Genomic DNA, 141,236 nt, shown 5'->3' on the forward strand with positions numbered 1-141,236 from the left:
TAGTTTGGGCCTTGAGCCCAAATTGGCTCAAGCCCAAGTTAGCTTAATCATATCCGATTTTCTGATTACTAAGAATGACCAAGAGGTGGAAAATTGGAGATGCAATGATGGAGATGTTGAGGATAAAGGGGACAATATTGAAGGCAATGTAAGTGGTTAGTGGTGGGTAAAGGAGGAAAAAGGTTTGGGGCCTTTGGTGGAGGAGATGTGATAGAGAAAGCATGCAAGTTTTGATGGGCCAAGGCAAGAGTTTTCGGTTATTCAGTCAAGCAAAGAAACATCTCAAGGTTCAACTTTGTTGCAAGGCAAACCTGATTAAGTAAAACCCTGTCAAAAATTATATTATGGTCAAACCATTACACACACACACACACACACACACACACACACACACACACACACACACACACACACATATATATATATATACACATACATACACAGAAAATCCATCACTTCGGTCCTCTATAGACACATGATTTACTAGCAAATAAATGGAACACAGAAATAAAACTTTGTTAAAGGCACCACTCACTCTCTTTAATGAAGTATTGATAATAAAAAAATTTAATGGGATAGCTTACACTACCATAAAAATTAGGTCTCTCAACAAAATTAAGAAGTCAACAAGAAAGAACGAATAATGTCGCATTATATATCTATTTTGTTGAATATTGCAAAATTTAAATATACTCAAGGATCCAAAATATGCATAGCTAAAAAGATTTAGTTACAAAAGGGGTGGGATAGAATGGAATGCATCAATTGTTTTCTTTCACGTAAGGTATATATTTAATAGTTGACAGGGCTGAAAATGGATCAGACACTGGTATATCCATATTTATATTGATATTTTTTCAGTGGCTCCGAGTATAGATACGAATATTAATAAATACCAAAATGAGTATCCATATTTGTTCTAAACAGATAAGTATATGAATAGAATATTAATGATATCTATTTTTGTTTGAAATGGATATAAATACAAGTTGGATATTAGTTATATCCATATTTTCTCGATTTGTTATACTCATTGCTTAGAGTCAGCAAGGACAACAATCAGGCCCTCAATGAGAATAGTAGAGCTAAACATACTTGTAATGAAAAAGCTACTACAAACGCTTTGTTTCCGTCTGGGTTTTGCTATGGTGCTTCTATATTATTTTTTTAATTGAAATGAAGATGGAACTAGTTGGTCATTACTAAAAGGTATTCTAGGAAACAAGGTGGCAACCTATTGCAGTAATGCCTACTTTTCCCCCCTCTCATAAGCTCAGCTAGGGCAGGTTTGGCCCCAATAGTACATCGATGGTGGGGTGGCAGTGAGTTAGAAAGATGTCGAAGGTGGGAGGGTGATTGAAGGAGGAGTAGGGGCATTGACAGCCAGGGACCATTGAAGGACTCCATGGTGCTGCTTACGATGAGGAAGTTAGTTTTGGCCTTGGGGCTATAGAGGTGTAAGCAACGGCACCAAAGATGCAGGTAGTATCCTCGGCGGAGTGGAAGGTGCCAAGCTAGACATGAGTCTTCTTCCAAAGGTGTAACAACCCATAGTCCACATAGGTTATGGGCTGGGTCTACTCTGATACCATTTATCACAACTCAGGATCTCACCCAAAATAGCTAGCCGGAAGGTATTATTTAGGTTTCTTAATCCCATGTATTTGATTCACCAAATACATCATTATTGTATACTCTTTATTGTATACTTAAGATCTACCTAGCGAATAACCGATGTGGGACTAAACACACACCCTCATGGTCCTCACAAGGGGGTCCAGATCTCCATTGCATATTTTTCCTGTGGTCACTTCCTCATGCCCAAGAGGTCTTAGCGGCCGGGGCTCGAAACAGAGTTCGTAATCACTCGGTGACCTAGCATGTGACACTTGAGGTGGAAGCAAGGCTTCCTGCCGCGATTCCCTCAAAATATTGAGCTAATGCACAAAAGCTTGAGAGGCTTTAGCAACTATGGCATTTGAGCCTTATCATCAAGCATTTTGGAAGCAATTTTTGCTATAGTCCATGAACTAAAACTCTAATGGAAGCTTAAGGAATAATTTTTATATGCTTGAAGTAGAGCTGATCATGGGCTGGGCCTCGAGCCTAAACTCTATTCATTTTTAATGGAGTTTTGGGCCGAGCTTATGTAAAATCTAACATTTTTTTTATGCCCAAGACTAACCTATGATCAGCTTTAGCTTGATGGCCTTGAGGTTTGATGATGTGTACACCCTTATATTTTCCACCGAAGTTGTGGGCAAAGGGCTTATGGACAATGGCAAGTAAAGTCCTAGCATTGGAAGCTTGGAGACCCACCTGGCCCATTTTGGTTCCAAAGGCAAATGGAATCAAAATGGTGGTTGTGTGGACACGGATGGCATTAATCCTATGGGAGTGTTGGGAGAGGGCATCAACCCTGAACATAGCTACGGTGATGGAAGATTGTGAGGCAAGGCTAGAATATGATGTTGGTGGTGGAAGGAGAATCCAACGATGCAAATAAAGACATAAGTTGCTATAGTCATTACTGCCCTCCCACCCCTTTCTAATTGTCGATTGAGATTCTAAGAACATAAGCCAATCAACATTAATGGGGCAAGGAGGACGATGGGGAGGGAGGGGGGGAGCAGAGAAGATAGATTTTGATTTAATTTTTCAATTATGGCAACTTGTACTACCAATTATTCGATCATTCATTTTAGACCCTTCATTCTTGAATCCATGGATAAAATTATGTACCTTTGTTATCTCTCTATAAAGTTAGCAGGAGACCAGAAGAGTGCATTTGTGTGCCTAGGAAAAGAGAATGTATCGATGAGATTAACATATTATGGTTAGATATTTTATTTCCTTTTTTGAGAAATAATTGAATGCATCATGCAATGTGTTTAATTTAATCCTTCATGCATTAAAACCAAGGTAACATGTATACAGAAGCCCTCAGGTGATTCATTATTCTTCGGAGCCATTACTTTGTTATTTCCTCAACATCAACTTTGACAACAATATTCAGAACAAAGATACTTATAGCGTTTTGCATTTTGTTATCATGAGCCCCACAAGCTTATTTATTGTTGTATGCGGAGTTCTGGTCTTTGATACTATGATCCGGATGGTAAAACTGTGAGAAGCATGAAAAGATTTGATATATACTATAAAACTTTTGAGAGCTTTGTATTACTTTAGAGGGGGATTCTTAGATGGTTGTTGGCTTCATCACCTTTAGAAGCTGGCTCTAAGGAGATTGCTAGTAAATGGTAGTTATCCTTCATTCTTTTGAGGAGATGTATGTTTATAGGGAAGAAAATAGCGGCGGAGCACGTCTCATTGCACGTGCTAAATCAGGGTTGAAATTTAACGGGTCTAAACCCAAAAGCGATTCTAGCTTGCGTTCTTTCTTGCGCGGTCCAGACTCGAGAATTCCGTAAACCCTAGCTCCTCTACTTGCCTTCCGTTTCAAATTTCCGGGGGAAGGCAACAACAAAGGCGAAAGGAGGAAAGGACGAACGAGAGATGGGGAAGCGGATGAGGCGGGGCAACCGCTCCCCCTCCTCCTCCGCCGTTCTCAGCAACTCTGTCCTCCTCCGCCGCATCGCCTCCTCCAAGCTCCCCTCCGACCCCTCCTCCCTCGACGTCGACTCCGTCGTTCACCACCTCCGCTCCCACTACCCCGACTACGCTCGCGTCAAGCTCCAACCCTTCACCCTCCGCGTCCAGCGCACCCTCGACTCCTTCCGCCCCCGCCCCGCCGCCGCCGCCGCGGGATCCTCCTCCTCCTCCTCATCCGACGACGACGATGACGACGGCGGCGGCGATGCACCCTCTTCCCGCAAGAGGCCCAGCCGCTCCGACCTCTCCGAGCAGCGGCTGCTCCGTGCGGAGACGGACCACCTCCGCCGCCGCCAGTTCCAGCGGCGGGACCCTTCCGAATCCTCCAACGACTCGACCTCCACCTCCGACGACTCCGTCTTCGAGGCCAAGATGGATCCGGAGTTCGACATAACGAAGTCGCTGCTCCGCGACAGCTATGGCAAGCGGGCGAAGCTGAAGGAGGACAATATGGAGATCGAGGCGGCCGTGGAGAAGCCGATTAATGTGGAATTGGTTGATGTGTGTGGTGGAGGTAGTGGGATTGAGACCCCGGTGGTTGAGAAGGGGAGGAGTGGAGGAGGTGAGGTAGAGATTGGGGAGGAAGGGAGGCCAGGGCCAAGGTTCCGGGATCTTGGTGGGATGAAGGCGGTGCTGGAGGAACTGATGATGGAGGTGATCGTGCCGCTGTGCCATCCGCAGCTGCCGAAGTGGCTTGGGGTAAGGCCGATGGCCGGGATTCTGTTGCATGGCCCACCTGGTTGTGGGAAGACGAAGCTCGCTCATGCCATTGCCAATGAGACTGGTATTCCCTTCTATAAGATATCTGCCACCGAAGTGGTCTCTGGTGTCTCTGGTAAGATCCAGTTGCAATTTGTGCATCCGTCCTATTCTTTCTGTCATTTTAGTAGCATAAGTTGACAATATTCTTTTCCTATCATTTTAGTTATAAGTTAACAAATAGTCTACTTGTTCTATGTCCAAGATGAAGGATCTACTCAAGATATAAACACGTGGAGAATGATACTTACTAGAATTTCATGCAAGTAATATGAACTTTGGTAGGATCTTATGTAATAAGGGCTTAATGAGAGGCATTGCTATCGCGAATATTGTTACCACTTTCAATATTGTAAGCTCATTAACTCTCATGAGTCACACAAGTGCTTGGTTTGCTGCTTGAGGACAAGCCGAGCATCCATGACAGATGGGTATGGAGTGTGCATGAATGACATTAGGAGGCTGTATCCTTGCCTTTTGCCATGTTCTGCGTGCATAGGTAATGTGCATGGAAATTATCATCTGTTTGAAGGGTGTTCTGTTGCCTATTTAAATGGCATCCAAAATTCATCTGCAGAATGAATGTGAAATAATAGTATGTAAAAATATTTTAAAAATTTAAAATATTCCTTTAGCAAGTATAATTAAATTTTTTTCTTGGAAGCCTTAATAAAACATGCGAGATTTTTGTAGAAGAGGGAATTCTAAAATTGCTAGACTTTGAGAATAAGAAAAAGAGGAGTAGAGTCATTCCTAACCAATAGGTGAAAATTCGATTTAGCGAGAAAGTAAGACTTAAAAAATTTCTAGAATATTTAGAGTCTAAAATTTTTTTAAGGGAGGAGAAGAAACATACTTTTAACCAAGAAACAAAGGCGAAATTTAATGCATTAGAAAAGATGTTAATCATGAGTTAATTTTTTTTTCAGATGTTGTAGTTAAATACCTCAAATCTAAAAAGTCTTTGAAATTACGTGCACCTGCGCATGCATTGTAGCTAGTTATAAGAACAGACCATGATATTGTCGAGGCACCAATTTCACTACTTAAAGATCAGAAATTGGTGCCAAGTCTTCAACTCATAAGTTGACGACGGATGATTCATAATAATCCTTTTTTTGCTGCTAAAAATAAATAGTTTTGCAAAAAATAAAATTTAAAAAGATCATAGTCATATCCAAATATATGATTTAGCCTTAAAGAAGTAATGAGGCATAAAACTTAGCCACTATCTGAATTCTGAAGATTGTAGGTCATTTCTACCTTTCTATCCGAATACTATTGAATCTAGAATGGAATGCTGTGCTGTTTGATATAATCCATGGTGCATAAAGTGAACTTGTTTTGTTACTTAACTTTCATGTTCCCCCCCATGGATGAATGATTCTCTATTTAGAAAAATCAGTTAGTCAAGAGCTATTCAATCATTCATGGATTTTATGATGTACTCACCAATTCCTAAATCTCAATGACCTCCTTGAGAAAAGAACTTCCAGATTACAAATTGATAATGGTATATATATAACCAAACCAACTTTCTGTTGTTAAGTGTTTGTTTTGGCATTTTTTTTGCTATATGTTTCAATTTATCTTTCTTATTAGTGCATTATTGTCTTCGTCATTCCATTCAAAGTACTTTTGTCAGCAAGCTTAAGTTCCGAATGTTTGTTTACACATGATTATTTCAGGTGCTTCGGAAGAAAATATACGGGACCTTTTCAAGAAGGCATACAGAACTGCCCCTTCGATTGTTTTCATTGATGAGATAGATGCCATTGCTTCCAAGAGGGAGAACCTGCAGAAGGAGATGGAGCGCCGGATAGTTACACAGTTAATGACTTGCATGGATGAGTCCCACCAAACACTTAGATCAAGTAATTCTAATTTGGAGTCAGAAGCGTCCGAGAAAAAACCTGGCTATGTTCTGGTAATTGGAGCCACAAATAGACCTGATGCTGTGGACCAAGCATTAAGAAGGCCTGGGCGGTTTGACCGAGAGATCATTTTGGGTGTCCCTGATGAAAATGCACGGGTTGAGATTTTGTCGGTGCTTACTCGTAACATTAGGCTTGAGGGCCAATTTAACCTTTTCAAACTAGCAAGGTCCACACCAGGTTTTGTTGGAGCTGATCTGGCGGCATTAGTGAATAAAGCAGGAAACCTGGCAATGAAGAGAATAATAGATAGAAGAAAGTCTCAACTTTCTTCTGAGCTTGAAAACAAGAACACTGAGGACTGGTGGAGACAACCTTGGGCCCCTGAAGAAATGGAGAGTCTTAGTATTACCATGGCTGATTTCGAGGTAATCTACTGAAAGTAGCCTATCTTTCTCTATTCAAGTGTGCGTTCATGTGTGCATGTGTGTTACGCGTTCACTTGCATGTGGATGTCTATATGACTATACCTGTGCATATGTGTGTTTGTGGGATATGGGTTTTTTTTACTTGTATTTGATAAATTAGAATTCCTTTTATAGTATCATCAATAGCCTCCTATATAGTCATGTTCTATACTTATGGAAGCAACAATATCTTGTTCTCAAGGTTCGTAATATCGGTTTTGTCACCCATAACGGTACCATATTGGTATAGTATGGGTCAGTTTAGTATACTGACACTCGGTATGCCCCTATACTTAGTATTGATTTAGTAGAGGTAAGGTATGGTATGCCCGATAAGGGGTGATATGCACTTGTATGGTGAATGTTGCTTGTTCCTTTTTTCTTACTTCTTTTTGTTCTTTTTGTCTTTATATTAATTACATATATTGAAATTTTTCCTTGTAATATTCAGCTTTTTGGGGAAGTGTACCTTATTGCCTTTCTTGATACGTTGTAACCCATTTCAGTATGGCTTTTTCCCTGCTATCGGCAGATTCATGGCATAGTTGTCTCTTTCTAGTATTTTTTTTCCGCTATAGTTCTTTCCTCCACATCACATCAAAAAAAAAACCTAGTCTATGAATAGGATGGCATTCCTATTTTCTATAGGCTGTCATTATATTACCTTAGTGGCCTGGGAAGAGTTACACATGCAACTAGGCATTTCTTGGAAGACCCATTTAGGAAAACAGATTGATTTGGTTTCTGACAAATATGGAAGCTGCTCAGAAATAACTAGGGAAATGTTGGTAAAAATCAAGAAGAAATGGCTGTCTTAAAATGTCAGATATATGAGAAACAACAGATCAATTGCTAGTAACTATATGATTGCTTTTGTATCCACATTCTTTTCCCTCATGTTTCAAAACTCTTTCCCATTTTCTACATTGGGAAATGGGGATGTTGCACTGCATGTACCTGTTCTACCCATTAATGACACCCTCTACTTTCCAACGCATCAACTATTTATGACTGCAGCTATAACATTTATAGTGATTGTGTCGTTAAAGAAATAGAGAACATATCCTTTTCTATATCTCACCCGATTGACATAATCCAGAGAGAACACATGATTGGGAGAGTTACATTTGTAATCTGCAGTATGAAATCAAAAGAGTTGAATAGGAAACAAAAGAAAACTTTGCCATGCAATTGGGAATCCCATTGAAACTTAACTTCAAGTTTTCAGTCAGTGTCTTCTGGGGAATGTGCCATAGGAATGGAAGACCTGCAAGATGTTGCATGGGCTGGTTGCTTTGCTTTTTCAGACCAATTGCTTTCAAGAAGTTATGGCTAAAGCTGGTAGAGGATGAGATGACTCAATCAGGTCATTGTGGAAGGTGCTTCGGTGAATGCTACTCCTTTTATGATATACACGATAACTACAATAATTATCAGTCGATTAATAGATTTCTTATTTTGTAATATAAACAATCTGCAGATCTGCCTCCGAAGTGGGGATACAGTGAAGATCTTTGTATATTCATACAAGTCTGTTTTTGTGACTTGAATATCCATTGCTAGATTAATACCTCCATAACGAAGCAAATGCTTTGAGATGATTATAGACTGGTTATGTGATGGGTCTTTTTTCCCCTTTTCTTTATATGAACCATTACACTATCTTCCAACTGTACTTCTGTTTTTCATTTTGCTTAGATGCCTTTACCTATTCCTCTTGAATGTTTTGCATGCAAGGTTTACATGCTGAGTTTGTTTGCCTTACAATATGGTGTATTACATGAAATCCTTCATCGTTATAACTGTCTGCTTGCCACTACAGCTTCTATCTGATGCGCATAATTAAACTGTAAAGGAAGTACTCAGTTTCCCGTCAACCAGTGTCATATTTTCTGCTTATTTCTTCTTAATTTACGTTTAAAATTTAAGATGCATAATTTCTACTTTTCCTTTTCTTGTGCAGGAAGCTGCTGAACTGGTTCAACCATCTTCCAGAAGAGAAGGATTTTCCTCGATACCTAATGTTAAGTGGGAGGATGTTGGTGGTCTTAATTTGTTGAGGAAAGAGTTTGATCGTTATATTGTTCAACGAATAAAACATCCTGAGGAATATGAGGTAAATTTTTATCTTTGGAATTTTATTGCTTGTAAAAAGCATTTGGAAAGTTAAAGAGATGTAAGGGTTTCCTGTTTTACATTGCAGTTTCTTTCATTAGCATTTTACATATTGCCCTTCTTTAACAATTGTGGTTGTTTTAATTGAATGAAGTGTGTGTTTTTTACCTGTATGCATATGAAGACATTGATGGTGACCCAAAAGTAATATCATATTTTTTTCTCGCATGCTGTCACTAGTTACTAGGTGAAGGTATTGATAGCCAACTATTCGGTCTATTCTATGAGGTTTTCTACATATGCAACTATCTCATCAAGTCTAATACTCAATTTCAGTTGCTTTCCATTGGAATTGAAATGCTAACCACTAAAATATGATAGTAGTTTTCTCAAAGCATATCTTTTGTTATTGTTGTCATCAATGATTAATATCATCATCATCATCATCATCATCTGCAAAACAAGTAAAATGTTCTCTTAATGGTCTAATTCTAGATCTGATGACAGTGATGCATGATAGACATGGAAATAATCATATTGATCCGGGTCTGACTTCCTGTTTGCTTACTTAGTGAATGACAATAATGTAGATTTTCGCATCTAAATAGTCATTCACTAGCACTCCAGTTATTATTAATGACAAATACCGAAATGGACTTCGATTGGTGGTACCTCTTTGATCTTTATATATTTGTATTCTTCAGGAATTTGGAGTGAACTTGGAGGCTGGGTTTTTGCTTTATGGGCCTCCTGGTTGTGGTAAAACGTTGATTGCCAAGGCTGTAGCAAATGAGGCAGGGGCCAGTTTTATACATATCAAGGTTTTTTTTGCCCTTTTTATCATTTACTTATGTTCAACTGCACTAATAATTCTTCATATTGGATGCTTGCTTTTGATAGTTTAAGATATTATATGAAAGTGTTTTTTTCTTTAAATAGTTTTCCATTGTAAGATGACTTATTTTTATTGCTGAAATTTTAGGGTCCTGAACTTTTGAACAAGTATGTTGGGGAGAGCGAGCTGGCAGTTAGAACAATATTCAGCCGTGCCCGAACATGCTCTCCATGTATACTGTTCTTTGATGAGGTATTTTTAATTATTATTATCACATTTAATATTTTATGTCCTTTGGTAAATGATGTAATCAGTAACAGCTCATATCACATTTTTTGTTATCCTAGAGTACTACATGATTATATTTATAATGAATATAAATCATAACCTATTCAACTTCTGAATAAATGTGAAGTTTAGCTATTCACCTCCGTAACAACATTTATGTTGACTGCAATACATGATCGAAGCTGCCAGGTTTTTTTCTTATTACAGCTACCAACCTGCACAAAGTGTTGGTCCTTTAAACCAAAAAGCTTCACAGGGTATAATTAACTATCTGCTTTTTAAGATGGAAAAGTGCACCCACCATGCATCGGTTGCTAGCTTGTTCCCTCATCCGTGATGCCACAAGTCCTGTTAACAACCACCTACCAACTCTTCAGAGGTTGTTGCACCCCACAGCCCACTGCTAGTCTAATTTCAAAAACTTCAACCTGCAGATGGTCCCATAATTTGAAATTATGCTAGAATTACATTGGTTCAATTACTAGGAGGCCTTGCCCTAAATTCCACATAAATTGGGTTGCCTATCAAACGTGGTGTGTTCACCTCCTTTGGGTGCTGATTCACTTAAATGGGTTACATTCACCTAGGTCAACGTGATGGTATTCTGACCTACTCCTTTATACCTCAGTAGGTGTTTAATTGTAGATTTTGACAGTCAAAAGAAAGCATCTTTGTAACTTATAAATGTTTATGTTTTGCTTTGGGTGCTAGATTGATAAGATATTAGGTATATATGGATTGATGAGTCTTAGAGTTGATAAAAATTAGTTCTAAAATGTTCTAGTTACCTTCTTTTTGTGGAGTAATATGGTAATCAAAATTTATTATTCATGAGGTTTGGGCATCGATAATGCAGTGATTTTATATCTTTTGTAAAGTTCTGCTAGGACTAAAATAGGTTAGTAAAGGGACAACTGGGTCACCTATAGAATGCGATTATTGCTGACTTATCTACGAGACTCTTTGAATTGTTTAAAAGTTCGCTTTGAGTGCAGAAAAAATCCAGAAGCTAATGTGGTTCTTTGGTGCAGGATCAAGGGGATCGCCTGTAGGTGGACCTAGGGAAGATATTTAAGTAGGTTTGATTCAAGAAACCAGTCTGGCTTCGTGCTACAGAAAATAGGGCAGGTCTTTTTATGTCCTGGATATTGTGAAAATTTCAAGGGTCAAAAATTTCAGTTTCAGATTTTTTTTTGAGAGGTTTTAATCCTGTGGAGATGAATCTAGGGTTAAGTAGGAGATTGGTTAGCAATCGCTGATGGCCAGTAAAGTATTTCTGTTTTCTAAGATAAAAATATGCAGTAACTTGATGTGTGTTATGCAGAAAAAAAAGGAGATTAAGAGAATGGTACAACATAACATAGTTTTAGGATAGGAAAAATAAGATAGCAACAAAGGAGTAATATAAATCAGAAACTGAAAAGAATTAGAGATAGAGATATATATATGTTAGTAGGCACTAGCCTATCGTACCTATATTCATGCAACATGACACAACTATGGCACATGATCCTAGTGCTTTGCATCATGGTACCCATGAACATGGCACTTTGAAGAATTTGGCTATGGAGAGAGACTGGGAAATTGAATGCAGGAGGTTGAATTTTTCCCCCTCTTTTTTTTGGTGGGTGGGTGAGTGGGTTTGGAGGGGGGGGGTATGCCAAGTAGATGGCCCAGCCATGTGCAAAAGAGGTTGGTGGATGGAGGAGGCTTGAGATCTGTGGAGATTGGAGGTGTAGAGGGTTGGTTTTGATAATGAGAGGCAGTAGGTGGGGCATCATGAGAGGACAAAAGTAGAAAGGAAATTCAAGGTTGGGCTTTAAGTGTTTGACACATGCAATCAATGTGGTTGGTTCTAAAAGAAATAGTGTGGCTTTAAAGCCACTACCTTGCCACTTGGTTACTTGGCTAACACTGCAATGTGATGAAATGGGGAAGTGAGGGATGCTTCATACTGTTGGAGCATTTGATGGATGGCTATGTTCCTTCATTAGAGTGAAAATGGAGTCTATTTGCCAACCCAAGCCTGGTCTAACTAGAGCAAAATATTCCTAAGCCCATTTGAAAAACTTGGATTAAGGCTTTTCTTCTGCAGCCCTAGATGGGAATATATGTCCATATACCTCCACTCAACTTTGGAATCATTTACGGCGAAGTCCTTGTGTCCTAAGTTTTGGGTGTAAGATGGATCAACATACCTGCATCATAGCCAAACCCATGTAACATTGCTTTTCTCTATGCATGAAACTGAAATAGAAGTGATAGAACTTGACAGATCCAACAAGCCCTCTAACTGGAGATTCATCCTTATCTCTCATTACTTGTCATAATCATGTAAATTTTTGTGTCAGTTACAGGGTGGAAAAGCTGTATGGTAGGATTAAAAATTTCACAATTCTCTGTCAACATTGTCTCAATATTTATTGATGCCAAATTCCTAGATGAGACAAAATTGGGCAATTGGACAAGAGAAGGGGCCTTTAATGATACCAAGGCTAGTTGGCAGGTATAGAGGTCAACCTTATTGGTCACAGTTTAAGCTCATGAAACCAAAGAGAAGCTTTCCAGAATTTGCTTAGGCTTGGAGGGAGTTAAGATGAGGGGGTTTGTGTCAACATTGGACCCTCTGCAGATGCCATAATTCTTGTGGATTTATCTTCCTCGAACTAATTTTGTCAAGGTGGTTTAGATGCCTTGGCAGCATCACCACTTAAAACACCTGTCGGATTATTTATTGTAACTATGTGATAAATGCACATGTTATTTAGTTTCAGAAATCAGAAGGATTGTGATTATGACTTCCAAGCTACGCAGCCTGTCTAAGATATTCTCTAGATATTTGAAAATAGAAGTCATGGACAATTTACTTAAGCAGAAGTTACATAAACAAATACACAAAACACTTGGAAAAATGGGGAACTGTACCTTTATTTTGTTATGGATGTATAACATAATATGTTAATATGTCCAGAACTTGAAGCTAGAACATTAAAGCATGTTTTCTGGTTTTGAGGGCTCTTGCCGAGATTGCCAATAATTGCATAGCCTTTTCGAATACTTACCAGCATATTTTAAAGAGCAATGCAATTTGCATAACTATGTTCAAGCATACATTACAATAGTTGATGTAATACCTCCAATGGTGAATTTTCTATCAGTTATGGATTGTGATATTTGCCTCTGTTCCCTTTTGATTGTGGCAGGTTGATGCTTTGACAACTAAACGAGGAAAAGATGGAGGATGGGTTGTTGAACGTCTCCTAAACCAGGTTGGACTGTCAAATAGTTTCCTTTCTTGTAGTTGCAGTCTTCTTTCTTTCTGTATTTTCGTTAAGGAAATTGATCTGTATAATACTAAACATCTTATCCCCATGTCTAAACCTAAATCAATTTTTTATGTATGCAGCTACTCATTGAGCTAGATGGTGCTGATCAGCGACAGGGTGTTTATGTCCTTGGAGCTACGAACAGGTCTGGTAGATCTATTCCTCTTTTATTTCTGTATGTAATTGCTCGGTTTCATTTGAGCTTAGGGCTAAAATATTGGTATTTTATGCAGACTTGAGGTCATTGACCCTGCTGTACTTAGGCCAGGCAGATTTGGGAAGGTTCTTTATGTTCCACTACCTAGTGCTGATGAACGTGGTTTAATTCTGAAGGCACTTGCACGGAAGAAACCTATTTCTGCTGATGTAGACCTAGATGCTCTAGCCCATAGAGAGGCATGCAAGAGTCTCACTGGGGCCGATCTTGCTGCTTTGGTATGACCTATGGCCTAGTTCTCTTTTCTACATTTATTTTGTTAGTTCTTAGTAGGTTTCATTATATCTGGACTAACCAGGGCTTAGCTTTAAGCAGATTTTCCAGGCATGTTGTTTGTATCTTATTAAGTAGGAATTTCTTATTATTTTCTTGGGTCTGTGCTTGTGATTTTGTTCAATTGATCATTGCGGCAATTACTTAGTTGCCTTTGTTTTTCAATTTTCATCAGATGAATGAAGCTGCCATGGCTGCTTTGGAAGAGAAACAGAATTCTGTAGATCAAGGAACTGCAAGTAGTGATCCATGGAATATCAAGATATCACATTTTGAGCAAGCTTTGCAGAAAATAACACCATCTGTGTCAGAGAAGGTATGGAAAATTTATTGAGATATAACTAGAAATTTTTGGTTCTGGCTCGGTATGAAGTACAATATCAGTATGACATGCTTTTTATGTTGATATGTTTTGACGCAATCTATGAAGCATGGACCCATGATACAGATGGAACATGACACAGGTTTAGCTGATGCAGCAGATCTTTATAATGTAGGTTAGAACCTGGCGGGGACATGGCATGGGTTATCATTTCCTTGCAATAACATCAACACCAGAAAATTCTGAAATTAATTATCCATCATGTCCATCATGAAACGGTAAACATGGACCCCCTCGTAGAGAAAGAAAAGAAAAAGAAATCTTCATTCCGATCGTGTCCAGGAAAAATCCTGCACATATAGTTTAATGTGAAAGCCTTTTATTAAATTTTGAAAAACAATACATGTAGAAATAAGAGGTCAAGTCAGAGAACAACAGTATCTAAGAATGGTCATGCATAGCGAGGCATGAAACCTGTTGTTTGTTTGCCCATTCAATCACTGTTTTGCTCTGAATACTCACATGGGGCCCAACAATGGCATGACTGAAGGGATGGTAGATGGCAGGTCATTACATGTGCTCCATTGCAACTGTAAATAGAGAATAATTTTCTGATGTATATCCCAGCCATATTCGATGCATCTCGGAATCAAATATTTTGAAGACTTGCGATTCAAAGTTTTAGTCTGTCCTAAGGACCTCTTAATATGTGTGATCAATTGACGGCTAAGCTAGTGCTTTTGCTCGGACCTTTGGATCACATCCATGCCCACATTTGTTCTGGGCAGCATATTTCAGAATTGATCCCAAGTTGCGAACATAGCTCTTAGTTTCTTTCAATAACGAAATTACTTTAAGCTTCTATCACATTTGAACTGAGTATATATTTTTGCAAATCTATATTTATTGAAGACGTAATGACCATATTGTCTGTTTTTCTTCTTGACGAAATGGTTCCCAATAGTTACTGGTTTTTCTCAAATTAGTAAATGAAAGTTCTGCTGTTATTTTAAAAGAGAACGGAAACAAGAGTAAACTGGGCTATTCTAACACCACCACTAGTGGAGACATCAGTTGTCTTCTTTACCCTTGATCTCACTTTATTCCATCTGAGTACATTTTTTTCCATCATTTTCTTTGTACTAGAAGTTGACTTGTTAGAATGACAAAGCATTTGCATGTTACTCTCTTTGTCAATATAAGTACATTCTATTGCTAGCAAAAAGACTTGAGACTCTTCTAGATTTCAAAGAATATTCCTAGTTGCCTTATTGGATGCCATGGAAACTAATCAAATGCTTTTCTTTGTTTGGGGAAGCAGGATAGGATCTACCATGAGGCCTTATCGCAAACCTTCAGAGCAGCTTGAAAATATTCGTAATTCTCTCATATGTGGGTGCAATATAGATACCGACCTGCAGTCTCAGAACCACACAAAGCTATCTTGCAGCATAGAACGATGATCTGAGGATCTATGGCAGTGTATTTGCTTGTGTCATGGTTTCGCCAACCATTACACTCGGCTATTTAATTCTGTAGAAAGCTGGCAGAGAAGCTGTTTAGCATGTTAGTAGAAGTTTGTTTATTTACAGCCATTCTCGAGTATGGTCCCAGGGCCCAAATGAAGGTTATGGTCTACCTATCTACAGAAGGTGGATAGCTTCCACTCAGGAATGAGACAGCCTATTGCGGGGCACACAATTTTGCCTGTTTTCAGAGTTTTCATTCACATGTAAAATTCTACGGTGGTTTCCTTTTGGATACATTTTAAAAAGAGGGTTTATATTACTAATGCAATTCATCTCTGGCAATATTAATAGAATAAATGCTTTTTGTGCGAAGCTTGAGTATCAATGTTTGATTAACATCCTTTGATTTAAGAAGGAATGTGATTTTAACCTAGGTCCCATGGTTAAACAGCAGTCCTTTTTATTTTTTTATTTTTTACCTTTTTTATAGAAGATGCCTGAATCTAGATCTTTCATGCAACTTAGAGGAGGCCAAGATTCCCAATATTGGTGCAATATTGCCTCATATCAGGCATACTGACATCAAATTGATATTTGGTATGAGGGTGTATCAAGTATTGGTATGTTGAACCTACTCGAATATTGGGTTTACTGATAATGTACAGGATTTGGTACTAAGATTGCATGCTTTGTAGGGAAACCTTTAAACTCGGACATTGATTATTAACAAAGACACTAGTCATGTGAATTAAGAACCAATCACCAATTTCTCGCTAACATTTATATACCCAATTAATGGATCTCTTCCAAAGTGGGGAAAAAGAAACTGTTATAGCCTATTTTAGCTTAGATTGGTTTAATTGGGAATAAAATAATATTTAATTATTATATATATAATAATATACAATAATTATATATATAATAACATACAGTAATGGAAAATAAAAATATTATTTGATCAAGTCATATTGTCAGAATGTACTGTTTCCCAGCTAAAATTTGTACTTAAAAATAGAGATATTTGTATACACACCTATACAAATTAGTTTATTATATATTTAATCTTCCAAATTAGCCATTTGCATAAGTATGTTTCAAATCATTCTATTTTTGCAAAAGTACCCTTATGATTTTTAACTAACAATATCTCTAATTAGCTGTCTTAAGTCTAAGAAAATACTATTATCCTTTTTCACCAATACCATTAAAAAATTTAATATGCAGCTTATATATTTTGCATAATTTTTTCATGGTACTAATGTAAGAATAATAAATTTATTTTGTCGTACAATCAATTATTCATTGCCCCACACACGGTGCACGGGTGCGTGCTCGCATGTTCGTACAATCAATTATTCATTACCCCACACGCAGGTGCATGGATGCACGCTCCCATGTTCGTCAGTGTGAATTTTGATTTTTGAAAGAAATATGCAATAAACTATATTTGCTAAGGTATATATGGAAAAAGTTTTAAAAACAAACATGTGTGGGGGAAAGGTATGTATGGGAAAAAATTAAAAATGTTATTTCATTCAAATAAATGCTAAAAATAGTTATGTTATTGTATAATTATTGTTACGAAGATATAATGGCTAAAAAATGCCCATTATCTCCAGCAGTTAACTTTCTTTAGCATGCACTACCTAGCATACAAAAATCTATTAAAATTAATTAATTATTATTTAAATCTTGTTGGGGTGCTCATATAATATATAGAAGTCGAATAAAATTGATTGATCATTATTTATAGCTTATTGGACCGTGACATATTGAGGCTGAGAAAAAGCTAGGTAAGCAATTTAGAAGATATTGGCTTAAAAATCTTCCAAAACTTAATTTTTTTCATATATATATATATATTTATAAAATTTACTCCGAACAAGATGTTGATTTTGCTTTAAAAAAAGAACTAAAGTAAGTGGCACTAAACAATGAAGATGCCCGCTAGTTTTACACTTTTACTCCAATCCGAAACATACTCAGTTGATAGTGAATAAAAGTCAAATAAGGCAGGCATAAGAGAAGAAAATATAGGATGAATTTTCTATTTTGCCATTTCCTTCTAGTACCTATCTTAAAGAAGAAACCTAACAGTCAAAAACTTCTCCTATTAATGGAGTCTTTATTTTGATGGAAAAACAAAAAAAATGAAATCACGTGTGGCGTCCTTTTTCTTTCTCGTTAAGCCTTTCCATCCATTATTTTTCTCATTAAGTTGTGTCTCCCATCCGCGAGGTCTTTCTTTTCTTTTGTCGAATCCCTTTCTCCTTCTCTAAATATCTTTCTTTTTCCAGATCTTTGCACCTAAGAGTTTATGAAATCTAAAGAATAATATGTATATAATTTTTTATATTAGATAAATCTAGAAAACTATGCACTGTGTACTAGTACTAATGAATATCATATCCTGAAAATCGTATATCAATTTATCTAGAGGTTTGTATTGGCATGCGAGATAATTAATTTGTTTGGTATATATCATCTAGTAATATAGTATGTATTGGTAAAAATTATGTTTTAGAAACTGTGTCAGTTTATTTAGAGGTGTGAATTGAATCGCTGCTGAATATGTATCAAACAAGTTTGTAGTATGTATTAGAAAATCGATGAGCATTTATCATCTGGTTATGTAGTATATACTGGTGGATATAATGTTCTATAAACTATGTATTAATTTACTTGAAGGTGTGTATTGGATTGCTAGATGACTAATTTGTTAAGTGTGTATTGTTTGACCATGTATTGTGTACTGATGAACACCATATTTTGAAAACTATATGTCGATTTATCGATAAAAAATATATTTTGAAAATAAAAAAGAAAGAGGATGCTATGCAACATTTTTTTTTATTTTTTTAAATTATGGAATTGACGGCTCGTTAGTAGGAGGAGTTTATGATTTTTGAGCTTCTTCCTCAAAATGAGCATTAAAAAAATATAATAAGATAGGAAGCTTGTCAGTTTTTTTTTTTTTTTTCCTTGCCCCATGTGATTCTTGCTCGCGGCATCACAAGCATATACGAATATGCCCTCTTCGCTTAAATAAATCGTGCATTAGCGTGCTCTTGCTCCCAACCTTGTCTCAAACACGAATCCAAACTGCCCACGTATTGCACTCGTCACATGACACGCAAAGCTTCGTCCCAAGACGCACAAAAGCTCTAAAAAGTGGGATTGGATCATTGGATCCGGTGGGCGAAAGTCCCAAATAAGTGAATAACACAAGGCAAAAATGTCTAAAAATAAAGCAATGAATTAAAGCGAGAGGAAGAGGCAAAAGGACGTATAGTCGGCGCATTAGTCCTGCCGACCAATCATGACGGCTTGTCACCGCAATTAAAAGCCCAAACCCAACCCTTTCCCTAATTGTATCCTTATTCCTACCCCTATTCCTATTCTCCCTCTCCAAAACCTTTATCCCTTTCTTCTCCGCTCTTCCTTCTTCTTCGCCCCTTCCGATAATTATTTTTTCTCGTTATCGGAAGGAGGAATACCCAGATCTAGGGTTTTCACTTTCGTTCTCTTTATTCTCTGTTTCCTTCCCTTTATTCCCTTTTTTTGTTCTCTTCTCTTGGGGGAGAGGAATCCATCTTAGCCATGAGGGGAACAGCGGAGCAGGCGGCGGTGGCGACTGCATCGGCGGAGGAGGCCGATAAGGACAAGAAGAGGCGCCGCCGCCAGAATCGGCGATCCAAGCAAACCCTCGCCGGGATGCCAGGTTCCGTTTGGACCGCAGGGATTGGTTAAATTTACGATCTTTTGATTAAAGATTAAATTTTGCCGAGTTTTTCGTTTTCGTTTTTTTTTTTTTTCCGGATAGGGGGAGTCTGTGTCTCGATGGACTCGGTGTGCGGGCAGCCGCCTGAGTGGCCGGAGAATTGGAAAGGAGGCGGTGGCGGCGGTGGTGGGAAGGTTAGGCTCCAGAAAGCGTCTGGTGTTGGCTTCAGCTCCCTCCCTGCGATGCATATTAATGGTGAGGGTGATGCTGGCGGGATGACGGCTGGGTTTCTTGCAGGAGGGGAGATCTGCCGATCGTGCCCCTTGCCGACCTCTACTTCCACGGAGGCTCCAGTGGATGGAACGGCTCCCAGGAATACAGCAAAGATGTATTTTTCTCCTCACTGGTCGGATCGGGCAGTGGAACAGGCCATAGAGGTAACTTGAGTTTTAATTGGTCTTTCAGAGTATGATAGAATTCGAGAAGAAGAAGAAGAAGAAGCCGAGATGCCGATGATGAATTTATGTATGTTTTTGTGGTTGTTTGCAGAAAGGGAATGCCTTTAAAGCTACATTTCGTGTGAACGCACATAATCGTCTTGAGGTGGGGACTTGAAGTTTTGTTCGGTTTTTGATCAATTAAGTGCTTTTCTTTTATATTCTTGTTGTTTCTTCTTGTTTCAAGGAAGTGGGCCTGAATGAGTACCGGTTTTCGTATCTTGCAGGCTTACTGTACTATAGATGGTGTACCTGTGGATGTTCTTATTAATGGAGTTGCTGCTCAGAATAGAGCGGTGAGTGATTTCTTTAGGAGTTGAGAACTGCCTTATGCGCCTTTCACTTTGGGTATATGTCAATATCGGTTCTTGGGAAATAGGGAAATAAAGATTTCGGGTTTGTTGATAGGATGTATGGATCACAATACACAAACACATATCTGCTTTTGGGTGACCTAAACTAGCAGAAATATGGCCATATAATGAAACAAATTTTCACAATTCACTTAAAGATGGATATGAATATATCCCTGACACCAGTAGAATGAAGTTTGTTCCAGCCTTTGATATTAAATTAGTAATTCTATTTAGCCTACTCTCAGCTTAATTGCTCATATACTTCCACGGTTTGATGGGAAGATAAATGTGAGCGGTGGAGCATCAACAATCCCTTGTTGTTAGAATCAATTATATGTGAGTGTTTGTTATTGGGATAGTTAAGCTGTATGTATGTGGATATTCAGTTACATATTGAGACTTTATTTGCACTTGGACATGGATTACAGTAAAAAAAAACTTTGTTTATTCATAGTTGTATCGAAACAACTCCAGCATCTATTTTGGATATATATTTTGCATATTTATTTAACTGTATGTTGTGGACATAGAAGCAGGTCAATGATATCGAACCTTGCATGTTTGTATATAGCACATAAATTATGAATTTCTTGCGTAGAAAGAACTTTATGCCTTTCATCATGGTTGATATTGTGACTTCATTGCTGAGAAGTTTTGAAAACTGTGAAATAGCATTACTTTTTGTTTCAATAGTATGTGTAGGTTGTCATTATTATCCCTTTTTTTATCTGTTCTTTCTCTGGTGGATGACATGCTACTTAGAACTACCGTCAATTGCTAGTTTTACTAGAACATCAGACAGGCAAATTATTGATTGTTCATTTGTTCAATTAGGAAGAGCAATTACCAAATTTTATTGGAATTATGTCCAGTCCTTAAAACTGTCGGTGGAAGGACTTCTAATTATTTAATTAAATGGTCCTTGTGGTTATCCCACTTATGTTTTATACTCACTCTGGATCTTTATTTTCACCAGGGCCTTGTAATACTGAAATTTTCCGTATTGGGTTGCTAGCATTTATCATTTAAGATATTATCATTATTATTGGCAGGGAGTTAGTCTTTTGGAGTCATTTTGATTAGAAATTTCATTATTATAATTTATTATCTGAAGTGGCATTTGCTCCTTTTATTTGTTTGGGATAATGCTGGTATCACATATGATTGCATATTGAATTGGCACTGCAGTATGCATAAGTATGCGGGTTCAATACAACAACAGATTAAGGATTACATTCTCCTGATGTTTTATGGATATAGTTTTATTCGACCAAACCCGCTTGGTTTTGTAGATTGAAGGTGATATTGTTGCTATCATGTTGGATCCTGTAACATCCTGGACCCGGTTGAAAGGAGCAAATATGCCCAGCAATCCTGTTCTGGCAGATGATTCTAATATTCTGTCTGAAGCCCGAGAAGTGGTTGGCAATAAATGTGCGGGGAAAGAACAGGTGGATGCCAACTGTGGTTGCCACACTTACTATAATGGCTTGTCCAGGTGCCAGTTCAATGAGAATGTAGGTATTAGCGAAGTAGCTCAGAGTACTGCTGGAAATGGACATTGGTCCTCCGATAGAAAGTGTATTAATGCCCCAGAAAGTTCAAATGCACAGACTGTTGAGCAGGGAGAAGCTGCAAGAGCTTTAGAGAGGATATGTGCTATGATAAACTCTTACCCATCAAAACGGCCTACTGGGAGAGTCTTATCTATCATCAGAATGTCTCCTCGCCGTGGAACAGTAATTGGCTTTCTTGCGTCTAAGAAGTGGCTTCCTGAAGGGGAAGGATATGGAAACCTGGTTAATGGTCAAGTTTCAAAGAAAAACAAGCACCCTGCATCCTTATTCGATGAGGATTACATACAACTGACACCTACTGATCCCAAATTCCCAAAGATGATAGTTGCTGTCATCAGTCTACCGGACTCTGTAAAGGAAAGGCTGAAAAATAGTGACAGAACAGTTGACAAAGAATTAGTTGCTGCACAAATAGATGAGTGGAATGAGGAAAGTCTTTGCCCTCAAGCTCATGTTGTACATATTCTGGGACGAGGCGGTGAAATTGAACCACAAATTGGTGCCATTTTGTTTGAAAATGCAATTTGTGTGGCAAATTTTTCGCCTGAATCACTTGCTTGCCTTCCAGATATACCATGGAAAGTTCCTGTAAAAGAGTTCGAAACTAGACACGATCTGAGAAATATTTGCACTTTCACAATCGATCCATCTTCTGCAATTGATCTGGATGATGCTTTATCTGTAGAACAAGTATCTGATGAAATATTTCGTGTTGGTGTTCACGTTGCAGATGTCTCGTACTTTGTTCTTCCAGACACAGCATTAGATACTGAAGCTCAAATTCGATCTACCAGTGTTTATATTTTACAGCACAAACTGCCAATGCTGCCTCCAAAACTTTCTGAAGAAGTGGGTTCGCTTATTCCAGGGGCAGATAGACTTGCCTTCTCAATTATTTGGGATATCGACTGCTTTGGAAACATCAGGGATCGTTGGATTGGACGATCCATTATCCAATCATGCTGCAAGCTGTCGTATGATCTTGTTCAAGATATTATTGATGGATCATTTGATGAGGATCGAGTGAGTCTATTAGGAAGTTTGGGTCCTCAATTGCATGATAAATTTAAATGGAAGGACGTATTTGAATCCCTTAGAAGCCTGCATGAGATCTCTAAGAAGCTGAGAGACATTAGATTTAAAGGTGGAGCCCTTTGGCTTGAAACTGCTAAGCTTGTTTTCTTGTTTGATGAGTGTGGAACTCCTTATGATAGCTTTCTTAATGAGAGAAAGGAGTCATGTTCTCTTGTTGAGGAATTTATGCTTTTGGCAAATAGGTCTGTTGCCGAAGTCATATCCAGGGCTTTTCCTGATTGTGCCTTGCTGCGCAGGCATCCTGAACCAAATTTACGAAAGCTTAAAGAGTTTGAAGCATTTTGTAGCAAACATGGTTTCGAGTTGGACACTTCATCCTCTGGTCAACTTCACCTTTCACTGTCCAAAATACGGGAGAAGCTAAAGAATGATCCTTTGTTGTTCGATATTCTTATTTCGTATGCTTCAAGGCCGATGCAGTCAGCAACATACTTCTGCACTGGGAATCTGAAAGGCAGGGAAAATGATTGGGCTCATTATGCACTGTCATTTCCCTTGTACACACATTTCACTTCACCACTGCGAAGGTATCCTGATATAATTGTGCACCGGACATTGTCTGCTATACTCGATGCTGAAGATAGTTATTTAAAGAAAAAACAGAATTTGCTTGGAGCATATAATGGTGAAGGATCAGGCAGTGAAATTGCAACTAGGCTTTTTACTGGCCTTTATTTTGATAAAGGTGCTGCTGAATCTGAAGAAGGTAGCCAAATATTATCAGCTGCTGCTTTGAAATTTAAAGTTCCTGGAACCGAAGTACTTGCAGAAGTTGCTGCATATTGTAATGAAAGAAAACTAGCTAGCAGGCATGCTGAGGACGCTGGAGAGAAAGTCTATCTCTGGGCCCTGTTAAAGAAGAAAGAGGTATTTAGTCTGTTACGACTCTTATGTCATATCCATCATCTGTTTCTTGTTCCATTGTATCTTAATACTTGATGAAAAGAATGTGTCAGCAGTAGTTATTGCTGTTATGCTACATCCAAGCTGCTATTATCTCATAAACTTCTGCTCTTTTTTCTGGTAGTGCATCCAACTACTTATCATAGCACTTTAAGTGGCAAGAAGTCTAGGAATCCTGTTCTGCTGTTTTCTGTCTTATGTCTTTCACCCTACAATTCTTTAGTTTCTTTTGTATGCTGCAATTGCTATTATTGTAGATAATCAAGTCAATTGAAAACATGCCAGCAAAGTGTGATGGTCCATAATATTAAGTTCTGGAGTTCTGGAGATTTAATTTTCTATGAGTATGACTTCCTGTTGTGAGATGAGTTTAGTTCGTAGAAAAGAGCTTTGTTTGAATTATTTATTTTGCTACATGGGGTGATTCTTCTTTATTTCTTCCTTTTTGGTCTCATTCAAATTTCCCCTTCTAATCATTGCTCACTTGGCAGTAATTGCATGTTCATCTCTTGGGAAAAAAGGGATTTTGCCTTGCCTTCTCTTTTTCCTCTCTCTCTCTCTCTCTCTCTCTCTCTCTCTCTCTCTCTGCCCTTACTGCGTAAAAGCTGGGATCTTTTGGTTGATAATTGGTTCAAATTCAGTGTTAATCTGATTACTGATCAGACTTGGATTTGAGTTTGAATATTATAGTTGTTGCAAGGGTTGGATATAGATTTTTCATTTATTCATACTGAAGCTGACTAGTAACAGCCTTCAGGGTGATTTAGGTATTTTCTTTTTTTTTTTTGATTTTTCAGCTTGTGATCATAATTTTTGAAACACTATCCTATCTGGGAAACTTAACAAATTCGTTGAGTGCATAGGTTTGAAAGCATTGGTTTTTAACTCAAGGGGTTGAGTTCTGTAGGAGCACTTGAGCTGGCATGCCTTTTCTTGTTTCATCTGTTGAGTATGTTGGATGCTAACCTTGTATCAGATCTTACCTGCTTTAGAGCTCCTGTCCAGTGTGTTGGATGTTAAAATATGGTTAAAGAGCTTCTGTCCAGTGTGATGGATACCTTAGAGCTATCATTCATGTGATGTCTTTATCAATGGATGATATTTTTTTAACCCCTCATGTTTCTGAATCAAGCTACGGACATCTATTTTGGTCGTCACATCTGCTTCTATCTGTCATGTCTTCTAGTTCAAGGATCAAGTGATTTTGTTGCACAATTTTCTGACTCTTAGCTCAGTGGGAGCGATTTTGGACTGGTGGGTTTCTTTTGACTGAAGTGATTGTACATGATTGCTGCTTATCTTGAGATCTCATAATAGCAGAACACCCTTGGTCTTCTATGTTGTTGGAAGATTTTGGTCCATGTCAGTGGGAATCATTGTAGGTAGAGTAGAATTGGATACCATGGTTAGTCTTTTTCTGGCTTTCGTTTTCTGCAAAGGGATTGGGTAAATAGCACCCAATTTGGATATTACAATGGGATGGCAAGATTCTTCTTGATTAGTTTATTGGATTTTAACACAAGACGTCACCATTAAGCCTTTAAAATCATGATATTTCTTTATAACCTGCTCAAGTATGGATAATGCTGGATTTGTTCTTGTGACGATCTAATTGGAAAGTTCACCTTTCCGCTATTGATTTTGATGGTCGGGACACCCAATTGTAGCCGCTATCCTAATGCTAGGGAAATTTGTTTTTAGTTCATGTGATTGAGGTGTTAATATTTGGACAAATTTCTTAGAAATTGGTAATTCATCAAGGGAAGATTTAAAAATAAGCTAGAAAATATTGGTTGCTATTTTATATATTTAAGAGTTCTAAAAGTCGAAATTTTCAAATATAGAATGAATTTCTTAGAAATTGGTAATTCATAGAGGCTGGAAGATTTAAAATGAGCTAGAAAACACTAATTTCGATTTTATATATTTAAGAGTTCTGAATGTCAAAATTTCAAATCCTGAAGAAAACCCTGTTAGGAAGAATGAGACCTTTTTCTGGGTCAGATAATGTACTTTTGTGTTTTCATAATGAAATATTGATGATTGATTACAACTTGATGCTTATTAGTAAAAATTGGTCTTATTGATGGAATCAAATAAGGGTAATAAGTTGGTTTGACTTGAGCTGAGATGCATGGAATTTTCCTAAGTTGGCTAGTTGAAGTTGGGTAAGGATGATTGAGTTTTTGTAGAAAAAGTATCTGGAGGGTAGATAGATGGGTTGCATTTGTCATGGAAGTGGGCGCTTTTGGTCGAAAATGATTTTTTCAGTCACATTTTTTGTTTTTTTTTTTAATTTTTTATTAAGGTTGATTCAATGCAAACTTCTTAAGTAGTATATTTAAGCTTTTCTTCATTGTTTCAAGTGCAGTCCTTATTATCTTGACTTTTGAGGATCCTATTGATGGAGTGAGGGATTCTCTGTTTGTTAGTATTTTTAACAAGTTTTCCTTATTGGGCCGCCCTATTATTTTGTTGATGATTGGTATGAGGGATTTTGTCTAGTAGTATATTAAATAAGATTTCTGTGAGTACCCTTCCATTTTGTTGATAGTAAGAGAAGTGGTTACCTCCCCTCAAGCCTCAAGGTGGTTTATATATATTCACTTTTTTTTTTTTTGGGGGGGGGGGGGTGTTTATTTATTTCAAACAACAAGTTTCAGTGTGTGGAAACCTATGATTTCTTGTGGATTTGAGCTTCCTTGACTCTATCTTTTAGAATACTGAGGTATGCAGTTTATCGTTTCATAGTTATGAATTTCCCCAAGGGTCAAAGATTATATGAAACTAATCATAATATTTTTTTAAAGAAATGCTTGTGTGTGTGTGTGTTTAATGCAGATTACTCCAATAGCTAGACATGTTTTGAAGGTAGAGATATGCAATACTATAACAATTATGTCCTGTTGTCTGATGTATATTCCAAGTTGCACTTTTGAATAGTCATTTACTAGTAGAATTTTTCTTGTGAAAATTATTTAAGTTCCTTTAGGGAGCTGGTTATTGTGCATGGATGTTAGAGAGGTATACAGAGCTCTGGAACTGAAAGAATAGTGGCTGCGGAGGAGGATGAGGAAGAAAGGGAACAAAATGGAATTTTGAAGTGTGTTTAAAACCAAGCTCATTCATATGTGCTTCTTGGTGATTATCTCATACAATATTCTTCTTATTTTTCTTTTAGTCATTCTTGGTAGATCTCATTTGTAGTTTCTTTTTTCTTTTTCTTTTACAATATCATTGTGACTAAGGAAAATAGTAATGTTTCATATGGTGCAATAGGGCATTTTAAAGGCTGCTAGTCATATCTATATGTGTGGATGAGATTCTTGATACCTACTTTCCTAGGTTGAAACATCTGATATGACTCATCTTGCTCAACTGAACCAAACCTGCTGTGACCCACTCTCTAATAATGTTTTGTTAGACTTTCCTTGGAATTGACACCAAGCTCTTTGACACCTTGATTGTAATAGCATTTTAACATCTATTTTAGAATCTTGAGCACTCTTTTACAAAGAAAATAAGCTAGAGCTTTGCTTGCCAGCTTCAGCTGATAGTCATGATTTTACGAATTCCTTCATTGCAATTCCTTCAAAATCTTGGATTTTGGTAGAAGAGGATGAGTACATAATGGGTAGGTATGTCTAATAAAGTCAAATATCATTGTCCACGATGCTTTGATTACATATTGCGAGTCCAATATGACATGGTTGACATGCTTTGGTCAATCTGAGAGACTGACCTTTCCCTTCTCTTATCAACTTGTACCTTTTTCACCGAGTAGCATGCAACTAATATCTTTGCACTTTTGTGGATTGTGGACATTTTTTAATCAGCCCAAATCATCTACTGGATAATTTCTTCTTTTGCATCTAGATAGTCTTATGGCTTTTTAACCTGCAAACCTACATAGGTTATCATGTTTTTCAACTCCAGCTTAATTGCTTCAGCTTCATCTATTTTCTCCTAAAAATTGAGAATAAGATAGCATGAAAAAGAGCAGTTACTCTGTCATTTCGGTGTACATTGCTAAACATTTTTCCCCCCTGTTTGTAATTCTTGCTTGATCATAATGTTTCATCATTAAAAGGTATTCCTTCAACAGTATACCTAAGAGATATAGTTGATGCTGTGGTTTAGCTGTAGTTATCATGTTTCGCTGAAAAAAGGTATAGTTAGTTGCAGCCTTATATCTGTTTTCTGAGAAGCGAACTAAGTAATAATTTGAACTTTTATGGTCTGTTGGCATGACTTAATCATTGTCATATTATATTGGAGATGACTGCTCTATGGAGTTAATCTGCAGCTGAATTTATTTCACTTCTTATGACGGTTAATTCTTGATCTTCTGCAACTCTTTTTGCTTTTGTTGGTTATTTGCAGGTCCTACTTTCTGAAGCCAGAGTTTTGGGATTGGGACCAAGGTTCTTGTCAGTTTACATCCACAAACTAGCTGTAAGGACATCAACATCTTCCAAATTTTTATTTCTGGTGTTCCTTTTATCAATCTGATTGCCATCTTCTGTTCCTCGTATAGATTGAGCGGCGCATATATTATGATGAAGTTGAAGGCTTGACTGTTGAGTGGTTCGAGACTACTTGCACATTGGTGCTAGATATACTTAGGAATAAACCCTTTCAGAGAAGGGGTAGCCCTGGGAAATTCCGTGCGATTCAAGATGTAGCATTGGTCCTGAATCCATCAGAGCTAGTCGTGCCTGAGGCAGAGAAGAAAGCAACGGGAGCACGATGTGATACCGCAAGTTTAACATCCTCAGGCCTTGCAGATAATGGCGAAATCTATCCAACCGTTTTTCCTCTGGTACTGCAGCACTTATCTGCTGTCCCTGTAGCTCTCCATGCAATTGGAGGTGATGATGGTCGGTTAGACATTGGGGTGAGGTTGTACACATGCTCATACTTCTGGTGAGTTGGTCAGGATTCGATAGGGTTGCTGCAGGCAGGAGGGATATGAGCAACTGAGATGGTATCACTTCCTTGATCAAATGATTTGAGTAAAAGCAAGGAAAATGGGACTTCCAAGTGCTGCTGGATTCCACGAATAAAATGGGTTTGCTCCATATAGATGTCATAATCGTGTATAAGTTACAGGGCTGTTGAAAGTGAAGGAAGACTTCTCCTGTAACTAGCTATCTGTGAATATGACTTCAGAAGAAAGCCTCTCTTTTTGGAAGGAGGTTTGAGGTGTGGTTTTGGTTGGTTATGGGTTTGGGTGGGCCTTGGGGCTTAAGTAGCTTTGCCTTTTATTACCGAGCTGCTTACTGGGGGATTGGATTTGCCTGGGTATTTTTTTTGGCTCAGCAGGCATATTTCAACCTGGATGCCCCTGGCCTCCAGCCACTTCTGTATCAAGAGTACGAAGGATGTCAGAGCCTGTCTGTGTTTTTTAATGGTGGGCTTTATCTCTTTTAGAATTTCCGATTATTGCATGTTCTTTTGAATACTTGTTGATTGAGCTTTGCTTTCTGTTTTCCTTTTTTTTGTTTGTTTTTTTAATGCAATTATATAGCTTGGCAAAGGGGACCCTTTGACCCCTAAAATTATGCAAGTTTTTCCGGCTTGCTGCTATGTTACTTTTGCTGCGTGTTAGTCCGGTTGGTGCTTGCACAATTTAGTTTGAATTGCTAGGGTTTAGATGGACACTGTGGTTAAAAAGGTTTTAGTAGACCTAATTGGATACAAAATCCCACTCAATTTGTAAGGGGGCGTCTGGTAACCCCAACAGGATCACCACGGTGATTTAAGATCTCTGATGATTCGAAAGATGGGGTGATTTGATCTCCAGTGATCTAAGATCAATGTGTTTAGATCACTGTGTTTGTTAGGTTATAGTCTAGTGATTAAAAATTTTCGGATATTCATGAGTAACTTGTTTGGTATGGTACGGAGATTCAAGATTACCGACTACATAATATCACAAATATCTCTTGATATCTCGTTGATGGATTTTTTATGTATTTTTAATTCTCATGAATCAAAAATATAAATCAATATGTTAATATCTATAATAGTTACATAATTTTGTCATATATTCTACTTTTAGTAGCTCTTATCATATATTTATTAATCATATAAAATATATTATAATAAAATATTAATATATTTATCAATATATTAATTATTAATATATTCTATAAACATTTATTTATTACTTCTATAAATTATTAATCTTATAAAAATATATTATGTTTCATTATAGAATTAATATTTTTATTTATATTTATAATAGATTTTTTAATACTAATAATTATTTTGATTAGAAAAGTAAGGTAAATAGGAGTAATATATTAAATATTTTCATTATATAATATAAAATATAATAATATATTTCTATTATAATTTAAAATTATTCTTCAATAATAATATGATTAGTAATATATTATAATATAATATATATCATTAATATAATATATAATATTAACATACATACATATATATATATATATATATATATATATATATATATATATATATATATATATATATATATAACATTGACATAATATATTGATGATATATTGATATATCAATTTTTTTGCTAAATTGAGGGGTATTTTTGTCTTTAATTTTCAATATAGGATTACTGCTCTGGGATGATCTTGAATTTTCGACCTCAAGAACGGATATCCTATAACCGAGTTGGACGGTGATTTGAAGAGTAGAGGTGATTTAGGATCATCGCTATGTAGGATTATCGTGGTGTAATAAAATACGGTAATCTCATCATTTTTATTCATATCATTCTTGATTCCGGGACGGTCATCCCATACCAAATGCCTCTAAAAATGGTATTCGCGCTCGTAAGAGAGGCTAGGCTACTGTAATTAATGGTGCATCCAAAAAGGGTGCGTGAGAAGCTTACAAAGTTTTCAACGTCTATCTGCGACGGATATAAATTAGGAACAAAAAGAAAAAGAACTTGGAGAACGTTTAAACCCGTTGACGACTCGAGTTATACAGTACGACCGATCTGGCTGACACGTAGTAACATCTCCACCATCGCATGTAAGGGGACCACGTCCTTCTTCTCCGCCCCTTATTTCAGGAACCGGCTCCAGTACCAGTGGCGCTCCCACACGGAGCGCATCAACTCGAGAGGGACCCCTCGGGTCTCGGGGAGGAAGGCGGCGATAAATGCCGTCATGACCACGTCCCAGGCAGCGAAGTAGGCGAAGGTGCCGTGCTTGAAGCGGCAGAGCATGGCGAGGAAGGTCTGCGTCTGGACGAAGGTCAGGCCGAGGTTGATGGCCACGCTGATGCTCTGCCCCGCCGACCGGATCTCCACCGGAAAGATCTCGCTCGGAATGATCCAGCTCAGAGGCCCCCACGACCACCCAAACCCCGCCGAGAAGGCGCACATCAGCACCAGCACCGCCACCGCATAGCCCCTGGCCATGGTGGCGTCGCCTTCCGGCCCGGTCTTGGCTCCAAGAATCCAGGACACCGCCACCTAATTAAACGAGGTCCCCGCAGGTTAAGATTTTTTCCTCGAGGTCGATCGGAGTGTAAGACGGACGGCACTGCGTAACGTACCTGACAGAGAATCATCTGGGCCCCGCCAATCATGAAGAGGAACTTGCGTCCAAACCGGTCCACCGTAAACGTCGACACCACGATGGACCCCAGGTTGACCGCCCCGAGGATGACCGCCCCCATGAGCGCCGCGTTGCTGCCAAACCCTACCGTCCGGAACAGCACCGGCGAGAAGAAGGCTATCACGATGATCCCCGTCAGCTGCTGAAACGTCGGTATCGCCACCGCCATCACCAGATATGGTCGGTACTCCCTCCTCAGGATCCTCCGGAAGGCCCCCTCCTCGCTCTTCATGGAGTCCTCGACCGCCTGGACAATGTCCTTGAGCTCGGCCTCGATGTCGGCCGCCGGGCCGCGGACGCGGCGGAGAGCGGCGCGGGCGCGGTCGAGCTTGCCGCGCTGGACGAGGCTGCTGGGGGTGTCCGGGATGAGGAGGGCGCCGAGGAGAATGGCGGAGGCCGGGGCGGCGGCGAGGCCGAGGGAGATGCGCCACCCCCAGCCGGGGATGCGGACAGTGCCGTAGTTGGTGAAGTTGGCGACCACCACGCCGATGGCGATGAAGAACTGGAAGCCGGTGGTGAAGGCCCCCCGCCACCTTGGGGGGGCCACCTCCGCTAGGTACACCGGAGTGGCCTGACATGGATGGCAAAATAATTAAGGGACTGGGAATCAGTGACATTTCACCAAGAATTATTGATACACTGCCACATTTTGCAAAAAGAATCCATTTTTCTTTTCAGCAAAAAGCATTCGCAACAACGACAAAAAAAAAAAGAAGCAAAGGGCATGGGTGGAGAATGTTGTGGAGGGACCATGCTAGAGTGCTACCACACTTCTTTTTTTTTTTTTTTTTTTTGATTTGATGGAAGGGGATTTATTGTTTGTATATATGTCAAACTGTGAAAAAGGTCATGTCCCCGTTTTGACCAAAAAAAAAAAAAAAAAAAAAAAAGGTCATGTCCAAAGTGTGTACAAAAGTATTTAAGTAGATCGAAAGTTTTATGGAATGATATGGTGTAGTATTCTACCTTCCAGGAGTTTGAGGGCGAGGTTGGTCTCCAGGACAATCTTTGGTGATTTAGAGCTTAGCCTGATCCAGTTGTGTAATCGTTATTCTAGTCATGTTTAACTCTATGCCACATGGATATGAGTCCTTAATGGTTGTAATGTCTTACGCTGCAGAGTCACTATTAGAACAGAGAAGAAAATGGATCGAACTAGATACTTTGACAGTACATTTAGTACAAACAACAATACTTTAAAAGTTTTATTCTCGAAAAAAGAGAGCATTAATTAAGAAGTTTTCTTTTAGAATGGACCATCGTTTAAACCCAACAAGACATCCGAGTCCCAGACAATTACCTCTAGGATTAACGAGATCATGTAATTTGTAAACTCTTGAACTGATAGATTTTCTCTTAACAATTTGTTAGATGGAGACCAAAGAAAAAGCAAAATGCTGATATTTTTGGTTAGAAGATAGCAAAACAACAGAAGCCAAATAGTAAAAGCTTGTTTGGGTATTTCTATAGGATTGGGATGAACATCTTGTAGGAATTAGATTTGTTAACCTATCCATCTTGCATTTTTTTATGAGCCCGTCCAGACCCAGCTCAAAACCTAACTTTTGAGATGTAGGAAGAAAAAAAGACGTGCTGTTCATATGCAAGTTGAAGTTGTATGAGATCAAGGTTGTTTTTAGGACATGATAATAGCTTATATGCTAGATGCATGAAACAAATCAATGCATGGAATCGTCTTTCTGCTATATTTAGCCATTTAGGTGAACTGTATGCCATCCATATTGAATACCGATATCGAATTGGTATAGTATGATATGCTCTGTACAGCCAGTTTAGATTGGTACGCGATATCATGTTTCCACTCTCTCCAAAAAGTTTTATTTTATTTTATTTTTCTTTACTAACGGCGACAGTAGAGAGTCACATTAGTCAATCCGCATGATTGAAAGAGTCCAAAGTGTTCCCCAACGTGGGTGACCTACCCCCAGTGATATTTTGTTAAATAAAGGCAAATGACTTCAAGCGCAACCCATCTCCGAAAAAAAAAAAAGAGTTAGTTGAACCGGTCACTGACCTGGTTGGTGAAGCCGATGCCAAACCCGAGCATGAGGCGGCCAAGGATGAGCATCGCGATGTTGACGGCCGCCGCGTTGATGGCCGCACCAAGCAAGAAGGTGAGCCCGCCGAGCAGCATGACGACCTGCCGTCCCACCGCCTTGGTGAGGCGGCCGGCCACCAGCGACGCAACCAACCCGGCGATGTATAAAGACGAAGTGAACGCGGTGAGAACTTGACTGTCATAGAGGCAGAACTCATTCTGCTTGGCCTCCGCCATCCTCCTCCAAACCTTTGGAAAGAACGGTTTAAGGAACGACTCCATCGTCGTCACGCCACCTTCAAGAGAACAGTGAATGAAAAATTATCAGCAAGTATGTCCATGCCAAAAATTTCTCCATCAAATATCTCGGTCCAGAGGAGCTTAATAAGAGAACATTAATTTCGTCAGAAGAACAAGCACACACTTCATGGTTGATAAGGTTCTCTTCACGAGTGTTTTGTTCTTTCAGTAGTAAGAGCTAGCAAGCAACCAAAGATTTCAATTATTTTGGCCAATTGACAAGATATAAGCTCCCAAAAAAGCACGAGTGTAGAATTGAAAGAGAAGAAGAAATACTGATCATCAAGGAAGCAAAGCCACCCACCTGAAATTCCGATGTCGTATCCGAAAATTAGACCGCCGGATGCTGCCATCATGCAAGTGATGATCACAGATGCCGTCAGCCTTCCGCCGTAATCCGTGGCAGGGCCATTCACAACAAATCCTCCTCCAGCCATGCTTCTCTCAGCGACTGCGAAGAATAAGCTCGGAAGCTCATCAAAACCGGAGACTACAAGCCTTAACCTGACCCCTTCATTTTCTTATCTTTAAGATTGACTACAAGGTTTCTAGCCTTGTTTTTTGTTGGACAGGAAAACCACTAAAGCCTAGAGGTAATAAAATATTCGATTATGGCTGAGGGGTGCATAAAAAAAATTTGAAGACTGGTGGCTTTCATGGCAGCTGGCAAGTAGCTAGGTGTTGCTACCATTCTCTAACCCTCAGTCTACGGCTCTCTATATTGGGCCAATAATATGGGCAGCACTAGATACAAGCAACCTAAGTTACAAAAACCCTTTTTGAAGTTTAATTTTATTAAAGTTTAAGTTTATTATATTTATATTTAATAATTTATAAAATTTATACTTACATTCAGTTGAATTGATAAGTCAAAATTAGTTTTAGGTGGCAAAAATGATGCACATATATTTCTTATATTCTTGAATGACGTTGATCTTATTTTTTATTATTTTGATTATTTATAAATTTTTCTGCTGTGATATTTGACTAAAATTTTGTTAAATTATGAGTTAAAATATTAAATAAAAAAATAAAAATAATTTTTTTAACTAGTATATTTTTTTATAATTTATTAGAAGAAAGAGATAGGACTATATGGGTAGTTAGTGGTGGGGTTCCAAGGGGTATTGGTGAGCGAAATGTCCTTGTTATTTTACACTAGCAGCCCAACGAACACTAAAAGATGATGAGACACTCCCAGACTAAGAAACGGACAAAAAAAAAAAAGCGTTCTGGGATGGTGTGGATCGCACGGGAAGCCACTATGGAACCTTAAAAGAAATAAATTTTTCCTGCATGACTTTACCGTAACCAAATAATTGGTAGTTCTCCTGTTATTATCAAAAAAAAAGAAGAAAAATAAAAGTTGGAGAGTGATTGCTCTGCGGCTTCATTGCAATGGCTCATCATGTCCTTGTCCTAGCTTTCAACTGCTTCTTTTCCAAATCATTTTACTAGGTTTTGTGGCACAAAAATGTGTAGCTAAGTAAGCCTTTAAAAAGAAAACCATCAAGTAGGGAGATGAAAAAGAAAACATATTGTTTCCGTCTGTTCTTCCAATCTGCAGCATGTTAGTTGAGAGAGTTTGAAAAGAAGATAGGAATGGTTACTCAATAATTCAGCTAGCTTACTTTTGTTTCACTTGTAAAACTGTGGGAACGCTTGTCTATTCTCAGGGCACCGAGGGCAAGTATGCTGAGTACATCCGAAGACATACATTATAAGAAAAAAATGCTGACTTAGCAGCATATAAAGTGTACTAAATCTTGAGAGTAAAGCTAGTATCTTTGCACCATGTGACATAGACCTGATTGTATAAACAAACCAACAAGAACCCCGTAGGATTACTCCATCATAGGACTCGTTTAAGTTGCATGGTTCGGCATCAAGAGCATAATTAGTTAGAAAATCCATAGTTTGGAATCTTTGTGTCATTTTAAATAATAGTATTATAAACATTATAACAATGTTAATAATAATCGCAGACCTGATTGTATGCACAGACCGTTATAATATAAATAACTATCATTATTTTCACTTGTGTTTTCTTTTTGGATTAAATAATTTTCAAAATTTCGAACTTCTTCCGCTCAAAAAAATCCTCTCTAAAAGTGGTTGTATTGTGTGAAAATTTATTATTTTATCTAACACAAAACAAAGGAAAGAATAACATCATTATTTTCCTGCACTTTATTTTCCAATATACCAGTCATTAAAGGGCAGGAACAGTCTTGGTGGGGGTTTATTATAATTGGATAATGTGTTGTACATAACCTTAGATCCTTGTATCTCACTCATATATGATTTTTCAAGAAACATTGATCCAACACTAACATTTTTATTAGTAAGATATTTGTCACTTTTCTAGGATGATGAATGATGCTACTCTTTTGATCAGTATATGTAACTTTGTTCAAGATACTAGTTCAAGATTAGGTATTCAAAGAGATTTTATTTGTAAGAACATAAGTGGGGATTGATAAATAAATTCAATCTTTATAAAAAAGATGAGAATTAATATTAAAGCATGTAAATCAAGTAGAAAAAAAATCAAAAGGAATTATAAGGCATGTTCAAAAGAACTCCAAGATACAACATCCTCTAGCTCGATGTAGCCCCTTTGAGTGGTATGATTTTTGGTAGAAGGAAAAATGGCACAAATTCGTTTCCTAATAGAATAAAAACCATAAAATGGTTTATGTAAGTGTTGAAGAAAAGAGAGATAATGAGGAATAATGGAGTGAAAAACAAAAAGGAAAAGGAAACAAGAAGATATTGGTTGCTGGTTAGGAGAGTTCAGGAGTTAAGAATACCTCATAACTTCACCCAGATGTATTTGCAAATGGGGAAGTCGAACGGTAATTGTTTTACCCAAGAAAAAGGTTGGTATAATAGTTCAATCTAGTGAGACAATTACAATAAAGATATTTTTCTCTCTAATATTTGGGCAGAAATAAATGCCTGATATAGACTAGTTTTAACATAGAGCAGTATGCTACAAATTCTTGTGCAAAAAAGCTTATTGAAAATCTTGCGCAAAAGGTCTATTACATCCACACTGAATTATGAAACACTACAGATTTTAGAAAAGGTTATAAATTCTATAGAAGCTTGTGACTACTTTAATTTATCATCATTTTTTTTATGCAATATGGTGAAAGAGACCATCATACATTTTATCAGAGATGAAATGAGTACAAAAACAGAGAACAAGAAAAAGAACCAGAGAATAAAGAGATTTAAAAAGGAAGGAGGAAGAAACAGAAGAGCCCAATAAGGGCAATTAGCACATTAATTTGACCATTAATGAATAACAGTTTTTTTACTTTCCAATACATTTCTCCTTTGGTTTCCAAATGGTTTGAGCAAAAATAATTCATCTAAGTCTTTGGAGTACATACTTCCTAAGTTTTGAACATGAAACCTTTTCTAAAAAGAAAAATTGATGCATAGCTGCAATATGAGCTCCATTTGTAAATCTGGATTAAACTTCATGGGGACAAAAGTTAAGAAGGATATCCACTAGCTCCCAAAATCTAAACATAATAATTGATAGCAGCACTGGAAATAAAAAAAAGAAGAAGAGGAAAATAGACAAACAAGACATTTTAAACGTGAATTATGACGGTTAGCTTTGAAATGGAAATATAAATGAAAAATCCAATCAAGTTCATGAAAGAAAACAATCATTATAGAGTTTTTTTAAAAAAAATATGGAAGGAATTATAGAGTTGCAAACACCTGTTGTTTTTTTTTTTTTTTTTTGCTAAAGTGGGCGGTTCATACATAGCAGGTACGAATACACCCTATATAGTCAGAATACAAAACACCTGTACAGTTGCACAGACAACCAAATAGATTTATTTGATAATCTTAGAAATTGGATCACAGCGAAGAGGATCCACGATGACAAAATAAAGAGGAGGAGAGGAAGGAGCCAAACTCACAGATTCCAACTTTTCAGGAATACGTCGACACCTCCATTGGCTGGCTACCAGGTCGGTCGGCGAGGAGGAGAGCCCTCTGTTCTCTTCTCAGGTTCTTTCACCTGCTTGGTCCACAGATAACACTTCTTAACCTGGGCTATATAGAATGTTCTTAATCTCTTACATCTCCAAGGAAGGAAATAATGTTGCCAGCTCGTCGCAATAAAGCACGCGTCCTCCCTCTCATTGTATATTGTTATAAAAAAATGGATGCTTTCTCATGATACTAACTAGCTGAATCATTTTGGGTTGATACAGTTGGCCGAAATTCATCAATTCGATTCCTTAAAAACAAAAGAGAAAATAAATGAAATGAATTCTAATGTAATCTACTGAAATTCATCAATTTGATTCTTTCAAAACAAAAGAGAAAATAAATGAAATGAATTCTAATGTAATCTAATACACACACACACACACACACACACACACACACACACACACACTAAAATAAGGACTCTATTTATGCTGAGCTTTCCATTCACAGATACTAATATTGATGTTAGGATTTAAACTTTTTATTCTACATTCTTATTAATATGTTATTAGCTTAATTAATAGGATAAGAGAGCTGATACTAAAGACATAAAAATTCAATTGCAGCCAATAGAATAATAAAATTTAAGTTGAAATATAAATATTATAATAATTGTAAAAAATTCATATAACAATTTAAATAAATATATCTGACATTCATAATTTATTTAATAAAACATAAATATTATAAATAACATATATATATATATATATATAATATTTTTAATTTATTATTGAAATATATTTAATATTGTATATGTTGGTGGAAAAATGGACCACCCCACAAATGCAATTATAGCACCCAAATCCGTCCGCTCTCGAGCTCAAAGTGATCGGGCTCTTCCGCCCTCGAGCTCATCAAGTGATCGGGCTCTTCCGCCCTCGAGCTCATCCAAGTGCTCGGGCTCTTCCGCTCTCGAGCTCATCTAAGTGATCGGGCTCTTCCGCCCTCGAGCTCATCAAGTGATCGGGCTCTTCCGCCCTCGAGCTCATCTAAGTGATCGAGCTCATAGGCCGAGCCGAGCACAGAAGGCCGAGCACAGAGAGCCGAGACCAGAAGGCCGAGACCAGAAGGCCGAGACCAGAGAGCGCCGACCAGAAAGGCAACCCCGCCGAGCCCATGCCTTAGCCAAATATCCAATCTCCGCCTAACCCTCCAAAGGATCTGACAACTAAATACATGACTCCACTTCAATCTGCCACCATCCCCAAGTCATTAAGGCACAAGATCTCCGCAGGCATTCGGCACACCCTATCATTAATGCATGAGACCCCCTCAGGCCTCCGATGCACTCAGTCATTAAATGAACACGGCTCAAGATGATCTCCGGATCACTGAACCATCAAAGCGTATGGCTCTTTCTGACCACCGGTTCACTCAGCAATCAATGCACTTGTCATCTACGGACCCCAGGCCCACCACGGCCGGCGGTTCAACCACCCCAACGGGTCCGATCAATCGTGACAGCTCCCTGACAGTGACGGTAACTCATTAATTCGCCCAGTCACATCACAGGTAACCCTGCCACTCTCCCTATAAAAGGGGAGCTTCTTCCTCTAAAAGGGAGGGGGCCTCTTCCTCCCAAGGGGATTTTTTCGGACTTCTACATACAATCCCTCTCTCTTCTCCAAAGTTAAGCCCCCCTCTGACTTAAGCATCGGAGGGCCGGCGCCGGAAAAGCCCGACCACCGGCTTTTTGCAGGACTCTCCAGGAGGACGCCAGCCGTCGGCGCACCGCCACCCACCGTCCCGGCATTGGAGGCTCCTCCCCCTTCTCGGTTTGCGGCGGCCCCCGGGTTCGGAATTTCCAGCAACAGTTGGCGCTAGAGGAAGGGCCCGAGTTCGCTGCCATGAAGCTAAGAAGCAAAGGGGCTTCCAACGCCTCTCGACGTCCTCCACTTAGTCCTGGACACTCTGTCCAGAACTCGCCACCTCCGGCCGAGTCAACCCCTCAAGTTCGGCCGGAGCAGTTTCATGCCCTGGTGCAACAGGTGCAGGCCTTGGCTACCGCTGTCCAAGGCTTGCAACCTAGGGGCGCCCCGACGGTACCGCCCCCTCCGGCCCCAGTTCAACCGGAGCCTCCTACAAGCGGACTTCCCTTTCGAGGTCAGGACTCTCAAGTCCAGGCCTCCCTCTGGAGAGAACACCCAGCTAGAGGCCCTGGTGGCTGGCCCCAACCCTCAGAGGCCGAGTCAGTTCCAGGGCAACTTGCACCAGAACGGACCGCTGCAGCGATCCCCCAGAATGATGAACTCGACAAGAAGGTCGAGGAGCTGGAGCGCCAGATCCAGGCACTCCATGGAAGGAAACCGGGACGTGATGGTGACTTTGAGTTCACCACAAAGTCCCCCTTCTCCCAGCAAATTGATGACGAACCAGTCCCGCCGCGGTTCAAGATGCCCCAGGTGGAGCCTTACAACGGCAGGGCCGACCCCCTCGACCACCTGGAAAGTTATCGGGTCTTAATGGCCCTACAAGGAGCCTCGGAGGCCATGATGTGCAAAGCCTTTCCAGCAACGCTCCGAGGACCGGCCCGGCTTTGGTTCACCGGGCTGAAGCCGAGTACTGTCTCCTCCTTTGAGCAGCTCGGCAGGCAGTTTGCCAGTAATTTTGCCGCTAGCCAGCCCCAGCAGCGGACGTCGGACTCCCTCCTTGACATCAAACAAGAGGAGGGAGAGTCCTTCAAGGAGTACTTGGATCGGTTTACTGCTGCAACATGGGAAGTCCGGGAGCTAGACCAGTCAATCGCCATGTCGGCACTAAAGACTGGAGCCCGGTCTTACAGGTTCCTCTTCTCTATCGAGAAGAACTTCCCTGCGGACCTCACTGAAATGTTGGCCCGAGCTCGCAAGTACGCCAAGGCTGAGGAAGCCATGGCCTCTCGGCGGGAGGAAGCCGAACAACCTGCCAAGATGCAGAAGAAGCACCAGGAGCACTCCCAACCAAGTAGCAGATTCCCCTGGCATGAGAAAGAGCCTCCTTGGCCCAAGAGCCTAGCTCGCCCGGGGTCTCCCCTCCAAAAATTTCAGACGTACACTCCTCTCACATCCACCCGAGCAGAAATTCTCATGGAGATTGAGGGTCGGGGCTACCTCCGACCTCCATTGAGAATGCGTCCGACAGAGTCGCGGAAGCACTCGAAAAAGTACTGCCGCTTCCACCGAGATCGCGGCCATGATACGAAGGATTGCTACGAGCTTCGTGATGAGATCGAGGCACTTGTCCGCCGAGGTCGGTTGAGTTATTTTGTCCGTGATCATGCCTACAGGAGAGAGCCCGAGGAACAAAATCCAGTGCCGCATAAGGAGCAGAATGACAACTGACCTCTCACGGGCATCATCAATACCATCAGAGGGCGGGCAACTAGAGGCACCAGAAGCTCCGAGCTCGGAAAAAAGAGCTTCCTCAAAGCATCCGTGCACTGTGAAAGTCACATCTCCTTTTCTGATGAAGACCAAAAGGGTGTTGAGCCCTCTTTATGACGACGCTGTAGCTATTTCCCTCATCATTGCAGGCTTTAAAAAAGGATTTTAGTACATAATGAAAGCTCGGCTGATGCCTTATTTTGTATGCCTTCCAAAGGATGAACGCTCCTCTGGCTAGATTCATAGGAGATTCTACCCCAAGAAAGTACTATGAAGCTAAATCCTTTCATGGTCCAGAAGGCTGCCGAGCTCAGAAGAATGCCGAGCTCAGAAGGCCGAGCTCCGAAGGCCGCCGAGCTCAGAAGGCCGAGCACCGAAGGCCGCCGAGCTCAGAAGGCTGCCAAGCTCCGAAGCCCGAGCTCAGAAGCCCGAATGCAGAACACCTCCCAGAAAATTGAGCCAAAGAAGGCCGGTGCTGAGCCAAGTCCTGAGGGACTTCGAAGCTCGGAAGCCATCAAAATATCTCCAAAAGGTACAGGACGCCACTTTGGCTTCAAATAATTTCAATATTTTATCTATTTCCAGGTTGGAGAATCCAAAAAACGACCAACGTCGCCCCGAATAGGGCGCACGATCGCCGACGGACGAAGTCCGTCTCCTGTATGCGTCTCCAATGATGCTCTGGCTAAGCTCGGGATGCCAACTTCGATGCCACTCGACAACACTCGACGACATTCGACGCCATTCGACGACATTCGACGATACTTCGACGCCATTCGACGCCACTTCGACGCCATTTCGACGCCATTCGACGACATTTCGACGCCATTCGACGACATTCAACGCCATTCGACGCCTTTCAACGCCATTCGACGCCTCCTACGACAACACGCCCCGATCTGAGTGGGGGCACCCTGCTGAGTTGACCACAAGCCAAAGAAGGCCGCTGAGTCGACCTAAAGCACTTTAACTCTAACTGCATGAAAGGTACATCCTGCTTGGCACGCACATCTCCATATATATTTAGCTATATTACAGGATGATTGACGACTGGACTACTTCCTTCGTCCGAGCCAAAAGGCAGCTCGAACTCGGAAGTCGGGGGGTAGTGTTGGTGGAAAAATGGACCACCCCACAAATGCAATTATAGCACCCAAATCCGTCCGCTCTCGAGCTCATCCAAGTGATCGGGCTCTTCCGCTCTCGAGCTCAAAGTGATCGGGCTCTTCCGCCCTCGAGCTCATCAAGTGATCGGGCTCTTCCGCCCTCGAGCTCATCCAAGTGCTCGGGCTCTTCCGCTCTCGAGCTCATCTAAGTGATCGGGCTCTTCCGCCCTCGAGCTCATCAAGTGATCGGGCTCTTCCGCCCTCGAGCTCATCTAAGTGATCGAGCTCATAGGCCGAGCCGAGCACAGAAGGCCGAGCACAGGGAGCCGAGACCAGAAGGCCGAGACCAGAGAGCGCCGACCAGAAAGGCAACCCCGCCGAGCCCATGCCTTAGCCAAATATCCAATCTCCGCCTAACCCTCCAAAGGATCTGACAACTAAATACATGACTCCACTTCAATCTGCCACCATCCCCAAGTCATTAAGGCACAAGATCTCCGCAGGCATTCGGCACACCCTATCATTAATGCATGAGACCCCCTCAGGCCTCTGATGCACTCAGTCATTAAATGAACACGGCTCAAGATGATCTCCGGATCACTGAACCATCAAAGCGTATGGCTCTTTCTGACCACCGGTTCACTCAGCAATCAATGCACTTGTCATCTACGGACCCCAGGCCCACCACGGCCGGCGGTTCAACCACCCCAACGGGTCCGATCAATCGTGACAGCTCCCTGACAGTGATGGTAACCCATTAATTCGCCCAGTCACATCACAGGTAATCCTGCCACTCTTCCTATAAAAGGGGAGCTTCTCCCTCTAAAAGGGAGGGGGCCTCTTCCTCCCAAGGAGATTTTTTCGGACTTCTACATACAATCCTTCTCTCTTCTCCAAAGTTAAGCCCCCCTCTGACTTAAGCATCGGAGGGCCGGCGCCGGAAAAGCCCGGCCACCGGCTTTTTGTAGGACTCTCCAGGAGGACGCCAGCCGTCGGCGCACCGCCACCCACCGTCCCGGCATTGGAGGCTCCTCCCCCTTCTCGGTTCGCGGCGGCCCCCGGGTCCGGAATTTCCAGCAACAGTATATAATAGCTATATGTTTATAATTTAATTTTAACTCAAACTCAAGTCAATTGATATATCTATGGTCTTGAAATATAATATAATCTATATTCTATCGGGCATATATATAATTTAGTTCATGGCTTCAAGTAATAACTATTACAATAGCATAATCGCACCATGAAAGCTTTTGACAAACCTACATAATATTTTAAATATAGTTTATTAAAATGCTACATTATATTTCAAAAATAATTTGAAAATAGATAAATAATCATATCCATGCATTTGTGGGTTATATGCTAGCTATATATACTAAAATAATGGTTCTACTTACTAAAATAGTATATATGTGTGTGTGCGCGTCATTAATAATGTTATTAATGGAACTATTTTTAGTACTATTAAATTTAGTACAAAAATTAATGATTTCATTAATAATCATTTTTGTTTAATATATATTTTATTAATAAAATATACTTTTTATTCGTACTGTAACTCATCCACATCCCACACAGATATTGGATTATACTAGGGCTGCATTTGACATCATTTTCACTTTTCTTTTTTAAAAAGTTTGAGAATAGGAAACCTATTTTTATTTTTTTAAAATTTTTTGATAATAAAAATCGATTTGGTAGGCGCTGTTGTTTTTATCTTTTATTTGGACAATAGATAGAGGGAAGAGAGCTCTCCTACTAGGGTAATCTCGGGATCATCTTGCAGACTCTTTTCACAATCTTTGCCAAGCTCGGACATGGATGAGAGCATCGAGAAAGGAGGAGGTGGTAGAGGCATCGGGAGGAAGGGTGGATCGAGGTGGGGGAAGAGCCAGAGGAGGTAGCAGATGAATAGAAGGGAATAGGAGGAGGTAAGGGATAAAAGTACGAGGCAAATGCAGGCAGGGTGAAAGAGGTGGAAGGGAGGGAAGATAAAGAACCTTCTTGGTGAAGAATGTGAGGGTAGAGGCAACCACCATTTTCATTAAAAAAAAAAGATTTGATTTCACAGCTTAAAATATTATTTTTGAAAATAGTGGAAGTAAAAAAAAATTTCACAACGACTATTTTCATAAATTATGAAAGTTACTTTAATAATAAAAAAATAAAAGAAAGAAAATTAAAGTCCTGTTTGCCACTTTTTTTTTATTTTTTTTAAAAAATAAAATTTGATGGAAAAAATATATATTTTATTTCTCTGTTCTGTTTTTTTAAACATTTTTATTATTTTGTAAAAAAAGTAGAAGTGAAAAATTTTTTACTTTTATTTTTTTTTAGAAGTTGGTTTTTACTGCTCTCCTCCCAACCCTTTTTCTTCCACTCGACCTCTCCCTTGGCCGTGCCGCCAACCAGCGCTGAGCTCCCTTTAAATAAGAAGATTGCAGAAAGATCTGCATTTTGATCGGAATCAACAGCCCAAGACCTTCCTATGCACAAGACCAAGCAGTGCCTTTTCCCCAGAAACCAATGAATGAGGCCCAGACTTGCTTAAAAAGTTGCAGTCCTATTCATATGAGTCTTTTGAAAGAAGAAACCCGTTGGTGCGTTTGATTCCACAGGAAATGATCTCAGAAACCCAGGTAGATGACCAATAGCCATATAAAAATAAACAAAAGAAAAATCCTAAACAAAGGATTGGAGCTCCCTTTAAATTCTGAAGCACCACCCACCATCGCATCTTAGACCATCACTGCCAACGCGAACAGAGAGTTTTTGTCTTCTTGAAGCATTTGGGAAGCTATCAAATAATATCCATGGATTCCAAGAAGCCCAACAAGATCACAGAGATGGTTAGGCTTCGGCAGTTGGACCAAAGAGTAGCAGCAGGAGCATCAAGTTCCTGAAGAGGACCCTCTCCTCCGACACTTCATTGGCACCCTCCGGAGATGTCCTCAAGGGATATCTCGCTGTATGCGTTGGAGAGGAAATGCAGAGGTTTGTGATCCCTACCACCGAGCCTTCGCAGTTCTGCTCAGAGAAGCAGAAGAGGAGTTCAGGTTCCAGCAATTGTGTTATTGTTCCTCTGAGGCCCATTTCTCAGGCCCATCACTCACCGAAACCAATGCGGCAGATGAATAAGAAGACAGTTTGGCTTAGAATGAGTTTTCGCCAAACCAATATGCGGTCCGGGTTAGGTCGAGACAGGTCGTAGGATTGAAAATCCTAAACATACCACCAGCAATTGTGCAGCACACATGCATGACACATATGTGCACTTACCCACCCCTACACACTGAGGCAGCATGCACATAAGAATGCATGTTCATGAATAAGAACAGACCTGCACCGACCAATACTCATACACATGCCATTTGCATTCATGCAAACAATTGTCTGTATTAATTTCACCTGCAACTTCAGCTGCATAAGGATCAATTGAGGTAGTATCTTCTAAAGCCGCCAAACAGAGTTTGCACGTACAGTCTGATTTGAGCACATTCAACAACAATATGCAACTTTGTTTGACTGCAATTGTTCATATTATCTTTTTCAAGGATTAACTCAAAAATAAGCAATACTGACGCACCATCTTCAGAAAAAAATGATGCCATTATATCACATCAGGTTTGTCAGCTTGCTACATTGAGCATCTTTTTTATACATATCCACTTAAGAAATGATTTAAGACTCAAGAGAGAGACGAAATTATCCTAGAAGAGTCCTATTCTTCTACTGACTATTTCAACCAATTTTGAGCTTATCATATAGAGCAGACCCAATTCAGACACACATACAGAGAGAGAGAGAGAGAGAGAGAGAGAGAGAGAGAGAATTAAAATAATAATGCCAGACAAATTCAATCCAGCCAACTAATTTGGTTTATGCAATACTTCATGCCAACATGCCGACATCCTAAAGGGAAAAATTACATTGATTACCATTAATAAACAAAAAGACATCAACACAGAAAATAATACTAACCACAACTGAAGGTATTAAAAACTGCCAGCTCAATAGGTTAAAGAAAAGTATGATACCACAAACCAGAGTTGCCGACCACTGCCGCAATGGTTTATGCATATTGATAATGATGCAACTTGTACAACAGAACCTTTCCACCAGCATTTCCCATGGCCATGAAACCTCCATGAGGACTGAAATCCAAAGCACGTGGGTAATGCAAACTAAATCTGGGAGGGGGGCAGTTTGAGAAGGCGGTAAAAGATGGAACATGTATCAATTTTAGACCATTCTTCTTCATTCTTGAGCTAATAGCCAAAATCTGTCCATCATGATTAAACTTCATGAAATCAACCATTGTGGTTAGATTTTCAATGGTCTTCAATGGCTTCCTCTTTCCCCCAAGAAACTCTCCCCTTTTGTAGACATTCACAATTCCACTGCTTGAACCTGCTGCAAACAAAGAGTTGTCTGGTGAAACACAGAGGGCTGAACCCACTATACACCCTTCATCGACAGCCTTGTGGATGCACCTCCTTGTCCTAAGATCCCAGTGATAAACTTGCCCATCACCACCACTGCTCAATAGCTGCTGCCCACCATCAGCAAAAGCCAAAGAACGTGCGCTTCCATTCATCTTGACAGTTCCAATCAGTTCCTTTGTTCTTGACGACATCAAAAGAATATAACCTTCATTACCGATGAATGCAATGGTGCTCGAATCAGGGGAAACCTCAAAAACTTCCAGACTTTTCTCCTCCCTCCCCGTCAAAGGACCTATCTTACTTACGGCCGCTTTCACCAAATCAAAGCTGTAAAAAAACTTCCTTCTGCCAGAAATTATGACCTCAGACCCATCAGGCAAAAATGAAGCCTTATATATCGGGCAGTCCTCAATGAATATGCTCTGTATCTTAGTGTTGTGCTTTCCATCAACCTGGAAAAACCTCAACCCTCTGTCCAGTCCAGCAGTCAGCAGCAATTGGCCATTCCTATGAAACTGAACTGAATTGATAGGACCATTGGAAGGCTCCTCTGAATTGGCATTCATTAGCCTTGAGTACTCCAACAGCCCTGGCAACAGCTTATCCCTACCTTTAACAACAAGCTTATCATTGCTCCGGAGAATATCACCACCTTCCATATCCTCATATCCATGGGCAACCGTGACAGCGCTTTCATCATCGGATTCATCATCGGAAGCACCAACATGGGCAGATTTCTGGTCAATACGTGCCCATTCTGTTCCAGGATTCAGCTTAGCATGCTGGGCGCGTAGTCTAGCCACATAATCTGCACCTGATATCACACGCTCATCAGCCTCCTTCCTAAGCTTCCTCAACCTATTGACCTTCACTATGTCCACCTCCGTCCTTTCCTCCTCGTCATCAACCCATGCTGGCTTCTTCTCTTCCTTACGCCGTTCTTCAATTCGAGAATGCAAGTCCTCTTCATAGACTACCATTTCATCGCCGGTGGACTTATCCACGAAGAACAAAGGCACATCCTGAGCCACCTCCTCCTCTTCTCCACCAGCTTCCTTGCCAAATTCCACAGGGGAGTGAAGGGTACCAAACAAGAAGCTCTCCAGCTTCTTCATCTCCTTCTCCTGCTCTCTATTTCCCTCCAACAAGTCATAATCTCTGCCTCTATTCTTCCTCTTCGAGTTCTTCAGTTTATGTTCATCAACCAACCCATCAGCTGCTTCTCCATCAACCTTCTCTCTTCGTTTCTTGGGGAGCATATTTTGAGAAATCAAACTCATTTTCTTCGCAAAAGAACTGCAATTCAAAGACGAAAATCACACAAAATAATAAGTTCTAAGCAATACTATAATCCAAAAATGAAAGAAGAAAAGAGTGTTAAAACTCAATTTTTCTACTCAAAAATAATTTTTTTCCAAAACAAGTGGGTGATTTCATACTAATATTATCGAAAAACACCAACTTTCAAAGGCGGGAGACATCTCCAGAGGAAAACACAAGGGTACTTAATCAAAATACTGAGGAAAAAAAAGGGATGTAGGGGATTTGAAGGTTTTCGCGAATTTATAGATGTAAGTGATTCGCCGACGAGGGTGTGTGCAGTTCGGGTGGGACCAGTTTAGAGTCATTCTTGAAACTGAACCAATTTAAATCTATTTTCTAAAACCAAAACTGAACCAACCATCTGCAAAAATTGGTTCAAACTAACCCAAGAAATTCAGTTCAATTCAATTCGGTTTATCAGGTTGAATAGGGCTAAGCTAAATGGGCTTCGCTCAAATGGGCTGGGCTAAGTGGGCTGGGCTAAATGGGCTTCTGTCCATTTTAGTTTGAAGCTATCATTTGGAATGTGCTTACAATTTATTAGGTGTCAAATGAAAGTATAATTGCTAGATTTTGGGATTTGATTGCAAATGGTAAAATAAACATACATGAAAAGGATAGCTTCAAATTCAAATCTGCGAGGGAAAATAACAGAGGCATGGATATAAAAACAGCACATAAAGTATAATTGATGACATTTTAAGGACAATCTGAAAAGCCAAAAAATGGCACATTGCCAATAACATAATTATTGTTGTGCATAAAAAGACAACACAAAAGGGAATAGTATGTTCTGTAAATCAACAAAACAATTTTTTGATCATCTGTATGTTGACATTTGGATGATGGAATTCCTCCAACAACCATATCAGCTGGTGCCCCCTTTCATGGAGCTGGGATAATATCATTAGTTTTGGTGTTTACAAGTCCTAGTTGAGATATTACTGGTGAATTCACAGCCAGACTGAGCATATGGTCCTTTTCCACCAACATGCTCTTTATCATTTGTAGCTTTCTTCTAATAGAAATTGACAGATCAGTTAGTCCTTGTGCATATGATCACATTAAATATATAGATTAGACATACTATGCAAGAGAATGTAGAATAACCTTTAGCAGACTTGAAGGTATGTAAGAAATATTGAAAGATTTGGAGTTGAGTCAGGTTTGGAGTTTGACTTTGCTCATGCTAATTAGAGTACAGGATTTATTTGTTATGAAAGCAGACAGGAGAAACCAGACCAGACCAGACCAATATGCTGCCATTAAACAAACCTAAGGGATGGCCAATATCATTCCAAAGTAACCCATCCAAACTGATTATTTCGATACGGTTTGAGTCGGATATTTGTTCAATCCAGTATCAGTTCAAAAAGAAAAGGTCAGCTTGTTTTCGGTTTAAAGTTTTAAATAAAATCAACTGAACCGACTGGTGTATAAGTATATATACTGTGCCCAGTTCAGCCCTAGCACCCCAATTGTGCTCTTCTAAATTTCTCCGCCACTGGGAATCACTAGAGCTGCCCACTCTCCCTCGCATCCCTCCTCCTCAACCCAAGTAATTCGGGTCTGGGTCAGGTCCAGGTTGAGTTTTTAAGTGGCATTCCAGGAATTTTAACTAAACCAATCACCAATTTCTAGTAAACTAAGCGATCAGCTTTGGACTGGTAAAGTGAGTAAACTGTGTGATGATCTGATAGGTGATGAATACCATAAAATGTATAAAGTGGATCACAAAATCCATGTACTTTTTGGGATTGTTGACCCCGCCCTATCATCATACTCTTATATCTGCTGCTTTTTAAGTTCCTGCTGTAGCCTGTGGGTAAGATTTTATTCACAACAACCTAGATGTTCTGCCACTATGAGATGAGCCTTAGAGAGCGGTGTTGTTGCTGAGGAGAATCCTTTTAATCCCAAGTGGTCTCAGGTGTGGTTTGTTTTTGGAGTACTTTGTCTGATCTCTGCATTAAGTAGCCCTGTTTTTTATGCGTTTTCGTTGCTTATTTTGTACACAATTATCTTCTAAATAATTTTGAATCATTAATAAAAGCCAGGTGTTTTTTAAACCTCCCTTATCATCAAAGAAAAAAAAAAGAATGGTTATATTAATTCTGTTTCTTCTTACTGTAAAATAAATGCTGCCTCAGAGAGCAACTTGAAAAGTTCTGGGCTAAAGATTACAACAAGAGAAGTCCCAGGAACCCTACTCTGGAGCCTGAACTTATCGATCCAGTCATTTCAGAAAGTCGTAGCCGAAAAACAGAAGGAATAGTTCTGGGAAAACTATTCTAATAGTCATAAAGTGATCATGGTAATGGTATTGCATTATCTAGAGGAGGAAGAAGGGAGGATGGAGAAGACGTAGGGCAAGATGCAGTTCTAGTGTTTTGGAGGAGGGGCATACCTCGAGAGTGGGAACGAAAACACCGAAGTCGCCAGACGGCGCCGAAGAGACCGATTCGCTGCACGAACTAAGGTGGAGATCGATCGCGATGGGCGATGCTCACGAACGGCCGACGGCCGATGGTCTAGACGGGTTGAGGAATAGTCACGGTCGCGATGGGAGAGAGAACCCTAACGGGAGAAAGAGAGAGATGGCCGATGGGAATGAATGAGAGATTTCGGTCGTAGGCATTAGTGATTTGGGAATTGGGGGATAGTGAGGTCTGAGAGCGAGCGGGTTACGGTTCACGGACGGGTCGCGGGCCTCGCGGCACGCGGACGGGTCATGGTCAATGATTTTTCCGATTCGGGTTAGATCTGTCCGGTCGTAGGATTAGAAATTCAATTTTTTTTAAAAAAAATTAAGTAAATTGAGTCGGATTGGATTTCGTTTTGAATTTAGTAAATTTAAATCTGATCCAAAAATAATAATAATCTAATCTTAGAACTCGATCCTGCCCTATGGATCTTTTAACATGGGATAGTTCGGGTTTAAGGAGGTAGGGTCGGATCAGGTCAACTCGGCTTATTTGCAGTTTTAGCGAATAAAGTGCAAGTTTTACTTATTTCAAAGGTTCATTTGAGCAAGGTGCAAGATTACTTCTTTCAAAGGTTTAATGCTGCGGACCCTAGTTGCATAGCCATTTATGGTAAAACATGTTGGTCTATTAATAATGGAATTATGACAAGCAGGTAGCAGTGGCTGTGCTAGTGGTCGGAGAACAACCTAGGAAGGAGATAATGGGGGAAGAAGGATGGTGGAGCGGTGGATTCTATGGATCCATGAATATATTAAGAAGAATAAAAGAAAAGGAGAGGAGAAGGGATACTACCTGAGTCGCTGAGCGGTGGACTTGAGAAGTAGGGATGCAAGGTATAGTAGGCAGCTCTAGTGATTCCCAGTGGCGGAGAAATTTAGAAGAGCACAATTAGGGTGCTAGGGCTGAACTAGGCACATCTCTGTTTGCAGCAGGTTCAAGCAGTGGAATTGTGAACGCCTCCAAAAAGGAAGAGTTTCTTGGGGGGGAAGAGGAAGCCATTGAAGACCTTTGAAAATCTAACCACAATGGTTGATTTCATGAAGTTTGTTGTTCTCACCCTGTCAGCCACTGACGAAGGAAAAATGTGTTGCCCTAGTAATGCAGCACTGAGGGCAATAGAGCTAGTACATACATATCACGATATGTACGCCAATTTTTGAGTATTAATGAGGTTAGAGAATAAAGCATCAAAAATTTGGTGGAATTGCCCGGCAATTACAAATATTCTAGCTATTAATTTCTAATGTCTATTACAGTTTTTTGAACGAATAAAAAATTTTAAAGTGTTTTGAGATCAGGACATAATATCATGAAAGAAGACAGATCATTCTTTCATGCGAAAGATCCCTTCATTCGTAGGAGAGTCAGTGAGAGATGGATTTGACTTAGAGGTGATCAAAATCCGGGCCGGGCCGGGCTCTACAGCAGAAATTAGGCCCGATGGCTATGCCCAGACCCGGCCTGGCCCGACTGTCGGGCTTAAATTTTTGTCCAGGCCCGACCCAACCTTATAAATCTGGTCCCAGGCCCGACCCGACCGGCCCGACCCGACAGGCCCGACACGATAGGCCCGACCCGACAGGCCTCGTTTTTTTTTTTTTTTTTTTTGGAATCTAGAAATGGGCAAAAATAACAATCCTCATGCTCATTATCCGCCACAAGAATAGGTGAACTTTCGCTTGCCATTGACACAAGCCTATCAAAAAATTATACAACTAATTATACAAAAAATTCAGTTCATAAGAATTATCATAATACAAATAAAGCACCATCCAACCGGGGAAAAAAAATCAGGGGAGAAGAAACTGAGAGGAGAAAATTCAGAGAATCTCCACCCTCCAAGAAGTCCATCTCCAATCCTCCGATCTTTCTTCCTGATGGCCCAGCTGGAACTGGGTTACTGGAGCAATGTGAGGGAAGGAAAACCAAGACCAAAACCAAAAAAGAGAAGGGATGAAAGATCCCTCCTCTCTTTCTCTGTCTCCCGTCTCCACCCAAAACAAAACCACTGTCCCCACTCCCCACTCTCCCACTGTTCCGAGATCTCTCGCTGCCCCACCACCTCTCTCTCTCCCTCTTTCTCTCTCCGGGCTTGGGCAAAATCTACCGGGATCGAGCTCGAAAAGGAGGAGGAGGAGGAGAAAACTCTTACCGGTGACTGTGAGTCGGTGACCGGAGCCGCGGAGGTTGCCGTCCGGGGGAGAAGGACGCGAAGAGCCGCCGGCCGGTCGTTGAAGAGGCGACGACACCGAGAGGAGGCGGCTATCAGGCTCTCAGCGAGGGAAAAGGGGGGTCGGGGGGGGCGGCGGCGGCGGCTCTCAGCGAGGGAGGGGGGCCGGCGGCGGCGGCTCTCAGCGAGGGAGGGGGGGCGGCGGCGGCTCTCAGCGAGGGAGGGGGCGTGCGGCGGCGGCTCTCAGCGAGGGAGGGGGGGGTGCGGCGGCGGCTCTCAGCGAGGGAGGGGGAGGGAGGGGGAGCGAGGGAGTGGGGGGGGGCCGGCGGCGGCTCTCAGCGAGGGAGGGGAAGGGAAGGGAAGGGAAGGGAAAGGCCCAAAGGTTAGGGTTTTTGTTAAAATTTTTTAATATATTATAATTTATCACAGGATTTTATAGCCGGGCCGGGCCATTTTTAATGTTTTCAGGCCCGGCCCGATTTTTTTGGTCGGGCCGTTTTTTCTGCCCAGACCCGACCAATGGGCTCTTTTTTAATATCCAAACCCGAAAAATTTCGAATCGGGCCGGACGAGCCAGAAGGCCCGTGATCACCTCTAATTTGGCTCGATAGTTCTCTAATTTGGCTTGATAGTTCTCCAGGCCAAAATGAAGTTCAATGATTTCAGGAGCTGGAGTTTCCAAGTTATAGGTACGGTAGTGGACAAACGCATGGCAGGACGTACTCGCTTCTTACTGGTACTTGAGGTGGGTCCTCAAATTACAAAGGAAAATAGCATGCTAATGGATGTTAGCAAGGGAGGCGATTGATTACAACATAAGCAAACTGATCATCAAGGCTATCAATCTGATTTCCATTTTTCGTGAGAAGAGTACTGTTTTAAAGGCAAAATTTTGACAGTTGCCCTTCAAAAGAAGCTTCTAGCGAAAAGTGCCACTCCGCCTTAATGTGCGGGCATACGCCCTTTTACGTTGCTATACATTACATCACCATGTGCGGGCATACATCCTTTTACGTGGCCGTATATTACAGCACCACCATGCCATGCTTCGATAACTGGCTCTCTATAGTTAAAGAACGGCACCACGACTACTCCGACCATATCTGTGACTGTCAACACCTTATCGTTCTCAAGAACGGATAGCACCAGCTCGGTCAGGTAACTTCTAAGTAGAGCTGATCAAACCCCGGGTCGGGCCGGGCTCTACAGCAGAAATTAAGCCCGATGGCTATGCCCAGACCCGGCCCGACTGTCGGGCTTAAATTTTTGTCCAGGCCCGACCCAACCTTATAAATCTGGTCCCAGGCCCGACCAGACAAGCCCGACCCGACAGGCCCGACCCGATAGGCCCGACCCGACAGGCCCAATTTTTTTTTTATTTGGAATCTAGAATGGGCAAAAATGGCCCAACAGCTTATTGGGCTCTCTAAATTGGTTAATTGGTTAATGTTAAGGATTCCAAATTAAATAGATAGTATTGGTGGTGGTTTCAAACTTTGGAATTTGGATATATCTACAAACATTAAAAAAGAAAAAATTTGCAGCTTCAAGCCAATAGAAAGAAAATAAAATGTATGAAACACTGTTGTCCAGCTGAAAATTACAACCCAATAATAAAAACTGCAAACTTAGACAATTACATATTTAGACAAAATACAAATTACATTGTCCCATTAACATTATAACAAATATGCATCTTTGTGCATTCAAAAGTTCATAATTTTTTGAAGCCACTTCCATAATAGAAAACTGTAGAAGAACATCCTTGCATCTTCTAACTCTCAAAACCTACAAACACAAAATTAAAACATTAGCAATTGTTAGAGTTATTAGTAGAATATCTAAATGACCGAACCATATTATCAGGGAAGAAGAAACTGAGAGGAGAAAATTCAAAGAATCTCCACCCTCCAAGAAGTCCATCTCCAATCCCCCGATCTTTCTTCCTGCTGGCCCAGCTGGAACTGGAGCAATGTGAGGGAAGGAAAACCAAGACCAAAACCAAAAAAGAGAAGGGATGAAAGATCACATTGCTCAAGCCAACCAAATCCCTCCTCCCTCTTTCTCTGTCTCCCGTCTCCACCCAAAACAAAACCACTGTCCCCAACTTCCCAAATTTCTCTCCAGGCTCCCTTCCATCAAGGGGGAAGACTCGTAGCCACCTCCCTCTCCCCCCCCCCCCCCCACCTCTCTCTCTCTCTCTCTCTCTCTCCCTCCCTCCCCCCATCCTGGCTCGAAGCTCCGGAATCCGGAATTTGCTTCCGAGTTCCTCTCTCTCTCGCTCCCCCCCCCCACCTCTCTCTCTCTCTCTTTCTCTCTCTCCGGGCTTGGGCAAAATCTACCGGGATCGAGCTCGAAGAGGAGGAGGAGGAGGAGAAAACTCGGTGACCGGAGCCGCGGAGGTTGCCGTCCGGGGGAGAAGGACGCGAAGAGCCGCCGGTCGGTCGTTGAAGAGGCGACGACACGAGAGGAGGCGACGGCTACAGGGAAACCGGCGGCTACAGGGAGCGGCTATCAGGCTCTCAGCGAGGGAAAAGGGGGGGCGGGGGCGGCGGTGGCTCTCAGCGAGGGACGCGCGGGGGGGGGGGGGGGGGGGGGGGGGGGGGGGAGTGTGGGGGGTGTGTTGGGTGGGGGTGCAGCGGCGGCTCTCAGTGAGGGAAGGGAAGGGAAAGGAAAGGGGTAGGGTTTCTTAAAAAAAAATTTAATATATTATAACAGGATTTTATAGCCGGGCCGGGCCGGGCCGGGCCAAACCGGACCAATTTTTAAAAGTGTCCAGGCCCGGTCCGATTTTTTTGGTCGGGCCGCTTTTCCTGCCCAGGCCCGACCAATGGGCCCTTTGTCAATGCCCAAGCCCGAAAAATTTCGGGCCGGGCTGGGCGGGCCAGAAGGCCCGTGATCACCTCTACTTCTAAGGGACTTTTGGTTGGACCAAATTTACCCTACTCCAACTTGATCGTCGGAGGACCTTCACCGAAAATACTGATGAGGTTTTGTGCAGGTCCGCCGCCGTCACGCAGGAGATGGCCCCCGTCTTCTTCTTCCAACAACTAGCGGCTCTCTCGACTCCTCCGGCGTGGTCACCCCCGGGCTAAATTTGAACCACAACAATTGGTAACCAGGCAGCACTCCTCAACAGTTTCACTCGAGAGAGAAATCCATTCTGCAACAGCCGCAGCACAGAAAGAAAAACATCCAGAAGATAACCGAGGGTCAACCCCACCAACTTGCAACACCCAAAACCCAGAAAGATTTAATACACCTTTCAATGTTGTCACTGGTTATTTGCCACCAAAAGGAACCACAATGATATAGTGACCAAGAGTTTTATTCAGAAATGTAGGAAAACTTCATCCAAGGTTAATACTTCGAACCATGAATATATGGTTACTGAGCAGCAACAATCCAGAAAGAACCTCCATAAACTGCTGCATCAGTAAGCCACGAATGAAAAGATAACATCATACTTCCTGCTTGAATGTAGTAAAATCTGAAAGGAAGAGATAGTTATAGGCATAACTATGACCAAAAATCCACCTTGGTAGACAGCTGTAATGGACCTAATCCACCTTGGTACACAAGCGAAGACAGATATGCTTCAGATTAAAAAGTTTGGTTACGGAATCAGTTTAACATTCCTAATACATGCACCTGCCTGCCAAAGCTTGGAATGTTGATTACACTGAAGATGACCGCATAATCTAAAAAAGCAAAACATTAACATTGTAAATTGAGCTAACAGGTTGTCCATAGGATGCGGGAACAGCAGCATAATTGGTATAAACTGCACTGACAGGAATGGCTTACCCTGCGTGCAATCTCTGCTTCATAAGGCTTCACTATGAAGTCAAACAGTCTTCAGTTAAGAACTGCAAAGTCAATATTTAGTACAGTTACCAACGCAGTAGACTCAGTAGAATGATCGATGAATCGCATGAAGCAATTGTTATTAGCTCTAGACTGATGAATGACGTTCCTGTTAAGAAAACACAAATAAGTGCTGTTGGTATAAATAAAAGTTGAAGCACTTTTTCTTTTTTCTTTTTTAGGTGAAAAAGTTGAAGCACATTAAGATGCCTCCATAAGTTTCATCACTGTTTCTCTTTGTGATAGCAGTGTAATGTGCCATTTTTCAGAATATCTTCCTTGATGAAATTGCATAACATTTCGAACCATTATGCAAGGCTCAAATGGATGCCTGACTGTATATCCAAGTGATATATCCCACATGAGCAGGGAAGGAGTGAAAGCATGTGGTGAAGGAATGGAGTAGTGAGAGGCATCTGGAAGGCCACCAACCTTGCAATCCATTATTTCTTAATAATTGTCTTAAAAGTGATCTCCAATATCCCAAAATTCTGGGATTACGAGATAAACAACCATCCTGATTATTTTACCCGCCACCTTGACCCAAATCCTTCTCGTTCTTTTTAGAGATATATATGGATATGGTAATTGAGCATCCACATAACCTCATAACTAAATTGTCTAATATATAGCTAGCCCCAATGTGTACTACAAATTTCAAACTGATAAATTCGTAATAAAAGAAGAAAAAGGAAAGTAAGAAAAACAATTTGCATATTAGATCTTAATGGTTAACAAAAAATCAGATTAAGTAGTTCCTACCAAGCATGGTACTCATAAATAGTACTGAGGATTAAGGATGAGAACAAGAAATGTTGTACTGCCCGATTTGGGGGTGTATTGAGCCGTAGTAGGGGCGGATCGGCATGGTTCCACCCCTCGGTTTGAGATATCGGCAAGGGAGGGGGAGGGGGAGAGGGAGAAAGAGAGGAAAAGAGAGAGAGAGAGAGGAAGGGAGGGAGAGGAAGGGAGAGGGGAAGAGGCCAAGAGAAGGAGAGAAAGAGAAGGCTTTCAAGCCTCCATCTCCTCCAGTGGAGCCCTTCTTTTCATGCATTGGAGCAGATGGGGGCTCGAAAGCCCCCTCTCTCTCTCCTTCTCTTGGTCTCTCTCTCTTCCCCTCCCTCACCCTCTCTCTTTTCCTCTCTTTCCTTCTCCATCTCCCCCTCCCTCCGCCTCTCTCTCCCCTTCCCCCTCCCTCTCTCTCCCCCCTTCCTCTCCCTCTTCCTCCTTCCCTCTCTCTTTTCCTCTCTTTCCATCTCCCTCTCCCCCTTCTAGCTGGTTCTGCTGTATCGGTACGAGCCTGGAATGGAATGGCATAGTTGCATATTATACCATACCACCAGGCAATCGGTACGAATTCCGGTACCAGCATAGCAAACCTTGGATGAGAACTTATTTCCCTTTCAAGTAAGAGATAGCTTCTCAATTCATCATATGGCTAGAGGTGCAATCAAGCATCACCCAGGTTTATATCAATCCAAATATCTACTAGAAACCTAATGCTAGGCACACTATAGTTTACATGCAAATTATCTTCTGTTGACAATATCCATGAGAATTTAGGCAGTGTATGTTTAATAGGGCATGAAAGTAATTGCGAAAAATACAACCCTCCTTCAGTTTGACGGAGTTACACTTAAATCCCCTCTGCATCAAATGTTTCAAACCAGCCCACCAAGTTATATTTTTTTTCTAAATTGGCCTTCCATCCATCTCTATAAACTAGGTGTCAATCGGCTTCAGTAAAAAGCTTACATAACCATCATGTGTCTAAGATCTCCAAAATCTCTAAAATGCCCCTTTGAAATCCCTAACATCTCTAGAATTCCCAAATCTTCACCTAGTTTGGCCCTCAGTCTCTTATTTTGTCCAATGTGAAGAAATACACAGCCTTTATTATCACCATCTCCATCATTACCATCATCGTCCTGATCATCAATGTTATCGGCACCACCTACCTTTTCTACAAGATCAAGAATGTTGAAGTGATCGAACCCTAGGAGCTAATAGTTGGTTCGCACATCTCTTACACCTAAAGCTTGCCACCAAAAGTTTTTGAGATTGAGAGCTCCTCAAATTTGGTGACATTGACAAGGTTTACAAGGGGAATCTCCCAAAATCTTGAGCCAAGGTCATGATGAAGCGAGTCTCCCATGACTTGAGGCAAGAAATTTGGAAATTTGTGGCAAAGTTTGCAGCATCAAGCGACTCCATCACCGAAATTTTCTAACTCCATAAAGGAGTGCAAAGAGCAGTTCCTCTCGCCCAAATCCTCAACCGCCACCCCCACATAGCATGCCTCGAAACCCTAGGAACCTTCCATTATCACTAGGACGTCATTGCCATCTATGCCTCATCCCCTCACCATCCTTAACTGCATCGCCCACAAGACCCTTATTCGAATCCTAATCCTTTCGAAAGTGGTCTGGAGGATGGAATACCTACAGTCATGGATCCAATGGTGATTTAGGGTGAGCACCCCAACAACTACAGTAACACCCGCAAGATGCACAACCACCAAATCATCTTCAGCGCATACCATCCTGGATACTTCAGAAATGTTAGCGTATGCTACTTCCACCACCTCTGCAACAAGTTCCATCGCCCCACTGTCAATGTCGACCGCCTTCAGTCCCTTGTCCTTGATGATGTTAAGGAAGCCACCACCACTGCCACTGCCATAATGATGGATGTCACTAAGCTCAAGTATTCCAAGGTGCTCGACAAGGAGATGGCGCCCCCATCTGCCCATTACTGTGAAGTCTAAGATTGTGTCCAAGATCACCGAAAAGAAGATCAAGGTCATAGTAGGCATCGCCCTTCTTATCCTTGCTCCCATGGCGAGGATGATATACTGGGCTAAAAGATCACAATCCCCATCTCCATAACTGCTTCCTACCAAGATTAATGGTCCCTTAAAACCCTTTTTTGGAAATCTTCTCTACTTCTCTACTCCAAAGTCTATTTTCCCCTTTTCTTGTATCTTATGTTTTTGCTGCTGCACTCTCTCTTTCCCCACCTTTTTGTTTGGTTTGTTGATTTTTAGATATATTGTGATGGTCGTGTTGATGTTGTTATTGTTGTTGGTGGTGATGATGATGATGGACGATGCTTGTGGTGATGATAAATGTGGTGGTAGTGGTGGTGGTGGTGGTGGTGACGGTGGGAGTGAGTGGTGGTCATGATAGTGCTGCTGGTGGTGGCAATTGTCATGCATGAGTTTTGAAGAGGTTCTACTCTAAAGAGTGTGAATTGAAGGTTGGATGAGGAGGTAGGCATCTATACTTGTAAGAAGGTGAAGACGTGGGGGTTGTGGCGAATTGAGGTGATAGTTGCAGAGGGGCAACGGAAGGAGAAGGGTGAAATTGGGCCTCAAAACTCACAAAGGAAATGAAAGAGAGAAGGAGCATAGAGTTGAAGCTTTGTTAAAAAATAATAAGGGCATTTTGGTCATTAGAATGTTTTCCAATGCCATCATAGAAGGTCCAGTTCGGGATAGAAATGTTACTTCATGGCCAGTTAGAGACATTGTTAAAGTTGAGGGAGGCAAATTGTATTTTCCCAAGGAAATTTTGGTTTCAGCATTATGACTGAATAATCATGTTCACAAAACAGATGCTAAGTGCAAGTTTAGGGAACCTTAATATGTCTACCAAAGCAATAAATGGTTTTGGTTAAGGATTTCTAAAGATGGATTGAAAAAATATTGGAACATTGAAAGATAAAGAGGGGAAAAAAAGAAGATAAATATGCGTAAATTATGTAAGTACCTAGATGCTTGATCTGAAGCTCAGAAGTAGAGCTATGTATAAATTATTTCTTGAATCAATGTTAATTACCTTTTAATCAAATGCATAAGGATCATCATTGTAAGGATTCAAAGAACCCTCTGAGAACAAATCACCTATATTTGCCGGATTTGGATGGGGTCCTCCAACCACCTGTATATATAAACAGATCATATAAACAAAATGCCAGAGATGAATCATGTCGCATGCATGCACATGTATACACCCACAGAAGCACAAGCACAAGCACATGCATGTGAGCCTTAGTCACAGGAATCTTCCATTTAGGATGGCGGACCTGCTTCTGAAACTTCTTGGAAACTCATCCCCACACCTGCTTCTTAAGTGCTTTTTTTACTGCCACACCCTCACCCACACCCACACCCTACCTGCTTCTAGTAACTGAGATGTGAATGCATACCCTCCCGGAAGAAAAAATCCAACCCACACAAAATAGAGAGAGGCACGTGAGTATGTGCTACCCATGGACAAACCTCCAGCAATTGTGCAGCATACATGCATAACACATATGTGCAGCCACCCAACCCTACACACAGACACAGCATGCACATATGAATGCATGTTCACATATGAGAACAAGCCTGCACCGACCAATTCTCACACACATGCCATTTGCATTCATGAAAACAATTAACTGTATAAATTCTACCACCAGCAATTGTGCAGCACACATGCATAACACATATGTGCACTTGCCCACCCCTACACACTGACACAGCATGCACATATGAATGCATGTTCATGAATGAGAACAGACCTGCACCGACCAATACTCATACACTTGCTATTTGCATTCATGCAATAATTGACTGTATTAATTTCACCTGCAACTTCAGTTGCATAAGGATAAATCAGGGTAGTATCTTCTAAAGCAACCCAACAGAGTTTGTACATACAGTCTGATTTGTGCACATTCAACAACAATATGCAACTTTGTTTGAATGCAATTGTTAAGATCATCTTTTTCAAGGCTTAACTCAAAAAGAAGCAATACTGACCCACCAACTTCAGAAAAAATGATGCCATTATGTCACATCAGGGTTGTCAGCTTGCTAAATTCAGCATCCTTTTTATACATATCCACTTGAGAAATGACTTAAAGACTGAAAAGAAAGACGAAATTGTCCTAGAAGAGTCCTATTTTTCTACTGACTATTTCAATCAATTTTGAGCTTATCATATAGAACAGAGCCAATTCAGACAGACATACACACACACACACACACACACACACAGAGAGAGAGAGAGAGAGAGAGAGAGAGAGAGAGAGAGAGAGATAAGTAAAATAATAATGCCAGTCAAATTCAATCCAGCCAACTAATTTGGTTTAAGTAATACTTCATGACAACATATTGACACCCTAAAGTGAAAAATTATATTGATTACCATTTTTTTTTTGCTAAAAATTGATTACCATTTATAAACAAAAAGACATCAACACAGAAAATTATATTGACCACAACTGAAGGAGAAAATTTATTTTCCTAAAAGCCAAATTAAACCAAACCTGAAATATTCACCCCTCAATCCCCCATGCCAGAAAGAGAAAAGAAGAAAAGGCAAAAAAACAAAAACTTGTTAATGCCTCATGACCCTGCTACTCTATTACAAAAAGTTGGGGAGTACTGAGGGAAGAATAACAAAATATCAAACAAAAGTAGTAGAGAATGAACCACTATAGATTTTAAACTAAGAGACCAATGAGCATATCTATCCTTAAAGATTTAGACCACTTGACAAAGTTCTTTTGATTGACTCATAATTCTGCCAATAACTTGAATCACTAGGAAACTAAGTTTTATAATGCTAGAACTTCCAGCATCATCAATACCTACTTAGCAGCATTTTAAAATCAGCTTCACACACACTAAAATGTTATGTTCTGCATTCTGGGACAATTCACTCGAAATACAACAAACAAGAATTCAATTTGAGATACTCACAAGATCTTGGCTAAATTTAAGCTTCTCCCATTTTTATGTTCTTTGTACCCAATTAAGTAATTACTATTATGATCTTTGCACTTTATACAGACGATGAAAAGATGATTAATAGGAGCATAAACATCCCAAGGATCAGAAATCATCTATTAGTTCTTGGATTTTGCAAAGGCCTCCCTAAGATTTCTGCACCAGTGTCCCCATGATTCAAAGACCAAAGTGGATATACTCTTGGCACCCAAAAATGCTAGAAAAGTCTGCCATTGCTCCTTGTGGATGTTGGCACCAGCCTTATAATTGCAAGTCTGTATGCCAACAAAAATAAATTTGGACCCCACCTAAATTTAAATATCTTTTCTTGGAGCTAGGATCCCTTAATCCGCTTTTCAACTTAAAATTAAAGTCGATAAAGCGGTTCTCAGTTGCACATGTGTTTAAGATATGCTGTTAAAAATAGATAATTGGTGTACCTAAGAATACAATCTGATTATACCCCAAAAATATGCTATTATGTATGTATCCATTCCCCAAAGTCCAAACGGTTGCTTCTGACTCTGCATTATGGTTTGATGCTCTACAACCTAGCAGGGAAGAGAAGAAGCATTGTAGTGCTTAACTAGAGCTTTTATTTATATTTTCTATTATTAGCACCTCGTCCATATACAAACCTTCCATTCATTCTCATCTGCAAAATGCCTAACTTGTCTTTCTCATCTGTGCTTTTCTTCCACTCCTCTCTGACATAAAAATGATAATTCTTTTTCTTGCTCCTCATTCTTTTCACCCTCACATGCTAGTTTATACACAATGTGTCTGTAACTGCAGACAAATTAACACAACTTAATAGATATATTTCTGGATGGTGATTGTCTCCCAAAGGTTAGTGTTGCAGAATTGGAATTCTATCTAATGTTAATAAAAGCTTTTCAAAAGTTCCTTTTCTTACAAAAAAAAAATGCTATGGGTCTGTTGTCATATGAATGTTTCTTTTCCATTTAGTGATTTAAATGGATTTTGCACTTTTGCTAATTTCGTTACAAGATGCTTCCTTCTTAATCTTGCAATTTTATAATATCCATAGTTGGTACCTTTTGTTTGGCCTAGAACTTTTTCCTTGCTATCATAGAAGATATTGTTGAAAGTAGAATTTGTGTGGAATCATGCTTCAATGAAGTAATAGCACATGCCCTTCCCCCTCCTCCCACCCCCCTAAACCCCCCACCCAAAACAAAAAATAAAAAAAAGGAAAAGATAAAGGAAAAAAGAGAAAAAAAATAATGCACATGAAAAATATACAATCCTGCATGTGTAAGTTGGGACATTGTTTTCTTTGGCCCCTTTCAAAGAATGACTTCTAGAACCACTACTGATGATAAATGCTATATAGAATTATCAAGATGAATTTCAGTACACATACCGACAATAAGATAATTCTGTTGCCTACTATTACTAATTTAAAGTTAAAATATAAGTGCCCTATGTGATCCAGGACAACTCTGTAAGAGATGTTAAACAGCACCTATGCAACTTAATATACACTAAGCCAGTTGTACAATGTCATCATCTATGTTACCCGGACCCTTCAATTTAGCCTAAAGTACCTGCAAACACAGATTTTGGCATGAGTTGGACACGGCTTCTTAAGACAAAATTCTTAGATATTGAAAGGATCTGACGCTTAGACATGCACCTAGACCTGACACACGAACCAGAGTCCATGTAACATAGGTCATCATCATATTCATCAGACAAAAGCTTGAGAAGAAACTTCCAAGAACTAATATGAATACTTTTAAATTAAATAAAAAGCATAAATTAGGTACTTCAAGTTGTCTCCATATACCTTCCTGATTTTCATGATATCCTTGCTAGCATTTGGGGTCTTTGAATGCACCGCCTTCTGAGAGTTTGGTTCCTGAAAGTACAATATAGAAGGCAGTCTTTGTTATATACATGCAAGTGACTGTAGTATATGCATTTCCAAACCAAAAATGATGCTATCATGTTGGCATGTATGTACCCCAAACATCACGGTGCTCTTTGTCTTTCGGCGCTTCGTTATAGTTCTCCCATTCGAAGTCTCAACTTCATATTCATGGCGCGTTACCTTTAAGAATTGGAAATAAGGACTATTGAAAGATATACTTCACTCAAAAATTAAAATACTGCCAAGACATTTAAATTCATGATTCAAATAACACAATGCAGTTAGTATTAAAATAATATGAACAGAATTATGCAGAAGTTAAATAAGATTATTTAGAGATGGAACAGGTGCATGCAGGGATATTGATATTAGAAAAGGCTAATTTGGGGAGCCATAAAGTCACCTTTTTGCTGTGCTTGGGAATATTTCCCGGGCTCCCCTTCTCTACTTTCTTTAGTATGTTTGCTATAGGTGTCCGCATAATTCCTAACAAGTTTACATCCTAGAAGACATCCAAAAGAAATGTTGCAATCAATTCAGCATCACGAAAATATTCATTGACAGATCCAGTTGGCAAGGTCTAATGGTTCAGTATCACCTTTCTTCTGCTCTCAGGACTAGTCAAAGCGAGATGGTGTTCTTTTCTGCCATATGAATCCCTCATTTTTATTGATGAAACAGAGTATTCCTGCAACAGTATAAATCCTCAAATATTATTTTATTGACATTACATTGAAATGGTGAACTTATAAAGAGTTTAAACCAAGTAGTACAAGACATGCTTGAAATACAATGCTTATGTGGGCAGACCAAAAACATGCGATTGATCTAGAATATGACCAGAAGGTGCCAAAAGAAATGAAGCAAAAGTCAATGAAAACTGATTTTGTAAGCCATCTTATTTGCCTGTGTAACAGAATTAATATTATTATTCTTTTCATCATTAGTGTAGATTATCTGCTTGAGGTATAGTATTTAAAGTTACGGACAGAAACCACTCACCGATGGCACCCAGTGCAAAACAACATGTTGAAGAGACAGAAAATCCTGGGTTCCACATTCTTTGTATTTAAAAATCTAGACAAGCACACTAGCAATATTCTCTATAGTCAATACTGTTGGAAAATACTTAAGACTATTAACTTTTTTATTGTCCCAATCATTCTTAAAATTATTATTCAGTTATCAAGAGCTAAGCAAATTCCAGATGCTTGTGATCTAATAACTAATTCATGAATTATTCATGGATACTTTAATGAGAATTCATGGATTAAACTTTTATGATACTATCAATTGTTTTGGTGGTGGTGTTGTTTTTATCTATTATTCTTGCCTCTCTGGTGCTTACTTTATAAAGATATATAAACAGTTCATTTTTTTAACTTTTCTAATTTCTTTTTAATAGTCTGGATGCCTGATGAAATCTTGACAGGTTCTCCATGCTTTTACTTAACTTTGAAGCTCTGCCTCCTAGCTGAGTCAAATGCAAAATTATGAACATAGCTACAAGCAGGATTTGAGCACGAAATGCCTTTTCCCATTGGCAGCTTAGTTAACTCAATCAACTGTTTTAACTTCTATATCTGTAAGTGCAGTTTCTAGGACAGTCATGAGATAAAGCTAATGAAATGTTCTGTAAAAGTCACTGGTTTTCTTTATAAGATCCAATGGTTTAATAAACATGGGAATCATAACATTACGAGTCATACCAAAACATGCCAGGGGAAAAAAAGCAAGCAACCAATTTAGACAAATTTTCTTGTATTTTTATTATAACTCCTGATTGGATGTCAGTAAAACAGTAATTGTTAAAAAAAAGCACTCATTTTAAAAAAAGAAGATAGAAATGGAGCAAAAACTAAGAAACAGAAATTCCGCAGTCGCCCCACTTTTCCACAAAAAGACTAAAAAAAATAAGCACTTGAGAAAATTTTTAAACTTCAGTTTGTCTAACCACTTTAACTAGCCCAAAGATTAAACAACAAAAGAATTATTAATATTTCAATGGTCATTAATAAGGGCAGGGATTGAAGTATCTCATGCCGCTAGCATGCAAACTGGCACCAACTCAGCATGCACTGTCAGATAGCTAGTGCCACATGCCACGAAGACCCCGGTACATCACATATTGTACCTTGCATGCGAACTAGTTCTCAAATCCATAGACGAGGATGTATTAGAATTCACTAAATTACAGTGCTATCCACTAACCCACACCCTGAACCCCAGACTCCCTCTTCATCTCCTTTCACTATGATTTCTTCAGCCAAAAATTTTAAAATGTTTCAGCCAAAAGATATGCAAACCTTAGTTTACCTAGGACAAATTGAACAAACAAAATAGCCAACTAATCGAAATTCTTAGTGCATCACTGATCATTGCTAAGTAAATTATGAGCAAACATTTTTGTATCTAAGCACATTTTGCATGTAATTTGGTACACCAATTAACATCAAATGGACAAGTTGGAGCTTCAATATGGGCCTCAACCATTCAATCTCAGTTGAACATGAAGATTTCATACACAACCCTGCAAATGTTTTCCCTTAATATATTATGACTTGTATAAGAGGTGACATACTTCTGACTTTGATTGAATGGTTAAGATTGGAAAGAAGCATAAGCAATAAACTGCATGCATGTAATCACTTTAATAGAGTTCAGGTACGGACACTATTGGAATCATTGACGAACTTTATTACTGAAAGCTTAGTAGCCTTGCTGCTTATATTGTGAGTCACTAGAATAATGGATGCTCTATCCATTTGACTTATTTACATAAAAAATCTTAAAAGTAATGAGTGTAAAAGTCATTTTAAAATCCAACTGTCCAAAATTTTGACTTGTAATCAAGAAATGTGTAAGGGAAACGATAAGAAGACTCGCCATTGATAATCTGTTTGGCAAGTGTCTTTTTTCTATACCGTATTCAAAAGTCAGATAACAATTGCCACCAATTAAATGGTTGGGATTCAACAAATATATATAGTAGGAAGTCATTTAGAGATTGATTGGACATCACACCCATCATTCATAGTGGGTTAAATCCATAAATTAATGTGCCACATTTGAATGATCAATTGATCAACCACCATAATAACGTGGCAAGAATAAGGACCCATAATAATGGATGTTGAAGATGGAGAGAATCCCAAAACAAAGATCTGCCTGAAGAAAAGCACAAGGCACATCCAAGAGAAACAAAAGAGTATGGGTGACAATCGGGTCGGGTTGGACTAGATATGGGTTGGGTCGGATATAAGATAGATCAAAAATCTATCAACCCAAACCTGACCTATTTATTAAACATGTCAAAAATCTATACCCAAACCTGACCATTTTATTAAATAGGTAACCTAAACCCGACCTACAAGGGGATGAATCAAGTTAAACGATTAAGCATTGTCACCCCTATAACAGAGTAAGGATGAACCTCTCCACCTAATTATTCATATATTAAAAATCTTAACAAGAATGAAATTATTTCTAGATTTTTCCTTTAAGCTATGCTATTATGTAAATTTCTAGTTCTGCACCAGATGGCATGTTAGAAAAGCCTAATCAAAATGATTTCTTACTAACCTAGTTATGTTCCATATTGTGGGCAGAAAGGAGGCCTCTAGAAGAAGCCAAGGAATCCAAGTAACCAACTTAATTTTAAACTTCTATAAGAAATGATAAAAAAGTAAATGGGCTAGATCTATCCTCTATTGTTCATCTTGTAGCATTTATCTACTTGATTTCTTAAAAAGCTCTTTTGAGTTAAAAATATATTTCACGTTGCCAATTATTCAAACATCTACTGTACCAAACAATTCGAGGCTGATACTAGATTTTGAAGGTCAAGGCATATCCATTCATTCACAATTTCAGAATCAAAGGACGATAACCCACAAGGTTCGCCGAACCGGTACCGAGAGTCATATCGACCAACGACTAGTATGGTACGGTACTTGTATGTTCCATACTAAATCACAGCATACTGGAACCAGGGGAGAGGAAGAAGGAGAGGGAGGGAGAGAGAGGAAAAAAGCGAGAGGTCAAGGCCTCCGAACTCACTTGTGAGAGATAGAGACCAGACATGGAGAGAGAGAGAGGTGTCTAATGATGGCTTCGTGAGGAGGAGGCGGAGGGAGGGGGGTGGGAAGCGAGAGCTTCGCAAGGACTCAAAAAAAACTTCGAGCCATCCAAATACAGTGATGGGGATGGAGAGAGAGAGAGGGGGGAGGGGATGCTTACCTTGAGCGGTTGTTCAATGGAGAGAGGAAGCGGAGGCTCCGAAGTCTGATGAAGAAAGCCCACGAATGCTCTTGAAGCTCGATGGTTCAAGCTAAGGGGGAAGGGTGAGGGATTTTATAACCCGAACCGACCTGTACGGCTGAACCGTCATGGATCAGTGTCGATTCGACATTCCTTGGTAAGCCACCTTAATAACATACCTATCATTAATATCTTGACTTCCTTTACAATAGGATAGGAATGTCAAGAAATTGTAAGCTCTTAAATACGTTCACTTCTTTGATACGTTAACAATTACTCAGCCACTTATCTGTAAGCAATTTCTCTATAACATCCTTCTAGGAAAATTAGAAAAAGTCTTATAGAAACAACCTTCAACCTAGAAAAGTTTATTTTTCAAAAAATAAAACTCCCAATAATCTCCATTGATACCTTTTTCCATTGTGAAATGCCACAAGGTTGATCACATCCCAACTTTCTACAAAATTTCTTCAACAGCCGTGCTATATTAATCTTGGTCGCCTATTATAGAATATAATTCTTTACCACTCCTCTCTAGATCTATCTCCTGCCTCTTCACTAGGTTTTCAACATCTAAAGTTATTTGTTAATGATGCAATCAAGTATAGGGCCAGAAGAAGGTCTTCAATCTGGTTGCTGCCTGCAGATATCAGCAAATAAGGATACTTTCACCAATTTCTTGGAGAGTCTTGGAGATTTTATTGAGACATTGACAGCTGAATATATTAACTTTATTTTCTTTCCTGATTAACTTCCCATTAGAAAAGGTGCTAGACATAGAGATGAGACATAATACATTTCTATCTAAATTTGTATATTCACGAGAGGAATGAACTATAAAGCTTGGGGATCAATATATCTATGCAAAGGCCAGCCAGATATGGAGCTTGGATCGTGACAGGTATTTTCGTTGAAAGAAACGTGCGGGCCTCCTCTTTTTCCACCTTATTTCTCTTTGCTATCCATTTAACTGCATTTTTCTCTTTCGGTCCCTTTTCACTTAATTATTCTTCTCCTCCATCCAACCCCTCTTTTACTAATTTAGTTGCCACTATTGGCAGCTGTAATCAGTGTAGTAGTTATTGAAATCTCAAGTATGCACTTGATCTGCAAAGTTATCTGTTAATCAGAATCCTATACATATCTATTTTGCTTGGCTACATCAATATGAAGGCTCTTTATTGCTGCTATTCATCAGAATACTAGTTCAAAACCAAAAATAATCGCAGTTAAGCATGTGATTTTCTCTTGTTCTTCAAAAAGTAGCAACCATAAACCCCAGGTTGCATTAGTTAAGCAATATTTATTTCAATAGGGCACCTAACGAATTGCAGAACTTCCCTCCTAACTCTACAAACTCTCTCCTACATCTCAAAGTGTTAGCTATAATTGCCCTCAAGCCTGCCATCTTTCCACCATCTAGGTGTTTAGTATAATTACAAATAGAGATGATTCCAAATGTTTCTTTGTTCTTTTCTTCCTTTGTAAGAAAGTGAAGCAGACCAACTGATGATTCTGAATGTTTCATCAGTGGAACCTCTCTTTGGTCCCAATCATTCTTTGATAGAAGAATTTTCATGAGATCATGTATATAGAATCCCCAAATTCCTATCTTTAGTAAAATGGCTAGTGATTTGATAGGTCTATTAAGTACACTAACTGGTAACTATGACGACTAATCATGTTAACACCTATCATGGTATAGACACACATAAATACAAAGAAAGTTCTTGCATAGAAATATACATACAAAGTAACAAAGTCTCCCTGCTAACAATTCCTTAATTGATACCAGCATCAAATATCAAAAGTAGGTGCACTTGTTCAAATAATATATATGTGAATGATAGAGAAAATTCTCTTTCTAAGGGTCTATTGGATATTCCTATAGGATAGGGCTGAAAATCTTTTAGGATTCGTGGATTAGGTCATTCATTTACATACGGCCCTGTATCAACCAAATACCACTCAGCCCAAATCCTGTGGGAAGAAAAAAATGACCTCCATAGATCCTTTTTTCTTCCTGCAGCCCAAAGGTTAGAATCTGGATGAAGTTTGGACAGGCTCTTAGAAATGCAAGATGGATAGGCCAACAAGCCCAATTCTTATAGGATTTACAGCCCAGTTCTATAGGAATATCCAAACAGATCCTAAGAATTGTGTCATGTACAAGAGAAGGAAGCATCTGGATCAAGGTTCGCAATCTTGTTACCAAACCCCATATTGGTCTATGCCAGTACAACATCTGTACACCTAATAGGGGGTCAGTGCAGCATGCCAAACTCAATAAGCCCCCAATATCGAGTCTCGATTCTATACCAGTATGATGGACGAGCCATACGCACTAGTACGATGAACATTGGCCTGGATAATTTTTAAGAGATGATAATAATTCTGATCATTTAGCCAAGATCAAGCTACAAATTGTTATATTAGAGCACCAAAGTTATTTGGCTGACTTCCCTATTAGTGATCTAGCAAGTTGTATTCCTTTACTTAACTAGATCTTGTTCAAGCATGATTAGCTTCAAGAATTTGATTAGAATTCATATCAAATGCAGCAAATTGATAAATCTGTTCTTGGAATCAAAGTATGCGGTACCGACCAAACCGACGTACCAGTGGCGACCGGTATCGGTTCGGTACTGGTTGGGTACCGAACTGGTTCCCAAAAAAAAAAGCGTTATGCCATAGAGTGGCATTAAATGCCACTCTGTCGCATTAAAAGCTCACACGGGCTGCCCTGCGCCTCGCCGCGCGTGGAACGCATGCGTGCGCAAGTCGAGGATGGGTTTTCCCATGACCGTGCCCCCAAAGCCTCTCTCTCTCTCTCTTTTTCCTTTTTTTTCCTTCTCCTCTTCTTCCCGAGCCGTTCTTCCCCTCTCTCCTCCTCTCTTCTTCTCTCTTCCCCCTTCTCCCACGAGCAAGGGAGGTCTTCTTCCCCGCGAGGTGCTTGGGAGGAAGAAAGAGGCTCGCAAGATAGTCTTCTTCTCTCCTCTTTCTCTTTTTCTTCCTCTTCTTCCTCTTCTTTCTTCCTCCTTTTTTCTTCTTCCTCTTCTTCTTCCCCGCGAGTACCGGTGTAAACCGGTGCGGTTCGCACCGAAAACGGACTTGTACCGGTGCGAACCACACCGGTTCGCACCGGTACCAGGTTGTACTGGTGCGAACTGCATTGGTTCGCACAGGTACGGGCAAGAAATCCTTCGGTTCTAACCTCTTTGGAGTCGGAACCGAATTCTATGGCTGTACCGTACCGATGCTGGCCGGCACCGGTATGGTACAGGCTGAACCGGTCGGTTCCAACCGGTTCGGCAAACCTTGCTTAGAATATAATTCATTTGTAAATTGCTCTAAGTCCAGTTATATTTGTCAGTTTCTTTCTTTGATATTGAGATGGGGAGAGATCATTTTTTGAAGAAACACAAAATGATCGAGAGGATATGCCAGTAGTTTTATGGTTGACAAGCTGAATTCTGTTTAAAACCAAATTATATTATAAAAAACATACAAAAATTTGATTTCTTTTGAATCATCAAATCTATAATGTTTTATAAATTATATTACAAAATGCAAAGAGTGCATTCAAATAATATTCTTTACCAAATCACAGTACAAGACATTCTGCCTATACCTCTTTTATAAAATTGTAAAGGTGGAGTCTTTTCTTAGGAAAAGTACAGAAAAATTATTGGCCTACTTATTAAGACCATGCGTCCATACTATTTAATATTAACAATTACCTTTTGTACCCAAGGGTATGGTTTTAAATCCTGGAGGGATGGGAGGGCATCTAGCCATCCCATCACATTCATGTGAGAATAAGGGAACTAGGATGGGGGTGGGACCCTAAAACCCATCCACATGGGGCGAAATCATGCTTAGGCCGGAAGAAAGAAAGAGAGAATAGAAAGAAAGAAAGAAAGAAAGAAAGAAAGCAACAAAGAAATAAAGGAAAGAAAGAACAAGAAGAAAAGAAAGAAAGGAAGGAAAAAGAAGAAAAAGGAAAGAAAGGAAGGAAGGAAAGAAGAATAAAAGAAAAGGAAGAATGGAAGAAAGATGAGGAACAAAGAAAAATTAAAGAAAAAAAGAAAGAAGGAAGAAGAAAAAGAAAGAGAGAAAGAAAGGAAGTAAAAAAAGAAAGAAAGAAGAAAGAGAAAGAGAAAAAAAAGAAAGAAAGAAAGAAAGGAAAGAAGGGGATACCAATGAAGGTCCCTATCGGACGCTCAACCAGGTCAGCGGCTGAGATGAGGCGACATCATGTTTTGTGGAGAACCAGGATGCCTCATCCCATGGGATTAAAAGCTTGTCCAAGGGTAAGAGAATATGAAGTATCTTAGGCATAGCCATATAATAACCTGGGCCATGTTTGACATGATACATTTTAAGGTAACACATGGTGTTCAGATTGTGGAAGAAAAAAAAAAGCCATGAAGAGTGACTGAAAATTATTCTTGGTGCAACGTCTTGACAGGAAAGTAAAAACAAAAGCCTCCATCATATCTGTCTCACTGAATATGTTATACTATCACAACAATTAAATCTAGTAATAGCATAGCCTAAGCTAAGCAATTTTAGAAATATAAAGCAGTATAAATTCAATATTCTGATCGGATGGCTGGCAGTTCAGATAAAAACCTTCTTAGAGTTCGCTTCTTGATCAACTTGCTGATTTTCACCCATCACCTTCCACTGTAATTGTAACAGTGCTCTCTGCTTTTCCTCCTGCATTGTACGATCTCAACAACTAAATTACAGCGCCAATTTGTGGATACCCAACCAGTTAATAATTATAAATACCTTTGACTTCTGGAGCTCCAACTCTTCCTGTAGCTTTCGATAGTCATCTTTGTGCTGCAACTTCAAAGCTTTTATTTGAATTTCATGTTCTTTCCTCAGTAATGATATTTTCTAAATCAATTCAGATATCAAACAGTTAGATTCCAGACAAGGCTCTTCGATATTAATAAGGCAAAGGCGCAACGCCTCATATGGTAGTACCTCCCTCATTTCATTTTCAGCCTGAAGTTGGATTTCTTGTAGCTCTTCCTTCTGATGAGCCCGAAGATTCGATTCCTTCTCATCATAATCCTGTTTGATTCTACTAATCTACAAAATGCAAAAGAAGCCTGAAAACATTGTTCAATAACATAGGATGTATTTCGTCTTCCTCTTTTTCCCCCTTAAGAATAAGGACAGGAGGAAGCCTGGCCAAAACCAGGTATTGGTTGAAGGCAGGTTATGAAACTAGGTTACTGGTAATCCAGCATCCAGTGGCCTTACTAACTGAAGCAATTGGCGCCCTCTAGGATTTATCTAAACTTGATCGGCAGGCAGAAAATTTCCAGTTAAGTTACAAATAATGGCCATAGTGATAAAATACTTCAAAAAATAATGTACTTGGACATGCATCACAAGGAACAAGGATAAGGCATCTGAATGCAGTACATGATACCAACTATGAATAGCTGATATGAAGTGACAGTAATACCTCTCATTTTCCAGCATAGAATTGTATTAGCATATGCCACATCAGTCATCTCCTCAATTCAGATACAAAAATTTTCAATAAAAGTGGCAAAGAAACATATATCCCATGAATTTCTTTCAAAAATGAAGGGAGAGAGTAACCATAAGAATGCAATCTCCAAATGCAAATTAAATTTTTAAAACACTGTGACAGCAAAAAAGAAATTGACAAGCCAATGGTTTCCCTACCAATGAAAGAGAACTGCCCACCCCAACTTGTGAACATGGGGTATGCTTTTTTAAGAAAAAAATGTTAGAACCTTGAAGATAAGAAAGTCATACGTTTTAAATATTCTGCCAAAATTAAGCCATACACACACAAAAAAAAAAAGATTTCTGTTTGGTAACACTCAATTTTAGACATAATAATGGCTAGCAGAGCAATTTCTCTGGCATAAAAACCTGACTTGATCGTATAAATTGCAAGCATAGCAACTGCATGACATTTTGAGAGCAAGTTTTTAACATGGTTGGGGTGCAATGCTTTTCATGTAAGATTAAACTCCATTAGGGTAGCTTGGTGTCAAAGAAAAAGAAATACTGCAGGTAAGCATTATAGAACAATGGGTTCAGCTTACTATCTTGTACTAGTTACAAAATGAAGATAGTCTCTTAAACCATCATGAATTGTTCAAAACTTCAAATCACTATCTACAGTCATGCAAAGATCAATAATTTCCCTTGTATATCAAACATACTAATCCTTATACATACCATTGCACCATGTTCCTCCTTAACACGCATCAAGCATTGCTGGGCTTCTTCTTTGTTCTCTGAGATTTTTTCATCACATTTTCTTTCCATTTCTTTTATGAGTTTCTCTGCCTGGAGCTTTTAACAGTCAGAAATGTGAATGGCTTGCAAAACGCATGCAGAGTAGAGGTGACATTCAAAAAGAGAAAAAGAAAATGAAGTAAAAGGAGCACGCCTTCTCTTTTTCAGCATTAGCAATTTCTATCTTCTCCACCTCATACTTCCTGCGGATGTCATTGATAGCCTAAAAAAAATTTCATTGGCTTATTAACTAGCCCAAAGAACAAAAGGCTTATGTAACACCATAATGAAAAACCAATACCTGATCATTTCTCTGCGACAGTTCCTTCAAATGTTTTGATAGCTCCAACTGTTTACCTTCAAGCATCAAATCATACTGTTTTCTTGCTTCTGCAAGTTTACATTCAGTTGCAGCTAGCAATGCTTGAATCTGAAAACAGATATAACTGTCTTTAAATCTTCCTCAAAGCATTCTAATTTCACAATAGCAAAAATTTTAGCTGTATAACCTCGGATTTTTGCTCTTCCAATTGTTTTTCTCTTTCCAGAGAACTTATATGAAACTGTTCCTTCTCATCTAAAACACAACGAAGATGGTTGATCTGATTCTCCAGTGAATCAACATGCTGATCACGCTTAACAATCTCATTCTGCAGAGCTTCTGTGTCCTTTGATCTTTCCTGTATCACCGACTGCACCTTGTCCTGAAGGTCCTGCTTCTCCAATTCTAACTCTGAAATTTTCTTCAACAAATCTTGCTGCAAAGTTCAATGACAAAGGTAAGGAGAAGGGATATAACAGCCTACCTCCTTAATAATGGGAATGGCAAGATTGACAAACCATTTGAGTTTCAGTTAGGCTACAAGCTTTTGATACATCTTTAACTTTCTCCGCTAGTTTAGAAGCCAACTCGTCTGATTCCTTCTTATTTGTAACAAGAACCTCAGCTTCAGTCTCCAATATTCGAATTTTATCTTCTGCTAAACGACATTCCTCTGCCTGTTGCACCATAGCAAATTCTTGAGCTTTCTGCAGCTCCATAATTTTATTCTTTAGCTCTTCAATTTCCATTTTGAAGGCATCATTTTCTGATCTGGTATGCATAAATTGTCCATGGAGTTGCTCATATTTTCCCTGAGCAGACTTTATAGCTAAACATTTCTCCTGCTGAAGCAACTCGTCGTAAGCTCCAAATGACAAGAATAGCCTAGAAACCTGATCTGATATGGTTGCACTCTCTTTGTTCAATTCAACTAGTTGGATCACTAAGCGATTAAGCAGCATTTCAAGTTCCTTAAACTCTTGGCATGATTTGTCTATTTTCTGCGCAAAATTCTGATTGCTAAGTTGCAGAGCATTTCTTTCATCTTCCAGGTTGCTTAGGGTGGCTCTCAAGCATTTGGAGGAATCTTCTTTTAAACTGAATTCATGTTGCATTTCTTGCATATGGGATTCCAGAGTCTCCAAATGTGCCTTTTTCTCTTCAACAATCTCTTCTAACTGTTTCATAGCCGCATCTACATGCAATGATGTGAAAAGAATTCTTCATTTCTCCTACTTTTATATATAGATAAAAAAAAAAGCATAAACATAGCAGGTGAACTAACAAGCTCCCTGCACCGACATCCCTAAATTAAAGCTTCTAGGCCAGATGATTCACCTAAAAATATAGGTACTCTTTTTCTAAAAATAATATGAAATATAGGTACTCTTTTCTAAAAATAATATTTTCTAAATGCCAGTTTTGATCTTTAATATACCAATCCTAGAAAAGAAAAAAAAAATCCACTGAGATATTACTGACACTAACATGGAGACATTGTTCCTCTGACAGAAAAAGTTAACAGCTACCTTTTTCCTTTATGACATTATCAGTTGCAGAGCGCTCATCCCTGAAATATTTCTCCATTTCTTCTTTCTCCCTCCTGAGTTCCAATATCTCTTGTTTCCCTGTTCAAAAGCAAAAAATAATATATCATATATCACAAAAACAAATCATAAGCTTGAACTTGTCAAGAAATAGGTTCACCAAACATATACTTAATTTCTTCCAGTGCATCCAGGATTATGTTAAGTCTACATCAGTGAGTGCTGCAGAAATATGAAATGGGGTTTCCACAAATTTCGTTTATATATTTTCAATTTGATCGCATAGGGTTTACCAGCATTTATTGTGTTGCCTGCACACTCTAACTTCACAGACAAATCATTTTGAAGACAGTTCAAATCATCAAAAGCTTTTGAACTGTGTGCAAGCTTTTCTTCAAAGAAGTTCTTATTTTCCGCAGCTGCAAAATTATTAAAAAAAAAAAAAAAAAAAACTTGAGCATGATGGATGAAAGTTCTGAGGCTTCAGTAAAGAGAACATGAGCAACTTAATCATACCTGCATGAGTCTGACAAGTTAAGTGCTGCAATGTTTCAGTTAACTGATCACACAGCATCTTGGTTGAAGAAAATTTTGAATCTAATCCCTTCCAGAGCTTTGTATCTTCTGTTTGCTTTACTTTAAGCTTTGCATTTTCATTGACTGCTTGCTGTAGTTTGGCCTCTAGCACATGTATCTGCTCTGTTGCTCTTTTTAGCCTTGTGTGCTTTAATATTCATTACATAACATCATCATTATAAGCTTAAAAATCAAGTCACAAAGAACCTAAATAATTATTTTATAAGCCATAACCCATTTTTGAATGACAAGCATAAGTATAATAGCAGGCATTATTTCATCCAAATCAAAAGCTAGCAGCTTCCAGTATTATTTTAATAAAATGCTACACTTTAAACATAAACGACTTAGGCTAGCATTGCAATGTGATGACAGTTCCATTTGACTGGATTTTTCATGTAAGACTGTTAAACTTGTATGTTTAAAGGAAGCATTTATTTGCAGTCGGAGCAATTTTTATATGCCTGACAGCAAATTTGGAAGCATATCCCAGAGGAAGGAACTTTCACGCGTAACAGAGATAACCCTGAGCAATTTGCCAAACAGCCAATTTGGAAGCATATCAGAGGGAAAGCTCTTTCATGTGTAACAGAGCTAACCCTCATTAAGCATGAGAACCAAAGTTGGACCATCATGTCCTTGTACCAAAAGAAGAAACAGGAATGGGAACAGGAGATTATCAAAAAGAAAGGATGTTATTGCACAGAATTATTAGGACCTAAAAGAGCAAGGTATAGAGGTAAAGTTTTCCAAAACTAAATAGAAAGTAAAATGAAACTGCTGAACCATAACCAATTAACCAACTAACAAAAAATAAAATAGTTGGGATTAAAAGAAGGTGCGCATCATTAGAAGATTATTGAGTAAGGGAAGTCTGAGCAACTATCCAAGAAAAACTTAGTTTATATATACAAGGAAGCAAATCATAACATATAACAGGGAAAAACAAAACATTAACATTAATAGTAGCTATAATCAGAAGTCTGATATATGTCACTAGTCCAATAAAAAAGACAAGAACCATCTTAAAAATGCAGAAATTAAATATATTAGGAAGCGGGTCTCAGATATAGATTTTATTAGATCTGAAGAAAGCTTAAGAAGCTTAAAGATAATACTCATGAAAAAAAGAAGCAGCTCGAATATTAGATGACGAGTACAGGAAGGCAAAAAAGTAACCACACAGAAAGAAAACATCAGATCCAACAAGATAAGGAATTTCAAGGTAAGCATACCAAAAATAACAAAAACGGAAGAAAAGAAAAACGTGCGAATCACAGATAGGAAGACTGCACCTGTCAATATAAGCACACATGATGAATGCAGTGTGTGTGTGTGTGTGTGTGTGTGAGAGAGAGAGAGAGAGATCCATTTAGGGATGAAAATAGACAGTAAAAACGTAGAAAACGAGAGATCAGGCTTCAAAAAAGCAAAAAATCTCCGAATTTGGAAGAAATAAATCCAAAAACTGAAGATTACAACACCGAATCTACAAACATATATGGGGTTTAACTAAGCCAATGCAAGGAAATATCTTGAAGGCTCAAAAATCCAATAAAGGCTCAGAAATCCAATAATAGATAAGAAAATCTTAGCGGAATGATTTTTACCGCCATTTCAAGATCGGTTTTCACCGAAGCTTGTTCTTTAACCAACCTCTCTGAAATCAAACACATCAAGAACCGAAATCGTCTTAGAGAACCGATCTTTCATATCAAAGTACAAGCGGAATTAGTTTTCTTCATGAAAGAAGCACAACCTGCGGTGAGCTTTAGATTGGCAAAGCTCCCATACGAGATGGAATCCGAGGACAGCCGGGAATTTGAGATCTGAGAGGTTTTCGCAGCTCCAGCAAGAGATCCATGGACGGATCTGAGATGATCCAAGCTCTTCATGCCAGAAAATCCCAGCTTCTGCATCTCGAGTCCTCAAGAGAGGATCGCCCTCTTTGTAACCCTAAGAACGAGATATTGGTCGCCTATACAAGCCCGCCTGGTCGAATCGACAGCAGAAATCCGAACTCAAGGCTCAAGAGGAGATCGAATCGATTGCGTCCGGCTGAGGTGATCCGATCTCTTTCTCCTCTGAAACCCTACGTTCGCGGGACGAATTCGAAAGGAAGAGGACGAGAAGTCTGTCAAGTTTGTTCCTCGGCGGAGCAGTGTCAATCTCCAGTTGAGGACGGAGTGACGGTGGACGGTTTGAATGGGATAGAGCGCCATCAAACGCCTATTTGTAGTGCCGCCTCGCCTTCCCGCCAGGAACGGTTCACTGCCGTTCCCGGGGATGACCTCGGATTTCTGAAAAATTACGAAAGTTCACCCAAAACGAAACAAAAACTGTCTTGCAAAGGCTTTGATGCATTGGACGCCCGCTCCGGCCGAGGTGGTCAGGCTGATTCTTGGGGACTATTGCAATGCATCCGGACGCCCGAGGTTCCATGAGGAATGCGGTGATTATTGCGTGCATCTGGCTAAATTTATCTGGTGTGCTTCAGCCCGTAGATCAAGGGTGAGGCATTTCATCAAGGTATACCTTGGTATTCGAGAGCAGAAAGACTTTGGAGTTATCTAGGTGTCTAATAGAAACTCTCAAAAATCGCACAGCCATGGCACTCAGCCGGGCGAGGTCCAAGCAATACTCAAGAATTAGATCGGGCAACTGATGAGCCTACAGACTGACCAAGCCTTAGGCGGCCAAAAAGGGCAAAGATAAACGGGCACATGCACAGGCCAAGACCAGCCGGACCAGATGAGCGCGCTAGTCAAACGAAGCAACAGCCCGCAGGACCAGCCCGCGCGCCAGAATTTGCCCCATCAGCATAATGGGCGCCAACCGAGTAAGGCAAGGACCGAGCGCGCTACGCATCAGTGTCTGCGCACTCGACCAGACGAGGGCGCTAGTCAAACGAAGCAACAGCCGTGCGCGCTACGCACAAGTGCTTGCATGCCGGGCTAGCCGCGCGTGCCAACTAAATGAGGCAACGGCCGAGCACGCAACTCACAAGTTTCTGCGCACTCGACCAGCTGTGTGCGCCCTTGTGCGTGCTCTTGCCCAAGCGCACAATCCATAAGCTTGGGCGCGCCCATCCAGCCGCACGCACCCTTGCGTGCGCTCTTATCTGACCCTAGCGGGCAATTCCTTCCCTACTACCCTAACAGGGCATCCGGCCAAAGCTCACCCCAAAGGTTCCAAAGTACTGAGGGGCATTGCAAATGGGTTTGGCCCGACCCAGATCGTTCCGTAGCCTTGGTCGTGCGTGGGCGCCCATGGCCGTGGCCTTGCGCGGGTGCACCGTAGCAGCAGCCTCCTACTAATCCAGCAGGGCATCCGTCCAAAGCCCACCCCGAGTGTCACACCCTTGTGAGGTCGGAATAGGCAACCGAAATTTTCTTCGAATTTCCTCGCTCACGATGTGCGGCAACTAGGAAACTTGGCCTTCTTTTCCTAGCTCAGCCTTGTGCACTTCCTTTCGGTCAGGATCAGCCCGTATGCACCTTGGTTTCAGACCCTTTGACACTTGGCCGAAACCCCACAAACACACAATACCATGTAAGACATGAGGATGAAGGGAAAGGGACTTGTATTCACTCACAACACAAGTAAATTGCTCTCACAAGCCGAGAGCCTAGCTTAGCCCACTCACAAGGACCTTAGCTAACCCCAAAACCCTTCTTGGCCTACACTTTGGCCCGGCCAAACCTCCCTTGGCCGTGGACTGCCCTTGCTTTCACCCGGCGCTAAGGCAATCCCTCTTGGAAACCCAAGCCCTCACTCGGCCAGCACTTAGGCTCCTCCTAAGTGGCCCACTCAACTCAGCCCTCGGCTGATTACAAGGACTCTATGGATCTCCCTTAATGGCTCACTAAGTCACTCACTTAGCTCTCTATTACATGATCTCAATTCGGCCCAAGTACTAACCCTTTTATAGTCCAAGGTTTGGAGCCTAACTCCTCACCCGATTTGGTTGTAACCCCCTAACTTCCCAACTAATGTAGTTAGTTGGTTCCAACCTCTTCAACTAACTTAACCATCTCCCAACTTCTTCTTGAGCCATGCATGTGCTGGTTGCCAAGTCAGCCCAGCCAGATTTGCCATGTCAGCCAGCCAGATTTGGCTTGGCCCTTGCAGCCGCCCATGTGTCCAGACCAACCAGCTCTGCCGCCCGACAGGCTGAAGGCCTGTCCGCCCAGCTGTCCAGACCGGCCAACCATGCCGCCCAGCAGGCTGGAGCCATGTCCGCCCGCGTGTCCAGACCAGCCAGCAGCGCCAACGCCCTGGTCTGGCTGCTGGATCCCTGGCTCGGCGCCTGCTGTCCGCCCGCCTGGCCGCACGCCCAAGTGCCGCGCGCCTCCTTGGCGCTGGTCCCGCACGCACTCCAGTCCGGCCCGCGCGCCCGTGCGCACCTTTGGTTACCACGGCGGCCACCCGACCGCGCGCGCGCCTGCGCCCGGTCCGCTGGCCTTGGCGAGGTTCGCCGCGCCCAACCTCGCCAAGTCTGGCTGTCTTCGCGCCGCCTGCGCGCAGCCCTCTGTGGCCTCGGCCAGCTGCGCGCGCGCCTGCGCACGGCCCATTGGAAATCCGGACGAGGTTCGGTGAAGCCAACCTCGCCGCTCGCGCTTGGCCTGGCCCGCGCGCGCCTTGCGCCCGCCCGGCCAGCGCCTGGCCCTGCCGTCGTGCGCGCCCGCCTGCGCCATGCTCGGCCAGCGCGCGCACGCTTCGTCCGCCCAGTGCGCGCCAGCCCCGTGCCCGGCCCGGCGCGCCCTGGCCAGCTCGAATGGCCGTGCGCCCACCTGCGCCCGGCCCTGCCGTGCCTGGCTCTGCTGTGCGCCCGCCTGCGCACAGCCTGCAGAGCTTGGCCCTGCTGTGCGCCGCCTGCGCACAGCCTGGACATGGACCAAGCCCCCTTGCGTGCACACCCCGCGCGCGCCTAGTGCTGAAGGCCTGACATTCCTCCCCCGGCTGAAGAAGTCGACGCCCTCGTCGACTCCTCCCGCAAGAAGGAAAAGATATGGTCCTCAAATTGCCATAAATTGGCTGCTTGCTCCCAAGTAGCCTCCGTCACGCCTTCGCCTTCCCATTGGACCAAAAATTCTGTGTTTTTGCCTATCTTGCGCCGTTCAAGTATCCTTTGAATTCCCTTGGCATACTCCTTGCCAATAGTCGGTGGAGCCCTCTTTGGAACCACCCTTTCTTCATCAAGGGACTTGTGATATGGCCGCAAGAAACTTACATGAAATGTGGGGTGAATCTTTAACCTCTCCGGTAGCTCTAACCGGTATGCCGCCGTGCCAACTCTAGCCAAGACCTTGAAAGGGCCATCACATCTTGGCATGAGTCCACGGTGCAATTTGATCTTCCCCATCTTCTTCCAAACTTGTGGTGTGATTTTCAACAACACTAGCTCCCCAACTTGGAACTCCAATGGTCTTCTTTTCTTGTCAGCAAATTTTTTCATCCTCCTTATGGCTTTGGACAAGCTTTCCTTAGCTTCATCAATCAAGTCTTCCTTCTCTTTTGCCATTCGGTGAGCTGCTGGGCACTCACCCGACTCATCTTGAAGAGCAATTTCCAAAGGAGATAGGGGCTGAAATCCAAAACTCAGCTCGGATGGACTCTTACCCGTTGATGAAGACCGGTGCAAGTTGTAGCTGAATTGCGCCGGCTCAAGTAAGTCCAACCAATTCCTTTGACTCGCAGTCACATAATGCCTCAAATACTCCTCCAACAACCCATTGATCCTCTCCGTTTGGCCATCGGATTGGGGGTGATATGCTGTGGAGAAATGAAGCTCGGTCCCCATCGCCTTGAAGAGTTGTGTCCAAAACCTTCCCGTGAACCTTGGGTCCCGATCACAAATGATGTTGGCCGGCACCCCAAAGTACTTGACCACTCCATTGAAGAAAAGAGTGGCAGCCACATCGGCGGGACAAGGAAAGGGTGCTGCCATAAAGACTGCATACTTGGAAAACCGGTCTACCACCACAAAAATAGACCGCATACCTTTCACCTCCGGCAATCCCGTGATGAAGTCCATGGACAAAGAGACCCATGGCCTTTCCGGGATGGGAAGTGGCTGCAGCAACCCAGCATTCTTCTTTCTTTCTACCTTGTCCAATTGGCAAAGATGGCATGTCTTCACATAGAGCTCAATGTCGGCATACATCTTTGGCCAATAGTAGGACCTCTCCAACAATGCCATCATGCGCCTAGCCCCTGGATGACCAGCCCACTATGGGTCATGGGACTCCTTCAACAGCAATTGACGAAGGCCACCTCTCCTTGGAACAAAGAGCCTGCTGCCACGAGCATAGAGTAGCCCGTCATCCACCCAGAATTTGTGCAGTCCACCCGCCTGCACCTCCTGCAGCAGCTTGCTGTAGGCTTCATCCTTGGCTGCAAATTTCTTTAGTTTGGCCTTGAATTCGCTGTGGAAAGCGGTGAGAGCAGTCACATAACCCTCCACACTCTTCCGACTCAAGGCATCAGCCACCAAATTCTGCTTCCCCGGCTTGTGCACCCAATTGAAGTCAAATTCTGCAAGGTATTCTTGCCACCGCGCTTGCTTGGGGGAGAGTTTCTTTTGAGTGGCAAAGTAGGTGTTTGCCACATTATCGGTGAAGATCTTGAACCGTGTCCCCAGCAAGTAGTGTCTCCACTTCTCTAGACAATGAACCACGGCGGTCATCTCCTTCTCATGCACAGAATACCGTTGCTCGGTGGCATTCAACTTCCTACTTTCAAACGCCACCGGGTGCCCATCTTGTGATAAAACACCACCAATTGAAAGGTTAGAAGCATCCGTTGTTACCTCAAATGGCTTGTCAAAGTCCGGAAGCGCCAACACGGGTTCATGGGAAATTGAGGTCTTCAACTCCTCAAATGCCTCTTCACATTGTGCCGACCACTCCCATGTCACATCTTTCTTCAACAAGTCGGTGAGAGAACTTACAATTCTTGAGTAGCCTTTGATGAACTTCCGGTAGTAATTTGCAAGTCCCAAAAAGGCTCTCAACTCATCAATCTTGGATGGAGCCGGCCACTCTTGAATGGCCCTCACCTTGTCTTCTTCCATGTATATCCGGCCCTTGCTAATTTGGTGTCCCAAGAAAGAAATCTCTTCTTGGCCGAATTGGCATTTCTCCCTCTTGATGTACAATTTGTTGTCTCTCAAGGCATTGAATACAAGATACAAATGCTCTATATGCTCTTCTAGTGAATTGCTAAACACAACAATATCATCTAGATAGACTACAACAAATTTATCTAGGAAAGGATAAAGTACATCATTCATCAAGTTGCAAAATGTAGCCGGTGCATTAGTTAGCCCAAAGGGCATCACTAAAAATTCAAATGCTCCATACCTTGTGACACATGTAGTCTTGGCTTCATCTCCCTTGGCAATCCTCACTTGCCAATATCCGGATCTTAGGTCAAGCTTGGTGAAGTATGATGCTTTTGACAACCTATCAAAAAGATCCATTGCATTAGGGATAGGGTAATGATTTTTCACCGTTACCTTGTTGAGTGCTCGGTAATCGATACACATCCTCAAGGACCCATCCTTCTTCCTTTGAAAGAGTACCGGTGCCCCAAATGGTGCCTTCGATGGTTGGATCAAACCGGCCTCCAACAATTCATCGAGTTGCTTCCTCAACTCCGCCAACTCCAAAGGAGCCATCCGGTAGGGGGCTTTTGCTGGTGGAACCGCCCCCGGTACCAACTCAATTTGGTGATCCACCGGCCTTCTTGGTGGTAGTTCCTTGGGTAATTTCATTGGCATGATGTCTTCAAAGTCTTCCAAAACTTTCTGCACTGCAGTGGGAACTTTCTGCAGCACCTCCGGTTGAATCTCCCTTAGGGCAGCAAGGAATGTATTCTCCCCTTGCTTCAAGCCCTTCTTGGCTTGCTTAGCGGTGATCACCACACTCTTGCCCTTCTCAGCCGGCACCCATGCTTCTGTTTGAACAAAGCATGGTGCCTTCTCATCCCCAATCAAGACACCCCGCAGGTGAGGCATCAAACTAGCTCTTGCCGCCAAGAAGAATTCCATTCCAAGGATTAGATCAAAGTCATCTAAGAGGACAACCATTAGAGAGCACATACCTCTCCAAGACCCCAGCTCCAAGGTAGTTTCAGCCACTCCCTTCACTGGTGTAGCCCCCGAATTGACAGCCTTGATCCTACTTGAACAATCAGCAACTTTCAGCTTCATGCGCTCAGCCTGCCGCAGTGACATGAAGTTGTTCGTCGCTCCCGTGTCCAGCATCGCCCTGACCTTCACTCCATTGATTTTCACCAAAGTATACATCAATCCGGAGTAGATAGAAGGTACCTTTTCTGCTGTTAGGGCACTGATTACTTGCAGAGGGTTGACCCGTGGTGTGTCACCTTCTTCCCCCTGCGCTGCAGAATTCTGCACCGGCAGTGTAGCGACGGTCTTCTTCTTTGGGCAATTTCTTGCAAGATGAGGCTCTCCACAGATGAAACAGCCCCAAGTAGACTTCCCTTTCTCTTGCTGCTGCTTCTTGTTGGCACCAGCAGCAACTGGTTTCGGCTTCTTGGCAGCGTAAGCCTTCTTCTTCTTTGGCCACTCCTTGGCCGTCTTTGCATCCGGCGCCTTAGACTTGGACTTTGGTCCGTTGCCTTGCTGAGATGCTCTATAATCCACCAAGGCCTCCGCTGCTGCCATTGCCGAGGGGATGTCACGAACTCCTTGACGTCGAAGCTCGGCTTGAGCCCATGGTTGCAAACCACTCAAGAAATTGAACAACTTGTCCTCTTCGGACATGTTAGTAATATCAAGCATAAGAGAGCTGAATTCTTTAACATACTCTCTTGTAGACCCGGTCATCTTCAACTTCTTGAGGCTCTCCCTTGCAAGCCATGATGTGTTGCAAGGTAGGAATTGATCCCTTAATTCCTTCTTCAAAACATTCCAAGATTCAATGCGTGGGCGTCCCACACTCAAGTCGTCGGCCACCCGGGTTCTCCACCATAGCTTGGCATCTGCATTCAAGAACATGGTAGCCATACTTACTTGATCTCTTTCGGGCACTTTGGCTGCATTGAAGTAGTTCTCAAGATCCCACAAAAAGTTCTCTAACTCCTTTGCATTTCTTGCTCCGCCAAAGGGTTTGGGCTCCGGGATCTTGATCCTCCCTCCATGGTCCGGGTTGGATGAAGTAGAAGGGGCATTCACCATAGCCCGTTTCAGCAGCACTACTTCCTCTTCCAAGGTCCGCATCCGGTCCATCATGGAGGCTACCAAATCGGCTTGATCAGCCCTTTGGTGCTCCGCCCTTGCCCCTACATCTTGAACCAAATCAGCAAGTGATGTTTCTAAGGAAACCAACCTTTCTTGGTGCTCGGTGTAGATGGAAATCAAATCTGGAATTTCCTCTTCTCCCGGGTTCCCAACTAGCTCCTCTAGTCGGACTACCCTCTCGGTTAGCGTCATGACTCCGGGATGCACCAAGAACTTCAAGAATCAGCAAGAAGGAGCTCTGATACCACCTGTCACACCCTTGTGAGGTCGGAATAGGCAACCGAAATTTTCTTCGAATTCCCTCGCTCACGATGTGCGGCAACTAGGAAACTTGGCCTTCTTTTCCTAGCTCAGCCTTGTGCACTTCCTTTCGGTCAGGATCAGCCCGTATGCACCTTGGTTTCAGACCCTTTGACACTTGGCCGAAACCCCACAAACACACAATACCATGTAAGACATGAGGATGAAGGGAAAGGGACTTGTATTCACTCACAACACAAGTAAATTGCTCTCACAAGCCGAGAGCCTAGCTTAGCCCACTCACAAGGACCTTAGCTAACCCCAAAACCCTTCTTGGCCTACACTTTGGCCCGGCCAAACCTCCCTTGGCCGTGGACTGCCCTTGCTTTCACCCGGCGCTAAGGCAATCCCTCTTGGAAACCCAAGCCCTCACTCGGCCAGCACTTAGGCTCCTCCTAAGTGGCCCACTCAACTCAGCCCTCGGCTGATTACAAGGACTCTATGGATCTCCCTTAATGGCTCACTAAGTCACTCACTTAGCTCTCTATTACATGATCTCAATTCGGCCCAAGTACTAACCCTTTTATAGTCCAAGGTTTGGAGCCTAACTCCTCACCTGATTTGGTTGTAACCCCCTAACTTCCCAACTAATGTAGTTAGTTGGTTCCAACCTCTTCAACTAACTTAACCATCTCCCAACTTCTTCTTGAGCCATGCATGTGCTGGTTGCCAAGTCAGCCCAGCCAGATTTGCCATGTCAGCCAGCCAGATTTGGCTTGGCCCTTGCAGCCGCCCATGTGTCCAGACCAACCAGCTCTGCCGCCCGACAGGCTGAAGGCCTGTCCGCCCAGCTGTCCAGACCGGCCAACCATGCCGCCCAGCAGGCTGGAGCCATGTCCGCCCGCGTGTCCAGACCAGCCAGCAGCGCCAACGCCCTGGTCTGGCTGCTGGATCCCTGGCTCGGCGCCTGCTGTCCGCCCGCCTGGCCGCACGCCCAAGTGCCGCGCGCCTCCTTGGCGCTGGTCCCGCGCGCACTCCAGTCCGGCCCGCGTGCCCGTGCGCACCTTTGGTTACCACGGCGGCCACCCGACCGCGCGCGCGCCTGCGCCCGGTCCGCTGGCCTTGGCGAGGTTCGCCGCGCCCAACCTCGCCAAGTCTGGCTGTCTGCGCGCCGCCTGCGCGCAGCCCTCTGTGGCCTCGGCCAGCCGTGCGCGCGCCTGCGCACGGCCCATTGGAAATCCGGACGAGGTTCGGTGAAGCCATCCTCGCCGCCCGCGCTTGGCCTGGCCCGCGCGCGCCTTGCGCCCGCCCGGCCAGCGCCTGGCCCTGCCGTCATGCGCGCCCGCCTGCGCCATGCTCGGCCAGCGCGCGCACGCTTCGTCCGCCCAGTGCGCGCCAGCCCCGTGCCCGGCCCGGCGCGCCCTGGCCAGCTCGAATGGCCGTGCGCCCACCTGCGCCCGGCCCTGCCGTGCCTGGCTCTGCTGTGCGCCCGCCTGCGCACAGCCTGCAGAGCTTGGCCCTGCTGTGCGCCGCCTGCGCACAGCCTGGACATGGACCAAGCCCCCTTGCGCGCACACCCCGCGCGCGCCTAGTGCTGAAGGCCTGACACCGAGGGTTCCAAAGTCTGAGGAGCATTGTAAATGGATTTGGCCGAGCCGTGACCTTGGCCGTGCACGGGCATCCGTTGCCGTAGCCATGCGCGGGTGCGCCGCAACAGCGGCCCCAAACTATACTAGCAAGGCATCCACCCAAATTCCACCCCAAGGGTCCAAAAGACTGAAGAGCACTGCAAAGAACCTCGCTTGGGTGCGCGCCAAGCTTTTTAAGATGCGTGGCCCAGTTAGCCGGATCCCACGAGCCAGCGGTAGCCAACCGCAGCCCATCCACCAACTGCAGTCAAAGGCAACTGCATCCCAACAACTGTATCCAACCTTGCAGTCTATAAATATTCTTGAAAGAAAGAAATGCGGGGCATCCATCCAGATTGTGAAAAAATCTGTGGAGAGTCCACTTGTATAATTCGGTCTTAGGGCTTGGGCTAGGGAGAACCACATCAAGTTCTTGCTAAACTAGGCTAGCCAGAGGAATGTCTTCCTCTGCTAGATTGGGCTATTAGGGATTTCTTCCGAGTCTTTAGTAGATTGGGCTAGTGTGGAAACCTTGTATACCTCACTAGATTTATTTGTTGCACTTGTACTTTGTATTCTTCATTCTAATTCAAATGAATAGCCACTATGCAATCAATTTCCATCCATTCAAGTTGTGTTCCAACTAACTTAGGCATAGAGATTTGCTGCCAATTCCAATTCCTACGGGCAAAATCTTGGCGCTTACCTTCCAATCGGTCCACGACAACATGCAACCCGGCTAGAAGCCAAGAGGCAAGGAAAGGTAATGATGTGGGGCTTGGGGACCGAGAGTGCCCCCCATTAGTGTCCCCATCACTAGGCGGCGATTGCGGAGGATCGAATGCATCCCCTTGTGTAGGTATCCAAGAGTGGTTGGCGGTCCTCGTCCGTATTCATGATGGGCAGGTTGACCCTTATGAGAATGGTGCTGAGCTCTATGCCAGTCTACCTTATGTCCAACATCATCCTGGTGAGGATCTTGATATTGTGGATTGAGTAGATGTTTCGACCCTTCTTGTGGGGATTCTATTGGGGAGGACATGAAGTTCATTTTTTCGTCTGGAGCACGATTTGCCGACTTGTCTGGGATGGAGGTCTGGATATCCAATCACTGGTGGTAAGAAGAGATGCACTGATTGTGAGGCATGCAACTAGATTTTTGCTTGAGCTAGACTACTTGTGGAGCATGCTAATGCTAGCCAAGTATGGTGTTTGGGCCTTGGGCAGGGACACTCCTATATGTGGAGGGAGATCTATGCGCATGCCTTCATGGTGTTAGCGAATACAAGATGGCTACTAAGGGATGGGCAGAGTATGGATGTCCTGAGGGATCTGTGGTTGGACGACCTTTTTCTGGGAATATGGCCAACCATGGTCGCACTAAGGGGGGGACTGTTTGAGGGTCTTCGATCTTCTCCGACCTAGGGTGAGGAGTTGGGACATCAGTCGGGTTGGCAGCCCACTTGGGGAGCACTTGGCTGTGAGGGTATAGGCTATCGTGGTACCAGAGTGTAGTGCTCTAGATCTACTAGTTTGGAGATCCATCTGTAGCCCGAGAGTTCGAGCAAGGGATCTCTATGGATTCTTCAGAGGTGATCAAACTCAGCGTCACAATTGTGCCTGAATTTGGAGGCAGGAGACCCATCTGAGGGTGGCTGTATTCCTTTGGAAGGTAGTTTGGGAGCTCCTAGCCGTCTTGAGCAAACGACGACTGCGAATCCCACCGATGTGCCCCATCGTGAGATAGATGAGTCTATTGATCACGCCCTCTTCTAGTGCATGAGAGCGTGGCGCATGTGGAGGATGACTGTTTTCCCTCGGGAGATACTCCACTCAGCGATCCCATCGGACTCTTTTCTCCAGTTCTTGAGAAGTTCATTGTGCAGGCTTCATCTTAGGTCGGAGGGTGTCCTAGCGGCTTATGTCACTTACCATATTTAGCTGTCCAAGAACACCTTGATTTTTGGAGAGAGCAACCCACCATCGAGGAATGTTCTAGAGAGGGCTCGGTTGTAGGCTGCCAAGATCATCCACCTTGGCCCTCTAGGAGAACCCTTGATAGTTTGGGCTACTTGAGATTCTATTCTCTGCTCGTGTAGCATCTCGTATGATGTTTATCACTTTGGAGCCCCTACCTCCGAGCTTCCTCAAGATGAACTTCAGTTGTGTGTTGGATGATGGTAGGAGGGGAGGAGAGGGTTTTGTTATCCAAGGCCCGGACTCCAGATTTGTTGCTATGGGCGGGTGCCCGATCTTCGCTAGTTCTGTGCCTGAAGCAGAGCTGAGGGTCGCTTGGGTCGGACTTAGCCATGCATGGCATACACTCAGGGCCGGCTCGAGCCTTAGGCGACTGAGGCGGTCGCCTAAGGCCCCCGACCCAAAGAAGGCCCCCGCCGCGTCGCTACTTAGTGCCCATCCCACCGTTGCCCTGCAGTTTTCACATCTAAAGCTAGTAGGCAGTAGCTACCGCTTGGCGCCCATGGGCTATGACAACGGACAGACGACAAGATGAGGCATGGCTACGCCGTTATAGTGCCTTCCCTTCCCGACAGGCTACGGGCTACGAGTGAGGTAGCAGGCTACGACAATTGACAAACAACGGACAAGTCCTCCCCCCTTCTCTACCAGTGCTTTTTTTTTTCCTGAACCCTTCTTGGCTTCTTCTCTCCCCCAGTCCCCAGACCCCCTTCAGCCCTTCCCTTCTTGGCTCGACGTCTTCTCAGCCTTCTCTCCGAGTGGCGGCGATTGAATCCACGACATCCTGCAGTGAGACCACCCTTTGCCCCTTCAGAGAGAAGCCGATTGATCAACAAATCATCTGATCAAGTCCTTAATCCTCCTCTCCTCGGCTCCTCTGCGGCTCCGCTCTAATCCTCCTCTCGATCTCGTCAGCGGTCCACAGTCCACCATCCTCCAAGAAGGCAAGAACCTGCCCGTGGAACGGCGGAAGATGGGAAGGGTGAAGACTTTCTATCCTTCTGATTCTGCCGTTTTGGACCTTGACGGCAGCCACCTCCATCTCGACTGGACCACCCAACCACTAAGACGGTAAGCCCTAAGGCCCCCTTCTCCCCGCCGTCCCCGGAAGAGTGAAGACTTTCTTCCCCGGTGGTTGGATGTTAAAGTTTTTTAAGATGGGTTTGTATAGGATGTTTCAATTAGGTCCAAACTGTTCTTGGAGTTGTACTCTGCTTCACATGTTGAAACTATGTTATTATATAATACGTATACGAGACGGAGGCAAGTCAGGGTATAGGGCTTTTAAATTTTTTTATGATGCAGGACTCCTACTTTCTATATTACCGTGGGAGGACCATGAAATAAGCCATTTGCTCATAAGCTTTTGATTGTCTCAATTAGAAAGCTCCTGAAGTCCTACAGGGACAGAGTTGTAGACTCTAGGGATGAGATGGGAGAGTGAATAGATAATATCATGAGGTATATGCATAATAATTCTTTTATAAGTGACAGTTCCAAAGGGAATCACTGAAATTACAGAAGTTAAAAGATTTTATTCAATGAGTCACTGACCCACTTGGCACCCTGAGAGAATACTAATTAAGTTTGCTAGCACCGTCAAGAAGGGATAATCTCGAAGAAAGAAGAACCGAAGAAGCATAAAGAAAAAGAAAGAAAATGAAATAAGGAAGAAAGAACAAAAACATAAAAACGAGGAAAGAACCCTCGAGATTTTTCAATTTCTTTTTTTTTTGTTTTAATAGTGATTTCTTGATTTTCAATTTCTTATTTGCGGTCAACTATGTCACAAGAAAGATTAAATGGATTAGCTATATTATTTATTGAAAATAGTATTTTAATGAATCTCGAGTACAAAAATTTGATTAGCAATTTTGCATCTAGATGGATTATTTTTAAATAAATTTTTAAAACATTTTGCACTTATTAAAAAAATTATTATTATTATTTTAAAAAAGGTCTCTCTTAGTGAGTTCGCCTTAGGCCCCCAAATGTATTGGGCCGCCCCTGCATACACTGAGAACTGAAGCTATCTTGATGGAGGGTGATTCGGCGATGGTGATCGGTTGGTTCTAGTGACGAGCAAGGGGGAGGGGGGGAGGGTGCAGGCCCACATCCCTTCATTCAGGACATCTAGAGAGTGGAGAGGGGAATTACCTCCTTTGGGGCGGGCCATGTTTATAGGGAGGTCAATGGGGCTGCAGATTGGATGGCTGCCTTCGACATGGCATAGGAGACCCCCTTTAGAATAGTCGCTATAACAAACATAGGAGCTTGTCGCTATACCTAGTTTGCCAACCTGCAGTGCAAAATAACATTAGCTAGACTCCTCTATATTAGGACATAAGTCATAATAATGTAGGATATGAAAACCATGACTATGTAAATTGTTGTGAAATAAAAGCCGGTACCATACTAACTTCCACAAAAATAGAGCCCTAATCCTCCATATCCAACCAATACCTCTAGATGATGGAGCTTTAGTCTTAGAAAAATTATATAAGTTTGATATTCTAACTGACAACCTATGTAAAGATCCCCATCTCAATTTATCCTCAATATCTTCACCTGGTATAGAAATAGAACAAATTCTATCAACCAGTTCTTCTAGAAAGTATTGATAAATCACAAAAAAATCCCAACTATACTCACCTACCACCATGAGATTTTTAACTTTGAGATTCTACAAAGAGCTGGTATTCACTGGTACCGGCCAATATGCAATAGAAATATCTGAAATTCATTAATCTTAAATCATATTAATAGACGTCTCATTACCCACAATCCATCTAAATTAGATAAAATAAATGGTGCAAAAGAACACAAGTTCCTTTAAATAGGTGAACTGGTGTGTGGTCACATTGGAGAGATGTGAACGACTAAACTCCATATTTTGCTCACATAAGAGAAACCCATAACTCTCTAGGTCACTATAAACCACACAACATGTTTGGCCATTAGATCATCACTTCAAGCAATTAGAGAAGTAATATCCAATCCCTCTGTCCTGATCGGCTGGCAAATACAATTCCAAGATACTAGATGTACTCTTATAGATGAATTTGAGAAACCCTGTAGAAAATTTCCTATTATATCTTCCAACTTTAAAAGCACACTCTTAGGAATAATGCAGTGAGACATCAAATAGATAGGAAGAGCAGGGAGTGCATACTTAATTAATGTATTCCTACCCATCATAGAAAGAGCGTTCCATTGCCACCCTTCTAACCTCCTCAAAAATTATTGTTCCAGACCACTACAGTCCATCAAGCTCAATCTTTTGCTAGACATCGTAACCACCAAATAATTCTACATTTCATCAAATTTCTGAATATGCAAATAATTCTTAATTTGATTCCTTAATAAGGTATTAACTTTTGGAATGAATCTGACAACTGATTTTTCTAAGTTAATTTTTTTGTCTTATGTCATGCAATACTCTAATAAAATATTACATAGCACCATAGCATTAGTCAATGTAACTCGAGCAAATAGAACACAGTCATTCTCAAAAAAAAAGTGAGAGATATTTATTATTGTACCTTATGGTTGATGGACTATAAGCGAGTTTCTCAACATAGTATCTCTAAGCTTTCTAGACAAAGCATCTGAGCAAATATGATGATAAAGAATATCCTTACCTAAAACCTATCATAGAACAGAAACTTTCTGAAGGAGATCCATTTATTAAAATTGAAAAAGATGGAGAAAGTAGACAACCACAAATCCAGTCAATCCAAGTTATGAAATCCCACTCACTAGATGGAAGAAAAAAAGAATATCCCATCTTACTCAATCATATGCCCATTCCATATCCCATTTAATAGATATATAACCTCTCTAATTTTCGACTTGGAGTCTTATGTCTCTTAACTCAATTCTCCATCATCCAAAATACAACTATTTTGGAGAAACCATCTCGTGAAGTCTACTTGAATTTTGAATTTAGAATTTTTATATATCTTTTACTTCATATTTTGATAAAATAAAAGGATGGTTAATAAATTGAATGCTTTGAGATATATTTTTTGACACAAATTATTGTGCATATACATATATATGTATTTATACATAATGTAAATATAAATACATTATATGCATATATATTTACATACATATGCATGCATGCATTTACATGTGCACATTATATATACATACATTTATTTATATATTTATTTTTATTTATATTTACACACAAATATATGTATATATTTGTATGTGTATTTGTATGCATGTATATATATGTACATAGAACTCATGCTTCAATGGTTGAAATGTTTTAAGGGCATTGTTCTTTGGATCATATAAAAATGCAAATCATTTGGATAATATGAAAATAATTATTATGCCATCCATTTATGCAGTCTGCATGAGTAATTAAGTGATGTTGTTTCGAAGTTTTTTTTTCTTTGTTGTAGCTCCAATTCTGCTTATCTTTTTTTTTTTTTTTTTGATAAGTTGGTTAGATATACATATTTTGAATGCTTCTAATAAGTATACATTATAGATGGTAGTTTTCTCAATCTAATACTTATATTTTAGGATCTCCCTATTATTAGTGGGTATAAATTTACGAAATTTGTAAGCCTTTTACAATTTTAGAAATATCCCTTTATAGATTAGAACCTCTCTCACTAAATAACATGGTTATATTATTGCTTGGAGATAAGCTCTATGAACATGTCAACTACATAGATTTTTGCAAATATCCAAATTAAAAATCTGCACCATTTATTATGATCTATACTATTAAAAATATCTAGAAAACCAAATATGATATATTTTGATAGTTTTTAAGTTATGCCTCAAGTGGATATAAAAAATTACTAGTCAAATATTTAGATTTCACAAAATATTAACTTTACTTATTTGTATAAAATGTATAGAGTTAAGAGGACTTATGCACATATTATATGGTTTACACACATTTAGATTTAACTCATGTACACATTCTGACTTATAAATGGTTGCATGCATTTAAATATCTATAATATATAGATAAAAAGGTAGGCCTTATATAATATATGCATTTAAAACATCTCAATGCAATATAAATATAGTTTATATTTATTTAAACTATCTACTTTACATAGATAGAACGGTAGGCGATATATAACATATACATTCAGACATCTCCCTGCAAGACGAAATATTTTGCGAACTTTAAAAATTTAAGGGGAATGTATGCAAATTATCTTTTGTTTTTTTTTTTATGTAATGCAAATTCTCTTTTGGAGAACGTCAAAAAAATCGGATAAGTTTCCGATTCACCCCACCGAATCGAATCGGCACCCACACCTATAAACACCTGAACCACCCCACCGATTCCCACCTCGTCCGGCCACTGACTCGGCTTCCTCTCCTCGAAGACGACTCCAAGGTTCTCTCGACGCCGCGCCCTCGATCGGAGGTAAAGCCCTCTCCTTCTCCTCTCCCTCCTTCTTTAAAAGGATTTCTCCAAGCCTTCTCCATTTTCCCTCGCCCTCTTCTTCTTCATCCGCCAAAAACCCTAAGACCCGATTTCCTCCGGAATTCGTTGATTCTTTTGGTTTAATTGAATCGGATTTCTCGGAAGGGACACATACGTTTCTTGTTTTGGGGAATCGTGTCGAATTGATCCTGCTGCATCTCTTTTGCTAGGGTTTTTCGCTTATAAACCTTTTGAGGAGTTGCAGTAGAGGTAGAGGATGACTGTTGCCGCTCCCGGGCAACTGAATCTTGAGGAGCCCCCGTCGTGGGGGTCTCGGAGCGTCGACTGCTTCGAGAAATTGGAGCAGATTGGTGAAGGCACATATGGGTGAGTGTGAAACCGGTCAAAGTTCTCTCTTTTATTACTCGGTTGCATAGATCCTTGTGCTGATATCGTTTGTGTTCCTGGACGTCTTGATATATGTTTCCATAAAATATGCTCCTTTTCTTTGAGTTAGTACTGAATTCTGGTTGAAGGGTTGCATCTTTTACTTTCCTGTTGATAGTATATGCCAACTAATATATTGATATATACAATCATGACAAGCTCTAAGCCTGAATTGGTGTAGAAATCATAAAACTCTCGGGAATCATGTGCATATAGATTCTTCTTAATGTAAATTTGGTTTGGTTGTTGTTAAGCGGGAGGTTTTGTAAAGTGTCGGTGAATTACACTGCATCTCATAATCTTTTTTTAAAGAAAATTTGTCCCAAAATTGATGAAACTGCGAATAAATTCTTCTATTTTTGCCTTTCATTACTTAGAATAGCACGCAATGTAGTGTCACATGGTTTGTAAGGCATCACACTTCATTATGGATATTTTGGTGGTGGATTTGTTTTTTTAATGTCTTCATCAGTGTGCAATACAGATACACATGTCAATATCCTCTTATTTATATAAGTGCTTGAGGTTTTGGTGGAATTTGTTCGAGTTAGTTTTTATTGTCTTAGGCCTTCTAAATTGCATCTAGAGGCCTTTGTATCGTTTGTGTGTCATCAGCAGCATGCAATGGTGGATACAACATATTAATATGTATCTACTAACATCCATGACTTATTTTTGACATATTTATTGGTTTGATCACTGAAGAGTATCTTTTTTTCTTGCACTGTTACAATGATTGCAGGCAGGTCTATATGGCAAGAGAAATAAAAACAGGGGAAATAGTGGCCCTGAAGAAAATTAGAATGGACAATGAAAGAGAAGGAGTTACGCGTTTGTGTTCTACCTATATGCTTATTGGAAATTCTTCAAGTTGAATGGATAAAATATTCATCCTTTACCTTGGCTAAAATTTTATTAGTCTTGCAGTTTCCTATAACAGCCATACGCGAAATCAAAATTCTGAAGAAGCTGCATCATGAAAATGTTATCCAATTGAAGGAGATTGTGACCTCTCCAGGTTTTTTCATGTCGCACATGAGCTCCTCTTCATACATGTCAAGTTTGTTGTATCATTAATTTATTTATTTTTCGGTTAAACATAACCAGGTCCTGAAAAGGATGAACAAGGAAAGCCAGGTGGGTTCTGTTCAGTAACTTAGCTACCTAGTTTCACTTTGAATGTCTCGGTTAAAAATCATATATTTGACCAATTACGAATTCAGTTTTTTTTTTTTTCTCCTGCCTAGCCATCCCTTCTCAAGGGGAACTCTGATGTTCAAATTGTTGAATGCTGCAGATGCTAACAAGTATAAAGGAAACATCTACATGGTTTTTGAGTACATGGATCATGATTTGACTGGCCTAGCAGACCGTCCTGGGATGAGATTCACTGTACCCCAAATTAAGGTATTAAATAAGGCCTCCATAATTTTGTGTTCACTATTCATTTTACCGCCTCCTGATTGTCTACTTCTGCTGTTTGGTCATGCCCAATCAGTGCTACATGAGGCAGCTGCTAACAGGTCTTCATTATTGTCATGTCAATCAAGTGCTCCATCGCGACATTAAAGGTAGTTTAAAGTATTGCATATGCAATGAGTCAAAAATTTTGTTTTCAACCTTGATTTTGCTGCTGATTTGATGAATTATGGTTATTGGTGTAGGTTCTAATCTTCTAATTGATAATGAGGGGAATCTAAAACTTGCTGATTTTGGCCTTGCACGGTCATTCTCCAGTGATCACAATGGAAACCTAACAAATCGTGTGATCACATTGTGGTACAGGTAAATACTGTCTTCATCAACCTTTGAATACAATGCTGATTTCCATACTTGTAAATTTTTTTCCTGGTTCAACACAATGCACCACTCTCTGCATCTAACTGGTTAAGTTTCATGGCATTTTTGGTAACAGGCCTCCAGAGTTGCTGCTTGGAACTACAAAGTATGGTCCAGCTGTTGACATGTGGTCTGTCGGTTGTATCTTTGCAGAACTTCTGCATGGGAAACCAATCTTGCCGGGAAAAAATGAGGTATTTTGCTTATGCGTGAATCTTTACATTTCCTTTCTTTTATAGTGGTCTTATTCCTTCTAGTTCATATTGGTCTTCATGTTCATTCATGACCTAGGGTTCGTACGTACATGTACAAGCAAATGTAATATTATGTTCTGTGACTGTGGCAGTTTCTTAGGACACATAGTTTTGGTACGGCTTGTATTATTTATTTTCGCTCTGAATCTTTTCAAAGGTGAATAATATTCTCAACAAAATTGAGCATATAATGTCTAGAGAAGTCTTATGCTATTGCAGATGGCTTTCAGAATTTTTTGTTGAGACACAAGAACAATAAGTAGAGGAAAAATTTGTCTACATGCTATTATCAATAGATAGACACATAGTATAATGACTAAATGAAATGCAATTTAAGAGCATGTGAATTAAAATAAAGACAAGTAAGGTGATGGTGAAGGATCAGGGGAAGGAGTTTTTAATATGATTAATTACTGAAGGAAATGAATCTTGATTTGGGAAAAGTGCAGGCTTTTTTGAGAAAAAGGCTTCATAATTTTCATCTACGTCTAAAGAAGCTGACCAAGAAGAGCAGGAGAGAGGATTTTTGGGTTATGATTTTATAATACTATAATGTTGCTTTGTAGGTGTGAAAAATGATTCTATCTTGCAAGAAAGTGTGCCACCATCAAACCGCACCCTCTCCCACCCCAACCAAAAAGAAAAAGATGAGAGGTATTTGATTAGGGTTTTAGTTAGTCTAGGTCAAGCAAATGGTTGTACCAATTTGCTTGATGCAACTGACAATTTTCTTTATAGAACATACAAATTTCAGATAAATCTGTTTTGACTTGTTATTCAAGTCCTTTTTCTGTTTGATGCAATCTGACTATTTTCTTTATAGTATGTACAGAATTTGTAGAATTTATCAAGGGAAGTAAGGGAAATGCTTAAGAGTTCTAATAAGCAACAATTGTTAAAGAAAAAAATGTTTGAAGGTGTTTTGTGAAGAAAGGGAGTCTAAAGCCTTTGAGTTCCAAGGGTTAGGGTTTCATCCATTTTATAGGGGTATAAAGGAGGAAAATGCGGGTATCCAGAGGCTGCCTCACATCAAAGCAGCACAAAGCCTGAATCGTGGCACAACTTTTAGTTAGTTCAAGATGGCCTAGAGCTTTCTTACCAATTGATGCTTTTTCATCGCTTCATAAAGGAAAATAAGTAAAGGTTTAAGCAATAGGTAGGTGTTTCCATTGATACAAACAACAAACCTGATCTTCGCATCTCTATCCATTGGATCACTGATAAGTAACAACGGCAATTACGATTACAATAATATTAACAGTAACAAATAACAAGAGGCAATAATAATAAGATAGGGTGACACCTTATACTTTAAATGGTTACTGGTAACTTGGGGGGAAAGAGGGCATAGTGTTGCTTCTTACATATGTCAAGAAGAATATTCACCACCAGATCTCATGAATGCACTTGTAAATGAAAGAGTATATTTAGTGATGAGCTTTAGTTATGTTCATGAAAGAAGTGATCACTATTTTATCCATGTCAAACCTAACATTGGGAATTCTTGATTTTGTTGCTCAATATCTTCAGAGTGCTGTTTTTTTAATAGTTTCTTTCTACATGCAATTGTATATAAAGAGCTTACTACGATGGTCTTCATGGATACAAATGCTTAAAAATGGACTGCATTTTTCAGTTGGTAAAGAAAGCAAAAGAGATCATAGTTTTCATATTGTAGGGAGGCTTATCATATACCGATTACTTAGTTCCACACATCGTTTAGTAAGATTGTTTTCTATAAATATTTTTGGTGTATGAGAATCATATCATAGAACCATCCCTGAAATTTAACTTCCCCAAGATTGTCATTGTGAAATAAGTTGTGTAGTTTATGCAAAATAAGATGCCTAAAATATGCAATTGATTGTTTAATACTATCTTGGTGTCTAGTATGTTACACTGCCATACCAACACATTGTAAAAGTGGCTATGTTGGGACAGCACCTATACCATGTGGTGGTACAGTACTGTATGGAGCCCCTGTACCATATGGTAGGGTACCATACTGGTTTCCTACAGGGGATGGTATGGTATGCCACGTATGGACTCATACAGTCAACTATGCAAAACGTTGTTTAAAAGTTGACCCTTTTATCTTTGCCGACTATAGTTCACCCTTTTCTTTAGCTGACTTTAAAATTTTGCTTTAATTTTAAAGGTAACGCTAAAATGGAATTGTGGAATTAGTTTTTAGTTTGAAGTAAGATGTGGTTTTATCATTACGGCACTGTTCGTAATCAGCCAAGCAAATGGTTGCACCAGTTTGTTTGATGCAAATGACTATTTTCTTTATAGGACCTACAAATCTCAGATAAATCTGTTTTGACTTGTTATTTGAGTCCTTTTTTTGTTTGATGCAGTCGGATTATTTTCTTTATAGTACAATACAGAATTCATATAAGTCTGTTTTTTCTTGCTATTTTAAATCCTTTCCTTATTTAAAGCTCTCAAAGATGAATATGATATCTTGCTACTGACTTTCCTGCAGCCGGAGCAACTAACTAAGATATTTGAACTCTGTGGGACTCCGGATGAGGTCAACTGGCCTGGTGTTTCTAAAATTCCCTGGTATAACAATTTTAAGCCTTCACGGCCAATGAAGAGACGGCTCAGGGAGGTTTTCAAGCAGTAAGTAACTTGGTATCTTTTGCTCTTTTTTCATCCATGTTGTCAAGTCTGGCATGATACTTTTTTTTTTTGATAAGCAGTATTTCGATGAGCGGGTACGAAGATTTGAAATTCTGGATATTTTTTGGTTCATGTCCTTCGCACTTCTGTTAAAATGTTATTTGTGATTTGGCAGTTTTGACCGTCATGCTTTGGACTTGCTAGAGAGAATGTTAACACTGGATCCATCCCAGGTAATTTCATCAATATATTACCTCTTATATATTTAGAAAAACTTAATCACAATGACCTAATGAATACGACCTGAATTATTTTTGCATCATCAAAATTGACTTCATACAAAGGGTTAGTCTAATATCATAAGTTAATTTTATGCTTGATTTTATTTGTGTAGATTCATTCTTAAGTGTCAATTTTTCAGGCTGGTGTTGTATGTGCTTGTATTTTATTATTTTAAACTAGCAGAACTGGATCAAAATTATCCTTTTCTTGTGCCTATAATATATGAGGAGAAAATTTGATGCCAATATATCAGATGTTGAAACACATTGGTTCGTTAAAGTAGCATTATAGTTTGAGTATGAAGTGGAAACAGAATATGCTATTGACATGGAAACAAAGTTTACATGAATGAAGTAACAACATATAAATAATCTTCTTGAAATTTAGGATATAATATGGAGGTTATATTGAGTGGTGCATGAGCTTTTGCTTGAATATGGCATGGTACGAGACATCATATTGGCAGCAAGCAGACAATGGAACCATGAGACTGGTTCTCTAAATTCCTCATGTATATGTGTGGATAATTTGAATCAGGCATGGGAAATGATGAGGTTTTATGGTTAACAACATCTAGTTTTTTTTACTCTTTTTGTATTCATAAAAAAGAGGGCACTTGGTCGGTTAATGCTAACTTAATATGTATTTTGAATGCCATATAGGCAAATTTTGTTAGTCAAGACCAGAAGATGGGATTTGCTGACAGTTGAGGTCCTTGTGTAGTGCTCTATTAGTGTGTACAGATTACTGTGATTATATTGGATAAAGCTGGGTGTGGTTTCCTAGTCGGACTAGTAGATTAAACGAGAGGCATGTAAACTAGAGTATGTCGGAGTTTTCCTTTTGGGAAGAGTTGCAATGACAATCATGGTTCAGTATTGTGTTATGGCGACAAGTCATGCAAAGATTGCACTCTGGCACAGCAATATCACAATGTAAATCATGACATTGTTATCAAGGCATAAACCCAATGTGCATCATAAACATCATATGTGATGATGGACTTTCATCAAAACACACACACACACACACACACACACAGAGGATTGTTCTAATTGCGTGAGAATTCTTTGCAGTCAGACTCATGCAGAACTGTACTGCTTTCTTTTCCCTTCCTGTAAATTGGAGATAATTAGACTGTTAATAGATGTTTGCTTAGTGCTGCTTCACTTCCTCTATCCTGTCATTAGCATCTCTTTCTTTATTTTCATGTGCTGGCTTTCCTTGCTTGGACAGGGATGAAACTTTAGGAGTGTAGAAAGCTTTGGTTGGCTGGAAAATCTGATGTCCACTTCCAATTGGGGCTCATCAAAACATTATTGGCATTTTTTATCAAATAATAATAAGTATTATAATTGGTGTCCGCAACTTTCTCAGTTTTTGTGATGCTTAAGTATTAAGTTGTCGTATTCTACTCTGCTGCTCAATTTCTATTTATATAGCGGCTTTATAAATTTCTATACTGAATGTTTCCTTTTTGCATCAAACTCAAATATTTTTAGCCTCACAGCTACGTAACGTCAACTTTTCAATTATTATTGCAAATTATGTAGAAGATTTATCGGTTGGGCATGTGCTGGTATCAGTCCATACTCCATTTAGGCAACGTTGTTAAAAGGAAATCAGACATGTTAGATAGAAGAAAATTCTAATTGGGTGATTTGGAACCTCTAGCTGGTTGTCATCTGCTAGTGAATTCCCCATTTAGGCCATGGATTCCAATCAGGATGAGCCTTGGAGGGAATATTTTTAATGGCTATAATTCTTTTGATTGAGATTTTGTGTATGTTCCATATGAACATCAATTTGGATGATGGAAAGTTCTTATGTCTTGCTCAAGTGAGTTTGTTTTTTGTTTCTCTATGTCCTTCCCTGTAAAATTTTTGAGCTGATGCTGTGTCTGTACATCATTTCACGTTGATACAAGTTTGATATTTTCTTTCTTTGTTTATTACGGCATTTGTTCCAATGTTTCAGAGGATTTCTGCAAAAGATGCACTGGATGCGGAGTACTTTTGGAATGATCCTCTACCTTGTGATCCTAAAAGGTATGTGTTTTTCTCCCTAACTTTAGAAACCAAATATGTCTCTTTTTCTTGCACTTATTTGCTCCTTGATCTTGGCTGAGCCATCTCGCTTGATCCAATCTATCATTTATGTTGCCCTTCATGCAAATTACTCGCCCTTTTTTAAGAACAAATTACTCACCTTCAATTCATTGTCCTGTGTCTATTTCTTGGCGATACAGCTTACCAAAGTATGAGTCCTCACATGAGTTCCAGACAAAGAAGAAGCGTCAACAGCAACGACAACAGCAAGAGGAAGCAGCAAAGCGACAGAAAATACAGCATCCACCACCGCATGCCCGTCTGCCACCCATTCAGCAAACTGGGCAACCACACCCTCAGATCAGACCTGGTCCCAGCCAGCCTATGCACAATGCTCCTCCTCCCATGGCTGCTGGCCCAAGCCATCACTATGGCAAGCCACGAGGCCCTTCTGGAGGGCCAAGCAGATACCCACAAGGTGGAAATCCAAGTGGTGGATATAACCCAAATCGTGGTGGTCAAGGTGGTGGTTATGGCGGCGGTCCATATCCCCAGCAAGGACGTGGACCTCCTCCTTATGGTGGGAGTGGTATGCCTGGTACCGGTGGTCCTAGAGGTGGTAGCGGCAGTGGTTATGGAGTAGGTGCCCCAAATTACCCCCAGGGGGGTCCATATGGTGCTTCAGGTGCAGGCCGGGGCCCCAACATGATGGGTGGGAATCGCAACCAGCAGCACCAACAACAGTACGGTGGCTGGCAGTAGTAAAGTTACATACCTATTCATGTTTAGATTTTTCGGTTTGTTGAGTTGTTTACTTGGAAGTAACTTGTTGTCATGGGTAAGTTGTGTCGGTGCGGAAGCTGAATTATATCTGAGCTTGCAATTAGGGACCTGAAAGCTGTGTTTTGTTTAAGGTATGTGTTCTATATCATTTAAAGTATCATCCTATTAAATTTGTTTGTTTTTCTGTGGTTAGTATGCAGAATGATGCCCATCTCTTGTCGGCTCGGTTATGGGTGGGCATCATTAGAACACCTGCTGGAATGAGGGTCCTCCAATTCTGTTGTTGGAGCTATCTCTACCTTTCAGCACCTTTGTATTATTGTCTTGGAGTCCTTTCTAATTGTAAAGATGGGCAAGTGACATTAACCAGCAGATCCATTGAAATCGCCAGACTCAGTTCGTGTAATATGGATTGTTTGCTATGTTAATTTCCTGATCAAGGCTTGGTTATCTTTTTCTGTCAGGACTTGGGAGTTGTGGAGGTGGGCTTCAAATGTTAGTAGGTGATTCCTGCTGGAAATGCTGTTTCAGTGCAGTATCATTGGCGACCAGGTTTACTCTGGAGAAAAAAGAGAATTTCTTGTTTTTCTTGTAAGTTTATGTTTGCTCAACCTGGAGGCCAGAAAAGTTGATTGTGTTGTCAAATTTCTGCTCGAGCTTGGCTTTGAAGTTGGGTTGGCATTTTCTAACACAACTCAATCTTCGAGTGTAAGGGGAGGGGGAACAATCTTACCCAGTTTATTTAAAGAAGGCATGTACAGGAGAAAGAAGAGCGTGGGGGAAGGGGGAGAGAAAGGAAGCGAAATATCACAAAGTAAGAATCGTCGAGAGTGAATTTCATAATCTATGGTGTGCTATGTGTGCTTTCTCATTACCCAGGTTGCTGCAGTCCTTGAAGAGTTCTAATGAGAGTCTCTGTGGAGCTGCTTTTATGCAGAAATATTCTACTATTTCTTTCTGTCCAGATTGATCACGTCAGGGCTAACACCAATTTATCCCATGCCGTTCTTAAATTGCTCTTGATTCTTGTATGTCTTGATTTTGTCTGCATTAAGAATGGATGGAGGAAATCTGCAGAATTTAATTGCATCTTTTATCCTATTCCAAATTTCTTTAGCAAACAGTTCAAAAGAAGGTGGTTTAGAGTCTGGAGTACTGCAGAAATTACATCCAGAGCTAATCTACCATGTCATTCTTGCAAGCACTTCACCTGTGTGTAACCCGTTTATTTTGATGACTAACCACAGGAATGCTTATCTTTGTTGGAGTTGCTGCTGACCAAAGAGAATGAGAAGTTGGACTCTTGATAGCACCCACGCTAAGTCAAATTGTATTTTGTAGTAGCCTAATGTAACATTGGAAACAATCTGCTAAGGGCTAAATTATCCAGCTAGCAATCTTTCCAAAGTTTGATATTTTTTCCTTGCCCTAAAGTAAATGCTAGCTGACACCAAAAAGGCTGCGAGACTTTGGAAAGGCCTTTCGATAAAGAAGACAGTGATCCGGGACTTATACTGATGCCAAATCTTTTCTCTTTGTAATATGCCCTTTAGATAATGTTTTGTCTAAGACATTATGTACTTTAGTGATAAAACATCCCCCTTTTGCTAACGATGCATTATTAAAATCTTGTAAGTTCTTAATTCTCAATTCACCTTCAGATTTTTCTTTGCAAACCATTTCCCCATTCACTAGATCTTGTGATCCTCCTTCCTAGAGTAATGCTTTTCTAATTCTGCCACTGCGCCTGATTACCCAGGATGGAAGCTTAAAGAGGGACATATAAAGGAAAGCTAGTCAGAGTTTGCTATTAAATCCTTTTATCAATCTTTTCCAATGCTCCTTCATAAGCCTCCTATCGTCCAGAGGCAGACCCAAATATTTAATACGCATTTTTTTTAACATGCAGTTGGCTGTTGGAGTATAACACTTGGCCATTTCATCACTCTCGTGAGCTCTTATGGAAAGTGATATGCAAGCTGAAAATTAGAAAGAATTACCTTGAGTATTATAACTTGATCCCCTTCTGCCTCACATAAGAAAAGGGTATCGTCTGCATGAAGAAGGCTACTTAATCCTGCATGATTTCGAAGGAAGCCTATCCTGTTGATGAGGCCCGGATTGCTGGATTTGTTTGGTAGGACTATTAGGATATCCAAGCAGAGTATATAAAAAAATGGGAATAGAGGATCACCCTGCCAAACACCTGTTTCACAATTGATCCAATTCCCAACACTTCCATTAACTAGAACAACAACCTTGTTAGTGGATATTATTAGTCTTCTCTTGTCAATCCTTTGCCTCAGAAATCCCCTCTTCTCTATTACTTGAATATGAAGTGCGAATTCAACTTGTTGGAAGCCTTCTCGAAATCCAACTCAACCAAGAACTCTTCAATATCATTTCGTTTGCAATGATGAAGAATTTCATTTGTGCACAAGAAGTTTCTACTAAAGATCAACCTTTAATGAAACTTAATTATGCTATATCAATTAGACTATCCAGGTGTAGTCCCAGCTCTGGTTGCGAGTACTTTAGGTGTAACTTTTACAGGACTGCATCAAACTGATTGGCTTGAAATTGGAGGGTTAGGAGTTATCCTCCAGTTTAGATGCAAGGGCTCGATAAACAATATTGAATCTGCCCAGATCTAAAGAATCATTATAGAAGCTGTTAAAAGACTATTGTTACAAACCATCTTTGTTACAAAGCATCTTTAGAAAGAACATTATTGGAAATCCATCTAGCCTTGGTGATTTGTCAGTTCAAGCAGAGAAAATAGCAAGTTTATCTCCTTGACTCCTTGTAACTTAAAAGGAACTGCCAATGCACTGAGATCTATCTTAGAGGTTCCCATCTGAGACCAGTATTGTGAATAGCTAAGAAAGTCTTTTTAAAGAAGTCAATGAGCACCTCTCGGTCGATGGAAAAGAGCTCTATCGATGGTATTGAGTGAGTTGGTTTTAAGAGTCAACTATAATTAGGCCTACAATCAATCTAGATCAAGACTAGACAAGCACGAATCCCACATGATCAAGTATTCAATTAGGTCATGATTTTAAATCTGAATTCGATCCTACCGACCAATGACCAATCAAGTCGAGTCTAGTTAGGTCGATAGAAAATTTTCAACCCATCAAGTCACTACGGCCAAACAAGGTCAAGCAAGATCCTAGCCATTGCTGCCAGGTGCAGGCTAGAATTGGTTTATATTCAAGTTCAATGCAAGACATACATTATTCATGACGTATTTGAAGGAAAACTTAATAATGATAATGGATGACAAGTAGATTGAGCATATCATGCCCTCCTTCGTCTCTATAAAAAGGCTGATCCATAATTCTGTATTTAGATTTGAAAGTGGTGGGGAAGTCTTGATGAAATGGTACTGGCAAGCTGGAAAAAGATTGAACCTGATGCAGATATAGCTGCGAAATGGATTGCTAATTTCAGAAATTTAAGGAGCAAGCTAAAAAGCTAGTCCAAGAATATAAGAAGACTGCAGTATGAAGAAAAGAAAATAATTCTGAAAAAATTGAAATGATTGATGTGCTTGAGGATAATGGTAATATCACAATTCAGTTGCAATGTCCCAGAAGGGATCTCAAATATCAAATAGACCAAAGTTATGCTAAAGAAAAAGATATTCTAGCAATAAAGATCTTGAGCTACATGGTTGATTGAAGGAGACAGAGGCACATCATTTTTTTCACCAAATGGCAAGCTATCATAAATGAAAAAAATTGCATAATATCAGTACACCTGAATGGTAGGGAATATAAGGAGCAGAAAGAGATAAGCTAAGAAATTATGACCCACCAAGTTGTCAAGTTACAACATTACACAACATTATCTTATTATAATTTTATTTTAATTGTATGATGCTGGAAAATACATTATTTTTGCATAGCAAAAAAGAGATATGTTATTCTTTTAATTTATCATGCTCACTACCCCTTAATGAGTTCTATTACATGGGGTTAGGCCAGGCTGCAGATGGTTTTGGGATTGGCCCTAGTTATTGGATGGCCTGTACTCAACCTAACATGCATGCAAGCAAGTTGCAGTTAAACTCGAGCTAGTCCATGTTAACTTAGATTCGCTGGGCTTCTCGGGCTGCACAGGCCAATCTAGACTTTTTGAAAATTTATAAAGTAGAATGCAAGAAATTTAAGATTCTACTTTAGTAACAAATCAAAATTTAAAATGAAGATCATTCTCATTTCTTCTATTGAAGTATATTTATATTTTCAAATATGAGTCGATAATTTATGTGCAAAATTTAATCAAAAACACAACTTGAAAAAACTAATAGCCTCTAATTATATGTAGAGAGTTTAATTGGAAAATTATATAATGTGCATTCTGTATAAACTTTTGGCCGGGTTGAGTTTGAAAATTGAGCTCATAGATCATCGCCTCAAGATTGGCTTGATCTTAAATCGGGTTAAAAATTCTAATTTTGGTCTACACGGTTTAACCATTTTGCCACTCAGAGGTTTGATTTTACTTTTAAAAAATAAGAACCAATTAAAATCTTTCAATTCCAAGTTGATGCTTGTTAATTAACCACCTGATACCAAAAGTTTGGAGGTGCATACTAACACTGCTGCCAAGTTGCTCAAAATTAATCAGGACCGTCCGGAAGAATCCATCAAGATTACGTCGCTAAGAGACCGACCAATAGACGGCTCTGATCTTACAATCCCCTATACCTCGAGATCAAGCCTCTTCCGGACCCCCTCTCCGTACAGTTACTGTAACGGCTTCGTACGTCTCCACTAAATCAAATCCCTCCATTGTACCCAACGGCCGCCATCTCTCTCTCTCTCTCTCTCTCTCTCTCTCTCTCTCCTCTCAGTGTCTATAAATAATTCGAACTCCGATTCCAATCGCTCTTCGTTACTCACATTCCCCCTTCCAAGAAAGCCGAGAAGCTCTCCAAATTCTAGAGAGAGAAAGAGAAAGCTAGAGGAGAAATAGAGATGGTGGGATACAGCGAGCCGTGCCCGTGCTGCGGCAACAAGCGGCGGCGGCCAGCCTTGGAGCGCTGGGATTCGTCCCCCGCCTCTTGCTCCGCCGCCGCCCGATCCCCACCGCCAGTGAAGTTCGCGCGCTCCGCCTCCGCCCCGTCTCCCTCCGCCGTCGCCTTGGCCACCGCCATCCGCGCCACCAGTCCCACTGCGGCGCCACCAGCTCCGCTCGCTCCGGCCTCGACCTCTTCCGACCTCCCAGCCCCAGCCCCGTCCGAGAACGTCCCCGGCGGGCTGCCACTGCCGCTGCCCCTGGATTCTCTCCCCGATCCGACGCCTCCGACCACCTCGATCCCCGCGCCGGCGGTGGCGAAACAAGAAGTCACGGAGAAGAAGGTTTCCTCCGAGTCTTTTTCCATTCTTTTCACTTCCTTTTCCTTTCTTTCATCTTTCTTCTTTGTAATCCCGTCAATCTCTTTCAAGCGGGGGAGAAGGGAATGGGAGGGGGGGGGGGGATTGAAGGGCAAATTTCGTGATTAATTGGAAATTAATCTGATTCTTTGGTTATTTTTCTAAATTTGTTGTGGCAGGATGAAGAAGGGGCGAAGGAACTGAAAGAGGGAGAGAAGGAGAGGAAAGAGATGGCAATGGTTTCGGGAGAAGTGGAAGTCAGGATCAACTTCAAGTGCTGCAAGTGTGGTAACTCCAAGGCAGTCGTTTTTCCTTCAACCAACTCTCACTAGAGTCACTTCAACACACACACACACACACAGAGAGAGAGAGAGAGAGAGAGAGAGAGAGAGAGAGAGAGAGATGTTAAGTTTATCAGTCTTGTTATTGTGTTATGTGATGAATCTAATACAATTGTAGACATGATAGAGTTGAACTGATTGATTATTTTTTAAGATTCATAACAGATTCAACTCTTACGGAGAAACCATCACTCGCTATAGTGTATCTTGTGAAGTTTTCTTGATTCTTGAATGTGGAATTTTTGTATATCTTTCACTAATTGTCTTAGTATGATAAAAGATTGATGGACGAATTGAATGCCATCAGATGTGTTTTGCAGCAGTCAATTGCTGTGATCAATTGGGTTAGGTAGTTGGAGCTGCAGGTTCAATGCTCCATGAAGGTCACAGGTTCCTCAGCCTCAAGAACTCCGGAAACACATGTTACTGTAACAACATCGATCTTGCGGGTTTGGCATCTTTCTTTTTATTTTGTTTTTTTTAAGCAGTCTGTTCTTGGTATTGATTGATTCTTGTAGATTTTATCTCTGTTTGTCAGAGTTCTTGTTAGAAATGTAAGATTTTACTCCCACAGCAAAATAATAGGTTGGCTGAAAATTGATGCTTGGAGTGGATATGTTGTTTCATAGCAAAGTTACAAATGTTGGGCATTTTGAATTCATAGCAAAGTTACAAATGATGGGCATTTCGAATTCATAGCAAAGTTACAAATGATGGGCATTTTGAATTCATAGAAAAGTATTGAAATCAGCATCCATATGATCGTTGTTGTTAGATGATTTCGGTTTCTGAATTTTAGCCTTTTAGGATTGCATCATGAAGATTCCATGGTTTTTTAAGTAAGTTTGTTCATCTCCAATTTGATTTGCATGTTGTTCAGATCATATATATGTGGATAATCTTTGCAAAAATCCAGTGGGAACTCTAGTGTGCAGAATAATTTTTATTTGGTGAAAATGCACGTGTCATAGCTTTTAGGTGGGAAGAAACCGTCTATCTGGATAATTAATCCCCTTGAATTTTTTTTTCCTTTTTTTTTCAATTTTCTGAAGTTTGGCACTATTTTGCGTTTTATAATTCAATCACTTTTTTTTTATATTTGAGATTAAAACCGAAACTCTCCAAGGTTGAAATGCCCTTCTCAACCATCCAAAGTACAGTCATAATTCTTACAGCTAGTAAGATTTATGTGTTTCTAACTCTTAGCTAATGATTTGTATTTTGTTAATTTAGTGAACAAACATTTATTTGTTAAGTTGAACAGCTCGATGATTCAATTTATCCAGTCAATACAAAGTTATGCATTGTCACTTATGCTTGCTTTCACCGGTTGGCGACAATCATTTCATCTATTCTTATGGATGTTAATGTCAGAAGTATGTTTAGTGACATAATGAGTTGATCAAGTTGACTAGCAGAATGTAAACAAAGCAGGCATTGAGAAATGGGTGACACCCATCTATCTCCGAGATAGGCGGCATATTGCACATATATGCATGCACAATCATGTGTGGTACAAAATATGCACATCCAAACTCTAGTGATGGAACCTAAGCTATCCAAACATGGGTCGAAATCATGAAAGGCTAGGTATGGGTGGATAAATGCTTGCAGCAGAAAAAGGGTGTTGATAGGAAGAAGAAAATTTTCTTTGTTTGCTGACGATCGCCAATAATATCATATAAGAGATGGATGGATCGTATTATATTTGGAGTGTAGCTTTAGGAACCTAATTGAAAAAAATCTAAAGTCGAGAGGGGCACTTTGTAACTCGGGTAAAGTCGAGAGAGTCAAACTATAATTTTTTCTAAAATTAATTTAATCATTCATAATAATAAAACTTATTTTATGGCAAACGAGATATATTAATTAGTGTATTAGTTTGATAATAGACACATTATGGTATTGCAATAGTATAGTTTATGACAAGGATGCATGCCATAGTAATATAATATTACTCTCTATTTAATTATTATATATATTTTCTGAAATAACTTGGCATATATTTATGCAGAAAGAAATTAAGTCAATTTTAGTCACAAATTTTCGCTATAATATACTAATGCATTATTATGTACCAATATTATATTATTATAATATATTATATTATTATAATATAATTTTATAATGTAATATGTACGGAAGAATAAGAACATCATACAAAGAAAAAGCACTAACCGTCTTTTCTCCCTCGTTAATCCCGTTTAAAAGAATTGAGAAGACAATACTTGTTACATGCGTTCTGGCGGAGACTCGTACTAGGTTCCATTACCATTTGAAAGTGTTTTTTCGAAAAATCTTCAAAATGAAGCTTGTTTCAAAAAGCTATTTTTAGCTTCTTTTTTTTTTTTTTTTTTTTTTTTTTTTTTTAGAAAAGCTAACGTAGCTTTTCAAAATTTTTACTAAATATTTTTATTTTATCTAAAAATATTTTTAGAGGATGAGAAAGCCCCAAATCCAAACGGTTAAGCCGGGAATACCAAAAAAACCCAAAGCAAACGGGCCGGGGTTTACGTCCTTGGCACCGGGGCGCTCTGTAACACCGTCCTCCTTCCTCGTGGAACACCGCATCGAGGAGAAGCCTCGACGCCTTCCATGCCTAATGAAAGCACTCAAAACCAGAGGACTTCCCGCCATCACCTCCCTCCCTTTCAAAGCCTTCAAATACCACAAACTCCCACTGCAGAACCGTGTGGACGCCCAAATGATCAAAACCGGCTTCGATCTCCAGACTTACCACACAAACCACCTCCTAGAGTCTCTCCTCAGCAATGGTGAACTATCAAAGGCACGCCAACTTTTCGATGAAATGCCCATTAGGAACATCTTCACCTCCAACCGCATGATCTCTGGCTACGCCAAGTCCGGCGACCTCGGTGAGGCCCGTCGCCTGTTTGACCGCACTGAAGACCGCACTTGCGTCACGTGGACGATCATGGTCGATGCCTACGCCCAGTCTGGCCGCCCTCAGGAAGCCTTCTCCCTTTTCAGTGCGATGTGCAGCTCGGGCATCAAACCTGACCATGTGACTACAGCCACGCTTCTCAATGCCTGCGATCGCCCAGAGCTGTCTGGCTGGGTGGTCCAAGCTCATGCTTATGCTGTCAAGTTGGGTTTCGGAGCCACTCTTATGGTGTGCAACACCTTAGTGGACTCTTACTGCAAGTGTGGACTTCTTGAAATGGGCCGAAGGCATTTTGATGAGATGCCAGGGAGGGATTCGGTCACGTACAATGCGATGGTGATGGGCTACTCGAAGGAAGGGTTCTACTTTGAGGTGTTGGAGCTCTTGACTGAGATGCGAGCCTTGGGATTGAAGCCGTCACAGTTCACTTTCTCGGGTGTTCTAACTGCCGCAACTGGATTAGGTGATATTGGTCTTGGCCGGCAAATCCATGGTCTAGTGATCAGAACGAATTTTGGCTGGAATGTTTTTGTGAACAACTCACTGTTGGATTTCTACTCGAAATGTGATTGCTTGGAAGAAGCAAGAGTACTTTTTGATGAGATGCTGGAGAGAGACAATGTTTCTTATAATGTGATGATCTCAGGCTATGCATGGAATGGGCAAACCAAAGAGCTTCTGAATCTCTTTTGGGAGATGCAGTTGATAGGTTTTGATCAGAGTCAGTTCCCTTTTGCTAGTCTACTGAGTGCTGCCGGAGTGCTCCCTGATCTCAAAATGGGGAGACAGGTCCATGCTAAAGTCATTGTAACAGATGCAGCATCCAATGATCTTGTAGGCAATGCACTCATTGATATGTACTCAAAATGTGGTAATTTGGAGACAGCAGAGATGATTTTTATGAATAAAACTGACAGGAACACCATCTCATGGACAGCAATGATCTCAGGTTACATTCAGAATGGGCTCTATGAAGAGGCTTTGGAGCTTTTCCGTGAGATGAGGAGGGGCGGTTTGAGCCCAGACCGTGCAACATTTTCTAGCATTCTGAGAGCTTCAGCAGGTCTTGCTTTGCTTGGGCTAGGAAGGCAGCTGCATTCGTATATTATTAGATCAGGGTACATGTTGAATGTGTTCTCAGGGTGTGCCCTTCTTGATGTGTATGCGAAATGCGGGTGCTTGGATGAGACTCTTCACGTATTTGAGGAAATGCCCTACCGGAACATAATCTCATGGAATGCTATGATCTCGGCATATGCCCAAAATGGGCAAGGGATGAAGGCTATCAAACTATTTGAAGACATGCTTCGATGGGGTGTGGAACCAGATTCAGTCACCTTCCTCAGTGTTCTTTCTGCTTGCAGTCACAGTGGCCTCATAGATGAGGGCTTGCGATTCTTTAATTCTATGACAGAGTATTACAAGCTAAAACCAAAGAAGGAACACTATGCTTGTGTAATAGATTTATTGGGTCGGGTCGGTTGTTTGGATGAGGTCGAGAGGTTAGTGGATCAGATCCCCTTTGAAGCTGATCAGATTATATGGAATTCAATTCTGAATTCATGTAGGATTCACAGTAATCAAGAGTTAGCGAGACGAGCAGCTGATAAGCTGTTTAGTATGGAGCTCAGGGATGCTGCTCCTTATGTTATAATGTCCAATGTCTATGCTAGAGCAGGCCAATGGGAAGATGCTGCAAAGGTGAAGAAGATGATGAGGGACCGAGGAATGAGGAAGGAGCCTGCTTATAGTTGGGTTGAAATCAAGCAAAAAGTGTACACATTTTCATCCAATGATTCAACCAACCCTCAGATAAGTGAGATAAGGGCAGTTTTGCATAAGTTGAGTGAGGAGATGGAGAAGCAAGGCTACAAGCCCAATACTGGGTGTGCACTTCATTTGGTAGATGAGGAACTGAAGTTAGAATCATTAAAATATCACAGTGAGAGGCTGGCACTTGCTTTTGCTTTGATAAATACCCCACAAGGGACACCGATACGGGTGATGAAAAACCTTCGAGCATGCACAGACTGCCATGCTGCAATCAAAGTGATATCCAAGATTGTAGGAAGGGAGATTATAGTGCGAGATTCAAGCAGGTTCCATCATTTTAAGGATGGGTTTTGTTCTTGTGGAGATTATTGGTGAGTTAACCAATCACAAGTACACACGTGGAGGAGAAAACAAGGACATGATTCAATTTTGAATTAGAAACATGGAGATGTAAAACTAACCAGGGAATTCAACTTGCTGATCTTGGCCTTGCACGATCATTCGCCAGTGATCACAATGGAAACCTAACAAATTGTGTGATCACTTTGTGGTATAGGTAAATACTTCTGTTCTTCGTTTGCCTTTGAAGACAATGCTGATTCCCATATCCATTACACTTTTGTTTCTGCTGGTTCAACAAAATACACCACTCTCCAGGTCTAACTGGTTAAGTTTCGTTGTGTTTTTGGTGACTGGCCACCACTATCCTGCTTGGAACTACAGATTATGGTCCTGGTGCTGACATGTTGTCTGTCAGTTGGTATCTTTATGGAACTTCTCCATCAAAAACTTGCTGGGAAAGAATGAGGTATTCTGCTTCTCAGTGAATCTTTACATATTCTTTATAGTGGTCTTATTACTTCTTGTTCATATTATGTCTGTTTGGTCCTCACGTTCATTCATGACTTTGGGGTTATACGGACATCTGCAAGCAAATGCCATAACTATGCTTTGTGTGCTTTTGTATGACTATGGGAGGCTTTGAAGATTCCTAGGGCTTGTGGTTTTGGTATGACTTTGTATTACTTTTTTTTTTTTGGTACAACGGCAGCTCACACGTGCCTGGCGTGGGTACAACCGACAAAATCAGAAAAAAGAAGATGTTACTTATTTTCACTGTGAATCTTTTCAAGGTAGACGGCATTCTTAATAAAATTAATCCTGTCAAATCTAGAGGAAGTCTTCTGATGTTGCAAACGGCTTTCAGAAATTTTTGTTGACAGAGGTGAACAATAAAGGAAAAAATTGTCTACCATGCTATTATCAATAGATAAAGATATTATAATGAGTAACTGAAAATACTATTTAAGAGAACATGTGGAATAAAAGAAAGACAAGGGAAGATAATGGTGGAGGATCACTGGAAGGAGTTTTTAATATGATCAATTACTGAAGGAAATGAATCTCAGCACTCACCAGAAAAAAAAGTAAATGAATCTCAGTTTGGAAACATTATAGGCTTTCTGGGAACAATTTTCATTTAGATTTAGATAAGCTGACCAAGAAGAGCCAGAGAGAAGATTTCTGGGTTTTGGTTAAATAAATATTATAGTGCTGCTTCTTAGGAGTTGTAATAACCATACCCACAACACCCCCCTCCCCACCCAATAAAAAGGAAAAAAACAAAAAGGAAAGATAATTTATTAGGGGTATAGTTGGTCTAGGTTAAGCAGGCTTTTAGCTTGATTTTTGGTTATGGAAATACAGAAATGCTGAGTTTATAAGGAGGAACTTGATGAAATTCAAAATAGATCCAATTGTTCGCAGCCATTTATAATGCTGTTTAATTGCTTACAGCTGAGTTAATAGGTGAAACAGTTCAAGCAAACAAGCAACAAGCAATGTTTTACTGTCCAATGAAATGAAGAAGTATATTTAGTTTAAACTTTAGAATTCAAGCAAGCAATCACATACGGAAAAAAACTTTTCTTCATGTATGTACTGTCAGATATAGTGGATCTCATGATACTTTTCATGTGTTGCAGCTCAAGCAGTATGATGGATTGGGAATTTTGCTCTAGGGCACAGTCATGTCAGTTTGCTGTGTTATGGAATTATATGCTGTAATTAACTTTGAAGAGTTTGCTATCCTACTATTTTTTCATATGATTTTTTTTTTTTTTTTAAAAAAAAACTGCAAGGTTCACATCCCAAGTTGAGCTAGTACTAGTAGAGTATCAGATGATAACCCACTTGGATGTTTTGATATGGCATATTAAGGTCTGATATTTAAGGAACATTCAGTAATGAGATTCTTTTCTAAATCTGAAACTTTAGGTGGGAGACATGACGCGCATCACACGGTGTCGATACTAATGATGGGAATTTCTCTATGGAGGCTTTTGTGTAGAGTTCTCCATTCAACATGTGGAGGTCAATATCAATGACTGAAGTTTCTATTTGGTTATTATTAAAGCTCATTACTTAATGTACCACAGAAATTTGGCTATTGAATCATTCTCTCTATTATAACTTATTATATTGTTATATTATATTTCAGGAATAGCTGGAAAAAGAAAAAAAAAAATTATACCTCATGCATCGCTTGGAGCCAGCATTCGTGATGTAGGTATCATTGGCAGAGAGTTTTCTTACAAAAGGTTTTCTAGAGTTCTCAACTCACCATATGGATGGACATTGATATTAATGCCAATATTAATGGCAAGAATTTCTACTCGGTCACTATTAAAGTTCATTAAAGGGATTATAGAAATTCATCTGATTTTTTGTTATTTATTATATTATTATTTTAAATAGAACCTTATCAGCTGTTATCGAGAGACTTTTATGGAACCTGATGATCTCGAAAGTTTGCATTTAGCACATGTTATCCATGAACTCTTAGTTTTATAAATCAGCATATTTGAGTATTCATTCCCTTGAACTTATACATATATAACATTCTATCATGATCTAAAGCTAGAGCTTGACTATAGTTATTCTCAAAAAGCCATGTTAGTAACTAACTGATGTTTTAGGTCATATACAGCCTCCCTTATAAACAAGTTATATCATCCAAGAATGTTAGCTAATAGCTTGTCTTTTAGTCAGCTTCGTGCATGATGGTATTGTTGATAATGCTCAATCCTTTAGGATTGGAAGGAAATTGTTCAGTTTCTCTGGTAGTTAAAAACCTGGCAGACTTTACTTGCAGAAATGGCCATGGGCTTGTATGACAATATTTTTTTGGGAAGGGAGAGTAGCCTTTGGATTAATGGAACCTGTTAGGATGGGTGTGCTGGGGATCCACGATTTTAAATGATCTTATGTAACTTCTCTCTTTCCTACCAGAAATATGTAGCGAGTATAAAATGAACGGTAGCAATATAGGTAGTGAGATAAAGTATGTTGTACATGCATTATTTTTCAAATCTAAGCCATTTATCCTACTCTAAATACTTTAGAATACATCAAATTTCAGCTGATTTGAGTACTGCTAGATTATAGATTGAATGAAGACATGGCATATACCGTTAAAATTATCCATTTTTCATCGACTAGATGCATGGTAAAAGATCTCAAAGCTGCATGTTTTTCTTATGCATCATAGATTATTTTTAATGGCATGCTTGTCATTTTGCAAGGTCTATTACTAATTTCTACTACAAACCATGTGGGACCAAATGGTAAGAAGCATTGTGACTTATTATAAGGTTAAATTATGTATTCATTTATATAAAAAATATTAGAAATATAATATTTTGTTATTTTATTGCGTTATAAATCATGATATTAATCATAGTTTATCCTAATATCTAACACTAACTTCTCTATTGTTTTTGTTTGTGAACCGTCTCCCATTGTCCGGGCTCCACTGTTTTCTTTTTTCCACTATCTTTGTGGTGTAGGCTGTGGAACCAACATACAAAGGACTCTAGAGTATGTGGATGAGGTGCTCCATGTAGAATTTAGGGTAGGCCTGATGCTTATTGGAGCATTTGATAGTGCATTAAGCATCTCTATGGTCGTTAATTTTTTTTTTTTGCTAAAAATATGGTCGTTACTTTCAAAGGCTTAAAATTTCATGAAAGACTGAATATTAAATCAGAGATGTCAGAAATTTCATCCACAACTTTAAATGAGCCTTGTTGATTTAATGATATTCTAAAATGTTTGCCATCTTAGTTGTTTCATGTTTGTGTTCTATAAGTTCATTTTAAATTCTATATACCATTTTTTATTATTCTGAAAAAATAGTAAACTTGCAAGTGCAAATGCACATTTAACAAGTAAAAGAGTAAAAAGTAAGGTCAATTAACCTGATATTTAAATCTATTATGCCTCAGTAACACAATTAAATTGACATATTTAATGATTAATAATTTGAATGAATCAAATTTTGCGATGTATTTGATCAGATTATCCAAGGGAATAAGAACTTGATATGATTGAGAGTTAAAGAAATTATTTGCCATCACTTTGACATAAGGATTATTGAGGAGAAAAATTATATACTTAATTAATTAATTTATCAGGGTATTTCGTAAGACATCTCCTATATGTTACCAAAGTCTATAAGCACAATATCTTCAACAACTAGGTATCATCCATATGTTTCACTGAGTAATTTGAAATTAAGAATACATTAAGTAGTATTGGAAAAACATGCAAATCACGGAAATGCCTTCTAAAAGATCAATTTAAATCATTTAGAATTGTCATTATGATTTCAGTCTAATAATAAAATTATTGGCTAGATGATAAGAAACTAAGTACTACCAAATCCAATTTTAGTTCCTTAACGTTTGCTTCTATTTGACATGTACATCCAATCATTGCATGGTTGAGATGGCATTTGTGGCCGCAAACTCATGCTACAAATGGACCTATTAGCATAGCAAGATGCCGGCCTTAAAGTGGCCACTATAATCATGAGAACGGAGGGACTATGCCGCTGTTAGCGGCATGGGCGCGCATTTATTGCGTCCGACGAGCACTGCAGGCCATCTCCATCATTGTGAAGGAGGACTCGGTCACTGTGATAGTCTGGATCTAGGAGGGCCCGAGCGGCTTGGGAGGGGATCACCTCCTGCTGTGTGATATTTGGTCGATGGGTGGAGATGGAATAGCTCTTAAGGCCAAGCACGTCTTTAGAGAGGCTAACGGTGCTGCGGATTGGATGACCACTTATGCAGCCAACCATGCAGGTAGTATCCTGTGGACTCGGGTTGAGGGTTCGTCTAGAACATTTCGTGATGTTTTATTTTTTGATTTTGTTGGGTGTGTTTGGACTCGTGTAGTTTGACATATCCGTCTTAGCAAAAAAAAATAGAAAAAAAAAGGACTATGTTGCAGTAGAGGAAAGAGAGATGGAGGAGAAATAGGGAGAGAGAGAGACAGAGAGAGAAGCAAGCGATCGTAAACATAGTTTAGAGCTACTGCTACTATACAATGGTAGAGGTGGATGTTGTGTATGGAGGTGATAACAAACTTCTGAGAAACTCTTGGCCCTGATTTGGTTGAGTTTGGCTCATGTTTCAGTGAAGACAGAAGCATGCTGTTTTCGGTGCCAGCTCGAGTCGACTCGTGAACTGCGCGAGTCGACTCGAGGAATTGCGCGAGTCGACTCGAGGGCTGTGCGAGTCGACTCTAGATGGCGGGTTTTGACTGAAACTTGATTTTGGGGTAAGTTTCATGGAAGGGTTTTTTATCGAGGGCAAAGAACCTATAAATAGGCCTCTTTTAGAAGACCTAAGGTGTGCGAAAAACCAGAAGAAGAACTAGGGTTTTCTTTTCATAAGAAAGGGGGGTTCTTTGGTTTACCCAAAAATACTTGTATCTTTATCTTTGCTTAATGAAACATTTTTTCTCGCTGTTCTCCCGTGGACGTAGCCCGAATGGGTGAACCACGTATATGATGTGTTTTTCTCCTGTTGTTTTATTTCCATTCGAGTTTATCTTTTTCCTTTCTTCTTCCGTGATCTACCCGGTTCGGCGACTTCCGTGAGCAAAGGGATCCAATATTCCCATCAAGTGGTATCAGAGCCGGTTAGGTTGGAGTAAATCTGTGCCTCTAATGTCGATGACACGATTTGAGGGGGAGAAGTTCGATGGGAAGAAGAACTTTGAGTTATGGAAGGTCAAGATCCGTGATCTTTTAGTTCAACAGGGATACGAGGATGCACTGTTGGGTGAGGAGAATAAGCTCGCGGCGATGACGAAGTCTGATTGGGAGAAGATGGATGCGAAGGCATTGGCAACGATCCGCATGTGCTTGGCGGATGAGGTGTTGTTTAACATCATTGGCGAGAAGATGGCTTCGGGGTTATGGATGAAGCTTGAGACACTTTATCAGACCAAATCCATCACAAATCGGATTTTTCTGAAGAGGAGGCTATATTCATTGAAGATGAAGGAAGGTACTAATATCTCTGAGCATCTAAACACTTTTAATGATATTGTCTGTCAACTGAAGAGCATAGGGGTGAAGATGGATGATGAGGACTCTGCAGTCACACTGCTTTGCACATTGCTGGAGTCATATGACAATCTGGTTACGACTTTGAGTTGTACCAGCGATACTCTGACCATGGATACGGTCACAAGTGCCTTGCTTGCCGATGAGATCAGGAGAAAGGCGTCTCTTGGAGTTTCGGGAGGGTCTGGGAGTGAAGCTCTCATGGCTCGTGGCAGATCTACAGATCGCGATGGATCGAGGGGATCTTTCAGAGGCAAGAGCAAAGGGCGTTCCAAGTCAAAGGGCCGATATAGGGGCAAATGCTGGGAGTGCGGTGAGAAGGGCCATATGAAGAAATCATGTCCCCGGTTAGCAAGCTCTAGTTATGATAGAGGATCAAGTTCAGGTGGAGGCAACAGAGACAGGAATCATGTTGAAGCCAAGGAAGCAAATCAGGCTGAGGAATCCACCTCGGGTTTTATTGAGGACGAAGCGTATGTGGTACGCTCTAACCAGAATTTCTATCAGAATTGGATCATGGATAGTGGAGCCACCCATCATATGTGTCCTCATCGATCATGGTTTACTGCATACAAGCCATTAGATGGGGGTTCTGTTTTGATGGGGAACAACTCAACCTGCAAGTTGGTTGGAGTTGGTTCTATCAGGGTAAGAATGTTTGATGGAGAGGTTAGAGAACTCCATGAAGTACGTCATGTGCCGGAATTGAAAAAGAGTCTACTGTCCTTGTCTGCTTTGGATGAGGAAGGATATAAATGGACCGGTCAAGGTGGAGTCATCCGGATTGCAAAGGGAGCTTTGGTGGTGATGAAAGGTGTTCGGGTCGGGAACTTATACAAGTTACTCGGCAACACTATCGTTGATGATGTAGACATAGTGGTGGAGAATGGAGATGATTTTCCATTAAGACTGTGGCATCGTCGACTGGGACACATGAGCATGAAAGGCATGGAAATTCTGGTGAAAAAGGGATTAATTCCCCAGTTAGATTTTAGCGAGAGGGAGTTCTGTAAGCACTGTGTTTATGGAAAACATGCAAAGAGAAGCTTCAAAGCTGGAACTCATACTACCAAAGGAGTGCTTGACTACATTCATTCAGATGTATGGTGTTCACCTGTCGCATCTTATGGCAGAGCAAGGTACTTTGTGACCTTCATCGACGATTTCTCTAGAAAAGTCTGGGTGAAGTTTCTAAAGACAAAAGGGGATGTGTTTGTGGCATTCAAGTATTTCAGGGCAGAAGTGGAGAATCTCACTGGAAGGCGCATCAAGTATCTGAGATCCGACAATGGGACTGAATACAATTCAAATAAGTTTGAGTATTTTTGCAAGGAGAAAGGAATCAAGAGACATTTCACTAATGTCTACACACCGGAGCAGAATGGTGTGGCTGAGCGGATGAACCGTACATTGGTGGAGCGAGCTCGATGTATAAGGAGCAATGCAGGGTTGGAAGATGAGCTGTGGGCCGAGTCAGTGGCCATGGCTTGTTACCTTATCAACCATACTCCTTCAGTTATACTGAGTGGTAAAACTCCAGAGGAGGTATGGTTTGGTTTTTCTTGTAACTATTCAGATCTCAAAATTTTTGGATGTGATGCGTATGCGCTAATCCCAAGTTGTCAGAGGAACAAATTAGAACCAAAATCCAGAAGATGCATCTTTGTGGGATATAGTGAAGGTGTAAAGGGGTATCGGCTCTGGGACCCGGTTGCCAAGAGAATTGTCGTCAGCAGGGATGTGCATTTTGATGAGTCAAGAATGCTTGTCAGAGAAGGTCAGACTGGTAGTGAGCAGGAGAAAGTCCTCGAGCAGGTGGAGCTTCCTGGTAGAGAACTGGAATTGGATATGCCAGTGGATGTCCCAGTGGATCAAATCACTGAAGGAGATAGTGAGGAGGATCACCATGATCATGATGACGCTGATGTCAATGGCAGCCAAGAGCATGTACAAGGGGCGCCACGGTTGACACCACAAGCGATGGGTCGACCGAGACGGGAGAAGGTACTGCCAGTTCATTTAAAAGATTATATTGATCCAACAACGATGCAGGCACTATTATCAGAGGATGGAGAACCAAGTTTGTACCGTGAGGCCGTGGAGTGTGAGGATGCTTCACACTGGAGGAAGGCAATGCAAGAGGAGATGGATGCTCTTCGGAAGAATCAAACTTGGGACTTGGTAGCATTACCTCAAGGCCGGAAAGCGGTGGGCAGCAAGTGGGTGTACAAAATAAAGAAGAGTACCGATGGTAAAGTGAAGAGGTATCGTGCAAGATTAGTTGCAAAAGGCTTCTCACAGAAGGAAGGTACAGATTTCTTGGAAATTTTTGCACTAGTTGTCAAGTTGGTCTCCATTCATTTTATTCTCAGTCTTGTAGCTACACATGATTTGGAGCTTGAGCAGTTAGATGTAAAAACTGCATTTTTACATGGGGACCTTGAAGAGGAGGTATACATGCAGCAACCTCCTGGTTTTATGAAGAAAGGAAAAGAGGACCTTGTATGCAAGCTGAAGAAGTCGTTGTATGGTTTAAAGCAGGCGTCGAGACAGTGGTATAGAAAATTTGACACTTTCATGTTGAATTTGGAGTATCACCGAAGCAAGTATGATCACTGTGTGTACTTGAAGTTTTTCGGTGATGGGTCGTATCTAATCTTAGCATTGTATGTTGATGACATGCTTGTAGTCGGAAAAGACAAGGCAAAGATTGATGAGCTCAAAGGGCACTTGAGCATGGCTTTCGAAATAAAAGATCTTGGGGCAGCACGTCAGATACTCGGGATAGAAATTCGGCGTGACCGAAAAAAGGGTTCTCTGTCACTCACATAGAAGGGTTTTGTGGAGAAAGTGCTCTGTAGATTTGGTATGGACAAATCGAAGCCGGTGAAGTCTCCATTGGCGGTACAGGTGAGGTTGTCTTCTGAAGAGTGTCCAACATCAGAAGAAGAGCGGAAGCAAATGGAGCGGTTTCCTTATGCCAGTCTAGTTGGAAGCCTAATGTTTGCCATGATATGCACTAGGCCGGACATTGCCTATGCGGTTGGTGTGCTAAGTCGGTACATGGCAAATCCTGGAAAGACACACTGGGAAGCAGCAAAGTGGGTGCTTCGTTATCTGAGAAATATTACCGATTACTCTATTACTTTTGGCCGAGGACCGAGAGTGATGAATGGATATGTTGATGCAAATTTTGCGGGTGATCTTGATAAGAGGAGATCGACGACAGGATATCTATTTTGTTAATGCTGGTGGCCCAGTGAGTTGGATGTCGAAGCTACAGTCGACAGTTGCTTTATCTACGACTGAGGCGGAGTATATGGCGTTGACGGAGGCTTGTAAAGAAGCAGTATGGTTGCAGGGATTGATGAGTGAGATTGGACTGAAGTCTCAGCCCATGGAGTTGTTTTGCGATAGCATGAGTGCTATTTGTTTGGCGAAGAATCTTGTGTATCACAAGAGGACCAAACACATTGGGGTCCAATATCACTATATACGTGAAGTCATCGAGGATGACAAGGTAAGAGTGATAAAGATTGGAACCAAGGACAATCTCGCAGACATTTTGACAAAGCCTATGCAAGTAGAGAAGTTGGAATGGTTTCTAGCTTCTCTAGGCGACATGATGAGGTGATGATTTGGTCTGGAGAACGGTGATGGATGTGAGTTTGTTATCAAGGTGGAGATTGTTGTGTATGGAGGTGATAACAAACTTCTGAGAAACTCTTGGCCCTGATTTGGTTGAGTTTGGCTCATGTTTCAGTGAAGACAGAAGCATGCTGTTTTCGGTGCCAGCTCGAGTCGACTCGTGAACTGCGCGAGTCGACTCGAGGAATTGCGCGAGTCGACTCGAGGGCTGTGCGAGTCGACTCTAGATGGCGGGTTTTGACTGAAACTTGATTTTGGGGGAAGTTTCATGGAAAGGTTTTTTATCGAGGGCAAAGAACCTATAAATAGGCCTCTTTTAGAAGACCTAAGGTGTGCGAAAAACCAGAAGAAGAACTAGGGTTTTCTTTTCATAAGAAAGGGGGGTTCTTTGGTTTACCCAAAAATACTTGTATCTTTATCTTTGCTTAATGAAACATTTTTTCTCGCTGTTCTCCCGTGGACGTAGCCCGAATGGGTGAACCACGTATATGATGTGTTTTTCTCCTGTTGTTTTATTTCCATTCGAGTTTATCTTTTTCCTTTCTTCTTTCGTGATCTACCCGGTTCGGCGACTTCCGTGAGCAAAGGGATCCAATATTCCCATCAGTGGATGAAGAGAGGAAGAGAGAAGGTGCAGTAGCACCAACGGTTAGGAAGAGAGAGAGAGAGAGAGAGGGAGAGAGAGATTGCTATACATGGGCGTACAAGCAAGCAGAAGTGTAAAAACAACACTATATAATATCTAATCACGACAGAATGATAATAATTGTAATTCAAGATTTAAATTTTAGCAATTATATATCTATATATAAAATACATGGATGCATGTGTGCATCCATGCATGTATAAGCAACACTAAATTCTGGAAGCAACTATCTTGTCAATTAATGCTTATTATGATGTTAGATATTATTATAACTCAGGGCTTGTGTTTGATAGGGCAATATCTTATGGTGAAAAAATAAAATAAAATGCTTGTTAAGTGACTTTCAATTTATTCAATTATGAACATATAGGTAGGGATGGCAATCGGATCGGATCAGACATAAACGGGTGGGTCACATGCAGGTCAGGTCAGAAAATTATAAACCTGAACCTGACCTATTTATTAAACAGGTCAGAAAATTATAACCTGAACCCGACTTGTTTATTAAACGGGTAACCCGATCCGACCCGTTTAACCCGTTTAATAAAAAAAGTAAAGTTTAATCCGGGCGCTGGGGAGTGAGGAAGAAGGTGCGGACCCTCGTGGTGGTGGGCATGGCAGTCCCCTTCGCCGTCAGCTCCGCGGGAGTATACTGCCATGCCCGTGGGAAGAAGGTGCTGACCCTCACGGTGGTGGGCATGGCAGTCTAGCCTCTCCAGGAAGAACGTCAAGCCGCTCGTCTTTCACATCTTCGTCGGTGTCACCATCTCCATCAGCGGCTTCCCCGTCCTTGCTCGCATGATCACCGAGCTGAAGCTCCTCAACACCGGGGTCGGTCCCGTCGCTATGGCTTCCGCCATCATCAACAGCGTGCTTTCCTTCACCCTGCTCTGCGTCGCCATGGCCTTTGGCGTGCGCTACGGGGAGGAGGCATCGATGGTGGCGGCGGTGTGGGTGATGCTCTCGGGCGCCGCCTTCGTCGCCGGGTGCTTCTTCGTGGTCCGACCGGCCGTCAACTGGATGGTGCAGTGCAAGCCGGAGGTGGGCGAGCGGGTGAGCGACGTCGAGATTAGCATCATCCTCGGGGGTTCGGCGGCCGCCGACTTCATTTCGGACGTGATCGGGATGAACTGAGTCTTCGACGACTTCGCGTACGGGCTCTGAGGGAAGGAGAACTCCCTTCCATCGCGGACATCATCCATGGTGGAGCCATGGAGCCGTGGAGGGCAAGAGGATTTGGGGATGGAGGAGGCCGGCGCGAGGAGCGAGGGGAACGAGAAGGGTTTTATTTCCGCCTAGGGATAGGGCTTTTGCATTTGATTTGGTTATTCAAACGATCCGTTGGGCTGAGGCTGTGACTTGTGAGGCACTTGTTCTCCATAATAAAAAAAGCCTGGCCCATATATTAAACGGGTTAAACAGGTTAAATGGGTCAGTTAAAATCCATATCCGACCTAATTAATAAACAGGTTAAACGGGTCGACCTGTTTACGATCCGAACCTGTTTAGGCCAAACCCAAACCTGTTTATGACGGGTCGAACACGGATCGAATTGGCGGGTTGGATCATATTTTGCTATCCCTACATACAAGTGCTCATGCTAAATAACATGTTTAGTATATATATGCTCACAATACCCAATAATCTTCTTAGTAAAAATTTATAATAGTGAACAATTAAACTATTATAATATATATGCTCATGTAACGATTAAACCATTATAATTTCATGCCTTTTAAACATTTTATTCTGCAAGACAATTGATCCCATGGTAGGCTTGCCATCTCGGCTGTTCCACATTTAGGTTCTTATACGAATAAAACTTGATGGTGATTGTAAATAATTCCTACCAATCCATGCTCTTTGGTCGTTTATACCAATTGGAGAGGTCTCGCTCTTTTAATATAAACTTTTTTTCAAGATAATACAACTCTGCTACCAATATTGGTTGTCTGATCATCATCAAATCCCACCCACTTTTTTTTTTTTTTTTTTTGGGATAAATATCACTCTGGTATGAGATATTTAATTTTTAATACTATAATAATATAAAATAATAAATATATATTTTATATGTTTATTTAATTTCTTTATTATATTTGATATTGTTGCTGGTGGTCCAAACCGTGAACGATTGGCACTGCGGTGTGAACGGGGTTCCGTCTGAGTTGTCTTGGTTGGTGTTGGTTGCGCTCCACCTTCCGCCAAGAAACCTGCAAACAAGCCTTGCACCACCACCAGGGTGGTGATGGCCCTCCGACGGTCAAGTCAGAGGAGATTGGAGGAGGAGGAGAGGTGATAATCGCAAGTAAGAGAGTGCTCTGGGAGATATTGCTCACCTCCCCCCTTTCTCCCCCCAGCCGCATATATACCTGGCTGGGGGGTCTCTCAGGGGGGTTCGTTACCGTGGGGCACGATGGTGTGGCCACTGACATGGCCGTTACAGGGCGTCGTGGAGCAGCACCGGGTACGGCCACGTCAGGGCATAGTGGGGCTCCGCTTTGTACGGCTGATGCAGGAGATCGTGGAGCAGCATCGGATACAGCCGTTGCAGGGAGTAGTGGAGCAGGAGGCCGCGGCGTGCCTCTGGGGAATAGCCTGTCGTTATCAAGAGATCTCCGACTCGGGGTCGGAGCGCTGGATCAAGGGGCAGCCGACTCGGGGTCGGGCTGCGGAGCCGAGGATATCCGACTCGGGGTCGGATTGCTGGATCAAAGGGCAGCCGACTCGGGGTCGGGCTGCGGAGCCGAGGATGTCCGACTCGGGGTCGGATTGCTGGATCAAAGGGCAGCCGACTCGGGGTCGGGCTGCGGAGCCGAGGATGTCCGACTCGGGGTCGGATTGCTGGATCAAAGGGCAGCCGACTCGGGGTCGGGCTGCGGAGCCGAGGATGTCCGACTCGGGGTCGGATTGCTGGATCAAAGGGCAGCCGTAGTCTTCCTGGGCGCGCGTGCCGGTCACGTGGGGCATGGCGGCTTATTTCCCCCGTAACAGTAGCCCCCCACTTCCGAGCCTGGAACCAGAAGGGGAACAGGTGAAGGGAGTGATGTTTCGGGATTGCCGCCGTTCCTCGGAGAGGCGCGCGCGCTTCGAGCTCCCCGCCCTTTTTATGGCGTATGGCGGTTATTGCCGACCTGGCAGTCTGAGGATTTCGGCGGACATCCTTCCTTAATGGTGTCGATTCGCCTTTGGGGCGCGAGCGACCCTTCGGCAGCCAGGCGTCCTCTGGCGTCATCGAGGCGTCACTTGCCTTTCCGCCTATTTAATCGGGGGCCTTTCCCCGTCCGTCTTCTTCTTTACAGATATTTTCAAGTTTTCCCTTTGCGCAGCTGTTGCTGCCGTCGGACTGTTCACTTGTTTCTCCTTTGGCGCTCTCGGAGCCGTTCTTACCTCCTTTCCGGTGAGTTTTCCCCATTCTTCTACTTAGGGCTCTCCATACTTTTCCCTCTTATACTAGTGTACTCCAGTCGCTCCGGTCTTTCCCCCCTTCCTGTCCCCGTCCTGACCGTAGGTTTATTGGCCATTAGGAATGGGCGAAGTGAGAGCAGACCAAATTAAGTCGGAGCTGGTCGCCACAGACTTAGACAGACTCGTGGCTCGGTACCACCTTCCCGAGGCCTGCAACGCCACGCTCCCGGGGCCTGAGGAGAGGATGTCCCATCCTCCTCCAGGGAAGATCGCCATCAATGAGGGCATTCTCCAGGCCGGGTTCCGCTTTCCCCCTTCGGACTTGGTCATGCAGGTGCTACGGGGTTTAAGAGTGGCACCGACGCAACTGGTGCCGAACTCGTGGCGGGCCCTGACGGTCTTCCAGGTTCTCTGCCGTATGCACGAGATCCCCGCCACCCTGAATGTTTTTTGGGAGTTCTACAGCCTGAGCGGCCACCCCCAGGACAAAGGGTGGTGGTGCTTCGCAGCGCGGCGAGGATGCGGCCTTGTCAAGGAGGCTCCTACCTCCATTCACAAATGGAAGGAGCGCTTCTTTTTTGTTGATGCAGATCCCTCTTGGGAAATCAAGGCGACCTGGGAGACCCCGATGAAGTCTCCGATCGGCCTATCGAGACTGTCAAGGGAGGAGTCCGATGGCTTGGCCGCCTTGAAGGGGTTGGTTGCCGAGGGCCAGCTCCCCCCGGTGGCCCGCCTTATTTCCGAGGATACTTTGGTGAATGTCGGTCTGAGCTCGGTCCCCACCGACCGTGAGTCCGCCACCGATTCTTTTTTGACTTTTTCCCTTCTTTCGTCCCGTTCTTTCCTTTGGTTTCTCCGTCTCCGACTATCCCGTCCTTTTTGCAGAGATCGACGACGTCATGCGGTCGGTGAAGACAAAGGCTGTTGGTAGGGCGTCCCTGCTGGAAGCAGCCCAGAGGAGGAAACGAGCTCTTCCGAGCGGGGCCCCACCGGCGAAGAAGTCCCGTAAGGAGGTGCCTCCGACGCCGACCGACGAGTCCGGGCCCACCGATCAGGGAGACGTCGTGGGCACGGACCGGCAGCTGACGCTGTATCAGCCCTCCGGTGGTAAGGTTGCCGCTACTCCGGAGGTATCATCCGAGCCTGCCCGAGACGGACGGGTCGGACGTGATCGGTCCCCGACCCGGCCTTCGACTCGGTCGGCTCCTGATGACTCGAGGAGGGACGCGCCGAGGCCCCGACCGAGCGGGACCCTATCAATTCCTGGGGTGACCCCCGCCCCGAGCGCGATCGGCCGGACTCTTCCCCAGGCGATGGATAGGGGTAAGGCTGCAGAACCACCGTCCGGCTCTGGGGAGAAATCGGGGTCTGCCTTCACTACCGATGGCGCCCGAAATCTCATCGAAACAGTGCTGCTGGAGAAGGACCGTCGGCGGGTCCGGGAGTTGGAGGTCTCTGACGTTGGGGCTGCCAGCTGTGTCTGTCTCATGTCGGTGAGTGTTCTTCTGGCCGCTTTTCACCATTTATTGGCTCTGTTGTTCTCCGCCTGACTCCCTTATTTTTCCTATTTCTTAGCTCGCCCAGTACATGATCCGTCTGGAGGAGTGCTACAAGGAACAGGCGGGGCTTCTGGCGAAGGCCGAGGACCGGCTGAAAGCAGTGGAAAAGGGAGGCCAGGCTGTGGCAGGCAGGACGACCGGGGACTTCGAGGCGAGGCTCCGGGAGGCCGAAGAGCGGGCACTCGGCTTTGCTGCCCTCGAGAAGCAACTGTTGGAGGCTCAGGAGCAGCTCAAGGTTGCCTCGGGTCTCGAGGGCGAGGTCAAGAAGGCGGATGAGCGGGCCGAGAAGCAGTCCCGGAAGGCTGCCGACTACCGGGAGAGGTGGGAGAAGGCCCAGCGGTCAGCCGACAACGCCCGCAACCGAATCCGGTCTCTTGAAGCTAAGCTGGGCGAATTGGAGTCGGCCTTGGAGAAGTCCCGTGCGAGCGATCAGGAGCTTCATTCGCGCCTGACGGAGGCTGAGGCTGCTCGCATTGCTGCCGAAGCGAAGCACAAGGAGGCTCGGGCTGAGCTGCTGAGGGTCTCCACCGAGGCGGAAGGCCGGATTGTGGCGAAGGTCTTGGAGGCGAAAGCCCAGATTATGGAGCGGGCAGAGGCGGCGCTGGCCGAGAGGAGTGCGGAAATCGGGCGTCAGGCGGTAGAGGCTTATCGCCAGTCCGCCGAGTTCGCTCATGATATGTCGGAGGCAGTACAGACCTATCGTCAGTCCGACGAGTTTGTCCGTGACGCGTCGGACGCGGGGGCCGAAGCCTTTATCTTAGGCTTCGAGGAGGGCCTGGCAAGGGTGTCGGCTAAGTACCCCGAAGTTGACCTGAGCGAGATTTCCCTTCTCGACTCCTCTCCGGCGCCATTGCCTGCTGGTTCTCCTGCTGCTTCCCTACCTCCTGCGGACGAGCCCGACGTTCCCGACCCGGGAGTTCCTCCAAGCTGACCTCTTGTACCTTTCGTTGTCTTCTCTTTTTTTTTTTATACCGGCGTTTTGCCAAATTGTATGGGCCTCGGCCCTGAAACAATGAAAATTAATGCAAGTTGAATGTTTCTTCATCTCGCCTTCGTCCTTCTTTTTCTTTTAACTCTCGGTAGCGTCTTGCTGACTCCTGGCTCCCGAAATTCTTCCGGCGCTAGGCCAGGCATCCGAGGGTTAGGCCTCAGGAAACTCTTCCGGCGCTAAGCCAGGCATCCGAGGGTTGGGCCTCGGAAAATTCTTCCGGCGCTAAGCCAGGCATCCGAGGGTTAGGCCTCGGGAAATTCTTCCGGCGCTAAGCCAGGCATCCGAGGGTTAGGCCCCAGGAAACTCTTCCGGCGCTAAGCCAGGCATCCGAGGGTTAGGCCTCAGGAAACTCTTCCGGCGCTAAGCCAGGCATCCGAGGGTTGGGCCTCAAGAAATTCTTCCGGCGCTAAGCCAGGCATCCGAGGGTTAGGCCTCGGGAAATTCTTCCGGCGCTAAGCCAGGCATCCGAGGGTTAGGCCTCAGGAAATTCTTCCGGCGCCAAGCCAGGCATCCGAGGGTTAGGCCTCAGGAAATTCTTCCGGCGCTAAGCCAGGCATCCGAGGGTTAGGCCTCCGGAAATTCTTCCGGCGCTAAGCCAGGCATCCGAGGGTTAGGCCTCAGGAAATTCTTCCGGCGCCAAGCCAGGCATCCGAGGGTTAGGCCTCAGGAAATTCCACTCGTTGGTCGACCAAGGCTGGCGCATGCCGAGGCAACTGGTCGGGGCTTCAGGCTAGTCTGCTCCCGGGATGGTCATCGGGTTAGCCTGGCATCCGAGGGCCGAGCCTCGGGACCTTCCACTCGTTGGTCGGCCAAGGCTGGCGCAAGCCGAGGCGACCGGTCGGGGCTTCCGGCTAGTCTGCTCCCGGGATGATCATCGGGTTAGCCAGGCATCCGAGGGCCGTCAAGCCTCAGGAAATTCCGCTCGTTGGTCGGCCAAGGCTGGCGCAAGCCGAGGCGACCGGTCGGGGCTTCAGGCTAGTCTGCTCCCGGGATGATCGTCGGGTTAGCCTGGCATCCGAGGGTTGTCAAGCCTCAGGAAATTCCACTCGTTGGTCGGCCAAGGCTGGCGCGAGCCGAGGCGACCGGTCGGGGCTTCAGGCTAGTCTGCTCCCGGGATGATCATCGGGTTAGCCTGGCATCCGAGGGCCGAGCCTCGGGACATTCCGCTCGTTGGTCGGCCAAGGCTGGCGTAAGCCGAGGCGACCGGTCGGGGCTTCCGGCTAGTCTGCTCCCGGGATGATCATCGGGCTAGCCAGGCATCCGAGGACCGAGCCTCGGGACATTCCACTCGTTGGTCGGCCAAGGCTGGCGCAAGCCGAGGCGACCGGTCGGGGCTTCCGGCTAGTCTGCTCCCGGGATGATCATCGGGCTAGCCAGGCATCCGAGGGCCGAGCCTCGGGAAATTCCGCTCGCTGGTCGTGCGCTTGTCGCTCGCTGCCCGACGGGGTTTCTCCGTGGCCAGCCGCGATCATGTTTCTCCTTTTCTCTAAGCGTTGCCTGGGGGAACACGAGAAGGGCATTAAACGCTAATTAATGCGTTACCTGGAAAATCGGATCGCCAGCTGCTGCTTGCGAGGAGTGTTAGTTGAGCGGCCGCGATACGCGGGTTCTTCGAGGAGGATACGGCCTGGGCGCGAGCGGAGATATGTGGACCTAGGGGTACATGACACCCGGATTGTCCTGCGCAAAAAATGCGGTTTAAGGAGAATGACGCTTAGGAAATCGCGGGGAGATACGCCTCGGGAGCCGGAACGGCTCCGGTTTCAATGCGCCTGCATTTATTGGAGCCACCCGCATCGGAACGACCAGGGGGCCGCAGTTTGGCTATAAATACAGGTGCAGGTACGATGGAGTTTGCCAAGCCGGAGCTGTTCAGGTTGCCATGGATCGCGGACCTCCTCCTTGGCATATGACTGAGAGACTCCTGTTGAAGGAAAGGGGAGACGCTCCCCTTGCGACTTCAGCCAACTAGCCGTTTCATCTGGGATCAACAAGGAGGGTCTTCCCGGCGGAACTCCGCTCTAGGCGTTTCATCCGGGATCACATCTCCCCTCCTTGAAGTTCAGCCTCCCGATCGAGCTCTGCACCAGACGCTCAGTCCGGGACCGTGCCTCCATATGCTCTTCCCCCTCGTATTCCTTCTCTTTCCTACCACTGGGGAGGATGGGAATATCCTTTGGAGGCGGCGTTCCCCTGGGGGCAGCGGGAGCTTCTTCTGCGGCGGCTCCTCGTCTTTTTGGTGAGGTGCTGGATGGCGCCTCCGGTTAGAAGCACCCACTTCCGGTGGGATTGCAGCTGCTTTGGGTTGAGGGTTTGGGATCCTCGGTCCTCAGCTCCACGGATTCTCCACCTCTTCTTTGCTTTCTTTACTCCCTAATTCCCCTCTGGGAATTCCTTGTAATCACACGAGCACGCCATTGTAACCAGAAATTATTGAAATGAAAAGTGTTGCACCTTTTCAAATTGTCTTTCTGGCCTTGTTGTTCTACTGGTAATACATCCGCAGGTTAGCGGAATTCCAGCCCCTTGGAATTTCTCGGCCATCTAGGGCTTCCAACTGGTAGGAGCCAGGTCGGTTTACCCAACGAACTTTATACGGGCCTTCCCAATTCGGCGCTAGCTTCCCACCTTCCGTAGGTTGAGATGCCTTAGCTCGCCTCAGCACCAGATCTCCAATTCTGAAAAGCTTCGGTCGGACTTTGGAGTTGTAATATCGGGCCACCCTCCGCTGATACATTGCCATCCGAACCTGCGCCATTTTCCTTGCTTCTTCCAAGAGATCCAGGTTCCCTCGGAGTTGCTCCGAGTTGGCCTCGGGTCGGTGTGCGGCTACCCGAGGTGAGGGAAGTCCGAGCTCTACGGGGACAACGGCTTCCGTGCCATAGGTTAGGCTGAAAGGCGTCTCCCCGGTAGGAGTCCGATGCGTGGTCCGATACGCCCAAAGGACATTCTCGAGTTCCTCGACCCAAGCTTGCCCCGTCCGTCCGATCCGCGCTTTGATACCTTGGAGGATTGTCCGATTTGTGACCTCGGCCTCGCCGTTGGTTTGGGGATGCGACACGGACGTGAACCGATGTTCGATCCCGAACTCCTCGCAGAAGTCTCGGAAATGCTTGTTATCAAACTGTCGACCGTTATCCGAGATGAGGACCCGAGGTACCCCAAATCGGACAATGATGTTCTTCTTTACGAACTTCCGGACTTGCGCCTCCGTGATGGTGGCCAGTGGCTCTGCCTCCACCCACTTGGTGAAGTAGTCGATGGCGACAATCAAAAATTTTCGCTGGGCCGAAGCGATGGGGAATGGTCCGAGGATATCCATTCCCCACTGTGCAAAGGGCCAGGGGGCGGTGATTGGCGCCAAGGGAACAGAGGGGACTCTCTGGATGTTGGCGTGGCGCTGGCAGGCGTCGCATTTCCGTACGTGATCCTTTGAGTCTTCCAATAAGGTCGGCCAATAGTAGCCTTGCCTCATGATCTTATGTGCCAGGGACCTAGCCCCCAGGTGCGATCCGCAGATGCCTTCGTGGACTTCGCCGAGGGCGTAAGCCGCTTCCGAAGGGCGGAGGCACCTTAAGAGGGGGGCAGTGAACGAGGTCCGATACAGCCTCCCTTCGTAGAGTACGTAGTGGGCGGACTTCATAACAAGTCGCCGAGCTTGATCTTCATCTTCGGGGAGGATCCCTTCGGCGAGGTAAGCTACAAGCGGGTCCATCCAAGATGGTTCCGGATCAATTGCCATCACCGCTTCAGCCTCGCCGATACTCGGGGCATCTAGGGTCTCCAGGTATATCGCCCTTGACAGGTTGTGTGCCTCAGCGCCCACCAAGCGGGACAACCTGTCGGCCCTAGCATTTTCGCTCCTTGGGACCTGCTGAATGTCAATACTGCCGAGGTCGGGAATGAGTGCTTGCACCTTCCGGACGTAGCTCTGCATGGTCGGGCTCCGTGCCTCGAACTCTCCTCGAACCTGCCCGACCACCAGCTGGGAGTCGGTGAAGACCTTCAGACGCCGGATGCCGAGCTCCTTGGCGAGTTTGAGTCCCGTGACTAGGGCCTCGTACTCCGCCTCATTGTTGGTCACTGGAAATCCGAACCTCAAGGCATACTCGGCTATCACTCCATCGGGATTGGTAAGGACCAGCCCAGCCCCTCCACCTTCAGGGTTCGACGACCCGTCAATGTGGAGCGTCCAGATCGGGAGGTCGAGGCTGGGTGTTTCCGGCGGCCTAGGTTCCGCCTCCTGCACAGTGCACTCAGCGAGAAAGTCCGCGAGCACTTGGGCCTTGATGGCGGGCCGGGGCTGGTAGCGGATGTCGAACTCACCAAGTTCTACTGCCCACTTCACCAGCCGTCCCGCATTCTCAGGATTGCTGAGGATCTGCCGCAGTGGTTGATCGGTCAAAAGGGTGACAGAATGAGCCTGGAAATAGGGGCGAAGCCTCCTGGCCGCAGTCAGCAGCGCGAAGGCGATCTTTTCAGCCTTCGTGTACTGCGTCTCGGCATCCCGGAGGACTCGGCTGGTGTAGTACACGGGCTTCTGAAGTTTTGCCTCTTTCCGAACCAGTACTGCGCTGACTGCGGTTGGGGAGACCGCCAGGTAAAGGTAGAGCATCTCCCCCTCTTGCGGCTTGGACAGCAGGGGAGGAGACGCCATGTACTCCTTGAGCTGGTCGAACGCCACTTGACATTCAGCCGTCCAGAGGAAGTCTTTCGGGCGCTTCAACACCTTGAAGAACGGTTGGCAGCGTTCGGCCGATTTTGCCACAAATCGTCCGAGCGCGGCGACCCTCCCAGCGAGCTCCTGAACCTCCTTCACTTTGGTCGGAGGGGACATATCTTGGATGGCCTTGATTTTGTCCGGGTTGGCCTCGATCCCCCGCTGGTTGACAATGAAGCCGAGGAACCTCCCGGCCGAAGCACCAAAGGCGCACTTCGCTGGGTTTAGCTTCATACGAAACTTCCGCAAGGTGGCGAAGGTCTCCTCCAGATCCGCAATGTGCTGATCCGCATGGCGGCTCTTTACCAGCATATCGTCCACGTACACCTCCATGTTCCGGCCGATCTGCTCCTTGAAGATTTTATTGACGAGGCGCTGGTAAGTAGCGCCAGCGTTCTTCAGACCGAAGGGCATTACCTTGTAACAGTACAGCCCCCTGTCTGTTATGAAGGCCGTTTTCTCCTCGTCCTGTGGAGCCATCATTATTTGGTTGTAGCCGGAGAAGGCGTCCATGAAAGACAGCAGCTGATATCCGGAAGTCGCGTCGACCAGTTGGTCTATTCGCGGGAGCGGAAAGCTATCCTTGGGGCACGCCTTGTTCAGGTCGGTGTAGTCGACGCACATCCTCCACTTTCCGCTCGCCTTCCGGACAAGTACGACGTTTGCCAGCCACTCGGGGTAGCTCACTTCCCTTATGAAACCTGCCTCCAAGAGTTTGTCTACCTCCTGGTCGACCACCCGGATCCGATCCGGGGCACAGTGTCTCTTCTTTTGCTTTACTGGTCGGTGGGTCGGGTCGACGTTGAGGGCGTGAGAAATGACCTCCGGGTCGATCCCAGGTACATCGGCCGCCGACCAGGCAAACACATCAGCATTGGCTCGGAGGAATTCCACTAACCGGAGCCGAGCTTCCAAGTCGAGGTTGGCTCCGACCCGGACCGTGCGGTCCGGGCGGCCTTCTTCGAGGGGAACTTCGATTACGCCCTCGGCCGGCTCCCCGTGCCGCAAGGCCACTTCGTCTCTGGCGTCAAGGGACTCGACGCTTAGGGCCTCCATGGGCTTCTTCCCTTTGAGAGTTGCTAGGAAACACTGCCGTGCGGTTGGTTGGTCACCTCGGACCTCTCCAATCCCGGCCGCCGTGGGGAACCGCATGAGCAAATGGTAGGTAGAAACCACCGCGCGAAGGGCGTTCAGTCCGGGTCGTCCGAGGATAGCGTTGTAGGCCGAGGGGACACGGACGACCAAGAACCCGAGTCGCACCGTGGCTTCTGCGGGTGCAACGCCCGCAGTCACAGGCAGCTCAATGACACCTTCGGCCGAGATAGCGTCTCCAGTGAATCCTATGAGGGGGGTGGATGTTTTGTGCAACAATTGTCGGGACAAGCTCATCTTTTGGAAGGCCTCATAATACAAAATATCAGCTGAGCTTCCACTATCCACAAGAACACGCCTTACATCATAGTTCGCCATAGTGAGAGAGATTACCATGGCGTCATCGTGGGGAGTCTGAACCCCCTTTACATCTTCATCACAAAAAGTGATTACATTTCCGACCCGCTGCCTCTTCGCGACGGCCACTCCTGATGCTTCCGCCGAGCCCCCTGCGTTCCTCACGGGCCGAGAGCAGCCCCCAGTGATGGTGTGGATCGCTCCCGCAACGGGTCGATTCTGCTCCCGAGGCTCCTGAGGGGCCGGGTCGGCCGGACGCGGGTCTGCCGGGGGACGTCGGTCGTTTACATATCGACCGAGACGCCCTCGGCGAATGAGAGCCTCGATCTCGTCCCGAAGCTGGAAGCAGTCTTCGGTATCGTGGCCGTGGTCTCGGTGGTACTCACAGTACGCCCGAGAAGGCCTCCTCCCAGGGATCTTCTTCATCTGCCTCGGGACCGGGAGGTCCTCCCGCCCCTTGACCTCCATGAGGATCTGGGCCCGGGGGGCCAGGAGTGGGGTATACCGGTTGAAGCGTCGGTGCGGAGAACGAGGGCGTGTGGCGCCGTGGTTCCTTGCTGGTGACGTGCTTCTGCGCCGGCGTTGAGGCGTCGGGCTCCTCCTCTGGGGTGCCTCTTTTCGCCTTTTCTTCCCGGGCTTTAGAGGGGCCTCGGCGGCCTCCTTGTTCCGGTGGGAGGCTGCCTCCTCGGCGTCTGCATACTGGTTTGCCCGAGATAACAGCTCCGGGAAGCTCCGCGGCAGGCGTTTGTCCAGGGAGAAGGTGAGTCTGCCCTTCCGGAAGCCACGCTTCAGGGCTGAGAGAGCCACTTCCTGGCTCAGGTTCCGGACCTCCAGTGTAGCCTTGTTGAAGCGGGTGAGATAATCCCGCAGGCTTTCTCCCTCGTTTTGCCGGACATCAAAGAGGGAGTCGGAGACCAGTCGCCGCCTGCTACTGACGGCGAAATGGCTGATGAAGAAGCGGGTGAACTGGTCGAAGGACTGGATGGAGTTAGCCTCCAGGCCGGCGAACCATGCCCTTGCCGGGCCACGGAGGGTCGCCGGGAAGGCCTTGCAGAGGAGCGGATCCGATGCTCCATGGAGGAGCATAAGAGTCCTGAAACTCTCCACGTGGTCCCGCGGGTCCGCCGCCCCGTCGTAGGGTTCGATCGCCGGCATTTTGAACCCCGGCGGGTTCGGGGTCCGCAGGATCCTCGAGGCAAGCGCCGGCTGGGAGGAGATCTCCAAGTCAGCGAAGGGATCTTTGGAGTGACCCTTCAGGACCTGGAGTTGTCTGTGGAGATCGTCCACCCGCCGGTCCAGGGAGCGCGACCGGTGGGTGGGGGACAAGGAGCGGCGCGAGGGGGACCGACTGGAGTGCGGGCCCCTCGAGGACTGGGGTGTCTGAGAACGCGCCCGGGTCCGCCTCTCGTACCCCGCACAGCTCCGATGAGAAGGTCCTGGCAGAATGGACCGCACTCGAGAATCCTCCTCGCGCCGGCGCTCCTCTCCATGGGAGAGGAAGGAGCGCGGGTTGTGAGGAAGAGGCGAGTGCTCGGGGGGCAGCGGCTCCTGAGCCCGTTGCGGCACCCGAGAGATCACGCCCTGCAGATTCTGCACTGCCTCCGCGAGGGTGCGAACCTGCTGGGCTAGCTGGTCGAACTGGGCAGCTTCGACCGTCTGAATGGGAGAAGGGGCGGTGGAGTGCTGCTGAGAGTGCGTTGGGGACGCAGCAGCCTCCCGGCCGGAGGCGCGAGAGGCTCCGCGACCGGAAGCATTGGAAGCTCCACGACCACCTCGCCGTGCCATTACGATCGTTCTAAGATTCACGGCCCTCCTTCTAGCGCCAACTGTTGCTGGTGGTCCAAACCGTGAACGATTGGCACTGCGGTGTGAACGGAGTTCCGTCTGAGTTGTCTTGGTTGGTGTTGGTTGCGCTCCACCTTCCGCCAAGAAACCTGCAAACAAGCCTTGCACCACCACTAGGGTGGTGATGGCCCTCCGACGGTCAAGTCAGAGGAGATTGGAGGAGGAGGAGAGGTGATAATCGCAAGTAAGAGAGTGCTCTGGGAGATATTGCTCACCTCCCCCCTTTCTCCCCCCAGCCGCATATATACCTGGCTGGGGGGTCTCTCAGGGGGGTTCGTTACCGTGGGGCACGATGGTGTGGCCACTGACATGGCCGTTACAGGGCGTCGTGGAGCAGCACCGGGTACGGCCACGTCAGGGCATAGTGGGGCTCCGCTTTGTACGGCTGATGCAGGAGATCGTGGAGCAGCATCGGATACAGCCGTTGCAGGGAGTAGTGGAGCAGGAGGCCGCGGCGTGCCTCTGGGGAATAGCCTGTCGTTATCAAGAGATCTCCGACTCGGGGTCGGAGCGCTGGATCAAGGGGCAGCCGACTCGGGGTCGGGCTGCGGAGCCGAGGATATCCGACTCGGGGTCGGATTGCTGGATCAAAGGGCAGCCGACTCGGGGTCGGGCTGCGGAGCCGAGGATGTCCGACTCGGGGTCGGATTGCTGGATCAAAGGGCAGCCGACTCGGGGTCGGGCTGCGGAGCCGAGGATGTCCGACTCGGGGTCGGATTGCTGGATCAAAGGGCAGCCGACTCGGGGTCGGGCTGCGGGGCCGAGGATGTCCGACTCGGGGTCGGATTGCTGGATCAAAGGGCAGCCGTAGTCTTCCTGGGCGCGCGTGCCGGTCACGTGGGGCATGGCGGCTTATTTCCCCCGTAACAGATATTATTTTGGGAATTATAATGGTATCCGAGATTTATTTTAAATATTGGTTTTATGCATCACAACAATGAGTAGTGACATTATAATCTATATAATATTTAAATCATATTTTTTTAAAAAAATATTTTTTATTTATATTTATCTCTCCCACATCATGAGGGTATTTTGCTTGTATAATAATTAAATTAGTATAATTCCATACCTTTTAAACATTTTATTCTACAAGCTAGCTGATCCCATGGTACTGTAAAAAGCTAACCATTTCGATTGTTTCACATTTTGATTCTTATATGAATGAAACTTGATGGTGATTGCACATAATTTCTACCCACTTATGCTCTTTGGTCGTCTAAACTGGTTGGAGAGTCTCACTCTTTCAAGATAATTTTCTTTCAAATTTAAATTAGTAGTAACAATCCCATACAACTCCATCATTATTGAATTCGTGCCTACTTCTTTTTTATTCGAGAGAAAATATTAGTCTCGAACGAGATATTTAATTTTTAATGCTTCAACAGTATAAAATAATATAGATACTTTATATACTTTGTTTAATCTTTTATTATATTTTGATATTATTTTAGGAATTATAATGCTAACTGAGATTTATTTTAAAGATTGGTTGTATGCATTGCAACAATTAACAGTGAGATTATGTTCTATCTAAAATTTAAATCATATTTTATTTTTTTAAATATTTTCATATTTATTTTTTTATATCCTCTGTATTGTGGAGATATTTTGCTTGTATAACAATTAAACCACTATAATTTTATACCTTTTAAATATTTTATTCTATAAGAAGAGCTGATTCATGATACTATAAAGGGCTTGCCATCTCTATTGTTCTACATTTGGGTTCTTATATAAATGAAACTCGATGATGATTGCAAATAATTTTTATGCACTCATGCTCTTTGGTTGTTTAAACTAGTTGAAGTGATCTCGCTCTTTTGAGATAAACTTTTAGTGATTTTTCTCTTTCGAGATAAACTTTCAGCAATTTCTCTATGTGGAGATAAACTCTTTTTCAAATTTAAGTTAATAGTAACAATCCTATCAGACTCTGCTGTCAATATCAGCCGTCTGATCATCATCAAATCCTCACTTGTTTTCTTTTTTTCTTAAATACCTACCTCTCATTCATTCATGTACTCCCCCAAAGGGAAACGAGATCCAGGTCTTCTGCAACGCGTTTCTCGCTAAAGCGAAGGGTAGGGGAAAAACATGGCTGCGGAGGACGTCGCACGTGCTGTGGTCCGTGCGGAGTCAACAGAAGAGATCCCCGAGATAGAAGCAGGAGGACGACCCGTCGATAAATCCAT

General features: G+C 42.5%; 11 protein-coding genes across 21 annotated transcripts in view; 7 read left to right on the forward strand and 4 right to left on the reverse strand.

Annotated features, from left to right (window-relative positions):
- The first annotated feature begins 3,252 nt into the window (after positions 1-3,252).
- On the forward strand, positions 3,253-15,929 carry LOC103716113 (cell division control protein 48 homolog C-like). The gene is made up of 10 exons (XM_008803986.6): positions 3,253-4,447; positions 6,060-6,673; positions 8,676-8,828; positions 9,532-9,648; positions 9,810-9,914; positions 13,154-13,219; positions 13,357-13,421; positions 13,510-13,711; positions 13,942-14,082; positions 15,410-15,929. Exons 1-10 carry the CDS (start codon positions 3,517-3,519, stop codon positions 15,455-15,457), a joined length of 2,442 nt encoding a protein of 813 aa, XP_008802208.4. The 5' UTR covers positions 3,253-3,516; the 3' UTR covers positions 15,458-15,929.
- A 2,936-nt stretch (positions 15,930-18,865) lies between these two features.
- Positions 18,866-29,170, forward strand: LOC103716115 (DIS3-like exonuclease 2). The gene is made up of 7 exons (XM_008803987.6): positions 18,866-19,278; positions 19,381-19,715; positions 19,828-19,881; positions 20,003-20,071; positions 21,424-23,670; positions 28,090-28,161; positions 28,244-29,170. Exons 1-7 carry the CDS (start codon positions 19,158-19,160, stop codon positions 28,634-28,636), a joined length of 3,291 nt encoding a protein of 1,096 aa, XP_008802209.4. The 5' UTR covers positions 18,866-19,157; the 3' UTR covers positions 28,637-29,170.
- A 1,337-nt stretch (positions 29,171-30,507) lies between these two features.
- Positions 30,508-34,264, reverse strand: LOC103716116 (Major facilitator superfamily protein). Its single transcript, XM_008803988.6, has 4 exons — positions 33,986-34,264; positions 33,358-33,677; positions 31,261-31,893; positions 30,508-31,177 (listed from the first exon to the last, which is right to left on the reverse strand). Exons 1-4 carry the CDS (start codon positions 34,116-34,118, stop codon positions 30,764-30,766), a joined length of 1,500 nt encoding a protein of 499 aa, XP_008802210.3. The 5' UTR covers positions 34,119-34,264; the 3' UTR covers positions 30,508-30,763.
- An 11,746-nt stretch (positions 34,265-46,010) lies between these two features.
- On the reverse strand, positions 46,011-52,825 carry LOC103716117 (Transducin/WD40 repeat-like superfamily protein). 3 transcript variants are annotated; one of them, XM_088701431.2, is made up of 2 exons: positions 52,585-52,825; positions 46,011-47,919 (listed from the first exon to the last, which is right to left on the reverse strand). In XM_088701431.2, exon 2 carries the CDS (start codon positions 47,901-47,903, stop codon positions 46,251-46,253), a length of 1,653 nt encoding a protein of 550 aa, XP_088557557.2. In that variant the 5' UTR covers positions 47,904-47,919; positions 52,585-52,825; the 3' UTR covers positions 46,011-46,250. The 3 variants fall into 3 exon arrangements, with proteins under 3 accessions (XP_088557557.2, XP_088557558.2, XP_008802211.4); XM_088701432.2 differs by lacking the exon at positions 52,585-52,825 and adding an exon at positions 51,225-51,912; XM_008803989.6 differs by lacking the exon at positions 52,585-52,825 and adding an exon at positions 50,354-51,133.
- A 1,322-nt stretch (positions 52,826-54,147) lies between these two features.
- LOC103716118 (synaptonemal complex protein ZEP1-like) lies at positions 54,148-79,471 on the reverse strand. Its single transcript, XM_089924388.1, has 21 exons — positions 78,910-79,471; positions 78,761-78,810; positions 77,091-77,298; positions 76,868-76,993; positions 76,557-76,655; positions 75,546-76,222; positions 75,215-75,463; positions 75,007-75,135; positions 74,860-74,928; positions 74,646-74,756; positions 73,404-73,511; positions 73,203-73,313; positions 73,041-73,127; positions 64,744-64,833; positions 64,549-64,647; positions 64,239-64,325; positions 64,062-64,133; positions 60,309-60,410; positions 56,410-56,471; positions 54,510-56,303; positions 54,148-54,390 (listed from the first exon to the last, which is right to left on the reverse strand). Exons 1-18 carry the CDS (start codon positions 79,067-79,069, stop codon positions 60,312-60,314), a joined length of 2,631 nt encoding a protein of 876 aa, XP_089780514.1. The 5' UTR covers positions 79,070-79,471; the 3' UTR covers positions 54,148-54,390; positions 54,510-56,303; positions 56,410-56,471; positions 60,309-60,311.
- Positions 79,472-83,382: 3,911 nt separating this feature from the next.
- On the reverse strand, positions 83,383-86,610 carry LOC148702064 (uncharacterized). The gene has a single exon (XM_088706162.2). The coding sequence runs from the start codon at positions 86,608-86,610 to the stop codon at positions 83,383-83,385; it is 3,228 nt and encodes a 1,075-aa protein (XP_088562288.2).
- An 8,931-nt stretch (positions 86,611-95,541) lies between these two features.
- LOC103716119 (cyclin-dependent kinase C-2) lies at positions 95,542-104,967 on the forward strand. Of its 6 annotated transcripts, none has more exons than XR_005509486.3 (14): positions 95,542-95,673; positions 95,904-96,060; positions 96,863-96,944; positions 97,048-97,138; positions 97,228-97,257; positions 97,418-97,527; positions 97,619-97,691; positions 97,785-97,905; positions 98,036-98,153; positions 100,702-100,841; positions 101,017-101,074; positions 103,101-103,171; positions 103,372-104,085; positions 104,419-104,967. XR_005509486.3 is itself a non-coding variant. In XM_008803992.5 (13 exons), exons 2-13 carry the CDS (start codon positions 95,951-95,953, stop codon positions 103,931-103,933), a joined length of 1,566 nt encoding a protein of 521 aa, XP_008802214.1. In that variant the 5' UTR covers positions 95,542-95,673; positions 95,904-95,950; the 3' UTR covers positions 103,934-104,124. The 6 variants fall into 6 exon arrangements, 3 of the variants coding, with proteins under 3 accessions (XP_008802214.1, XP_088557559.1, XP_088557560.1); XR_005509487.3 differs by having other exon boundaries at positions 95,558-95,673; positions 95,939-96,060; XR_005509488.3 differs by having other exon boundaries at positions 95,594-95,673; positions 96,863-96,951.
- A 3,408-nt stretch (positions 104,968-108,375) lies between these two features.
- On the forward strand, positions 108,376-110,391 carry LOC120107881 (uncharacterized). The gene is made up of 2 exons (XM_039121395.3): positions 108,376-109,323; positions 109,518-110,391. The coding sequence occupies exons 1-2, from the start codon at positions 108,940-108,942 to the stop codon at positions 109,668-109,670; spliced, it is 537 nt and encodes a 178-aa protein (XP_038977323.2). The 5' UTR covers positions 108,376-108,939; the 3' UTR covers positions 109,671-110,391.
- Positions 110,392-112,488: 2,097 nt separating this feature from the next.
- Positions 112,489-114,732, forward strand: LOC149753204 (Pentatricopeptide repeat (PPR) superfamily protein). Its single transcript, XM_089924071.1, has one exon. It carries the CDS (start codon positions 112,489-112,491, stop codon positions 114,730-114,732), a length of 2,244 nt encoding a protein of 747 aa, XP_089780197.1.
- On the forward strand, positions 114,729-127,173 carry LOC103716120 (retrovirus-related Pol polyprotein from transposon TNT 1-94). Of its 3 annotated transcripts, XM_089924390.1 has the most exons (5): positions 114,729-114,913; positions 115,081-115,165; positions 116,635-116,730; positions 116,858-117,983; positions 118,206-127,173. In XM_089924390.1, exon 5 carries the CDS (start codon positions 120,374-120,376, stop codon positions 123,605-123,607), a length of 3,234 nt encoding a protein of 1,077 aa, XP_089780516.1. In that variant the 5' UTR covers positions 114,729-114,913; positions 115,081-115,165; positions 116,635-116,730; positions 116,858-117,983; positions 118,206-120,373; the 3' UTR covers positions 123,608-127,173. The 3 variants fall into 3 exon arrangements, with proteins under 3 accessions (XP_089780516.1, XP_089780517.1, XP_089780515.1); XM_089924391.1 differs by having other exon boundaries at positions 115,015-115,165; positions 116,858-127,173; XM_089924389.1 differs by having other exon boundaries at positions 116,858-127,173.
- A 13,741-nt stretch (positions 127,174-140,914) lies between these two features.
- LOC103710532 (ubiquitin carboxyl-terminal hydrolase 4-like) overlaps positions 140,915-141,236 on the forward strand; it is an 11,031-nt gene continuing 10,709 nt past the window's right edge. The window contains exon 1 of one of the 2 annotated variants that reach the window (XM_088701437.2): positions 140,915-141,236. This exon is cut by the window's right edge and continues 403 nt beyond it. In XM_088701437.2, coding sequence (XP_088557563.1) covers positions 141,139-141,236 — 98 coding nt within the window. In that variant the 5' untranslated portion in view covers positions 140,915-141,138. The other variant, XM_008796291.6, reaches the window with a different exon arrangement.

Source organism: Phoenix dactylifera, chromosome 7 (assembly GCF_051530095.1).
Source record: "Phoenix dactylifera cultivar Ajwa chromosome 7, Ajwa_hap1_PhDact_Kaust_v1.1, whole genome shotgun sequence".
In the NCBI taxonomy this organism is placed as follows: Eukaryota; Viridiplantae; Streptophyta; class Magnoliopsida; order Arecales; family Arecaceae; genus Phoenix; species Phoenix dactylifera.

What these genes read in the sequence shown, in the direction of transcription:
- LOC103716113 (XM_008803986.6), top strand. Translation starts at nt 3,517, where the DNA reads ATGGGGAAGCGGATGAGGCGGGGCAACCGCTCCCCCTCCTCCTCCGCC. An exon ending in AGTGGTCTCTGGTGTCTCTG is followed by an intron (nt 4,448 to 6,059) that starts GTAAGATCCAGT and finishes TGATTATTTCAG; the next exon opens with GTGCTTCGGAAGAAAATATA. An exon ending in TTGAACGTCTCCTAAACCAG is followed by an intron (nt 13,220 to 13,356) that starts GTTGGACTGTCA and finishes TTATGTATGCAG; the next exon opens with CTACTCATTGAGCTAGATGG.
- LOC103716115 (XM_008803987.6), top strand. Translation starts at nt 19,158, where the DNA reads ATGAGGGGAACAGCGGAGCAGGCGGCGGTGGCGACTGCATCGGCGGAG. An exon ending in AACCCTCGCCGGGATGCCAG is followed by an intron (nt 19,279 to 19,380) that starts GTTCCGTTTGGA and finishes TTTTCCGGATAG; the next exon opens with GGGGAGTCTGTGTCTCGATG. An exon ending in CCCTGTTAAAGAAGAAAGAG is followed by an intron (nt 23,671 to 28,089) that starts GTATTTAGTCTG and finishes GGTTATTTGCAG; the next exon opens with GTCCTACTTTCTGAAGCCAG.
- LOC103716116 (XM_008803988.6), bottom strand. Translation starts at nt 34,118, where the DNA reads ATGGCTGGAGGAGGATTTGTTGTGAATGGCCCTGCCACGGATTACGGC. An exon ending in GCATCGGCTTCACCAACCAG is followed by an intron (nt 31,894 to 33,357) that starts GTCAGTGACCGG and finishes CATCCATGTCAG; the next exon opens with GCCACTCCGGTGTACCTAGC. An exon ending in CCCAGATGATTCTCTGTCAG is followed by an intron (nt 31,178 to 31,260) that starts GTACGTTACGCA and finishes TCGTTTAATTAG; the next exon opens with GTGGCGGTGTCCTGGATTCT.
- LOC103716117 (XM_088701431.2), bottom strand. Translation starts at nt 47,903, where the DNA reads ATGAGTTTGATTTCTCAAAATATGCTCCCCAAGAAACGAAGAGAGAAG.
- LOC103716118 (XM_089924388.1), bottom strand. Translation starts at nt 79,069, where the DNA reads ATGCAGAAGCTGGGATTTTCTGGCATGAAGAGCTTGGATCATCTCAGA. An exon ending in AGGAGGAACATGGTGCAATG is followed by an intron (nt 73,512 to 74,645) that starts GTATGTATAAGG and finishes TGCATTTTGTAG; the next exon opens with ATTAGTAGAATCAAACAGGA. An exon ending in AAGAAGCGAACTCTAAGAAG is followed by an intron (nt 64,834 to 73,040) that starts GTTTTTATCTGA and finishes ATACTGTTGCAG; the next exon opens with GAATACTCTGTTTCATCAAT.
- LOC148702064 (XM_088706162.2), bottom strand. Translation starts at nt 86,610, where the DNA reads ATGACGCTAACCGAGAGGGTAGTCCGACTAGAGGAGCTAGTTGGGAAC.
- LOC103716119 (XM_008803992.5), top strand. Translation starts at nt 95,951, where the DNA reads ATGACTGTTGCCGCTCCCGGGCAACTGAATCTTGAGGAGCCCCCGTCG. An exon ending in TGGACAATGAAAGAGAAGGA is followed by an intron (nt 96,945 to 97,047) that starts GTTACGCGTTTG and finishes TTAGTCTTGCAG; the next exon opens with TTTCCTATAACAGCCATACG. An exon ending in TCACTGTACCCCAAATTAAG is followed by an intron (nt 97,528 to 97,618) that starts GTATTAAATAAG and finishes ATGCCCAATCAG; the next exon opens with TGCTACATGAGGCAGCTGCT.
- LOC120107881 (XM_039121395.3), top strand. Translation starts at nt 108,940, where the DNA reads ATGGTGGGATACAGCGAGCCGTGCCCGTGCTGCGGCAACAAGCGGCGG. An exon ending in AAGAAGTCACGGAGAAGAAG is followed by an intron (nt 109,324 to 109,517) that starts GTTTCCTCCGAG and finishes TTGTTGTGGCAG; the next exon opens with GATGAAGAAGGGGCGAAGGA.
- LOC149753204 (XM_089924071.1), top strand. Translation starts at nt 112,489, where the DNA reads ATGCCCATTAGGAACATCTTCACCTCCAACCGCATGATCTCTGGCTAC.
- LOC103716120 (XM_089924391.1), top strand. Translation starts at nt 120,374, where the DNA reads ATGTCGATGACACGATTTGAGGGGGAGAAGTTCGATGGGAAGAAGAAC.